Source organism: Phaethon aethereus (assembly GCF_964289735.1).
Source record: "Phaethon aethereus genome assembly, chromosome: 5".
Classification (NCBI taxonomy): domain Eukaryota; kingdom Metazoa; phylum Chordata; class Aves; order Phaethontiformes; family Phaethontidae; genus Phaethon; species Phaethon aethereus.
In genome coordinates, this window is record NC_138579.1 from 7,392,648 (window position 1) to 7,536,826 (window position 144,179).

The 144,179-nt window shown below is 40.1% G+C and overlaps 3 protein-coding genes across 4 annotated transcripts; 2 read left to right on the top strand and 1 right to left on the bottom strand.

Annotated features, from left to right (window-relative positions):
• Nucleotides 1–1,820: 1,820 nt before the first annotated feature.
• LRRC9 (leucine rich repeat containing 9) lies at nt 1,821–76,917 on the top strand (the record flags this gene model as incomplete). Its single annotated transcript, XM_082000967.1, is given in 37 exon segments — nt 1,821–2,078; nt 2,676–2,726; nt 2,730–2,783; nt 2,787–2,816; nt 4,155–4,219; nt 13,426–13,558; nt 13,562–13,613; nt 14,660–14,806; nt 15,827–15,939; nt 17,007–17,165; nt 19,042–19,092; nt 19,095–19,163; nt 19,618–19,809; nt 21,543–21,668; nt 22,419–22,505; nt 22,509–22,556; nt 27,349–27,376; nt 27,379–27,419; nt 27,423–27,525; nt 27,912–28,033; nt 28,037–28,123; nt 28,853–28,891; nt 28,895–28,916; nt 28,919–28,969; nt 28,972–28,973; nt 29,340–29,474; nt 30,187–30,221; nt 31,131–31,239; nt 31,597–31,683; nt 31,687–31,736; nt 35,490–35,626; nt 36,215–36,432; nt 36,615–36,683; nt 37,966–38,036; nt 47,731–47,834; nt 52,366–52,483; nt 76,734–76,917. Coding segments are annotated over 37 exon segments (3,447 nt in total).
• A 4,214-nt stretch (nt 76,918–81,131) lies between these two features.
• On the top strand, nt 81,132–93,163 carry PCNX4 (pecanex 4; the record flags this gene model as incomplete). The annotated part of the gene is made up of 10 exons (XM_082000989.1): nt 81,132–81,820; nt 83,464–83,643; nt 83,735–84,249; nt 85,097–85,197; nt 85,346–85,468; nt 85,721–86,084; nt 88,830–88,933; nt 89,390–90,426; nt 90,994–91,180; nt 91,497–93,163. 10 exons carry the CDS (start codon nt 81,132–81,134, stop codon nt 91,746–91,748), a joined length of 3,552 nt encoding a protein of 1,183 aa, XP_081857115.1. The 3' UTR covers nt 91,749–93,163.
• Nucleotides 93,164–96,782: 3,619 nt separating this feature from the next.
• Nucleotides 96,783–118,001, bottom strand: DHRS7 (dehydrogenase/reductase 7; the record flags this gene model as incomplete). 2 transcript variants are annotated; one of them, XM_081999909.1, is made up of 7 exons in its annotated part: nt 117,635–118,001; nt 112,493–112,645; nt 106,366–106,472; nt 105,123–105,362; nt 99,723–99,845; nt 97,556–97,771; nt 96,783–96,818 (listed from the first exon to the last, which is right to left on the bottom strand). In XM_081999909.1, the coding sequence occupies exons 1-7, from the start codon at nt 117,768–117,770 to the stop codon at nt 96,783–96,785; spliced, it is 1,011 nt and encodes a 336-aa protein (XP_081856035.1). In that variant the 5' UTR covers nt 117,771–118,001. The 2 variants fall into 2 exon arrangements, with proteins under 2 accessions (XP_081856035.1, XP_081856034.1); XM_081999908.1 differs by lacking the exon at nt 96,783–96,818 and having other exon boundaries at nt 97,282–97,771; nt 117,635–117,916.
• Nucleotides 118,002–144,179: the final 26,178 nt, after the last annotated feature.

Consider the following 144,179-nt stretch of genomic DNA (forward strand, 5'->3'; position numbering starts at 1 on the left):
CAAATACAAGGATAAGTGGGTGCAATTCGTCACCTTTATGGAGGTGGTCAGCATAGCTTATGGTAAAACTACTTCTGGACCTTTAGAATCTAAAAAAGTTAATGAAAAGAAGTTTAATTTAAAAAATCTCCATTGTGATTCCATTAGAAATGCAGATTCTGGAACACAATCTGTTAGGAATTCAGAACTTCTTTCTAAACTTCTTGGAAATCCTGTGACTTACAAATTACATGAGCGGCTACATAGCTGATAATATTACTGTACTTTTTCTAAGAAGATACTAAGAAATAATAGTCACTGCAGAGAGCTGAGGAGATGACGCAAGTGATAACCAAAACCAGAATCTTGTGGAAATAATTATGGAGCTGGTAAGTTATTAATTTGGGTTTGGTTTTAATCTTTTTTTTTTTTCCCTCTCAGTGCTTCTATAAATATAAATGTCTGTGCTAGAATATACAATTATGTTTGTTTCTCTAAGGATACAGGACTGTCTCCATTCTGGAATGCCCCAAAGGTGGTATAGGGCATGCATTAATAAGAGTTTGTGGTGATCTGGATATTTCAGAACTGTGGGAAACATGTTGGTAGTTAAGATGTAGAAATTATAATCTCTCAAGAGAGCATCTTCAGAGTAAATTACTTTTAAAGGTACAATTCCCTGCTTTGCCTCTGTTTCTTCCGAAGTGCCCTGCAGAAATATTTGTATGTAGAAAGAGCAGTAAGCTTGTTATATATATTTGATCAAAATAAATATTGTAGCTTTGACTCAGTCCTGCATTTTTGTAGACAATGGATAGTTGTGAGCAGAATCAGATGATTAAGTAGGATGGTGGAAATTTTGTCTACTGTGAACTGGTTAGAATTTGAAAATTGACTCCCACTCCAGTTTAAGACACCTTAATTTAGGTGTCTACAGCTAGTTGTCTGCATATGTGTTTCATTTCTTGGCTCTCAATACAGTCGGTGGAAATCAAGGGTAGGATTCAGCTGTCTAGTGCCATTTTACTTGCCTCAAGGTATCTAAGACACCACAAGGTATCTAAGACACCACATATATGTAGAAGGATATATAGAAGAATGCACCCTACTGGAACAGCTGCTGCAGGATACTTCTAAGGTTCCTGAAATTTCAATGGATATTCTGAATCCCATCCTTGGTCAATATAGTCAAGGGAACCTATGGAATAAGTCAATTTAGTGTAACGTAAACGTCTCCTGTCTGGTCATCTGAATGGCTTTCCAGGATCCTTTGGCTATATTGGCTAAATCTCTTGACTAACATGAGAGCTTAGGCGCACGTGTGGGTACCTATTGCTTTGTGTCTTAATCTCAAACTGCATCTCACCCTTAATGAAATTCCATGTAAACTTTTTTTTTCCTGTCCATAAGCTTTTATTATTATATTTACTTGATACAAGGACTCCAGAGTGGAAAACTACAAGACTGATAAAGCACACCATCTGTCCTCATCCATGTATGTGTGTGTGTGTGTATGTATACACATACATATACTAGCTTATAGATAAAGTTATGGATTTCCATGTCTTAATTTTCATTAAAATTAGCATAATTGAAAATTATTTTGTTTTAAATTGAAAGTGCATTCTGAGGTGTGATAGGAAGCACTCATGTAATACTTTGCAAATGCGCTTTGGGAGCAGAAGAAAGCTATTTAACCACTACATACTGAACATGGCCAAAATTGCAAACACATTTTACTGTAGAGGAAATTTTAAAAGACACAACTGATGTTAAGCAGCTATCTCTAATTGACTGTAATGGCAGTAAAACATTCTACTGTATAATGTATTTTTTAAAGCATGGACATAAAGAGAATAATAGTTGGATTTCATTTCCAGTACACATGTAATGGATTGTCTTATGAGAACATTGATCAAGTGGGACTAAAAACAACAGCATTGAAGATGTTTTTCTCAGGTTGTCCCAGAATTGTAGGCATGAAATACTTCTCAACTAGAACTACTCTCATTCTCATTGGACAAAGTATTCAAAAGATTTTAGACTTAGAGTACTGCCTGTTGCTCAAAGAGCTGTGGATTGCTGAATGCTGTACAGTGGTAAGTTAACTATGAGTTTTCTTTCTAGCCAAGTTTGTACAATTTCCAGTCCCTTACAATGACAATCATTCTTTCACAAACACTCCTTTCATCTGTTCAAGGAAGAAGGCACTATTCAAAGGAGTCAGGATCTGGCACTTCTTTGCTTTACTTTACTTTACTTACTACTTTACTACCCAAAAAGCCCATTTTAGATATGGCTCAAATTACATCTGTTACTTATTACGGGTTTTTGTCATTTAGAACCTGCTGTTGGATTTTTTTTCTCTCTCATTGGAAACAAGAGTTTTTAAAACTAGAATAATTACATTGAAACCTTTTCCAGGAAACTGGTTAGAAAGAAAACATTTTAATGAAAATAATACTTTATTTTAAAACACATAATTATTTATCACGAACTGTTGTCGCTGCTACTACTTTTTCTTTGTTGGCTTAATTGAAAAGCTTCCTAAATCAGCAGAATTTTGCACAGAAGGTGTGGTCTCAAATTATTTGGAGCTACCTAACAATTTTCTGCGCCAGTTAATGGCATCTGAAAAAAGAGTCTCACATTTTGTTGTTCAGTACTGCAAAGTAATACCTCTTCTTCTATCGCAGAAAATAGATGGTCTACAGAAATGTGTAAATTTGCAAATGCTTTATCTTCATTGAAATGGCATTTCCAGTATTGAAAATCTGGAAGCCCTAACAAAGCTGAATCTACTTTGATTGAATAATAACCTGATCAAGAATATAGAGGTGAGTCTGGTGTCCTTCTTATGATTTCTTTTCTTCTAATTTGTCTAATGTATGGTATTTTAACAGTATGGTATATAAATGTGTTTAGTAAGTAGGGCTAACTTTTAGAATTATTGAACAACAGAAAGAAAAATTTTAAACTTCAATTTATAAGAATTAAGGCTGAAACATAATTTGGAACTGATTAGCTGTCAAGGTTTTCTGCATATGCAGTTAACTAAATCACTCATTTTCAAAGACCTTTGCGATTCTTGATGAGGAAAAGATTTTTTGTTTTGTTTTCTTATAACTGCAGATTTTTGTCTCCACTTCAGTATTATGTAAATGCTTGCCATGTCATTTTTATTTTAGTGTTTGGATTTTTTTTTTTAGTAACTTAGATTAACTCCTGTTAAGCAAGAGTTTTATCCTGGCATTTTCTCATGCTGTCGAATATCAAATTATCTCCTATGAAAAATTAGTTTCTCTCCATGGTAACCTTTGAGTTGGGGGCTAGTCCCAAACCAGCGAGAGCTCTGTGATTAGCAGTGTGGCATGTAAAGGAAGAAGAAATGTGTAAATGTCCGTTTCTAGCAAAAGACCATGTAGCTTTCTGAATTACCTGAGTCTTCATGCCTCAACAGGGAGATGAATTGCTGCAGCTCAGCCCATTTTCCCTTGGGAGAGCAATGAAAAAAAGGCAGAGGGAGATACTAATACCAAGATAAAAGTAGTTAGAGCAGGGGGAGATGCTGACAGGGATAAATGAGATCAAATCACTGTGAACCTTCAAAGTCATAAAAAAGAGGAGCAAGAAATTGAAGCTGGTCATGATGATAGGGAAGACAGAAATTACAGCTGACAAAGTACAAGTGTGAAGGCAGTAGGGTGTTTCCAGAAATGATTATTTACTAGCAAGTACACTGCAAACACTAGTGGCATCTCACTGCAAAGAACTGCAGTGTCATCATGGAGAGAAATGATTGACATCAGTGATTTAGTTCTCGTGATATCCTGAGGCCAAGACATGGGCTGCAGCCAAAAGCTAATGAGTAGTCATGACATGGGGCATGGTATGTTAGGTTTCTCATGCACAGCTGTGAAACTAAGGCTGGGGAACTACATTTATTTTCATTGCAGTATCATTTACAGAGGCTTTCCAAGCTAAATCCCTTTTGGCAAAATGCATTCACTCTTTCCATGTCAAAAGAAAGCTATAGTTTACAGCAGAGGCCAACATTGTTTAGACTCCAGTCAAATTTGGTTTTACATTTGAATGATCTATCTCTTAGCCTACAGGCTCTTCAGCATTTGCAGTGCTATATTAGATTAAAACTGTATTGATTAAAACATTCACAGGGCTTACATACTCTGCAGAATTTGCAAGAGGTCAACCTCACTGGTAACTTAGTAAAAGGAGGAACGTGATACCAGTCTTACATTTCTAGCATGAGCACTCTGATTACTACCAAGGATTTATGTATGTGGTTTAATCTTTCTCTCATTCTAATAAAAATTTCTTACTAACTTGCATGGTTCAGAGCCATATCCAATACACACAGCCCTGATCATCCCAAAGTCTGTGTCAGAACTCCCTAGGGCTCATCTTTGATTTACTCCAAACTCCTTTCCATTGACATAGCCATGTCAAAGAAGATAGAAAATAGGTATCAGTGGGATTTGTGCATATATTTATTTTTCTTTTTCACTGCCTTTAGTTTAAATTGCTTTTAGCTTAAATCTAAATCAAAACTGTTCAGTTACAAATGAAAATGTAAATAATGATTGCATTTCTAAGAAGATGCTAGAGAATCTATTAATTTTTCATAGTTTATCTTTATCTGTAATAAAAAGATCTTCCAAATGTGACATCTGCACTTTGAGTGGAAATATAAAATAATATATTACAAGTATGATGTCATTGTTTGTGTTAATTACTCTTCAGAATAACCAACAGCCAAGTTTCTAGGACACTTAATGTGTCCTAGAAAAGTCCTAGCAGGGGGTCCATTTCCAGTTTCAGTTTTGCCACGTTCATACTTATTTGAATCTTGTGTCTTAAGCTTTAGGTGAGTGCTTTGACCAATGGGCTCTTAAATGGAACTGCACCAAGAAGGAAGCCTTAGAGATCCAGATAAGGAGATCCAGGAGATCTGGTGGACTAGATAAGATACTCATCTAATGTGGGAAACTGAGTTTCAGGTTGCTGCTTTTAGTTATCATCTGGTACAGGTGTTTGCGGAGGACCTTCCTGCTGAGTTCCCAGATTATTATGGTTATTGCCTATTCTAGTTGATACTGTAAACATTTCTGAAAGGTCTGTGTTTGTTCTAATATAGAAAGCTTTTGCAGTTTAGAAAGCTCTTTTCAGCTAGCTCTCAAGATACTGGTTTTTTTCTGATTTCCAACTGATGAGTCGCTTCTCCTTCCTTTAAGAACAGTTGCATCAGTGCAACCACAGTTATTTGAAAATGAAAAGACCTGTGTCACAGATTTTCTGTACAGCAGTTTGTAAACATTCCTAGTAGGTCCTTAATGCACTTTGAGTGAACTCTTTGAACATATGTCTATACACAAGTAATTGAAAAAAATACTGCTGATTACATAAATAGGACCCCTTAAAAGTACTTTGATCAAGAATCAACAGATTCTTTTGATCAAGGGTGCACAGACCAAGGACTCCCAGTGTAGGCTCATGCTTTTATGGTCATGTCTTCCTCCTTTGCTTGCCATATCTAGATCATGTAGGATCTAAGAAGCAGACATGCACTTCATTCACCTGATTCTTTGTCAGAAATGCCTATAGTAAGTGTGTATATGAATATTTTAAATAATATTCACATTGGGGTGTGTAGGCAGAGTGAGCTAGGTTGCTTTCTTTAGGAAGAGTTTTATGGAAGTTTTACACTTATGAGCCAAATCCTTGCTTGTTACTCAAAGGGAATGAGAAGTTCATTCTCCTGGTTTACCTAATCTCAGCTGTAGAGCTGCTCGATTGAGCCTAAAGATTTGCCTCTTAAAAAAGAATGCAAAAAGAGTTTTGCTTCCACAAAGCAGAGAGTAATTACTATGCCACACAGTGATCAAACATAGGGAGAGAAATTATCCCTGCCCTTAGGTGTCTGAAGAAAAGCTGTTGCATTTTAACTGTACGCTCTAACTCTTTTCATTGCTAAGACTTGCATCATAATGAGGTCACATTAAGGGATCAGTCCTGCCTAGGTGAAACAATGGTCTAATTGATATTAATAGGACTGGGATATGAGCCAGTATACAACAGAAGAGTGTGTGCAGTTGCTCAGAGCAGAGCTGTCCCTTTGGCCAAGTAATTCAGCTTTCTCTATTGACAATCATGACTTTGAATTTATTAAAATAATTTTCTGTTTAAGTTTTCAGATATGCTTTTTAGTACATATCTAGAGGGCTTATCTTTTGAGGAAATATAAATAAGGTAATTTTCCTGCCACACTTTAACATAACCTCTTGCTTCTGAATCCTAATGGGGTCTTTTTATCAGCTGGAGCTGATAAATTGAATTGGCCAAGCTGCAAGTGTTGAGTAAAACATCAAGTAATAAATCTCTTAAGGAGTAAGAATCTGGAAACTGAAAATTCGGTTCATGATAATGAAGATACAGAAAAGACATGTCTTGAAACATTATTCTTACAGAAAATAAATGCACTGGAGGAAAGAATAACATTCCATAACAGAAAAATTAGTATGTTTAGTGAATTGTACAAGAACAGTATTCTGATATTTTCAGATATTAATGAGTATGATGGTGGCTGATGGTTAGGAGATTAATGACAGGACTTGAAGCCTGTCTCACATTTGGTTTTTATAAGGTCCAGGCTAGGAGTATTGCAAATATCATTAAAGTGGCAGCTCTTATGTGGTCTGAATTATTGGATCCGGTCCAGCTTCTAGTAGAAAAATGCTGCCATTCCCATTACTGGTGATGTCAGTAAATAGGAAAAGGATTGAACAAAAATAGCTGGGAGGAGTAGTTATATTGGACCAGTGCTTGGAAAACTTTTCTGGGCCTTTAAACAGTAGAGATCCAGCAAAGTGCTGTGGGTTTTTTGTTTCTGGTGGTTTTTTTTCTCCTGCCTGTAATTCCAATGTGATTTTAATGGCTGCTTGTCATTCTTGATTCTGGCTTAGGACTTCATGAGTCAAATTCACTCTAAAGTCAATGGCCAGCAGAAAGTCTACACACAGAGAATCCTTCAAAATAGGGCATGTAGAGGGTATCAGTGATGCCATAGACCTAGTGTTGGATGCCAGCATAGGTCTGAAGCTCATTCTACAGAATTTTTATAAAGGAAGAATTGCGTGGCTCTCTTTTGCTGATTAGAAAGCTGTCCTCTCTCTGATGTTCTGCAGGACACCTATTCAACTGGCCAGTTCTTGCTTTGTTTTTGCATCTGAGACCAATGAACACTGTTCCTACCTACAAGTGTAGTACAAAGAGTCTGTAGTGTATCAGGCCCCAAAAGAATCAAATTATTTAGATTTTGCATTTGAGTGGAAATAGGATACTGAAGTAGTACTGTTTTAAAGCCTGTTAATTAGGAGAGGAAAAGACTGTTGATCATCTCAAGGATGGAACACCTGATGGAGATGTTGGAGATACTGTGAAATTCGTTGCTGTTACTTGCCTCTGATTTCATGCCAGTGCCTCACACTGCACCCAAGTCCAGCATGGTTTCATTAGTGCCGCAATTTGGACTGACATCATTATGAATACAAAATAGCAAACTAAGACCTTCTTTTACTTGAAGAGGTGATTCCCTTAAGGTTGCAGAACAACACTAAGGGTGAAGGGGAGGACGTATATGTTATCAGTATAGGAGCAGTATATCCATGTATTAGGATCAGTATATCCACAGTTTAGTCTGCAATCGTCTATCACTTTCAGATTTAAAAGAAAAAAAATCTTTCTGTAATCATTCATCTAAACTTTTTGTTTAAAAAAAAAATCAAAATTATGTTAATTTGTCCTGTTATGTTGTTCCAGGCATAATTTAAAAAGATTTCCAAGTGGAAATGAAGAAGAGTTTTAATTTGGTAGTACAATGCTCGTTGATGGGATTGGAAACAGTGAGAAACATTCACTTTGAATAAGGTTTATCAAATAATCCATGGTAAACATTTGAAGATACTTCAAACTAGAACCTGTTTCTTATGATTCCAAGTTAATAATTTTTAACAAAAAAAAATTTGTTACAAGAATCTGGAGTATTTTGAAACATCAGTGCTCCACAGACTCCATTTATAGATAGGGGATGAGAAAGGACACACTCTCTCCCCACTCCTTCTTGTGGTGGTATACTAGGCTGAAGCTTTGAGCCCGCAAAGACTGATTTTTCTGTTGCCTTTATCATTTTTATTACCTATTTATTAAGCTCTTGATTTTAAAAAAGAAGATAAAAGAATAAGCAAGCTATCCAATTGCTTTTTAACAACAGTGATGATGATTATTCTAAGTTCCTACACAGCTTTATTTGTAAAGAAGCATTAGAAGTTGCTTACATAATCTTTGTGTGAATAACCTTGACGCTCTGTTGAGGGAAGATTCAAATTTAGACTGGCAGTATTTCAAGGACTGTTTTCTGCTTGAGTACTCCAAGCTTATCCACCTCAGGTATGCCTTCTTTTTGTGTTCAAGGATGTTTGTTAGAGCTGCAGGTAGTTCTGTACTTACAGGTTCCATTTGAGGTTGTTTATAAATAGCATTCTGCTTACTTTTAATGCCACTTTCTCAAGCCAAGGATCATTTTGTTTTGGCAAGGAGAAATTAATAAATGCATCTTGCAGGGATGAAAACCAAACCAAAGTTTCTTGGATGAGTAATCTTAGCACAGAATCTTTTTGAGAAAGACCAATATTTTTATTAGTTGCAGTAATGATTTTGACTTCTATATCTTCTTTTTTAAGACAACTTTCCATTGATTGAAAAACTGGGCAACCTTCTGCATTTCTAGGATGATTCTCTTTCTATGGTCTCTGGTTATCCCATAATCTTTAAGGAATCTTAAAGTACCAGATGGAAGTAAAGGAGTTTGTCTTCCTAGTCAGAGAAGATGGCCACATATTTTTAAAGCGATTTGACTAGTGTACACAGGGAATAGGTGAGCTTCTGCCCCCAGGTTCCTGGCTGGCCCGTGGACTGTCTCCTCTTCCTCAAATTTGACTGCAGAAGCTGTTGTAGGTTCTTACAAACCATGCTCACTTTATGCATGACTGTGCTTAGTATAGTGGAACTGCTCGTTTGCATGGTGAAGAAGGATCTAGACAGATTTTAAATATGACAGTGCAGACAGAGAAAAGGAACACAATGAATCAAAAAGGAACGCAATGAATCACATATGATCAGGTATTGATATTTGATGCTTAACTTTGAATGCAGCGTTTGCATAAAACAAGGTAAATTTGTCTCCACATGAGAGAAAAAAGTTATAATGAAATGAAACAGGCTAGAAGGTATTGCTTATGATTCTTTCTTCTGAATAGGAAACAGAAGAAAATCATGTAGATAGCACTGAAAAAAATCAGTGCAAAAACAGAAGAAAATATTATTAACTGAGTGCTCGCCTCTGTACATTTCTGCACACTGGTTTACTTCTTGTTGTGATATGATTCAATCACAATTCTGTACCTGGGACTTCAGAGCATGCAGTATCTTGGGAATGAAAATAAATAACATCTTTAGAGTGTACAATCAAATTCTAAGGCTGATATTTAAGGAGACGTTTCAAATATTTCTGTAAAGAGAAGTTTTCAGTGTAGCAGAGTAAGTGGCTAAATTTTAAGGGTTAATAAAGTTAACTTTGTGATTATAAGAACAGAAACATTTAATTTAGGATTATTAAGAATTTTTACCCAGACAGAGGTGTCTTGAAATTCCCCAAAGTCTGTGTGCTTGGTGTTTCTATGACTGACTCTTGGACTTCAGAGGTACATAGCTTGGTAGAAAATGCCAGGAATGAGAATTGGTTCAGATTTTTGCTGTTAGAATCTTGGTCTTACCTCATCTATTCCTAATATGGTTGTGAAAACAGAGTAAATATTGTTAAAAGTGGCCATATTTCTGAAAGTGGAAAGCAGCAGTAAATGAACAATGCAGAAACAAAACAAGTCCCATGCAGAAGTATATGCGTCTGTATTTCATCTGTATCACAGGAGAGCATATGGATATGTCAGGACAGCCACTAGGTGGATTTGTATCCATGCAGATTAAACCCCAGGTTTTTCTGGGTAAGTCTCAACTTTGAAATTTGTGTGATTGTACTCATTTATTTCACTGCCTTCCAAGAATCAGGTTGAGATTCGTGATGCAGCCATGATCTTTGTCATAGTTACTGGGAAACATCTGCCCCAAAGCAGCTTGTAGAACTCTGTCACCAGTGGAGCAATGGTCTTAGAACACCCAGTTGCCCGCTTGTAGCTATGAGACAGAACTCCTGTTGAATCCATCTCTTTCTTTGCATGCTGAGCAGTTTGCTGACTTGGTAAGTGTGACTGTGTTATGATTTTAGTACTGTTAATACAGTGCTTTTCATCTTTTTATGTGTGTTTGCTATGTTTATATACATGTGAAAGTATTTTATACATATAAATGTACGTCCAATTTCTGTGTGTAGAAGTCAGACCTGAGAGCTTGAAGGGAGCTGAAATCTTTTCAATATGGAAAGCAAAATCTTATCTCCTTGAGGGACAGCAGATGCCGTCTGAGCTCAGGACATTTTAGCTGCTAAGATCAAAACTAATTCCCTGGTATTCAACATGTGCCCATTCTGAGATGCAGTGTTTCAGTTAATGACATAACATGGCTCAGCACATTTTGGGGAGGGGATGGTGGGTGTAAGGTTTTTTTGTTTGCATGGGGGTTTGGAGGGGTGGGGTATGGTTTGACCCAGAAACAGCATAGCTATGAGAAACGTTCAGAGGTGGGCAGAGATGATCTTGTGGATCATACCACATTTTTTCCTATAAGCCTTTAGCTAGAAGTTATTTTCCCCCATAGCTGAAACACCACTATTGAGCTTCTAGTCCATTCCAGTACAACATGAAACACATTTGTTCACCCTTTGCTATTCTTCACATAAAGTTGGAAACACACTCTTATAGCTTTAACTGAGATTATTTGAGGTAGTAGTCTGTATCAGACAAGTCATCCACTTACTTCCAGCACTTTTTTTGGGCCATGGGGAAGTCAGATTGGCACATGATTTTAGAATTTCTTTTCATATTACCTGGAGAGAACAAAACTTTTCAGAAAGCTCCCCAATGCACTCTGTATCATGCTGGTAAGGTATCCTCTGGGTTGTATTAAGAACTGTCTCGCCGTATTAGCCAGATCAGCTCCATTCATATGCGTTAGGGCCCATTCCAGTTGGTGACAGGCAATTTATGCATCTTCCCTGAGGAGCAACTATCAGCCCAACACTGTTCTTAAATTGAAACCTCATGGTCTGATGCTCATTTTGGCAGAGAAGTCAAGTGATAATTAATCAAATCCTCACACTAACCTGCTGATGCTCACATTAGTGTTGTAAATCACCAGAAATTACATCCTTATGAAAAAATATTTCAAGAAGAAAATAAGTTATCAACAGTTTTGTAGTATTTGTATGGGATTCTGGATCTACTGTCAACATATATTATACTATTCTCTTTCCTCTTGTGCTTTTGCTACCTTCTTGCTAAGGACCTTCATCAAAGATGAGACTTGTGATTCTGGAGGCAAATAAACAGGGGGGGTTGGGTTTTTTTTTAATGTAATACAGGACATGAAGACTACTCTTACTGATTATAAAGAGACCGGAAAAAAAATGTTGTCTTGCAAATGATCTCATGATTGCTGTGAACATCAGTATGATTGCTGTGAACATCAGTATTATGGAATTTGTATACATTATCATCTGTTATACTTAGTAAATATTGTGCAATGTATAAACTTTATATGGTCAGAATGTCTATTCCTGTCTTTTGCCCACTTTTGCAACAGCATAAGGAAAATCTGGAGTCTTTCCCTATTTCTTCTCTTTGTGGTTTCTTAATAAAAAAAGATGGAATCTCTCTCTTACGTATGCAACCATGAATAGCCAGTTAAGGAAAAGCAGCTGCTACAAATGCTGGAGGATGATTTCCAAGGTCTGGAAGTGCATACAGTATGCTGGTGGACAGAAGAATGCTGTGGTTTAATAAAGGACAGTATAAAAGAGAGCAGGCAGAAGAGTCCTGCTCTCTTTTTCTCCCTCTTTTCATCATTTTTCTATTTGTCTTCTGCTTTCTTCCTCTATCCTCATTATATTTCTTGACATTACCTTTGCTTCATTCTTCACTTCTTTATGCCATCTGTGGCAAAGGCATGATTAGTGCTTTCCAGTTTTTCCCATCATCATCTTATCCTTTTCTTGTCCTTTCTCTTCTTGTTGCAAATTGTCTCTTCTCACTCACTCATCAGTGCCCTGCAGTAGAGTTTGCAGGGACTGATGCAGCACTAGTTCGGAAGTCTTCACAGTAGCAGCTACAGCACCTGTATTTGCTGCCTGTGGAACAGATTGGCTCAGTGGTTTCTTCAGACATTTTATAATTTTAATATGTATGTGTTTGAACACAATATTATTTTGCTATTATTTTGTTATTCCTACCAGTGCTAGCACAAAGCATAGCATGGGTTTTCAGTTCTTTCAGTCTCAGTTCTAGTAATATAGCATCTCAGGTCATGGCTTGCAAGATTCGTCCCGACTTTAAATCGCTGCCTCCTTTGTTCTTAATCCTAAATTTAATCCTAGTCCATTTATCTCTGATATCTCCAGATATCTAGCCTTAAATGTAGGTTCCCTCTAGCATGGATCCTAGTTGTCAAACCAGTCATAACCCTAGAAACTGTCAGTGCTGTCCCAATGGCCCCTTCCATCTCCAGATTATAAAATAGCCAGGCAGATGGAATATATTATTTCATGTTGAGTAAGAAATTATGAATAGAAGAAGTATTTTCACAGAATGGTTTAGGTTAGAGGGGGCCTCTGGAGGTCATCTAGTCCAACCCACCTGATCAAGCAGAGTCACTTACACCAGGTTGCACAGAACCATGTCCAAACAGCCTTTGAATATCTCCAAGGATGGAGATATATCAAGTAAGGAAATTTTCATTCTGATTTATGAAGGAAAAGAATAGGGAGTAGGAAAATTAATTCAGGGCAACTCTCAACTAGACCCCATTGCTCTCTGTTTCTTCTTTCCCACCTTTTGCACACCTGCCTTTCTCTTTTTGCTCTTCGAAGAGATCACATTTTTGCATGGCAAGATTGTATCTTCAAATACAGTATCTATTGTCCTGTTTTGCTTTATTATTGTTTATATCATGCTAGCTTGCAGAGTAGCAACTGAGATTCTTTTTTTGTGGTGTTAAATACTATACAAGCATACAAGAAGATGGGCCCTGTTGCACAGAGCTAACAATGTGATTTTCTTCTCTGTATCTCTCATTCTGTTGGAATAATGACACCATAAACTCTTTTCTTACTCATTATTCTTCGCTCTCCTTGCCTGCCATCCATCCCTTATCGTAATTCATGGCTATATTTTCATGCTGCTTAAATTTGTTTACATTTTTAAGGAATGGTCTCAGCCAAGTAAAGATACTCAGCCCTTGCTTTAATCTTTGCAGTAGTCTGACAGAAAAAAAAGCTTTTCTTCTCTGTAACAGTCTAAGCATATGTGAATGTCCCAGAATAGAGTTTCTAAAACAGTAAGCTAAGGCAGAAGGCAAAACCAGCAGTGATCCTGAGAAGTCATTCAAGCATGGTAATTCCAAGTTTGGAACATGGTTGTAAAATATTTGCTGTATGGCTTGCATAATTGCTGTTACAGAAAGGACATTTTGTAAATGCTGTAGCTGGCCATGAGATGGCACATGCAGCCTTGAAAGGAGCTCTGAAACTCTGCTGAAATCTGTCCCAGTGGCCTTTCTGCATATTGGAAGGCTCCACAAGGCTTGGGCTTACTGGCAGTAGTTCCCACACAGGAGTTTGAAGCATCTATGAGAGATGTCCTCATGTGACAAATAATTAGATATGCCCAATCTTTTCTAGATGAGTGGGGAAAGGTACAAATACATTGGGTCAATCTCTGTCCAGGACAGGGCATGGAAGGGTAAAACACTCTGTCATTGCAGTGGCTTAGGAATGATCAAATTTCAACCAAATTTGAAAAAGTATAGAAGTCTTAAAGGTAATCAAGTATTTATGATTTTTGTAGAAATTTGGCTTAACCTAAATTAGGACACCTCTCTTCCCTCTCCTCATTCCCACAAAGAAGAGACATTGCTCAGCTTTTCTAGGGTTCATTTAGCATCAGCCAACAGGGCAGTCAGCAGGGACTTCTGGCAAGTTTGTCAGCATATATATAACTTGAGACTGCTCATACTACCTTTTGCTTGGCTTTGGCATTATAGGGAGCTTGGGGAAGCTGGGTTTACTGCAGCGTGGAAGGAAGAGGCTGTAAGACACAAGTCCAAAGAATACCTGGCCTCACAAGTTCCACTGTTTATGAAATTACTTGTATTTCTGATTTCACTGGCTTTCAATATTAGCTGGCTACAAATGTTAGATTTTACAGTGTAATCTTTTTTGCCAAAGTATATTTGTTTCATAAAAAACATAAAACCAGAATAATAATATATATAAAAATACATCTTTTTATTAATAGGTATTACATACATATTAGAGCATTCATTTGCCAGCTGAAGAGGTAGTTGGCCTGTTATTACATTAAGCATCACTGTTGTATTATCCTGTCTGCACCCTCAAGCTAGAAATAGAAGCATTAAGTGTCTTTTCTCCCTCACTTAGAGGAAGTGATAATTGCAGAAGTTTTCCTTGGCTGCAATGCGCCAGCTTGTGCAATGAATCCCATCTATCAAGTTAACTACTCAGAAGCTAATTCAGTATTCAGGCCATGGAAATGCCTAGAAAGTAATGCATCTACTGCTGGCAATGGTATGTATTTGTAGGCACTTGTTAGCATAAAGTTAAGGTTAAATTAACATTTGTGTTCTGGACTCATCTTTGACTTTGGGTTGTGTAAAGAGGTTTCATTCCTCAGAACACAATCTCTGCTCAATTGAAGCGCATTTTTTCAAAGACAATAACAAGCAAGAAGATTCAATAACAAGCAAAAAGGTTCCTCTTTCTTTGAATAAATATTTGTGCTTGTTTCATTCACAGAGTGAAAGTGAGCTGTGCCACAGGGCTATTTAGCCATTAGTACACACTAAAAGTAGCTTACCTCATGCAGTTTCATACCCACTCTTTGTACAAGGATTAAGTGAGTGTTGCAAAGGGCAATATGCATATACCACAGAGGAAATCTTCACCCTTAAAATCCTCAGCCTTTATCTTTAAGCAAAATAAAAATTATTACTGCTGAGAAATACACTGTTATAAGTAACCAGATTAAATCTCTGTATCGTATGTATCATCTGAGTGATAGGTTCTGCTTTAACGTAATTTTTGCAGGAGAAGAGAGTAGGAATTGAGTAATAATTTAACTTGTTCACTCTGATATACCCTCCAAACGTTCAGATACTAACAGGCAGCAACAACTGTCTCTTTATAAAAAGAACTGGGATTGTTTCTGGTTTCTGAGAAAGGAGGAAATGAAAGCTAATTTGGAAGGTGATCACACTATAATATGATAGAGTAGTTTTGGACAGTGCAGCAACGAAAGCACTGCAGGACAACTGTCCATGCTCTCAGGATCTAAGATAGTCTTTGACAGGCTGCAATCTTCATGCTGGAATCTGACAGTTGTTATTCTACATAGGGTGTTAGATCGCCAAGTTAAACTCCTTTATTAACCCATGTGAGTCTGTGTGGCAAAGAAAGTCTAATGGCAGAAAGGAGTAAAACTGATACATCTTCATGGAAGGAGGTACCTTTGACTCATTGACATTCTGAAATTAATACCAAACTTAGCTAGAAAACAGTAATATATTTACCCTGTTTCCTCCACTTTAGAAATGTGGGCTTCCTTGGAACGGAGAAATTGTGACTGCAGCCTTTGGCATTATGAGTGGTTGGTGTTTGACCATGAGCTGGTCCTGCCAGAATACACTGCTGAGTTTGAGTACGTTGCACGGCTATGAACTTTCTTTTTTGTATTGGATATTAGAAGGCAAGCTTTGGATTTCACAGATCAAGAGAAAAAAAACCAAAGAGGTAAAATGAAATTCTGTTCTACTAATACAACCTGACAGGCCCAAGTTTAAGGTTGATTCTCTTCTGTTCGTTCTGTCAGAGCCAGATAAAACTTCTGTGGATGTCAGTGAGAAACTTTCCATTCATAGTAGTGAGATTTGGATGAGGCTTTTATTTTGTACTAGTAAAAAACGTAGCAAAGAAAGCAAAGATCCTCTAAGTTTCAACAGATTAAATTAAATGCTGCTGGAAACTAAGTCCCCTCTCACTAAGAACTGCTTTCTCTGGGGTACCATGCAAAGTAAAACTTACGGTATTGGCATGCAAAGGATCCTTTTTTTTCATGGGGCCTTGCAGGAGCAAATGATTTTTAGTTGTTTGATTTAAATTGTGAGATGTGCAGTTTTGAAAAAAAGAATAAGTATTTTATTCTTAGCTGGTATTCTGAACAAGTTTTTCCTTGATTCCTTCTATTCATTTTTACAAGCATATAATGTTGCTGTTTCACTCATCTAACTGCCTAACTCGCTGACAAGGTAGAAGGACTCATTGCAGACTCTCAGTTACTCTGTCTGTTAGAAACAAGAGAGTATGGGAAAGTGGGTTGTTCAGTTCTGGGGAAAGGAAGGAGAGAGTCGAATTTGCTGATGAGTCAGGTCTACCAGGTCTCATGTTCCAGCATTAGGCTGCTCTACTGTGATTTTTGGACTTCGGGAGTTTCAGTTCATAGGTGTACTTCTTTTGACTCTAGTCAGAGTTCTGTATGGTACACAACAACCTGTACAAGCAAAAACATTATGCAGTGCTTTGATTATGAGGCAATTAAACCCAGTTTCTAGCAGAACTGTGTTACAGAAAGATGCTTTCCTGACTTGATTACTATTAACTTCCTAATCGAACTTACCTTATTTTATACTTAGTATTAAATTTATTATTTGATGAAAAATTACAAAGTTTGCAAATTTCAAATGCCTTTTATTTTATATAGCTCAAACACTAGTGTTTGTTTTCTACGTGCAATATAATTGTGGAAGAGGGAAAGAAAAGTACCGAAATATTTATTCTGTCTCATGATTTGCAACATGATAATGAAGTTTTGAACATGGAACCAACAGTAAAGGTCAGGCCTCAGGTAGCTTGCTTGAATGAAAAAACCCCAGTATTTTTAGTGACTAAGGCCAATACTTAGTCAGCTACAGGTGAGGTATCGTTGTCAAATTTTCAATAGAAGAAATTTATTATGTAATTGTGACTTTGTTATTCAGGCTGGCCCATGACCTAAACCAAACACAAAAGTTACAAATTAACGTTTGCATTTGGGCTTGATTCCAATGTTGCTCACACTTATTTATCGTCACTAAAACCTGTGTTCCTCTGCCTATCAGTTATTATGCAATGCGAGTTACAATTATCGGGCTGAATCCTAATTGCATTTCCTATTGTGTAAAGTACAAGTAAGTTCAATGAAAAACAGTTTAAGAAGAATGCAACTGAGAATAGGACACAACCTAAACTATCAGCCTTTCCTTTGAATTTTATGAAATACATGGCTTCATGCCATTATGCCAGATTTTTTTTTTGTCAGATTTGACATCACAAGAATGTAGCCTGGGGAAAAAGATACATCAAAGCTGTAGCAGGCTACAGAAATACATATTGTTATAACAGCTGCACAGAAAAACACAGGTGGACCTTTATATGCATAATTGTGACATTGCATTCATATGGATAACTGTTGTGTGGCACCTTAGTAGCCACCTTTTCTGATGAAGTAGCCCTGCTAAATATCTAATACATTAAACTGTGAAATAGTTTCTGAACTGTTCTATTTTTCATTCTAGTTTGTGAATGGTGTTATTTATTATACTTGATGGTTATGTTTTCAAATCCCTTTTTAACAGTTTCAAATGAATTTTTTCTTTTCTAGAGCTTATTTAGAGGGAATGCTAAGAAAGAGAAAAATAACAATTCTCTTTTTGTTTTATACCTGTCCTGGTTTCAGCCAGGATAGAGCTGGTTTTCCTCACAGAAGCTAGTGTGAGACTGTGTTTTGGATTTGGGATGAGGAACTGTTGATAATGTGCTGATGTTTTGGGTTGTTGCTGAGCCGTCAAGGACAGTCCAGCTTCTTGTGCTGGCCTGCCAGCGAGCAGGCTGGGGGTGCACGGGGAGCTGGGAGGGGACACAGCCGGGACAGCTGACCCAGACTGGCCAAAGAGATATTCCCTACCATACGACGTCATGCCCAGTACATAAACTGGAGTTGGCCGGGGGGCGGAAATCGCTGCTCGGGGACGGGCTGTCGATCACGGGGTGGTGAGCAATTTCTGTATTGGGCATCACTTGTTCTTATACATTCCTTTGTTGGTATTATCATTATTGTTCCCTTCTTTCTTTCTGTCCTATTAAACCGTGTTTATCTCAACCCACGAGGTTTTTCCTAATTCTCTCCCCCGTCCCACTGTGGGAGGGAGAGTGAGCGAGCGGCTGCGTGGTGCTTAGTTGCCGGCTGGGGCTAAACCACGACAATACCAAAGTGCCATCTTTGGTATAAAAGATTTATACCAAAGTGATCTGTGTTTCCTGTGAGAATACTAGCAATTCTTCTCTCACTTTGCCTTTTCCTAAGGATCTGTTGCCTGTCTCTGCTCAGCTCCACTCTTCCCATACTGCACTATCATAATGGAAGAGTTGCCATTTCCTTAGTGTTGGCAGCATCTCTTCCCTTCTCCTATAAACTAATTGACTATCTGACTCCCCATCTTACCCAGGTCACTTTTATTTCAGGGAGAAGTTAGAGAATAAATAGTCTTCAAATAAGTGCAAAGGAGTATCATAGCCTTTATTGTTTTTTCACTATTTCCTGTTAGTTTGGATTCATGTTTTATAGTATTTTTATGGTTTACCAGTAGGATAGTATTTGTATTTGCGCTCCATCAGTTGAAGTATTTTCATTTTAAAGGCAGCCATGGAGTATTACAGAATTTGGCTGTGTGTCTGGTAAAATTGTCTTTTCGGATCTACTTTTGGCCTAGGTTTTGAATTTGAATGAGAACAGCCTGGGCACGCTTCAGGACATCTCTAGACTTTAAAAACATTTCAAAAGTTTATCATAAACTTTAATGAATTTACTTCCTTAAATAATATTTATGACCTGGTGAGGAATTAAGCTCTAATTCTTTTTTTTCAAGGAACATTTACTAGCATAAATATTCTTGCTTTGGGGGGTGTGCTCACAAGACAGGATTGGGTCAGGATGCACACAGGGGAACAGAATGGGGGACTAAACTACAATCATGAATACTATGATATTATTAGCAGCCCACAGTTTTGTTGCCTGTTGATATTGTCTCCAATTTGAATCATGATATTACAGTGGTATCACTTTATCACCCATCTGACCTTTATAATGGTAATTTCATTTTAACAAATAGAGTAACATGGCTGGAGCACAGTAGTTCTCCCTCAACAGACCCAATACTGAGCAAGGGAAGTCCCAGGCACTGGATCTAATTAAGTCTGTTTAAAGATTAAATGTGCCTAATTATCCAAAGTTTCTTTTGCGACACTTTTGGCCATACAACTATTTTCAAACCTGCGTTTTCTTGCAGCCCAACCAGGAATATTTTGATGCAAGCTATAACCGTGTGGTCACTCTTGAGGGCATTAGAGGCTTAAGCAACCTGCAGTTCCTCAACCTGAGCTGGAACCAGCTGAAAAAGTCCAGGGAAGATATAAACATCTTGCATAAACACTCTCCCGACTTATTCAGTCTTGACAACATGCACAACCCATGGCATAAGGTACATATCAGCACTTCAGATTCCTGGGAAAGCATTCTAACCATGACCACAGTTAGAACGGCTTAAAATCTGGTCCTGCACCTTATTAATTCTAAGGCCCTTGCAATGTAAGAAGCCTTATGATCATGTTATGCCATCTGTGTTCTCACAGGGCCTTCACTTCTTTTTGTTGTCACAGCCTAGCCAAATGAATAAGCTGTGTGTCATTTTTGCTCAGAGACACCTGAGGCATAATTCCTTTCTTTTTTGCTTCCCTTAAGAATTAAATTTATTGGTGGCCTGTGCCACATATCAAAAACCAAGCCCTGGCTTTAATTTTGCTGTCTCAGCTGCACTGAATAAGGGGAGGGAGCAGAGACAGTTCCGAGCCTCGGGGCTGTGCATCTACACTGTTAGTCTCCCTGTTACTGCATGTATCTGTCTTGCAGCAGCACAGCTGTGTTGGCTGGAGCTTTGGTGAGAAAGACAGTACTTACCCTTTTACTAACTCTCATTCATTCCTATTGCCCAACTAGCTTCTGAAACAAATGTTTCTCTCTGTTCTTTATTCCCTTTGAATTATTATTTTTTAACAATATTTAAAGGGCTTAGTCAGAATCAGCAGTGTTAAACCTTACAAATTTGAGGCATTGAAACGCTCTTAAAAAACTTTTTTAATGATCATTTAACACTAAGTTTAATATTTTTGTACAAGTCACAGTCAGGCAAACAGTACTATCTGAATAGAATACCTCTCTTAAATCATTTGAACAACAAAACAGCACAGGAAACAGAACTCCATCCAAAAAGATGCTGCCTTGTCTATTTGACCTGTCAATTAAGCTTCAGTGAATCTTTTCAATACATGCTAAGATATAAAAAGAACTAATAGGAGCTACCAGTTCCAGTCTCTGGTTCTTTGTTGTTATTACTTAGGTTTTTATCAGATTAAACTTTTACTTTTGCTGTGTTTCTTGCCATCAGCTCTGTGTGTCAACATGGTAACTCTTGAGTGTTACACATCACTAAACCTGTGCCTCTCCAGAGTTTCTTAGGCATCCAACCGCAATGTCTAGTTAGTTCAGCTCAGAGCAAAGCAGAAAATCCTTATTGCCTCTCGGAAGACATTCTACCATCTAGCTCATAAATGATTGCATTTGGCTTATTTGGCTGTCAAAATATATCTATATTCCATTCACAAATAAAGACATTGTTAGTCATTATGTGAGAAGTGTGTATTTCATGTATTGTATTTTAAATTAGTGGACAGTCTGATATATTCTATGTATAGGATAGGTTTGTGATGTCTTGAGGTTTCAGTGATACCTCTAAATCCTTAAAACATTTCTCAGATGTCCTGTGAAGCTGTCTTTGGTTTTTGTAATATTTCTAGATCATAAATGAAACTCCTAGATTATAAAAACAAATACTAATACATCCTATATATTACTGAGCTTTGTAACATTAGCAAACTTCTAAGTTAACCCATGTGATTCCAGAGCAGTTTATTACCATCAATGTCACATAAAGTCAGGACAACCAAAACAGGCCCAAAGGTACCTGTCTCGTGTTTCTAGCAAACTATGTAAGCAGGGATAACACAGTGGCTCTGTTGAAGATCATAGCAAAGCTCTAGCTCTTGACATCCATGAGATGACAGTACACTAAACAAAAAGGAAATGCAAGTCTCTTTCTTGTACGTAAACCATATTGGCAATTTTAAAAAATTTTAACACTTTATTTCTTTCTTCAAGCCAGCTTCATTGCAGCTGAGCTTCACTGGCCAGTTAAAGGCTCTCACTAACCTAGATGGGTTCCTGATTTCTAGCGAAGAAGTTGCAAAAGCATTACAATGTATTGCAGGGTCAAAGATGGCCCAGGTTTGATGTTCTGTTTTATTGTAACTTATAGCAACTGCTATGGAAAAGGAAAGCTTTAGGAATAGTTCTGCACATGTTTTTTTAAAGAACATTTCATTTTCTGGTTTTTCCGAAGGTAGAAGTTTTGTCCTTGCCTCTGGCAGTAGGTCAGAAATTATTTAATAAACACCGATCTTACAAGTGTCTTTCCAGTAGGTAGTTTTTCAGAGTATTTTATATACATATATGAAGCAATCCTTCCCAAACCCTGAGCACAATCTTGTTCTACTTAAGCTCTGGACTATATCCCAAAACACTCCTGAATCCTAGGCTGATTCTAAGCTAACACACTCAATGGGCTGAATAGGTTGGAACTCAGTATCATTCTAACACAACTTTACGTGGTCGCAGCACAGTCATAGTGAAACTATGTCTGCTCAAATGCTGAGTAAGATCATATCTTTCTGCAAAAGAATGGATAAATATCTTCACAGAAAACAGACTATAGTTAATACAGAGCATTTTAATGAGGTCTACCTTCTCTGTTTTATGTACTGAGAATTCTAAAAACCTGAATGTGCAAGATCTAGAAGAGTCTTGCAAAACTGTTAAACTTATTAGATCTATGGACTATTATAACTACTAACATATCACCCTCCCCTTCCGAAAATAGCAGGATTTTTATGCCATTTACTGTATGCTAAGCTGTGAAGTATGTATAGTATATCTAGTTATATTATATACTTAATACAGTGTTTTCTTTTTCCTCAGGTGTCTCTGTTAGAATATTCTAGGACTGATGAAGAAAAAACTTCCATTGTCAGTGTATTTTCTTGTGCTAAATTTCTGTCTCAAATTTGAAAGAACAAGGTGGGTTCACAGATGCATCATAATAACTGGTATTCAATGGTAGGGCTGATGCTGTTTAAGGTATTTAGGTTAACATTTAGATTAATCTCTGTGAAAGTTTTATTTTGTTGTCTTAGGTTAAAAGTTTTATGCTTTATGGTTAGAAAGTATTTCTGAACACATTCAAGTCTAATTAATTAACCTTAACTTAACCTTGTCTCTCACAGGAGGTCCAGGATACTCTGAAGAGGTCATTTAAGTTACTTATTTTCCAGTGCAACTGTCTTTTTAAGTTTTTTAACTGTTTTTTTAAGACTAAGGGGTACTAATAAGATTCTCTAGACTGACCTTATGCATAAAGCAGGCAAGAAAGCATTATGTGGCAATTTCTACATCGATTTCGTACCATCTCTTTGAGCTACAGCAGATTTTACAGTAAATCATTCAGATTAGGATTAATTCCACCTAATTTTGCTTATCTACAGTGTAGATAACCACATTTGAACTCGTCACCTTGCTTTTATAGGCTGTACAGAAACAAAAATAGTTTGGGGACATAAGTCACCTAAAAGTTTAGAGGGTTACTGTAGGTTGAAGTTAATTGCATCCTACCAGAGAGCCCAACCAGCCACCACAGATGGTGATATCTCTGTTACTCATGTTGTTTTGCTGGTATAAAACCCACTCTTAGTGTTTGAGTACAGATTTCAAGTAACAGTGAATCTACCTCTCCTATCTCTCTATCGTGTCTATCTTGTTTCTAATACAAATCTGGCTACTATCAAATTTAATCCACTGGGTCTGATTTTGTCTCTTTCTGATGTTCTAAAAGAGCGGAACCAGATGTTTCAAAGGACCAGGAGTCTTTTCCTATTTAGCCAAAATCACACCACTTTATTTTATCTGAAAGAAGCTAAGTTAGGTTGTGCTTCTTAAGTGTCTCATTGTAGAGTGTTTTTTTATTTCTCATTACATTATTATAGTTCCTTTCTGAACACATTTCATTATGTCCACATAGTTTTTACATATGGCCTCCTACAAAACTATACACAGACTTCCAGCACTGGACTGATACTGACGTACCCAGAAAAAATTCCATTTGTCTAATCCTTCTCACTAGTCCAATGATTAAATATTAACTGACATGTGTGTCCTTGTGGCAACAGTGCAAGCTCATATTCATCCATTTTTGGATCATTAGCTCTAGTCCTTCTCAGTGTTCCTGAGATACTGTCTTTCATTGGGAATTTCTCTGTTCCTAGCTACATAATTTACTATTTGTTCTATGCAGAAATGTGCTTTTAAATAGGGCCACAATGTTATCATTATGAAACAGTTGTTTATAGCTGGCTTTACTAACATCTTTATGTCATCTTCTAATTTACCAGGAAGGGACTCCTGCTCTTTTTTGCTAGGTCATTGAGAAAAAGAATTTGAGCAGAACATCAGTAAAAATACTCTTTAAAGTGATGGTTTTCTTTCTCTAATTAGATTTTGAGATCCGTCCTCTAACCAGTTTTTGTCTATTTAACACGAGTTACCTTCATTTTGGATATAATTTTTTTTATTACATTCTCAGACAGAAGCTATTAATCTTATCAATACATTTAAATTTTCACCAAAATCAATTTAATAGTAATTTTTGTTTCCTATGCACCATACTGGCATCTATTAATAAGGCCATTAACTTCTAATTATTTACTGCATTGCATATCAGCCTTTCTGTGATGCCTAAGGATGATATCCAGCTAACTGACCTATTGTGGCCATCCTATTTATCCTCAGTGCTATTACAACTTCAGTTTGTTCATCACCTTCTAGAATTTCCCCAACACATTATCATTTCTGTAATATGAATTGGTGAGTGGCTTAGAAAGTTCTTCAACTGGTTCATTAATATTCTTGACTGAAAAATGCTTGTTTTAAAAATGTTAACATGAGCAGTTCCAGTTTCAGATTCTTTTTAGTTATTATTGAAATACAAACAATTTCTTTGTCCATGCAAATTATAAGCATCTCATCATGGTTCTTCCCAAAGGCAGAGAAAAGCATGAATTTAAACTATCTATCTTTCTCTCCTGTATTCTGATTCCCTATTTTACAATTCTTAGATAGGATCAAGCCTATAGCATTGCTTGAATTTCATTAGGTCCCTATTATGATCTCTGATTATATTAGCCATCAAATTTTCATTGTCATTTTTAGCTTTCATTTTCGGTCATTCATGTTGTTAACAACTGTTTTTTTCTCAGTGCTATAATTTTTCCTATTTTTCATTCACTTCTGCTGTACTGCAATAAAAGGGCCATAGCGTGATCCAGTAGGGCTCATGAACATTTACTTTCGTCCTTAAACTGAAAAGGGTGAAGATTTTTTTTAGCTTAAGTTCTTGTGTCACTCATTTTGCTCGTGACTGCTTTTGGTATATGAAAATTGCCCTTTTTAAAACACCAAGAGTATATAAAGGACATGCTTATGAGATACACTTGCTTGGTTTTTTAAATAATTGCCTCCTAAGGCAAGACAAAGTCCTTCATCTACTTGCTTTATTTAAGGATTCCAGGAATTCCAAATGCTCTGGAAGTATTTCAAAGGAGAGTATCAATGAAGCGTCAAGAATATTGAACATTTTTTTGAAGAGCAAGGACACTGGTGGCAAGGATAATGGCAGAACCGGACTGAATCAGGAAATTGTAGCCACCTCCTTTGCATTCTCTATCGGATCAGTAGAGACTGGCCCAGAGAATTTCTCATTAGAAAATTCAGTAGCTATGCTTAGCTGCTTTATTCTGCCAATTTTGAGCCCTTCTGTCACAAAAGTGTAATGTTGAAACATGTTGAAACATTAGTTCTCCTAGAAAATTCTATAAACATAAATTCTCTAATGCATATAGCAACACAGTTTTCTAATACTGACCCTTCAAATAAACCCCAAAGCCCTAATATTTAGATGCTTAGGCATATTTCATGTCTAAAGCCAAATGAGCTTTGCCACATGCGTATTGAACTCTCTATACTAATCGATTTCTTGTGATCAGGCAGGATTAAATCTTTCACAGAGTACTACTAAATATCAATATGAAAAACATTGCAAGAAGAGAGCTAGTAGGTCTAATTTCAAACCAGCAAACATTGAGAATAACACTTTGAACATTATCTCTCACCTTGAAAGACTATGTAAAATTATAAACTAATTAATTAGTCATTTGATGAGCAGCAGGACTGAAGGAAATTGGTTTGTCTTAAGACCCTTGTCTTTGGGTTATCCAGTGCTTAATTAGGTGTGAGTTCTCGGAGTTTCTATGATCATTCAGAATAGGTCTTTCCTGGATCCTCTAGTGTCTGGCATTGTGGCTAAACTAATATTGCAGCCTTTCCTTCACTGGGATTATCAGATTATAACTCTCATTCATCTGCTCATTTTCGTGGAATTTGTAGGAAGTCGAGTAGTGCTTGTCTGACAAATTGGGCCAAAACTCACCAATAGGTTTAAAAATTAGTGGTAAGGCTAGCAAATGGATATACAGATAGCACAATCACATTAGCCTTGTTTCCTTAGGAAACTGAGCGAGCAAAAAGCCACAAGAGTCAGTGGAGGAAGATACAAGGTCATTCTAACCTGTTCAGATCTATCATCTGAAATCATGTTAATCTACCCAGTATGAAAGGTTAAAAGCTCCTCTGTCAGTTCAATTTGTTGTTAGAATATAGAATAGCTAGAGGAAAACACATTTCCGCTGATAAGTGTAGCTTTTCATTCTGTGTGCATTAGAGAATTCATGTTTAGAAAAATTGCCAGGAAAATTAATGCTTTAGTGTATGTCATCTATGTTTTGTGACATCAGAGAGAAGGGATTCATAAAGGGTCAGATAAATACTTTGGAAAACAAAATAATATAGCCAAAAATGTTCTTTAGTCATCACCAAAGCCAGTCTAACGATGCTGAATATTGAAGTGATTATTTGTCTTAGATACAACCTAGGTACAATGCTGTATATTTTTGGCCCCTACAACACAATTTGAATTTTTTGATTGGGACTCTGATCTTTTCTTTTCTCCGTTGTGCAATGATTGCCTAACATACTGTAGTATTATTGGAAAGGGGGAGTTGTAGTCATACAAACAGCTTATAGATAGGATCATTGATAGCCTTGTCTTTACAGAAAGCTTGCTGCCAGGTGGCTACAATCAAATCCTGTCTAAGAAAATCATTTCACAACCTGGGCAGCAAAATACATGTTTGGTATCAACATTTACTTGTTACTGTTCAAGAGTGTTTCAAACAAGAAAATTACGTAATTTGTTAATCTATGATACCGAGTACTTTGTTTATAAAAAGGATGAAGAACTATAAATTTAGGATAAATTCTGCTCTGACTTTGCACTCAGCCTCTTCTAGACTAAATATCCAGCCTTGGTCTTAGGCTGAAATCCTGTTTCCATTAAAGTCCTGTTGTAGAATGAGGATGTGTAAAGAAGACTAGCCAATAAAATAATCATGTGTTGCAGAAGGATTTAAATTGAACAAAACTATCTAAGATCTAATGCAGACAGGAAAAAAATGTCTATGTTCAGATAGCTTCAACTGCAAAGGTACATTTGGGAGTTGGCATACTTACATTGTAGAGCTCCTGCTTTTGGAGAAGCTGCTGAATTTTTTTGAAGTGTATTAAAGATGAGTAACTCTATTGCATAATGGAGAAATACCACATCCTGCATCCAAGAAGTTGCCATTGATATTAGTAGGAAATGTACACATAGAAACTGAGCACAGAATAAATAGGTAGACTTAATTTACAGATTAATTGACTGGTTGGTTTCTTTCCATTCTAATACTGAGTTTTATTACAGATCGCTGTCTTAAATCTGGATGACCAACACTCTTCAAAATTTCCAACTTGGAAAAATTGGAGCATTTAAGATAGGCATCATTTAGCAACAACAATTGCACACGAATAGAAGGAATAGAGTCTTGTCTTAACCTCAAAGAACTCACTTTAGATGAAAACTACATTTCAACACTAGATGGTACTATATTTACCGTGGAAGTAATAATGCAGGCTGTTAAGCTGGGGCACAGTAGAAATGTTTCTTTATAGTGAAATATTATGGAAGGTGGGTTTTTACTCGCTGCCAACAGTGTGAGTTTTTCAAATATTAAAAAATCTGAATGCAGAACAGAAGAAAGGGAATGAGACAGAACACTTCTGTTCCAGCAAAATAAGTATTTCTTACTAAAAAGTGCATATTTGTCTATGTTTAATGATATAATTGATCTGATGATCATTGATCTAGTTAGAGTTGGACCCAGTATCACAAACTGTGTCACTTGTAACTTGTTTTACCTTCTGTATCAGCTATCTTTTTCTGTTACATCTCACTTTATACTAAGTGCATCTTGTTTATTTTTCAAGGTATTTCAAAGTTCAGCAAACTTACAAGACATAGTGTAAATCTTATCAGCCTCAAAAGACATGTGTTTGAAAATCTGTCTTACCCTCATTACACTTCCATTGACAACAACAGAATCACATCTTGAGTTGGTTTAAAGAAAACTTACTCCCTAATAGAGCTTTACATAAGTAAAAACTTTGTTTATAGTAACCAACAGATATATCATTTAAAGGTAAATATTTGCTATTTCAAAACTAATCTGTGTTTTATTACAGTAGAAATGCAGTATTTCCCCACTTCTTCAAGTATAGCAGAAGTTATACTTAAACGTAATTGGACGTTCTGCCTGTGGGTGCTGCATTCATCCACCTCTACAGTGGCACCTGAACTGATGAGAACCCCAGTCTAACATTTTTGGATTGATACCCACTCCTGAGAAGGAGGTACTGAACCCTCTAGGTGGATTGGGCTCAAAATGTTCTGCAGAGATGAACATCATTTATACCAGGTAGGCTAAATCAAGGTTTACAATGCATGGAATTATTCTGCAACTCATTTGAAATAATAAACAATTACATCTGCAGCAGTTCCAGTTCTTTTCAGCTTACCTGGAATGCTAATGTATGTATTATAAACTTTGTTGGCTGGATTCAGATGCTAATTGGAAACTGAGGCCCTGGTTCTTATTATGTTCAGACTCTGTAAAACTGTGTGAGAGCACAAAGGCTTTTAAGCCAATTTTGCTATAGTTTTCACTCACTTTAAGGGCTTTCTTTGTGGCTTAAGTGTTGAAAAGTGCTATTAATCTAAATGAAGATATCTGTATTTTGTTCAGTGACTTCTCAGTTTTGAGTCATGCAGATGACTGATGAAGAAGGAGCTGAAAACAAAGCAGTCTGAATACACCTACATAGGGATGTTTTAAAGTTATAGCAATAAACCCATGCTTTTTTCTACTTAGAGTTTAACTAATCTGATAATTTTGGACATGAGGAGAAATTGAATAGTCTGGAAACAAGACCACCACTGATATTTGTATTATTCCATCTTCCCTTTCTCAAAGCCTTGCATTGCAGTAGTAAGTTATTCTGTATGCAGATTATTACTATAGCTTTTTAAAAAACAGCTCTTTAACAAGTCAAGACCCAGCTGATCAGACTTGTTAATATGTGTGTAATATTTTAATATACTCCATAATACTGCATTGTCTGTTTCTGTCTCTCTTTAGTCACTCTGGGGTGGAAATTGCCTTTTTCGCCTCCATTAATCTGTTCCATAAGACAAGTCATCCAGGTCTGCTCATATAAAGACAAAATAACACTTTTTAAGTTACTTTTATTTTAAACATTTTTAATTCATTGAATTGTAAAATGTTTCTTGCCTAAATTACTATGATAGTTCTAGATCTGCATTAATATAGCAGACATCACTTCAAATGCATTTAACAGGAGCCAACAGAAGGACAAAGTGCAAAAGGTATGTTTGGAGCCAAACTCACCTCTGACATGATTGCAGATAGACTGGGACATTCAGACTTCACAGAAATGCAGGAATTAAATTGGACAACCTCTGATATAGGTGCAGTGATTTTCAAAAATGCATTATCTATTAAAAGTAGCATCTAATATTGTGGTTAGAACATGAAAATCTAAAGCTACAATCTGTATTTAGCAAATATGCCCGATAATCCCCTAGCATTTTTAGGCCAAATTCCCTTGACTGATCCATAAAATAAGTGTAATTTTTCATCACAAAGGGTTATTTTCTCCAGTTACATTGAAGAAATATTCTTTCCCTAGATGCTTCTATTTTTCATTTAGGGAGTTGTGCTGTCTGCACACAGTTTGACAGAAAATGTCTAGGAGAGATAGGGTACTGGCTCCAGACCAAGTATATCTAGAAGAGAGATTTTATTTGATCAAAACCCATCTGATCTGATTCCTTTAAGAACAAATTCAGCTAAAGTGAGAACAGACATGTATGTATGTGCAGTGCTGCTTCTGCAGTCTTCTGATTTCTGAAAAAGCTGCCTTGTCCATTGTAGATCTACAGGAATTTAGAGCAAGAATGACCGTGATTGGTTGCACATTGTGATTAAATGCATTCTTTAACTGAACACTAGTATTTGCACCCAGTGGGACAGTCGCTGTTCTGCAACAAAAGTATTTTACACAGCACTAGTCACACTTCTTTTCAGACATCATCCCTGATATTAATCTTTAGAAAAGTATTTCTATGGGTTGTAGGTATGTATTCGTCTTCTTAGAGACATATTTATATTTTATTCTTTCCCAGTATCCTGCATCTGTCAGTGAAAGTCGCTACCTGATGTAACATGTAAAGACAATTTTCATGGCACAATCCACGACCTTCGTCTTTTGATCTTAAATAGCCTAGAATGCCTTGAGCAACGGTATCACCATGCCAGGAATATCAGTGTCGATACTCTGGTGGAATTGATTAGGTGTTGCTCATAAAGAAATTGTAACTCGTTTTAGTTTGACTCGTGGTTTCAAGAGACTGTTTTAAGATGCGAGGAGATACATAAGTAGTTAAACATTCTTGTCAGGATTATTTTCTGCAAGAACATTCATTCCCTGGGGGCTTTGTTGTAAAAGGTTGTAGAGCAATACTCTGACTATGTGCCTTTTAAGGTATTATAATTGCATGCCTTGGATTTCTTGAAGAGATATATCAACAGCATAGTTATGAATTCCTAAAAATTACTTCAGGAATGTCCCTTCTGACCTGTGTTAGAAGAGTGGAATGGTAGAATGCTTCTACCATTAAGTAGTAATGAGTACCTTCCAAGTAGGCTTTGACATAGCTGAGGTACACAATTACAATGTGTGTGGTGCTTTGGCAGGCCTCAGGGTAAGTGGAGAATGGAATACTCCATCTGAGCAATTGCAGCTCCAGTGCTGCTGGAAAGCAATGAAAACAGCCTAAGAGAATGGAACTGGAACTTCAGTAATGGGATACAGAAGCAAACAGAGCAGACTGTTGAAAGCCCTTACCTTTCGTGTCAGAATCAAATCAATTGTTTACTACTGGAAAAAGAACTGTGAATTTGTTGTGAGATTTTCATTAGGGTACTTCTTTCATAGGAGCATGTTGCATTTCTTACCACAAAGCCGGCATGTTATGGATCTGCTCGTGCTATATATCTCATTTCTATCTTATTTTTCTGTGTTACTTGTATTCTAAATCCATATTTGTCTTTTTTGTACTTAATTCAGAGCTGTAGAGGTGGTGCTAGCAGACCAATTTAGAAATGTCTGCGGCATGAATTTACAGAACAATAATCTCATGTCTTTCATTGGTTTAATCTTCCTTCTTAATGCCAAGGTGGGTTCATGACACAGTCTTCTCTATTTTTTGTAATAATATTAATGATAAACTAATTTCCTTTGATTGAAAAGACAGTCTTTAATCTTCTTTAATACCATGTTGTTCGTGGGTTTTTGTAACAACAGCAATCAATCAGCACAAAGCTGATTGCAACCACTGTTTCAATTTTACAGTATTGTTGCAGTAATCTGATCCAAAATCAATGAATTGCACCAAACTTTCTTTAGGCACTTGAAACTGACCAATCATCTTTCTAAAGATCAAATCTCTGAATCAGAAAAATGTAATTGGCAGTTTTGTTAATGTGTTAGCAGAGAAACATTCTGTTTGATTAATTATGTTCCCTTTTTACAGGTATTGTGTCTGAACTACAATCACATTGAATCAATACTGCCTGGACAAAAGCTCCCAAATCAGGCAACAAATAGGCAGCAGCTGTACTGAAAGGTGGCCTCTCATGGCTATGGACAGGAAGGATTTGCCAAAGAAAGCAAGTACTATCAGCTTTTAAAATATACTTATCTCTCCTTTACTCCACCAAGGAGGAGAGAGGTGTATTCAGTGCCAGTAGCTTTGGATCTCTCTATTTTTTTCCCCTCCTAGCTTGATGAAACCTAGTATGTTTGTCTGTTTGTTTTGCCAAACATATGGTATGTTTGGCATCATCTAGTTGGCTTTTCTTTCCTAAGTTCTTTGTGAACAGCTTGTTAGGCCACTTCATCAACTAACTCTATCAGGCTGCACTCCTCTGTTCTTTGGATCCTATCACATAGGTGGTTAGGCATACATTGCAGTTTTTTGACCTTCCTACAAAGGATTTCATTTTGAGTAAGGGAACCACCCACCTACCTCTCTCTGGCTGATGGTTTGATCTGGGACAGTATGAACATGTATGTCTGATTAGATTGATCATTGATATTCTGTTTTCATTCTTTACTTAAATTTGTACAACATTACAGAATTTTAGGAATATATTCAGGTAGTGAGGATTATATTGAGAATATATTAGGTCAAGCAGAGACAGAATTAGAAAGACAAAAGCCCAGCTAGAGCTCAGTCTGGCCACAGTCGTAAAGGATAACAAAAAATGCTTCTACAAATATATTAACAACAAAAAGAGACGCAAGGAGAATCTCCATCCCTTACTGGATATGGCTGGGAACATTGACACCAACGATGAGGACAAGGCTGAGGTACTTAATGCCTTCTTTGCTTCAGTCTTTAATATCCAGACCAGGTATCTGCACGGTATTCAGCCCCCTGAGCTGGAAGACTGGGATGGAGAGCAGAAAAAACTCCTCATAATCCAGGAGGAAGCAGTTACGGACGTGTTAAGCCACCTGGACACCCACAAGTCTATGGGGCCTGATGGGATCCACCCAAGAGTACTGAGAAAGCTGGCGGAGGAGCTTGCCAAGCCACTCTCCATCATTTATCAGCAGCCCTGGTTAACAGGGGAGGTCCCAGATGACTGGAGGCTTGCCAATGTGACGCCCGTCTACAAGAAAGTCCGGAAGGAGGATCCTGGGAACTACAGGCCTGTCAGCCTGACCTCTGTACCGGGGAAGATCATGGAGCAGTTTGTCTTGAGGGTGCCCACAGGGCATGTGCAGGACAACCGAGGGATCAGGCCCAGCCAGCATGGGTTCATGAAAGGCAGGTCCTGCTTGACCAACCTGATCTCATTCTATGACCAGGTGACCCGCCTAGTGGATGAGGGAAAGACTGTGGACGTTGTCTACCTGGACTTTAGTAAAGCCTTTGACAGCGTCTCCCACAGCATTCTCCTGGAGAAACTGGCGGCTCGTGGCTTAAACAGGTTTACTCTTCGCTGGGTGAGGAACTGGCTGGATGGCCAAGCCCAGACAGTTGTGGCGAATGCCGTTAAATCCGGCTGGCGGCCGGTCACAAGCGGTGTTCCCCAGGGCTCGGTTCTGGGGCCGGTCTTGTTCAATATCTTTATTGATGATCTGGATGAGGGGATTGAGTACTCCCTCAGTAAGTTTGCAGATGACACCAAGTTGGGTGGGAGTGTTGATCTGCTGGAGGGTAGGAGGGCTCTGCAGAGGGATCTGGACAGGCTGGATCGATGGGCCGAAGTCAAATGTGTGAGGTTTAATAAGGCCAAGTGCTGGGTCCTGCACTTCAGCCACAACAACCCCATGCAATGCTACAGGCTTGGGGAGGAGTGGCTGGAGAGCTGCCCGGCGGAAAGGGACCTGGGGGTGCTGGCTGAATATGAGCCAGCAGTGTGCCCAGGTGGCCAAGAAGGCCAACAGCATCCTGGCCTGTATCAGAAATAGCGTGGCCAGCAGGAGTAGGGAAGTGATCGTGCCCCTGTACTCGGCACTAGTGAGGCCGCAGCTTGAATACTGTGTTCAGTTTTGGGCCCCTCACTAAAGAAGGACACTGAGGTGCTTGAGCATGTCCAGAGAAGGGCAACGAAGCCCTTGTGTGAAGGGTCTGGAGTACGAGTCTTATGAGGAGCGGCTGAGGGAACTGGGGTTGTTCAGTGTGGAGAAGAGGAGGCTGAGGGGAGACCTTATCACTCTCTACAACTACCTGAAAGGGCGGTTGTGGCGACGTGGGTGTTGGTTTCTTCTCCCAAGTAACCAGCAATAGGACGAGAGAAAATGGTCTCAAGTTGCGCCAGGGGAGGTTTAGATTGGATATTAGGAAAAATTTCTTCACCAAGAGGGTGGTCAAGCATTGGAACAGGCTGCCCGGGGAGGTGGTGGAGTCACCATATCTGGAAGTGTTCAAAAAATGAGTGGATGTGGTGCTTCAGGACATGGTTTAGTGGGCATTGTGTTGTTGGGTTGGTGGCTGGACTTGATGATCTTGAAGGTCCTTTCCAACCTTAGTGATTTTGTGATTCTGTAATGCTATAAGCCATTGATGTCCCCTATCCTGGTTTCGGCTGGGATGAAGTGATTTTTTCTTCCCAATAGCTGGTATAGTGCTGTGTTTTGGAGTTGGTGTGAGAATATCTCTTTGGCCAGTCTGGGTTAGCTGTCCCAGCCATGCCCCCTCCCAGCTTCTTGTGCACCTCCTCACTGGCAGAGCATGAGAATCTGAGAAGTCTTTGACTTAGTATAAGCACTACAACTACTTAGCCACAACTAAAACTTCAGTGGTTTATAATCAACATTATTCTCATACCAACTCCAAAGCACAGAAGTATACCAGCTATTGGGAAGAAAAAATGATTCCATCCCAGCCAAAACCAGGACGTCCCCTTACATGCATTTGCTCAATTTTCTGCTTGTTTTCACTTCTTACTGTCAATTTCTTTATATTCCCATTTATTGTAGCTGCTTTTAATTTCCCACTAAGTGGATACTGTCATTTTAATGACTGATGCCTTCTTTCTCAATTGTGAGATATTTTAAGAACAAAAATGTTCTTAAATCTTCCTCAAATCCTCTTGACACTTTCTTGAGAAGTTGAATTAGCTCTTAATTTTCGTAGCCTTGTGAGATAAGCCTGTGTAAAGCATAAAATGTACATATTACATATTTACATACTTTAACACAAATTAATATTACATATTCACATACAAATTGGATATTACTTTGTTTTTCATGTGTGAGTGTAATCAAGTCACTTACTGCTCAGCAATCACCATGTCCCATAGTGTTTTTATGGAAACTGAGGTTGCTAGGATCATTGTTTCATTAGCTGGGTTGTAAGGAAGAAGCAAAGCTAAAATTAAAGCCCTTTTTTCCCTTCCCTCTCTTAATGTATTAGTTCATGCTACCTAATTGCAGGTCAGACATAAAAGAAATGAAGCCTTTACAGAAAAATTAGTAGAACAGTGCATGTTATTTTATTTTGCCCTATTGTCATTCAGTGTTGTGAGAGTACACCCAAAGGTTGCTGCAAGTATTTCACTAAATTTAGCAGCAGTTTACAGCTGTTTTCCTTTCATGTCCTCAGACTTCTGTGAGCAGAGGAAGTTTGTGGGGTTTTTGTTTCATTTCCATGGTCTGGATCCAGAAAACTTGACCTAGCTTCCACAAAGTAGAAGTTTATATATGGAGTATATCCATCTCAAAGTAGTGGATTTGTTTCATTTTTCATCGGGTTATTTTAATATATACAGGTGTAATTCTTATGAAACCTGTTCCCAGTGATTAGTGAAATTGCAGTCATCCATATATACCCTTTATAAATTATTTTTGGGGTGGAAATGCTGAAGTTCTTTTGTCTTTTTGTCCGTACTCTTGTTTACTTTATTGGTTTAGGGATGCAGAATTTGGAGAAAACCTGCCCTTGATAATGCAGAGTTTGGAAGATTTTCATCTGGGCTATTATGGAATTACTAACATGGCCCAGCTACAGTTTAGCAGGCTAGAAAACATGAAACTTCGATTTTTGCAGAGTAGGTGGTAGCAGCTTTTCTGTAGATTCATTCAAGCATTTTACAGTACTTTCCTTACATCCAGTCTTCACTGTGCCTTAAATCTGTGGGCAACGGTCTTCTCTGGTCTTGACCCCAATAAGAATGATATCCTAGCTTTAATTCTTGCCCTGGCTCCAAGATCCTTCAAATATTGAACAGCGACACTCTTCTGTACTGTGCCACCAGGCCTCACTTGTCTTTTACAAGACGAGGGCAGAGCAAGGTAACCAGCATGTGGAAGATATATGTCAGGTGATGGCCAGCAGCAAGTTCCACACTGAGGAAATTTCCTCCTCACTAGAAGCAATACCGATGATAATGATTGACCTAAGTCTTGTTCCTCAAGATGCCCAGGTTTTATTTAGGAGGATATTTTGTTTTAGTTACAGATGGCAGATAGGTAGATGAAATCAAACACACTGGCTTCCATTGTCACTGAAGCGGTCTGAAACAACATACATGTAATTCAGAAAGTTTGTGAGCTGCTTTTGCTTAAGAAAATGTTTTGCTGAAAAGGAATTCAAATCCATTAAAGATGTTTTCATGTGTTTACTCTTGCTATATTAGGAAACTACATCAGCCAAATTGAAGGACTTGAAGGTCTCCAGTTTCTGCAGGAGTTGGTTTTGGACCGTAACCGCATTAAAATGATTTCACAAGGTTTCCTTGCTAGACAGAATGGTCTTTTGACTCTTCATCTGGAGCAAAACCAAATACAAGAATTGAATAGTTTACAGCCTTTGGTAAAATTGCAGAAACTCTTTCTGGACTTCAACAGAATTCAAGTACAGTGTTAATGCTGTAGATTCAGTGGGCTAAATATGGTGGACTGTTTTCAGACAAAATTCCCATTTCTTTTATGGATTTGCCTGAGTAGAATTACCAGTATTTTCCCCAATATATATATACCATTTGCAAGATTTTTGAGAACTCCTGACATATGGTGAATTTTTTAACTTTTGAACAGGAATCATCTGAACTAGAAAAACGTCAAGTTATTCCCAGTCTTAAAGTGGTCTCAAAACACGGAAATCCAGTGAGTATATTCATTTGCACTGTTAAATAAACTAGATGTGTATTTCATTTTATACACTGCATATTTATTCTTTATAATCATTAAAACTATTAAGAATCTCTCTATAACCAGTTCATTCTGAAGTATCTGCTATTATTGTTTTAAGGCTGAAAGCTTCATAGTATGTGTGGTGATCACATTGCCTCACTGTGCCTGTCTCAGTGCTATACTGGGATCAGAAGGCACTCATCCTTCAGCATACTGTTCTTCATAGTGATGCAAGATAAATGTAAAATGTATGTGTTTGCATGAGTATGTTGCAGTGATGGGCTGTCCTTTCAACATTCCAAAGCAGGTCAGACCTGTGAAGAAAGATCAAAGAACGCTAAAGGGTTTCTGAAATACTTGATTTTCTTTTTAAAATGGTTCTATAGCAATCTTTTTGTTGTTTTGCACATCACTCCTTGAAAAAGTCCCGAAGGGAAATTTCAGGTTTCTTTTTTTCCCAGACATGCTTCTGTTTTTCCTTTTCTGAATAGTACTGCTGGTTTGCCTTTTTTATCCCTGGAAAAAAACTATTAGAACCCAGTAAAGAAAGACTCTAGCCCTTCTGATTTTATGAATACATATCTGTGGGACAGAAGACAGCTAACACTTTCACACAGTAGAAAAGGCTTTCCCGATAACCGTAAAAGGACAAGTGGAACTCAGTGGTGCCAAGTGTTTGAATGAAGTTTGTAGGATCTCAGCTTCATGTATTTAAGTATCTTAGCATTGCTGAGCTTTAAAGTAGCATCAAATATAAATGGAAACATATTTGTCATTGTTAGTTTTGAGAAAAAATGTGGCTTTCTAAATTTCACTTGAAAATATACTTCATATGGCATGTTTTCATAAATAAACCCTTGAAGATTAGGTGGAAAGTCCAAGTTCTAAATGCCCCTTAATTTCCTTTTACCATAAACCAGCAGTTTCTGGTATAAAGCAACAGCTAGAAACACAGGGAAGAGAGAAGGCAGGGACATGTTGGAGCAGTAGGACATATGGTGCAGTCATGTACTCTGTTTTCAGTGGTTGACTCAAAAGAATATTTTTGCACTTATGACATTTTTTAAACCAACTTTCAAAGGGTTGCACAAAGTGGGAAATGAACTGGCTTCTGAAAGGGATGATGAAATGGAAGGAGAATGTCAAGGAAACTGAATGTTACCCAGTAATGGCCAGAACAGTCATGCCTTTCACAACGAAAAAAGAAAAACAGATTCCTCTTAGGAAATTGCTGTTCCAGGGTTTCCTTCTTTAGAACTGCAGGCCTAGACTTTGTCCTGAAGGGGATCAAGGTGAGGGCTCTCCTATGCAACGTGGCATTAAGAGGTATGTCTCACAGTGTATTAGTAAGCATCAGTTAGTACCCACCACTGTGGTCCACATTTCAGATACCTTATCGCCTGTCATTTTCAAAAACATTGTATATTAAAATAGAAAAATATGCTGCCTGCATCTCAAGACTTGGCCTTCTGTGAGGCTGTTTCCTAGTCACGTCTCTGCAGGGCGCACAGCGTACTCAAATCCTCATATGTGCTGAGGGCCATGAGAAGCTGCTGTGGTCTGGGCTAACTTGATGAGGAAGGTATAAATTTGCCCACAGCATGCCACTTTATCAGCACAAAGTGTCAGTTATTCATGGGCACTTAAGGTTGAAAAATGTTGCTCAAAGGTATATAGTCATTTATGCACAGTTTGGATTCTGTTTCTAGGAGAGTAGCATTGGTGTAAGGTTTGGTTCAGACATTTACTGGTGTAGCTGAGATACTATCAGATTGACTTCATGGACAAGGACCCTGTTTCTGGGTTAATTTGTATTTTCTTTACACAGGGTTCTCTCAAGAAGAACTACTGTTCATTGCTTGTGTTTTGACTGCCAGTAAATGCAGAAGAGAGGATGAGAGCTGACTACCAGCCCCTGGAACAAGTAAAGCAAATGTTACTCAAATTCAAAAGATAATATTCATGTTACCTATAATGGCTGCCTAATGTCGTTATCATACCATTAAAATAGTTTTTTTTTTTTTTTTTCCTTCTAGATAAACTCTCTGAAGCAATCTCAGGTTTTGTAAAGTCAGGAAAAATAAAGCACATACTATCTGCTCCCTTTCTTCACCACAGCATTTAATGAGTATGATATCATATAACAGGTTCTTTCTATCATCCTGCCAGGAAGATGCCTACTATTTGTGATACCTTCATTGAGGTGCCTGTGATAGGCAATTGCAATACAAACCAAGCATTTAAAAACGATAAAAGACCCACTAGAGTCTCAGGCTCATCTATCTATAGATACAGATGACACCATAGATTTTATTGTTCAGAAGTGTGAAATTTACCCCCAGTAGTAACTTATACTTACCCTTAAGTTCCATGCTGCAGCAAATCCACTCATTTTTTCCAGCAGGGTTCACCCTCAATTCATATTCCTGTGCACTTACACAGCTTTCGGATAGTCTAGTCTACAGGTATAATGAGGTCATGGGGGGAAATTAAATTTGCAAGTGCACGTTTGAGGAACCAAATCCTCATACATAGGTTAAGCAGATGCACTACCAGTGTCATGCAAGTATGTCCATGTGGAACAAGAACAGAAGGAGCATAAGTACCCATACTTTCACAGAGTGTCTGTGTCTGATAATTTTTTCTAAAACTTTCAGAGGAACACAATTTTCTTACCTCATAATGTTACTACATAATGCAGTATCACAGCAATGCTGTGTCAATGTTTTAAACTGTAATTTCAAAGTGCAGTATTCACCGTTATAACTTCTCTGTGCATCTTTTCTTAGTAGGTGGGATTTTTGATATACCTGATTCCAATTTCTTTTCTTGCTGATAGTTATCTTCATAATTATTTTCAACTATAATTTGATAATGCAATATCATATTGTCTTGTCTTGAAAGATACTGTCTTGTCCCATTTGTATCCATTGGAAATACTTTAACACAGGTAATATTCTTCATTTTTTTCTTTGCCCATAGGCCTGGTGTTTTGTATTAGCGCTCTCTGTCCCTCCATCAAAGTACTTGTCTCCATTGCTGTGGTTCAGTCTTGCCTATCCCCATGCTTCTTGTTGGGAGTGAAGTCATGTCCTAATGCCTTGAGATGCAATTGCATACCATGAGCTGACCACTGTTACTCGTCATCAACACCCCTTTTTCACTGCCGTATTTCTAACTTTGCTACTCCTTTTATTGATAATGGGCTCCCTGGACAAGCTACCTTGTTGTTTTCCTCCAGACCTTGCCCTGAAATTCTCACTGACTATGGAACCAAAAGAAAGCTTCACAACAGTTGGGCATCTGCTGTGACCATTGTCTGTCACACTGACCAATTTTATTGCTCATTGTTTTCTTGTGCTCACCCATCTGTCAGTCTGTCTGCATTCATTGGTTGTGCCTCATCTCATTTTACAGTATAAATTCACTGGAACTGAGATTTTTAGTAGGATTCACTCTTAGGTTTCCAAAATGCAAGAATAACAATAACAACAGGAAGGAGTCAGAGAGGAGACTATCCCAGCACGTGTCTCCTACGAACAGAAAGTTCATTGTCTCTGTGGTTCTGTTTATCACTAAGACCTCCCTCACTAAAAGAGTTTGTTGTCCCACAGCAAACCTGTATTTTCTGTATCACAGCATGAAACTTCATCTGGAGATTTGTTTCATGAACAGAATTCTTTCCTTCCAGCTCAAAAGACTGCAGTATGCATTTTAACCATCAGTTTCCCCAGAAGGATCAATAGAGTAATGTAGACTAAGTTCCCACTCTGTGTTGTGCAAGCCAGTTCTCTCTTCATGACTCAGTTTCATATTTACAGAGCACAGAAATAGGTTTTTTTACACATCTGAAACATAAATACTAAGGATGATGAGAAGCATCAGGACGATCAGTTTTATTCTCCCGTCCTCATCAACCTGTTCAGCTTTTCCTCAAGCGTGTTTGCTTTATAGATATGAAACCCTACCAGTAGACACTTAACACCACAAGGTTATTCTACTGCAATTGTCTCCTTGAATTTTATACTGCCATGATGCTATCACCATGCCCAACCACGTCTAAACTGAGCTGTAAATACTACCCGATGCACTGAATCTAACCCCTTTGCTGTTATCTTATGCTTCCCACACCTATGGGTTCTGTCCTTATTGTATCCTTGTATAAATTTCTTGGCATAAGCTTTTTATTGTATAAATAAAGCCCTTTAGCAATATATTAGCTTCTAGGTGCTACCAGAATAAATGCTATTATTTGATACTGATATTAGTGGTATCATCGCTGTTTTGCCTGTTCTCAGTTTTGCCTGTTACCTCAGTCTTCACTTTGATAGTAGGTCACTGCTGAAACTAGATAGGTTAAACCGTGTACACTTGGGTTCTGTCTCAGAACTTCATCTGTCAAAAATGTGTTATCACAGATCTCTGTCTGGCTACATTAATATCTCTGTTTGCAGACTCAGGACCTTAGTAAGTTAGTGAAACACATTTTCCCACTTCAAGCCACAATGCTTGTATACAGAGTTCAAAGCACTTTTGGATTGAGTAATTTTATGTGTAAATGTTTTATTTCAAAACTGACCTGTGCTTTTATTCATTGGACATCACTTAAATAAAAACATGGCAGAATGAGTAAAGCAATAGAAGCATGTTCAGACTATATCTTTGGAGAAATCTCTGTTTTATATTCAGGTTCAGTGAAGATGTTATACCTCATTAGCTACAACAGAACTGAGCCATTTTCTCATTAGATCATTCAAGTGGAACAACACAAAAGATTTTTTAAGTTTGTCAGTTGGATTTTAGTTGTGCTTTTTAAAGTGCTTGTTAGAAAGCAAGAATTGAAACCGTATGGTATTGTTTAAGCTTAAAAAGTGCTTTTGATCTTAAGCTTCAAAAGAGATTTTCCCAGCAGAAAGTAAGCTAGCGCTTTATTTAGTACTGGTTTAGGTAGACACCAGAACACTCTGTACATAAGAATATTTTCTTTTTTCATGCTATTGATTAAATCTCTTTTAATGTTGTCACTGCTGAATTAGAGAAGATTTACAGGAGGCGATCGATTCCCATTGTCATTGTACTGTATGCAGTTTTAACAGAATTAATAAAATCAGCACAGACTGGCAAACAGCCTTAAATCAGTTGCTACAAGAAGTGGTGGTCACAAAGCAAGACTTATGAACTACTAAGTATTTTAAAATATTATAAAGATCCTTCCAAAGCTGAATTTTTATCAGTTCCCTACCAGCCATCCCCTGTAATGGGATTATATTTCAAAATCTATTGTTTTCCTTCTTTTTCAGTAAAAACAGCTTCAGTGCATTACAGTACCTTTGTTCTTGAAGTGGTTACAATTTTGTTTCAAGCATTTGAGTTTTGTAGCTACTGGTGCTTTTTAATGTACACAACTTGCGTAGCTTCTGTGTTTGACAGCTTATCTAGAAAACAGTAGTCAAACCTTAAGCTCACAACAGTAATTTGAAGAACTGATCCTGCAGTTCTTTACTAACAAAAAGTTGGTCGCTACTGTTTATATTACTGCGAAACAAAAAATATATTTCTATTATAAAGACCAAGATATATAATCTTTATTTTTGTTTTTCCTTTTCTTTTCAAGGGTTTTCCAGTTGCAAATCTCCAGAGGACTCTGGATTTCCAGCACTGCTGTCACCGAAATCGGGAATAAACCTGAATCCCTATTGATGACCTTCCATGCCGGGGCTTTCTTCACTCGGGTGTAGTGTATCCCCAGTTCCATTCCTCCAACCTTGATTGCAGTATAAGTTGTTAACAGTACCTAGAATGGTCCCCTCCACTTTTCCTGCAGTGGTTCAGAGTTCCAAGTTTAAAGATCACTTGGCTGATACTGATGTACAGGCGTATCCAAGGCAAGTGATCTAGTCAGCACAATGTATCTCCAAAGTGCTCCAAGGACTTTTCCTAAAGAAATTAGATACACTTTCAAATCAGTTTCACCAGCTACCTTCATATCCCCTGGGATTAAAGGAGTCTGGTACAGTTTACCATACAGGACTTCATATGGACTTATACCGTCTCTTGATCTTGGTTGGATCCTGATTCTCAAGAGAGCTAGTGGTAAAGCCTGTGGCCACTTCAAAGATGTTTCCTGACAAATTTTACTTATTTGTCTTTTCAACATTTGATTCAATCTCTCAATTTTTCCACTCAGTTGTGGCCTCCAAGGGGTATATAAGTCCCATTTTATACCCAAAATTTTACTGATCTGTTGAACTACATCTGCCACAAAGTGTGGTCCCCTATCAGAAGACATTCCCAATGGCACTCCAAATCGTGGTATTATTTCCTTCAACAACACTTTAACTACCTCTCTAGCTTTGTAGGTGCGGTAAGGGAAGGCCTCCGGCCATCCAGAAAATGTATCAATTAGTACTAATAAATACCTGTATCCATTCTGACTGGGTAACTCAGAGAAATCAATTTGCCAGTAATCTCCTGAAGAATTTCCTTGTTTTATCATTCCTAGAGGTGGCCTCTTTTGGTTCATGGGGTTATTTTTAAGGCAGATCGGACATCTAGCTATTATTGATTTAACTATTCCTGTCATTCCTACACATACTACAGATGTTTTTAAACTTGAAACCATAGCATCTACTCCCCAGTGTGTTTGTTCATGTTTTTCCTTTGCGAGTTCTGTCATAATTTGTGGGGTTACTATCACCTGATTTTTTGTTTTACTGGTACTAGTACAAGGATACCTCGTTCTGCGGCCTCTTTTGCAGCTTTGTCTGCCAATCGATTACCTATATTTACAGCCGTCTGACCAAATTGATGAGCTTTACAATGCATTACCGCCACTTCTTTCGGTCTCTGCACATCTTCCAGGAGTTGGAGAATTTCTTCTTTATACTTTATTGATGTTCCTTGGGCTGACAGCAATCCTCTTTCTTGCCAGAGGGCTCCATGAGCATGGATCACACCAAATGCATATTTAGAATCAGTCCAAATATTTACCCTTTTTCCTTCTGCTATTTGTAGAGCCCGTCTTAATGCCACCAATTCTGCTTTCTGTGCTGAGGTACTTACAGGTAGTGTCCTTGATTCCAATACCTCAAAGGTGGTGATGACAGCATATCCAGCCATTCGTTTTCCTTCTCGTACGAAACTGCTTCCATCTGTATATAGCTCCAGATCAGGGTTTTCTAGGGGTTCATCTCTCAGGTCTGGTCTGCTGGAATAAACTTGTTCAATGGTTCACAAACAGTCATGTTCTAAATTTCCTGTTGGATTCTTTGTTGACAAGAATATCGCTGGATTAACAATCGGTGTGGTTTTCAATTCCACATCATCTTGTTCCAATAGGACAACCTGATACTTCAGCATTCTGCTGGGGGATAGCCAGTGACCCCCCTTTTGCTCTAGAACAGTTATTACCATATGTGGTACATACACCACCATCTTTTGACCCATGGTCAATTTTCGAGCTTCTTGGATCAGCAATACTGTTGCTGCCACAGCGCGTAAACATCCTGGCCATCCTTTACTCACGTTGTCAAGTTGTTTAGAGAAGTACCTCACTGGTCGTCTCCAGGGTCCCAGCCATTGCGTCAGCACTCCAAGAGCCAGATGTTGCCTTTCATGTGCAAACGACTCAAAAGGTTTGGTCACATCAGGTAGTCCCAGAGCAGGTGCCATCATTAATGCCTTTTTCAGTTCTTTGAATGATTTCTGACATTGAGGTGTCCAAGTCAGATACTGATCCTTGGATTCCTTTAAAGTCTCATACAGTGGCTTTACATACAATCTATAATCCAAAATTCAAAGTCGGCACCGCCCAATCATTCCCAGAAAAGTTCTCAATGCTTTCGGGCTACTTGGTTCAGGAATTTGACAGATAGCTTCTTTTCTTTCATTTCCCAGTTGTCTCTGTCCTTGGGATATTTCAAATCCCAAATTAATTACTGTTTCTTTTCCTATTTGTGCCTTATTTCTGGAGACTCTATATCCTCCTTGGCCTAGGAAATTTAGTAAACTGATAGTAACTTCGAGACATTCTTCTTTGCTTTCTGCTGCAATCAAGATATCATCCACATATTGTAGCAGAACACTTCCCCTTTGGTCCTGTCTCTTCCATATCTCTAATTCTGTGGCCAATTGATTCCCAAATATCGTAGGGCTATTTTTGAATCCTTGTGGAAGTACAGTCCATGTCAATTGGGTCTTTCGCCCTGTGGCCAGACTTTCTCACTCAAAAGCAAATACATTTTGGCTGCCTATATCTAGAGGTATGCAGAAGAAGGCATCCTTTAAATCTAGTACAGTAAACCATTTATGTTCCTCTTTCAAAGAAGTCAGTAAAATATATGAATTAGCCACTACTGGGTGTATATCTTGGACTATCTGATTTATAACTCTTAAATCCTGAACTAATCAGTATTCCTTGCCTCCGGATTTCCTTACTGGTAATATGGGAGTGTTATATTCTGATTCACACTACCAATAGTCCATATTCTAAAAATTTTGTAATCAACCCCTTTAATCCTTTTCGAGCCTCCCACTTAATAGGATATTGGTTTTGTCTTACCGGTTTGGCTCCAGGTTTTAAAATCATCTTTACCAGCTCTGCCAGTTTAGATCATCCCAGAATTCCACTAGCCCAGACCAAAGGAGTAACTGCATTTTCCACTTCTTCTGGAATCTGTTCTTCCCTGTAGGAATCCTGTAACATAAACACTCTTGCCTCTATGGCTTTTGATTCTGGTATTAACAATTTGATTTCTCCATCTTTGAAAGTTATTTGTGCATCTAATTTACTCAATAGATCTCGTCCCAACAAAGACAGTGGACATTCAGGCGTATACAGAAACTCGTGAGTTACCCATTGTTTTCCCAATTTAAACTTTAATGCCTCTAAAAATGGCCAATTTTCCTTCCACCCTGTTGCACCAACAACATCTTGTGACTAAATTTCCCTTTACATGTATACAATACTGAGTAAGTAGCTCCAGAAACTCTATTTCTTCATTCCCTAGCTTCAATGTAACCAGACATTCAGCTAGGGTTGATTCCCCCAGTCCTCTTCATAGTTCTTCATCCAGAGTCATTAATTTAATTGCCTGGAGAGCCGGATCTAATTCTCCTGCCTTAGGATATTCTCTTTTCCAGTGCCCATGCTTCTTGCAAACAGCACATTGATCTTCTGCTAATCGGGGCTTATTTTCCTTCTCTCTCCCATATTCATTCCTCGTCCTCTCCCTCTGCCTATCCTGTTATTCCCTGCCAAAACTGCTAGTAGCTTTCCACCCCTTCGGGCTTGCCTCACCTATTTTTCTTTTTCTTTATTGTTATATACAGCCCAAGCAATTTCAAGCATTTTACCTTAGCCACCCTTTCGGGATCCTCCCGATAGGTACCTGCAGTCTCTTTCCATGATCTTAAATCAGTAATTGAAAAAGGAACTTTCACCACTACTGTTTCGAGTTCTCATCACATTTTCCCTTTTTCACAATCTTTACCATGGGATCATACAGATGTATTCCACACTGTCTCTGCCATTCTGGATGATTTTGTAGTGTAAAGAATAAATCAACATAAGCCATTTCTTCCCATTTACCCTCCTTTTTACAAAACAACATTAATTGCAAAATGGTGTTATATTGCAATGTCCCATTTTCTGGCCATTTCTCCGCACTGTCCAACCTATACATTGGCCACCAATGATTGCAATACTCAATTAATTGCTTCCGAGTCAGAGGATCACCTCCCATATCTTTCCAATGCCTCAAAATACATCCCAAAGGTGTTTTTTTTTGTGGGATAGATCTTTTATTCGGAAATGTTCCCATCTTCCTAAGACTAGCGGGTGTGATTGTGTACTATCACAGGCACTAGTCGGAGGGACCCCTACTCTCCTCGAGGGTCCCTCTGGATCTTCTAGCCCCCTGCTAGAAATCCCTCAACCTCCTTACCTGGGCCCCTAGCCCAACCTTGCGAGGCTTTCGCCGCGTCTTATAGGCAGACATTCCTTGTGAGGGTGTCGTACCCTCACCTTTTCCAGAGGTACCTTTCAGCCCTACTCTGCGTAGCTTTCGCCGCGCCTTATGAGCGAGCTAGCGGGACTCGAACCCACGTTACTTCAATCCTTTAAAGAATGCCTTATTACCTTTCCAGGGGACTTGCTCAGAATTCTTCGGTCCGGGGATCAGAGGTTCTCCCCGAGAATCCCTCGGTGCCGGCTGGAGGTCCTGTGATCCCACGGATCCATTGAGATTCACAAGCAGTGTCCCACCTGGGTCACCAAAACTGTCACCAAAATCGGGAATAAACCTCGTAACACCAATGTAGTGCTAAAAGGCAGGCATTCTTTATTCACGGCGCTGGGAACACGGGGGATAGCTCCTCCTAAATCGTGTTCATCGATCGGTTCAAAAATCAAACATTTATAGGCAAGATTAATACATATTCATCAAGTGTCCATACAATGATTGGTTAAGGATTCCTCGCCTACCATGTAAATGACCACGCATGCTCACTATAATTTCTTGGGATTTTACTTCCTTAATCTTTTGAGTCGGAGGGTTTCTTGAGTGGGTGGCCTCTGAGTCGGTGGTCGCGATCTCCCCCTGCCGGAATTACCTTTCCTTCTAAGTTCATTTAAACTTGGCAACACTAAATAGATCTTCACGGGCTGTCGGTCCAATATGCAATAATTCACCCCACAGTCCTTTGTTTTAAGACAAGACTATAGAATGAATAATTACCCACCCACCGGACCGTAGAACTGACCAAGGTGTTCCTTCTTTCTGACTACTTGTTATTAGAACAAAACATAATACCATGATCACAATGTTACACTTAACTCCTTGATAATTAAATCAAGATGGGAAGGGTTAGGTGGGTTCTCGAGCAGCATTGCTGGTGCATAATGTTCTTAGAGTTACAACTTGCTACAAATTCACAAACCTATTTTCTAACCTATTTTATTTTAATTCCCTTCCACCTTGGTTACACTGCCAACAAACTTTACAAGACATAATCCTCTCAGAATAACAAATGGGACTCTGAATGAAAACATTAACCATTTATTTGGCTTTGATCTTATATTTGGTCATGAACTTGAAGAGCCTCTACTGAATAAGTCACATGAAAGTAAGCATAAACAAACAAGATTACGAATTCCTGCATACCTAACATAGTTATACTCCCTCATGCTACCTATTATATGGCCATATGAAGCATTTTTAACAAGGACATTTTTATCTTTCCTGGGTATCTTGCAAGTCTATAAGTTTCTCACAGCCTTCCCAGAGCTGGAAAGTGTGTTTTCTGGGGGAATATATATCTTTGCGAGTTCTTCACCCTAGGATGGATCTTCAGTCTGAATGAATTCAGTCTGAATCATTGATAGAAGAATTAGCCTTTCAGTGCTTTCAAAAGCTTTGGGTTTGTTTGTTGTCTTTTTAAAATTTATTAACTAATTTCAGTTTGTAAATTAAAGTTTTAACTATGGTAGGAACTGAAAGAAGATGATGTAACATTGTTCTGGTGAGGAAAATTAAGAAGAAGAATTGAGTGCAGTACTTGGCCATATTTGCCAATGAAAAAGAGAGTGCTAATTAGAGGCTTGTTCCCAAAGATACTTCTCCACAACCACCTTCAATAGTTATTTACATATGCATAGAGGTGATAGGAATAGTTTCCAAAGGAACATATCTTTTTGGTGATTAATATCACCAAACCTCTAGAGAGGAAACACTTTAAATAAACCTGATTTAAACCATGCTGACTCAGATGTTACAGATGAGAAAGCAGTGGTCAGAGGAAGTGATGTTACTCAGTATGACTGATTCATACAGAACTAAATTCCCCATAGCCTCAATCTAAGCTGGCCTCTTTACAGGACTGGATTCTACCTTAACTGCATACTGTCCAAGATCTTTTTACAGGCATTTTATTTAAAACGTGGGTTTTTTCTGGCTTAAAGCAGCATGTATGTTTTTTTCCCCATGTTACAGATTAATCCTCACACATTAAAAAAAAACCCGACAAATGGAGACCACGTATTTTTAAATAATGTAGAGGAGATGCTGTAGCAAGCATCTTCTATCAGTAGCTATGTTGGCGTTTCCTCACATGCTACATGTGCTTTGATCTTTTCCTACTTCTCTCAGCTTGTTGTAACATTACAAAACTATGCATAGTGTCTGGGTGGTTCCAATTTAATCTTACTTTTTATGAAATCCAACAGGCTAAAATTAGAACAACACAGCAAAGGCGCCCGGATAGTAAAAAAAAAAAAAAAAATTGCCTCTGATTAAGCAACACTGGTCATGTCATCCCAGATCGGATGAAGTAGTATTTTAGGACAAATCAGGCCTTTTTTAACCTTTCCCCTCATGGCATCACTTCAGGTAGAATTAAAACTATTTCAGTGTCTTAACAGCATAATTCTTACCTTAGTGTTGTTAGATTTCTTTGAAGTAGTATCTTCCCTACATTTCTCAACTTAGAACGTATTTGTAGCATCTCTTCGCATTTTTCAATTAAGATACTGATATTTACCTATTAATTTCTATGTTAGTTTGATTTTTTTAATAATGAGAAATTCTGCACACAACCCTAAAGTAAAAATGAAACAAGAATGCTGCTATGTGATACTTTTCAGTATTTATGTTTACAGGATCCGTGTTTAATTAGTACCTTTTTGAACTTCAGGGAAGAGTCAGTAATACATCAAAGCAGGAAGACTACAGTAATCATTTAAGCTAAATTTATAGTTGCATTCCATCACCAGAAAGCATATGAATGCATGCATTTCTTTCTTAATCTTTGGTAGTCAAGAGTTAGTTTGTATGGTAATGTAACTTCAACTCGGACTGTTATCTATATAGGAAGATCCTAGTTTCCTGAGTCCAAAAGATTTTAAGGTTGCTTCAGGTCTTTTGACAACGCTCTTTCAATGCCCAAAGTCAGTCCACTGTCCTTTGCTCCACTGATATTCAAGGTACCGTGCAGCATGACATTTCTTAGGACAGCTAATATTCAATTAACAATTTTGTGCTAGTGAGCCCCTACAACATATGGAAATTTTGTATGAAAATTAACAGTGGAGGACACAGTGTGAGTGGTTGGTGGATGCATATTAAGACAGTTACCTAGGTTTGTGTGTGACCTCATTAATCATAACATGTGTGTATGATTTTTGTTAGTAACTTAAATTTCCTGCCAACTAATCTATTCACGTGAAGTCTATGTATAATATATATTTCCCTTGAAAGTTTAAAGCACATGTATTTTTCCTTTATTATGATTAGGAGGAGAAACAACCCACACAGGAAGGCAAAGCTCTGAAAAGACGGAGTTTCACCTCATTTTATTTCAAAAAGTAACAAATGGATTTACTTGAATTTTCCCATTCTATGAGAGCTGCTAATGCAGTGTTTAGTGTACAAAGGCATATGCTGTTTAATGTACAAAAGGAAGAGTCTGAATCCTTGCTTAATGTGCAGAACAACTTCGCTTTACCACTGGAGTCTCCACTACAGTCCCCTGCTTAAAATGGATCAAATTTGTTTGCCTTTCTGAATAGTAAGATCTTCCAGGCTTCATTTTGTTCAGTTTCAGGTAGTATAGTTGTAAATTATATTTCAACAGAAGGCAAATTCTACCAAGAAGAGAGTATTAAAAAAATGTAACTGGCACTCGAATGGAAACACCTGTGTTTTAAGGGTCTTGGCTTTTTACCCTTTGATAGCACAAAGCAGTAGGCAGTCACTCCATCCATCAGCTGCTTGTAGATGAGAGTGATGATAAGATAATACATTATTATCTTACAAGTTCTTTCAGATCACATTCTAGGACACACGCTCCCTAGTATTAGGTCAGTACTATTTTCATGTTATCAGAACTGGGACAGAGTTAAAAGCTTTCTCTTTATACAGAGAAATCAACAAGTTGGACTGCAGTTAAAAGATGCAACAGGAAGTTTATGAACGATTAATGGCATTTTTCTCTGCTTGTCATTTATGAATCACCTGTTAGTATGGGGAATATGATAGCTGATTTTCAGTAGGATTAAAACTAGTAAGATATTTAGGCCTCGCAGGGCTAACAGAGCAATACCTAGGTGTGTTTACAAATCTGATCCTAAGAGAATTCAGTATTTCATCTTCTTTGTAAGTAATCTCAATAAAACAAAAAAGTTCTAAAAATGCTTGTAGAGGGATGTTCTGAAGTACATGGTGAAATCTTGGCTTGTCTGTATTAGCAGTAGATTTCCAAGTTACTTAAGCAAAGTCCTGATTTCATCCCTGAAGGGTACATAAAGTTACTGTCATGGGAGTGCATGATAGGGCTGAATATCATGTTATTAATGTATTAAATCTGTATTATTATGATTATTACTTCTCTAAATTACTAGATTTTTTTAAAACAAAGTCTCTGTGGTTTGACTTGGTATTTTTTCTAGCCTGTCCACATTAAATCAACCATAAGAGTCAAAAGAACTGTGAAAATTAGAGAAATTCTGAGAAAAAAATCTTCCCGAGGATTGCTCTGCAGACTTAAGTGGTGTTATTGAAGGGAGAATTTGGCCATTTGTACTTTTATTGTAATATGGTGATTGTGAATGTGTAATGAATATGAAATATCAATTATGTAATGAAATTCTTTAATTCAGTGAAGCAATCATTTACGCACATGCAGAGTATCTGGATCCCATGGGACTCAGAGATCCCTTTGGCTTGTTCAGTTTTCTTGGTATAAATCAGCAATAAAATCTCAGAATTTAATTTACAAGAAGTCTGAATTCAATATGATTTCTTCAGATTTGCACTGGAAAAACGAAGGGCAGAGCCTGATCTCTCCACCTTTACTATACAGTGGGTTGGTCCTTCTTCCAAGAGCTTTATGATCTGAATTAGTTAGTCTTCCTTTTTACTAAACTGGGAAAATATAATGGATTATATTATAATGAATTTTAATGTAAAGGTGAGGAAGAAAAAGCAGAAGTACCTCTCACATCAAGGTTCTATGCTAGTAAATTTACTGTGCAAGATTTTGTTTTGCTGTTCAGAATCACAGTTTTAAATAATGGCAAAAATTGCCACTTCACTCTATAATAGATGCAGTTACTGTATCTATAGAACCTTTCTCATATATCTCTGTGTGTGAACTGATGCAAGGAAGAGCAATGGAACTACCTCTGAATGTAATTATGGACTTCATTATTCCATCTATTTTTTGAAAAATACATTTCACTTTTCATATATTTTTTAAAATACAGGATATGGGGTATAGTGTAGAGGGTTTTAAAAATATACTGGTATACAAAATTATAAGCAGGTTATATATATGCTGATTTCTAATAAAATTATAAGTATGTTGAAAGTAAATGTTGATAACTTACCATGTTACTATGAAATTAAAGTTCTTAGAAGACTTCAGAGTATTCTCTCTAATACAAAAGCTTACTTCCAGACTTGATAAATTTTTCATAGCATTCACTTCACGTATCAGCTCAAATTAAATTACTACTGGAGTTATTGTGGTTTTTTAATTTAATAGTTTGAGTTTCTATGCTTAGTTTGGAACCATCATCAAATTGCTATGAATGATATGATTTAATTTTTATAATTAAGACATTATCATACTCATACCTTTTTTTGTTTGTTTCTCCCAGGTCATTCGAAAGAGGGCTTAGTATTAATTACATTTACAAGGACATGGCAGGCAGTAAGTGTGAAATTTGTTCCCAGACCACAGACACCCACGTTGTGGTCAGATCCCCTTCCTGGCTGGTAAGTTTTTGTCTCGCGTGCGGTTTGCAGGACAGCCACGAGGTGTCTTTGTTGTACCGCTGATTTTCTACATCAGGGCTACTAAGACATGCCGTGAGTACATCGGGTAAGGGAGACTGCCCCCTCACCTAGCCGGGTTATGGCAGATTTGCACCAGAGTAAATCAAAGACTTAAATCCCATTCTTGAAATTTCAAGGCAAGTGAAGACCATTTGCAGTGTTGCAGAGCTCAGTGCGGGTCTGTAAGAGCAGCACAGCCTTTGAGTCAGCTTTGGTTTGTTTTCTGATTAATTTGGAGCCCTGACTTCTTGGGAAATGGGTCTGAGTGTGACTGGTGTGGATTGTGTACAGATGACCTGGATCACCTTGCATCTAAAGGTCACTGCCTGGCTGTCACCTGCTAGCAGTCAGGTTTGTTCATTGCAGGAGAGCTAGAGGGACCTGAGCAAGGACACAGGAGTGTCAGGGAAAACAGTTTGTACCTCTAAGGTGACCCCCAAGGAGAGAGAAGCATATGTGTAGCTGATGGAGCCAGAAGGAACAACACAAAAGAGAAGATAGCCCCTTATGAGTGAACTGGTTGTAGAAGTATTATGTGGAGGAAAAAGAAGAGTAGGACTGCTCACGCAGCATGTGGTACTCATGGCCTTGTGTTACTGACCTCTGTACTAGACCAGTCCCAGCCCTCCACATATAACAACTGAATTTTAAGGCAAGACTGAACAGTCGGCCTTAACTAGGGATAAGGGGAGAGGAAAGGGATGGGAGCGCGCTCAGATAGCTCTCTGCAGAGACTGCTCAGTGCAGCTTTTTGCTCTTGTGCTCTCTGTGTAATTTTGAACCCTACAGAAAGCCCCTTGTATAATCCTGAGTAGAAATATCCTGTGTCTTAAAGCAGACAAAGTTTCCTAAAGGACTTGGAGCTTCTGTGGCATGCTACCTCCATCTGAGATGGAGAGCACTGCTCTGCCAGCCTGTTACAGGTAAATAGCTTTCATTTCTGTAGCCTGTAAAAGCACAATGTGGTGAACATGAAATTAGAAATATATGTGTACCCCCTACAGCTTTACTTTTTTTTAATTCTCTGTACTTATCTATGCTTGTGCATGATATTCTTTCAAATTTCCATTTCTCTCAGGGTTTTTTAATTCCACCTTTGCCTATTGCCAGGGCTTTTTAAAGTGTAGAATTTTATAATGGAAGCATATTTCCATTTGGGGGGCTAACTGCACTCCTTTTAAACATGCTTTCAGCTCTCCTGGTTTAGCAAAAATTTTCCTTTGCAAGTAATAGTATAATTAAAGACAGTTAAATGCAGAAGCACCATAAATATACAGGGCACTCACATTACAAAGCTTTTAGAAGAGATGTCTTCGTGTCTAGAAGACATAGTTACAACACTGGAGCATGTATGTGAGTTCCAGGAAATACAGATTCAGGCTATGAGAATTTTCATAGCATTTAGGTGTTGTCTCCCAAAATTAAGTTGCAAGATTTAATACCATTTTGTTTGCTTTTGATTCACACACCTTGCACAGAAAGAGCAGCGCTAACAAAGTGTGGCAAAGGGGCAGCAGTAGGTCCTATTTCTGTGCTTCTGCCATATTAGACACTGGTTTTCTGGTATAAAATTCAAGGTTATTATGAGATTCTGTAATTGCCGTTGGAGCTCACAGGATGATGGACATCTTCTCATCCCCACTGACCTGTTTATGTTCATGCCAAGCAGCTCGACCGCAGTGGAGAGGCAGTAGTGGGGTATCACCACTCTCAAACTTGCCAGTGCAGACCCAGACATAAGCGGTCAAACAGCCCACAGACAGTTCAGCAGGAAGACTATAATTAGTTTACTGACAAGAAAAGGGATAAACCTTCAAGTAAAATCCCAGACAAGGATTTAAAGGCTTGCAACAGAGACATGATCAGTTCTTTGGCTGGATGCACCCAGGATTGTCTGCATTTACGTATCCATCTCTTCTGTGGGAAGAATCTCAGAAGAAAGCAAGCCTTCTTGAAGCATCTTTGTTGAATCTCACTCAGCAGGTTTACTTCCACTGCCGAGAATGGAATTGCTGCTGCATACACCATTACTGATTTTGGCCCAGTGAACTCTAGTGGTGCTACAGCAGAGAAGTTTCAATCCCATATATGCACTGAAATCGATGGGATCTTTTGCCTGATAAAAGGATGCAGGAGTGGTCCTTAAGTTTTTTTTTTCCTGACTCTAAAGAACAGTGAAATCTCTCTTCAGTATAAACACCATTTGCATCCAGGTTTGTTGCATACATTCCCTGTAAAGTACAAAATGAAAGCTAAGAGCCTGAAGAACACAGACAGATCTGCTACAGAGGCCTCGCTTCTGCAGCTGTCCCCTGGGCAGAACTGTGAATGCAGGAGTCTTTTTGTATTGCCTTCTTATTTAATTTTGTATAAAGTTGATCGTCAAAAAACAGCAAACAAGACTTTGAATCTCCCCATCTGTGCATGCATGCAGACATTTAAAAAGTACTGGTACTGCACCATTTCAATAGCTTTTGCCTGCAAAGTGTCACACTTTTCATCTACCATTTAATTCTCCTAAATGGATGTTACTCTTCTTCCCATTATGGATCTCCGTTGCCTCTGTGAAACATCATTTGCATAAAAGGAACTGAATAATTGATAGAGGATGTGAGCAAGAGCTAGCACACAGCTTGGTAGGGGTTTGCTGGTAATCCCAGCGAGTCCAACACATAGCTCATAGCTTGTTTAATGGGATGGAAACTGGCAGGGTTTCCTTGTACCTCTGCTACAGAACTCATAGCTGCTGCATGACCTCCTTGTACTTAGCTACTTTTCTTGTTGATCTCGCTGCTCTTTTCCTCCATTAACGGGAGAATTCTTAAAGGAAGTGATACAGTATGCTACAATTTGTGTTCACGTACACCATCAAATACTACCGCATTTGAGATCTGGCGCGCTTATTCTATTGCTTTTATAAAATAAAAAGGAACAAAAATCTTAAATGGATCGTAATATTAAAGGCAAAGTCTGGGAACAGCTTTCATTTACAAGTTTGTTTGATCTTGAATTCAAACCTGAGTTTGATCTTGGAGCTAGGTGGTTGGGTTTTTTCCATATTAAGATTTTTTTTAAAAAAAAAAGTCTATTAAGACTGTACAGCTCAAACTATTGCAGATTTTTTGCTATTGTTCTGTAACAGAACAATATTCTGTTTCATTTTATACTGAAAGTCTTCTGCATTTTAGATGTCTTCACTGAGTGGGATGACTGTCAGAATGAATATCTATATTTCTGAAAAGAGGTAAAGCCATAGAAGTAATATCTTGTAAATAAAATATGTTTGGCAGTTGTCTGAAAAAATATCTAAAAATAAACTAAAATAAAATAATTTTTCTTTTAGAGTTTTCCACCATTTTAAAGTATATATTTTTTAATGATAAGCAACAGTATTGGAAGCAGCCTGGAAACAGCTGGAACGATTAGTATTTTGTTTGGTGAGGGAGCTGTCTCAGCTGCTCTGACAAGCAAGCTGCCATTTTCAGTGTAATCACTTTTGATTCTAAAGCACTTGCTTTGCTTTTAACTTTGTGCAAATCCCTCTTGATATTTCTCTTTTTAAAGTAGATGCATTTCCATATGTCCATAAAAGTTTCCCTGACAATTCAGCATGCTGATCAGAATGACTTTCCTTACTCCTGTTGAGTGATTTGTGAAATGAGCCTGCTTTATTAAGTGTACATGTACATAATGTAAAACATACTTATTATCCTCAACCACTGCACAGATGTTTTTGTGCTGAAAGGAGACTCAAAGTATCACTGATTTAATTAACCTTTCTTTTTCTGCTATTTGTAAAGCAATTTCTTAAGAACTCCTCCTATTCCCGATAAGGATGTTCTTCCATGGTTCAAATGTTAACTCTTAGAAAGAAATAGTTTTCAGTATTCTCTGAAGAGAAATATTTGACAATAAAAAGGTTTTTTTTAGAAGAAAATAATGAAAATAACTGATTCAGATACCTCTGTTCCTTCTGCCATTTTCTGTCTTCAGAACTGTGTCTGATGTTTTTGGGGAAAAAGGCTTTTCTGCAACAAAAAGCTACTGCGTGGCATATTTTCGTAATGTCTCAATATTTTATTCCTCAAAATGTTTTACACATGCTCTTTCTATTCTCATAAAAATAAGCAGTAAACAAATATATATCAGTAGCATTTTTAAATTTCAGTTCTTATTCCTTCCCATCAATTTGGCTGAAAACAGGTATTTGCAAACACTGGTAGCCTAATTTCTTATGGCCTTTCATTTTTTATGAAGTGTTTTCAAAAGACTTCAATCAACCTTAATGGTGCGTTTTTAGTTAAGGAAAGTCAATTTAAGCTCCCCAATGAACAAGTGTGTACAGAAAAAAGCCATAAATGGGTTTAGAAAACAGAGCCAGTACAAGCAAAATGCAGCGAGCAGAGCGCTCAGGGAAGCCAAGATATAATGGAAAGAGTAAAATACTGCAGAGCTTTTTAAACTATATACAATTGGAACAATGGACTGGACCCAGACATCTATGTTAAACTGTTAGAAGATAGGTGAAAAGCAAGCTGCAATTCTGTAACCAGGGCTAGAGAATACTAGAATGGAAGGGCTTAAAGCTGAAGCAAATGAATGTGGGGTAGTTTAGCAGCATAGAAATTGAGTCAAAATTGGCATATTTCACTGTTTAATGTACCATGTGAAGAACCATCTCCTAGCTTTCTGTATTAAAGGACTATTAGTACCAGCCTCCTTAATGAAGCTGCTTTTATGCCACCTGTGAAATAATAATACCTTTTTTTGCACACCTATTTTTACCAAAATACTTTAAAAGCATTGGGTAATTAAATAATGTAGCCTCTGTGAGAATACATTATATATCTACAAAATATATAAAATAGAATTACACCTGGGAAACTATTAACCAGTGATTGTTTAATTGTGTCCCATTATTTAAACACGGCATTAATAATACATATAACATATTTCTCCAAAGCATCACAACCTCACTGGTAAAGGGTAACTACATAAATATTAAAAATCCGAAGACTAAAATAATTCAGTCCTGCTAAACCAGATTGATGCAGGCTCTGGGTTGTCTGGGCCCCACCACCTCTTTGAAACAAACTACTGTACAGGGTACCAGCAATTATTATCACTTGTATCATAGCGTATCAGTTTATACTTCACTTTTATGCATGCTTACAGTTGAGTGCAATTGTTTTTAATGTCTGCCCTACAATACGATTCAATCCATTTGGGTAGCTTAATGCAAAGATTTCGTAATGTACACAGGGATGAGTAGCACTAAGGCAACGAACATAGTACTCATTATTCTTTTAACGGGAATGTCAACAAGAAGAGGAATTAGAGAGGAAATCATTGTAACTCCAAAAGAACATCTGACTAACCACTACAGATGACATGTTTTTTCCTTTTTTATCCTCTTCATGATCCATAAAGCAGGATTTTTCCAAAACAATTAATTTGGTTGCCAAACCCTTCTTAATTCTAAGGAGATTTAAAACTCATCTACTTGGAGTCTGTCTCATGGAGCTAGACCCACAGCCGGATTTACAAGCTATTCCATCATATGGCTGTTGTTAGCCCAGCCGCTGCTATGTGGTACATAATTGGACTGTTTAAAAAAAAAAAAAAGGAAGACATATAAACCTCCAAGTCTTCTTTACACTAAGCCCACTGGCACCTCTGCATTTTATTACTTGTGTTACTTTCTCCTCAAAATAAAAGCTCAGCAGCCTGAGAGAAAAAGAGTTTCCAAAACCAACTTCTAAGTAACCGTGGTATACAGTCCCCAAAATAAACATTAATACTCTAAACAAGCCAACTGACAGCAATGTACACCCCAATCCTACAGCAACACTGAGGTTTAAGTTAGTCGAATGGCTCTTCTTTGTGTCTAGTGTTTGGAGAGCATATGGCAAATTTCCACTTAACAAGAATCTTGGTTTGCAACACAAACTAAGTCCTATGTTAATTATTTTAATTATCGTATGTATGTGTGTGCTTCTGCACGCAGAAGTACGTGTTGCTTTGTTTCTGTAGAGAGAATCAGTGACCTTAAAAAAGCCGAGGCAGACTTAAATCCAGATTCACCCCTTTGTAACACCACTGACTTAGAGCTGGGGTCATGGTAATGTTTTCTTTCTCTCTGCTGGTGGTGCACAATGTTCTGTGCTTGATCTTTGCAAGCCAAGATAGGGACAACAGTTAGATACGGTCTACGGTGACAGCTGTGGTCTTGGGCCTCTGGTGATCCAAATCAGAGCCCTCCAGAACACAACCCAACCACCATCTAGCCTTTGTGCATGCTACCTTTATGTGGGAACTATAGAGGCCACGGAAGATGGAGGAATGTCCCGAAGTCTTGTCCTGAGATGGCGATAGAAGCATTTGTGGGTCAGCTGGTTTAGAGATGCTGTTGAAGTCCTCAGTTTAGGATTTCACCCTAAAGTATAAACTCGATTGTTTTGCTGACAGCCTCATATCCTTTATGTTCCTTCATTGTATTTCTTTTATTTAATGCACTGTAGGCATATAACTGTTTTTAAGCTTGTAAGCATAATCTGTAGAAGCCCAAAAAGTGCAGCTGCATGCCCATCTCACTGCAAAATAACAGGAACTGCTTGTCTCTGATAGAAGAACAAAGGTCTTGGACAAGTGCATTAATGGAAAAGTGTTTCTTCTTTCATGAACTTAAAAAAAACCCCATATAATATGCTAATATTTATTAAAGGTGCTGCTTTAAATTTTTTCTTCAAAACCAAAAGTTTCAGGTTAGTAAATATACTCCTTTCTTCTGCAAAGAACAACAAGGGTGTCTGCTTTCTGTTATCCCTGTAGTGCACCCAAAGAGATGAACCCAGCAGTAAATCAGTGCTCCTAGTTGGTAATAGTTTTCTAATTTAGCACATCTAAATCCCGTCCAAAAATTAGGTGCTTATGCCCTTTATCAGTCCCTTCACTCATCCTGTCTCTTTCTAACCCAGTTTGTGACTGGATACTGAGTGCGCTGGGTACATTCTCTTTTTTTTTTTTCTTTCCTTTTTTTCCTTATGTTGACCTTTTATGGCTGTTATTGCCAGGCTAAATATGAGTTCACAACAAGAGTAACACAAATAAGTGTAACCTGGGATGACTCTAGACCTGACTGCCCAATATGCATCAACACTGACAAAGTACCTGGGGCAACTCAGATTTTGAAAGAAATAACGAATGAATTACAGAAAATGGAGTAGAAGTCTTGTTTGAAATGCAGCTTGGACTGATTATTAGCAGACAGAATACAGTAAAGTCTGGACAGAGTATCTGCCTGGGAAGACCCTGTCCATTTTGCAAACAGAAGGGATGAAAAATTTTAAGTCAAAGGGATGTGAGGACCAATCATTCAAATTCCTATATAGCAGCCCCATTTTTACTTAGGGTTGACTAATTTAATTTAACTGTCTGAAGTTTGGTGTGCCAGGAAAGAAACTGCTTAAAGCTGAATATTTAAATTCAGATAATCTTTTTAAAACTATTTCCTTCAGAAACAAAGTGCATTGGCATGATATCTTCACCTTTGGGTTTCAGTTTTCCAGCTTACAATATGTCAAAAGTCCAAGTTTATCCTGTCTAGTAAATGCCACCCTCGTCCCAGGAGAGGAGTTGTCTCACAGTGCCCCTACCCTGACTCTGTTCCTCTTTGGAGATAAAGGCTGAAGTGCGAGTTTATGATGAATTCCAGCTTCTGAATCCAAGATGAGATTTCTCCTCTCCATCTTTTAAGAGCAGCTTTGGCACTCCCTCTGCTGCTCCGCTCAGCTGTGTGTGGCATCTGTTTTGCCCTGCCACAGAAAAGCACAGGGAAATTCCATGACCATTCCTCATCCTTGCTCTCTCCAGGGCTCAGAGGGAATACCCCTTCACTTCCTTCTTTTTGCGCAGCTCAAGCCAACTTTATCAACATTAAATAACAATACCCCTTCCTGTCCCTGGTCTGTTGGCATGTTATGTCATCTAGAACCAAACAAACTGCAGCATTTCCTAAAACAGAAATTGTTTTTAAAAAATTTAGGCTGGCCAGCTGTTTGCAGTCTCCCAGCTGGGAATGCTGCCTTCAGAATCCACACTTGATGCTCCTGCACGGTCTCTGTACTGCTCACCAATCTGTCCATCTGTCTGCATGGCGTGTCACCAGCTCTTAAGTTGGCCTGATCTTTATCCAGGGTACCAAAGCAACATGGATTTGGACTGATAGTCTCAGTAACTGCAAGTGCCACTTCTTCTGCTAGAAGTCCCTCTGCAGTGACAGCACTGCTTTTCTTCCTAGATTGCTGTCTCAGGTTGGTATTTTGCTCCTGTTGGCCTTTCAGCCTCACTTCAGAAAATGACAGAGAGGTGTTACTGCGGAGCTGTAGACCTACTAGTGAATATCAAATAATAAACATTGCATTTTTATATACATAATTTTAATGTACATAAATGTGTTCCTTCCAGTTAGGAGTTACATATTTGAGGTACGTGAAAATGTAAGAAAAGCTATGTTGTTGTATAATACAGAAACTAAGGCACAAAACTCCCATTGGTGACTCCCTTATTGTGACAAGAATTAGCCCCTAAATATATTTTTGTTAAAGTCATTTTAAAATAAGTAAATTAGGACCCAACTTTGCAATCATTAGTTGAGTAGGACCATGCTCCAAGGAAGTCCCACTGACATTAATGAGTTTTCTACTAGACACATTATCCACCACAACGCTGGGTACTGGAGTAAGGTTCCGAGAGCAGCAAGTATGTTTTTTCAGTATTTTTCTATCTTTTGTGTAGTTCCATATGTGAATGATCTAGCTGGATCTGCTTTCTGACACCATACCGGGAAAGGCTTCTTGTTGGGGTCACCACGATTTATAAATGACTTCTGCAATCCCTGGCTCAGAAGCAGCCTGTTTCCTTTACAAATTCCTCTTAATTGCAGTGCATATTTGCTCTGCAGCCCTCACAAATCAACAAGGCATTGATTTTTTTTTCTTTTCCCCAGAGATCTGGGTAGCTTATGTACTGGATTGAGGAGAGCAAGTACCAGGTTGTCACTGTAACCGCAATTTATCTCTCAGTCAATTGTTATATAGTGAAAAGTAAAAGTTTAAATCTTTAATCTGGAAATAATTGATTTAGGTTCTTGTTTTCTAATATGACCTGGTTTATGCACAGTTGATTGTATCCGAGTGGAGAGGTCTTATAGTAACTTTCTATTAATTAGCATTATAATTGATCATTTACATTTAGAGCCTTTTTCATTAAAAAAAAAATCTTTAAAAGAAAAAAAAGTGCCTTATGCAAAGAAAACAGTAAGATGAGGTTGACATTGATACTTCCTTAGGAAAACTGCTGTAAGGCAAAGTTTGCATCACTTCTACGTACGCAACACAGCCACTCCATCGTACAGTTTTCACAACGGTGAGCAGAGAAGTCAGGTTCTCTGGTTGGGTTAGAGAAAGGTTGGACTGGTTAAGGGAAGGTTTATTGGGCACGGCACAGGCAGTCAGCCGAAGCGCAGAGTCCCCCCGCGTCCCTCTGCACACCAACATGTGCACATTAAGAAGCACTGACGTTCTAGTAAGTAACTTAATTCAGTATGTTCATCTTACTTCCCAATTACTACTTACTCATAACTAAGAGGATAAACACCAGCAAAAGTTACTGTATTGCCCAAATGACGTGCAGTCAAGCATTTGCACTGGTGGAAACTTCATTTAAATCGGTATTTAAGCACGTTTAAAAATGAAGGTGCTCATTTCTAGGCACCGTAGCATATTATGACAAACCAAAACGGCTACAAGAGCTCTGAAAGCTCAGCGTAATCCTGTCTTTGCAAAGAAGGCTACAAAAGTGAGGCTGCTTCATCGGGTCAGAAAATTTCTGAATTACGTACTGAAACCTTTCCATGCCTACCAGAAAGTTCTTGAAAAAGTATCACTCATAAGCTGTGCCTTCTGCATAGGGATAGAGCTATAATTAGACACAGATCATTATTTCCAACTTTCCCTATTTTCATTCTTTCCATTTTTCTGCGTTTTATTTTAGCTTGCTTGTATTTTCTGTTCTTTTCTTACTATACGGTCTCGCTAAGATTATTCATCAGATTAAGCTTTAAAGGCAAACACATGCACAGCGTAGCGCACATTTCTCCACCGTGCAGAGAAACAACGTGAAATCTGCAGCAGCAGAGAGCCATCCTAAACCACCCCCGGACTGATGCGGGTATTCAGGCTCTGTGAGTCTTCTTCAGGGGCAGTAATAGCATTATAATGGGACTGGGAGACAAAACTGTCAAATTCTTCCCAAGACAATCTTCCAGGCTCATCAGCATAGACAATCATTCCTTTCACTTCTGGAGTAATAGGAAGATTTTAAGCAGTATCTTTTGATTTGAGTTGGACTTGAAAAATGACATAGCTGGGGGCCTTATTTGAAATGCAATGAGACTGAAATGCAAAGCGCAATTTCCCCATACAGTCTGCGGAGAGAATGAGGCACTTGTCCCAGTTCTCTTAATTGTCTCTGATTGCTGTTTGTGTAGCACAGTCACTTCCTCATCTTCGAAATCACCTTCAAGGGCTCCGACATTTTTCACTTCACTGTTTTAAATCAAGAAGGGCTAAACACCCACCCATTCAACCATTATGGCTCTTTTATGTTATTTATGTGGTTTATGCTATTAGGCTTTAAAATTTTGTTTATTTAATTGGCCTTAACAAGTACTTAAGTAACAGGTTTGAGGACACATCAGTGGGACTCGGCACATGTTGATTAAGGTGTACTTAACCTGACAGTTAATATTTTGTACCATTTTCCCAGCAGCCGTTACTGTTATGGCAGAAGTGCTAATTTTCCAAAAATGGTTAGAGCTTGATTATTATGTTCGTTCTTTATTCACATGGCTTCATTATTTCGTTGGCGCTGCTCTATGAGAGATGAAATAGTGCTATTATTTCTACTCCCGACTCCTTTCAGTCTCTTGCAATCATTTAGGCACGTGTGACATTACTCAGATAAGCAATTCTGTTTGCCTTCAATGAGACTGGGCAGATAAATACACCCTGTAAAACAAGCTGCTCACCTTCAGGAGTGACCACGGCATTTTCTGGCATGTATTTGGGGAGGCAAACAAGAAACAGTAAAAATCACAGTCATATGTCCCACCAAATCTTCTTTGTTTAAGTAAATAGTTTTCATTCAGAAGAAAAGTTCTGTCAACTGGAAGCACTAGAGCCTTTCCCATTTTAAAGCAGCCAGGTAGCTAAAGGAGGGAAGGGTAAGTTTTTGGCAATTTCCAAGGTGAGTGGAAGCCAGAGAGGCCACTTCAGCTTCAAAAACTAGAAAGGCTGTTTTGGTCTGTGGCTGGAATATTAGAAGCTGGTACTCCCAAGTTATCTGAGACAGCAGAAGTTCCAACTTAGCTTTTTACATCAAATTATTCATGAAAGTCAGCAGGAGCTGGAGATAAACTATTCATTCTGTGCATATCTATGTGAAAGGAACTCTTGGGAGAGATCCTCAAGGTCCTGCCAGAAAACAAATGGAAACATTTTAAGAATGGCAGGAAATACTTATAATTGAAATCGCCAACAGTGTATTTTGATTAGTTAATTCTACTAGAATAAAGATGCCACCTTTCCTTAGATAAGTGGGTGGCACAGAGGAGAGCAGAGGAGGGTGTGAGGCCTGGAAGAAATGTGACTATCACCCCAGCATGTTCTGCCAGCCTGCTTTTAAACATGACACGACTGGACCTCCGTGGCCCCGATGCTCAAGACATCCTGACCTGAACAGAGAGTACCCAGGTATATCTGCCACCCTCTCTCCTTCATTTCTTCCCTAGTTGTCAAGGTAATTCCACTTGTCATCATACCACTATCAACTTCTCGTGGAGATGCACCTAAAACAACGCTGCCCACAAACAAATGCTCATCCAAAGGGTTTCCAAGACCAAATATTCAGTAGCCTCTGATTCCCGAACAGCACAGTTGCAAATGAAAGGCAGGACTGTAGACAGAAGCTGTTCCTCTTCTGCCTTTCTTCACTGAAGAACTAAAATGTTGAAAAACTGATTGAATGTCATCTTATTTTTCCATGGCTTTTTATTATTCACATGATCACAGCAATTCTGTCCGGTCATCGATCTGAATGTGTTGCACATGGTTCCTGACCTAAGACACTAACAAAAGCAGGGTGAGAAACCATGGATGGGCAGAGCCCAACAGAACACAGGGAAGGAAACAATCAAATAAGCCAGGTTAGCATGTGTTCTGAGGGACACATGACACCTGCACTTTCATCTTAAAGAAAATAAGACTCCGGTAATATTAAAGACAGTGCCAGTTTCAGACCATTTAAGCTAACTTTGTTTTTCCCACAAAAGGGAAGTTAATGCCACATAAAATGTGAATTTTCTTTAAAGACCCTAGTCTAGCAACAGGGAAAGGGAATAAAGGATATTTTTAAAATGAAAGCTTTTGCTTTAAATACAGCATTTAAAATGAAAAGTATTAACTGTTTTTCATTCTTTATCTGTAATAACGTGTCAAGGGGTTTCTTAGCAGTACTTGTGACAATGGAAATAAGTCAGGGTTAACTTGGCAGAAACCCCAAACCACACTTAGCTGTTCCCTATTGTACCAGTGAACAAAGGTTTTATTAACATCTTACCCCTTGTTGGGCCCAAGAGTCCCTCTTTTCAACACAACAGGAGCTTTGAGTCTTCAATTTGCAGCTCTGTGGAGGGGATTTATGCCTTCAGATTCAGCATGTTGTTCAGCATTTGTTTACGTTTATTTCCAACTGTCCCCATCAAAAATCTATGAGAAGCAGAGACATTTAAAACAAAAAAAAAAAGGATCTTAAAAATGTATCCATATAGGCACAAAACCAACACATGAAAAGCCTTCCGAACTCCAAAAAACTGAGCTGCACATAAAAGACGGGGTGGAGGAGGGGCTGTAGTTCATGAAGTCCACAGTCTATAATAGCAGCAGAGGAAAACCAGAGCAAAAATCCCTTTATTGAGAAAATCTTGCTCCCCAGGTGCTACTGGTTCAGGTGCCTCAGAAAAGCACAGCGGCCATGCTATCAGGAGGAGAAAAGGTGTCACACCACATGCTAAGACAGCCAAGTAGAGTTGCATTCCATGTTGGTGGGGCTCGTGGGTGCACAGGTCCTGCATGAGATACCTCCTCAGGGTGCCACAACCTCTGCTTGCTCCCAGGTCTAAACACAAGTCCCGATCAAGCTCATCTAGTCTGAAGGGTACATCAGAAACAAAGAAACAGAGGTTTTGGTCAAATGGACATAGCAGACTTCATAGCGACTCTTGCTGTTAGGGCACCTGGAAGGGGCAGGAGGCCTGGAAGGACTCAGGCTTTAACAAAATACAGCCAGCAATTGCCTCCTGCGCCTAATCTGCTGAAACCTCCATTGAATGGGATCAGATAGAAACAACCTGGAGCAACACGGTAGGATCCTGTGAAAAGGTAACAGCAGAGACTGCACAGTGAGGTCAAATATATCTTACTCAAAGGGAGACTACTAAATAAGTCAGCATGCGCCCATAGCGTGCTCATCTCTCAAACAGGCTGTCCTTGACCCCAACACTCAGCATCAACCCTGCCCTAGTCCAAAACAAAAGTGATTAATTCACTGACTTTTGAGGACCCCCCGTATTGCCGATCCTTGCTCCTTGTTGGATGAGGTATTTTTGGAAGGACAATCTGCCGTCACCTGGCAAGAGATATTTCAAGACCAAGCATCTAACCGTCACTTTTAAAGAGAAACCGACAGCTTGCAGTCCTTCACTGTAAGGTGATGATCCCATCCAAGGCATTTGGCTTCCTCCAACCAGGAGGGACAGGCACCTCGCTCACAGACCTTCCCCACAAGCACAACACCCTCTCTTTGACTTCAGCCCAGAGGCCGTCCTTCCGAATATATCAAGGTTTCCTAATCCACTTTACCATCCAAACACGTCAGCATTTCCTGATGCATTTTGTGTTAAACTTCAAGGGCACAAGAGCATGTTGTGTGAAATGCATTCCCTTCCTTTAACCTTGCAACGATCAGCTGGCTGGCACTCTGGGGAAATGCACCTCTGTGGCCTCAGGGCACTGCAAAGAAGCACGTCCTGTGCTTCTCGTGTCCTTTCTGGTGGAAAAGCTGGAGGCAGAGGGATTGTCGTGCTTTTTTAAATGGGAATCCAAAAAACATTGACTTTGCATGGAGTTACAGGAAACTTAATTTGTTTTTCAAAGCAAACAGCAATTTCTCAGCTTCTTCAGCAGGGCCTGTGTTTCCAGTTTGTGTTCCAGCTGCCATAAAATAGCAAATAAAATGGGCTGCTCTCCTACCTCGAGAGGGCACCATGAGACAGTTGGAAAAAAAAGGAATGGAAGCAAACAAGCTTTACCTCAGGCACCAAATATTCCTGTCATGAGGATGTTCAATTACAGTAATTAGCAATAATCACATAAGCAACAGGAGCTTCCCTTACCTCCCTTCACCCCTCTGAAGAATGGAGCCTGCTTCATTAAAACCTCCGCTTCCTCCTTAATCCCGTTCATGGGTGCTTCCTTCAGAGACCCGAGGACCTGGATTCACCACCACGGCTTCCCAGCGTCGCTGCTGAGCCGCTGGCTCAACGTGTTAACCGCAAAAGGGAAAAAGTATTCTCATGAATCATCAGACTTCAAAATGGAAATTTTAAAATGGAGAAAAAAAGTCTTAAATGTTAACAGGACCTATTAAACAAACTGGAGTCTATTGTTAGTATGACTGCCACTGTTTTCTGTAATAACTCTGACCTACTTACAAGAGATGAGCTCTGTCTATGAAGCAGGATTTGGGTTTTTTTTAAATAATTATGTTTTCTGTCCTACCACCTGGTATCCAACCAACTTAGCCTGACAGTACCTAATTTGCAGGGGGAAAGCTGAATTTAGCAGATTTACCGAAGGGCAGATGAAACCACATTTGTTTAGAGAAAACAATTTTTCACGTTTTTAGCCTGGAGGCATCTCAATCCAGTAACTTAAAGACAAGGCCATTCTTCCACCCTCCGCATTGAAGCGTCCTAGCGGGGAGGTGCAGCACACTGTGTTTGCAGAGCACGCAGACAGCAAGGCACCGGGCTACGTCCAGCCAGGCAGGGAGCAGAGCTGAGGGGTTAATATCTGCAGCCCAGACTTCCATGACCATGAAGAGATTCACACTACCGTGCAATGAAGACCCTACGTCCTGCTTGAACAGTGAAGTTAGGAGTGAGCGGATTAATTATAAAAATCCTAAATAAATTTTAGCAACATTCCTACTTCTTTTCTTTGCTACATCCACTTTATAATGTTGGTATTTTGGCTGCACACCTCATTGACAAATCTGATTTTTGGTGTTATTGGTAAATTTGCAGCACAAAACCTGAAGGAAACCAAAGAAATTTCAAACCAAAGAAATTAATTTAAAAAGTAAGTAAACAATGTTTATCTGTTAAAAATTACTCGGTGAATTTGGGTAAAGAAGGTAGCTAGAGGGTTTTGAATGTGCTTAAATTTCTCAGTGTGGATGAAAGAACAGGCCTGGGTACTTCTGACCTCCAAATGGATTGAAAATACAGGCTGCCTCCAACACAAAGGCATACTCATTATTGACTCCCCAGAAACCAGGATTATGCTCCTGATGCCCTTAATGCACTGTCTGAGCCATCCATTATAGACCGGAAAGTCCGGATTCAAGGTAGGGCCCAAAGTAACAAATCTTCACAGTTGGGTGTAAATCCGCGTCGTGAATCGATGACTGCCCAATGTGAATGGCAAAGGCAAAGGAAGAAACCAAGAGCTCTATCAGACTGCTCCATAAGGCTCTAGGTCCCTTCTACCCCCAAAATAACAGGCAACATGATAAAAGCAAAGAACAGAATCGGACATATTCGGGACATTTGGCAATCTCATGGCAATTCCACTCGGTGACATTTCACAGCCAGCATTTCGCTATATTTTGTATACTCGGGAAACAACATGGACACTCCGCTTCCTCACCATAGGTGAGCTGAGGGCAGAGGCAGTGAGGCCTTGTTGTTGGAAAGAACAACCTTGCAGAAAAAACATAGTATACAGAGGAAACGATGAATTTCAGCTATATAAATATACAGAAAATAAGTGGTTCATTCATAACCAAGAAGCTTCCATTTACACACATTTATTTTTTGGCAGAATTCCTGTAGTTAAAACAAAAATGCTATAAATACAAAATTTTAGGATTCAGATTACAAGATGGGGAATTAAATACCTGCAGTTCCTCTTTCTATGTAGACTTACAAAGCTAATCATTGTATGGATTGCTTTTGCCCTCATTTCAGATTTCTGGCAGCCTCCAAAGCTCAGAATGATAACTTGTGACTTGTAGATGTGAGAGTCATGAGGAAAAAAAAAATAGATAACTAATGATGTGGATTTTGTGGGAACCGCAGATACTTAAATCTCCATCCCTCCGGCTCTATCCCAAGTGGTTCTTTGTAAAGACTTACAACAGGCAAACAGCAATCTCATCAAGTTCAACCAAGAGAATTGCAAAGTCCTGCACCCAGAGATGAATAACCCCAAGTACCAGTACAGTCTGAGGCCACCCAGTTGGAAAGCAGCTTTGCAGGAAAGGCCTTGGGGCTTCTGGTGGACAACAAGCTGGCCATGAGCCAGCAATGTGACCTTGCAGCAAAGGTAGCCAACAGCCTCCAGGGCTGCGTAAGGAAGAGCATCTCCAGCACATCAGGGGAGGTGATCCTTCTCCTCTTTTCAGCACTTGTGAGGCCATATCTGCAGGGCTGGGTCCAGTCCTGGGCTCTCCAGTACAAAAGAGACACAGACATACTGGAGTGACTCCAGCAAAGGGCCACGATGATAGTTAATGGATTGGAGAATCTGTCATATGAGGAGAAACTGAAGGAGCTGGGACTGATTAGCCTGGAGAAGCTCAGGAAGATCTTATCAGTGTGTATAAACACCTGATGTGAAGGAGTAAGAAGATGGAGCCAGACTCTTCTTGGAGGTGCCCAGTGAGAGGACAAGAGGCAATGGACATGCATTGACATACAGGAAACTCCATTGACACAGAAAAGGTTTTTACTGGGAGGGAGGTCAAACACTGGAAGAGGCTGCCCAGAGAGGCTGTGCAGTCTCCATCCTTGGAGATTTTCAAAACCTCACTGGACGCAGCCCTGAGCAACCTGCTGTAGCTGACCCTGATTTGAGCAAGGCTTGGACTAGATGACTTCCAAAGGTCCCTTCCAACTGCAGCACTCTGTGATTCTGTGACTGCCTAGCCAGGTTTGTTCCAAGTTATTGATGCGTTTTCCAACAGGAAGAGCAAGAAGCTGTATCAACAAACTCTTGCCACTGGTAAAACTGAATTAATTGCTAGAATCACACCAGCCAGCTGAAGTGAACGCGAGTTTCTGTTCAAAGGCCTGCCAACGAAAACATTATTGTTGCAGAATCTGAGCTCCAGCCGTGGGCTATATGCCAGGTTTCTTAATGTGCCTCAGGAACACAGGCACGGTTAGCCACAGTTCTAGCACCCTAAGAGCTGCATGTGATAGCAATAGGAGGGGCTGGCCGAAATGGTGACTGAGTCTGTGCCACAGGCTCTTGCTGCACCAAAAGGGCTGCAGCTGCCTTAGCCCGGCCAGAAAATCATCATGTGACAAACATGTGCCACATATAGGAAAGAACTATGAAGATGGTTACAGTGCACCCAAGAGAGAGGCCGAGGAGAGCTGACCTCCTTGCACTCTGGGGAAAACCATGAGCAACCCCCAGATCCTGCTGTCCATTTCTAGTCTTCCACCCAGCCCCTGGATGAGAAGCATTTAATGAACTTTCATTTAAACAGAAATATTGCGCTGCCCCATGACTGTAGGTGGAGTGGGAGTAATGGTCAGGCACCAGAGCAGAAAGGGATGAGGGAGGAGCAAGACTGAACGCTGCTGGGGAGAGGTGGGCTGGCAGCCACGCGAGTGTTTACTGTGGCAGGAGCGGGGAAGGACGAAGGGGGCGGTGGACTCTTGTTAACGCTGCGTGGTGCAATGGGCACGGAGGACTGTGCCATGGGGGACAGCCACATCGCTGTGTAGCCATTCCCCATTCCCCACCACTGTTCCACCTGCCCTGGCCAGCCCCGCAGGCTGGCAACCGGACATCGCCCAACTGGACGCTGCACTCAGATGAGCATCGGGGTGGAACCATCCAAAACCCGATGGGTTTGGAAAACAGGAATGCAGAGAGGATGGTCCTTCCCTTCCATTTCCTGGTTAAATGAAGAGCTGCTTGGTGGAGATAAGGGAGATTTCACTGCAAACCTTGCCTATTTGGCAGAGGCCTTTTCTAAGCTCCAGTTCCTGGAATACATTTAAGCTTTCATTTTTTCAGACTGAATGATCTCAGAAAAAGCAATGTAAATATAATCCCTAAAGACACAAGGCTGAGAAGCAATACTCCTCCCATCTCAAAATCGTTCCACCTAAGTTTTTAAGTCCATCACGTAAGTAAGGGGAGGAGGTCTGCCTAATTATATACTGAGCATTTGCAGATGAAAATACTATTCTAAAGTACATAAAGCCTGTTCCAAAGCCCAATTTTAGGCCCAATAGTGTGGTCTGTTACGTCAAACACAGGCAGTTATTTTAACATGAATATGGTTTTAGGTTTTATAAATTTAACTGCGATGCTTGCCTGCCCCCTTCTATATAGATGACATGAAATGAAACAAACTGGAGCTAGACTCTTAGGAATGTTTTATTTTGAAAAATGATTGCACATTTTTAATCAAGTTTGACATAGTTATTTAAATAGACCTGTTCAGGAACAAAATCTTTAGGCTGGTTTTATTTTTTATTTTGTAATATATTATGTCTCTAAATATTGAACTATAACATATTTCTAACCATACCGGTGTTTTTGTTGTATGTCCAATAAATTAACATCCAAGAAAAGACGTCCTCTGCATTTTGTTACTGCTCAAGCAATTTTCACTTCAAACCATGTTATTCTTTTCTCTTTGCTTTCTTGTCCAGTTCTGCACATCAGATTTTTATAATTGCCATCCTCCAAATTGCAAATACAGCCTGTTTATTTCTCACATCCAAAACAGGAGTGCAAGAATGAAGGTTGACTAAGAAAAGCATAATTGTTGTTCACTATAACAGTCCCTCGAGATCCAAACCTAGCAAAGTTTGTAAGCATATGTTTAATTTAAAACATGTTAGTATTTCCATTGCCTTTGAAAGAATATGTTTTAAGTTAAGGCTTCCATAGAAATTCTCATACCTCAATTATGCACAGGCCAAAAGACTTCACTGGACTGAGGTCTGAGCACCTTGCAAGCTGAGCAGACCTACTGCACTAAATGCAACCCTCTTTGTCTTTCAGGAACTAAATTCCTTTATTGTCTTTACACTGTGATAGACTCAAACTTCAATTCAAGATTTAAAATGGATAATAGAAATATGACATACATATTAAGTGACATTTCAGATATAACATTTTCTAATTTGCAAAAACAGCTCTGCTGGAAGTGGTTCATTCTTAGCAAATTACCCGTGACAAGTCAGAATTTTACTGGTAAGACTCTCAAATATTACATCTTCTGTTCAGAGGAGTATCTAAAAACTCCTCATGCCCAGTCCTTGACGAAGAACAAGAATTCAATTCAAACTGAAAAGAGGCAGTGCTGGGAGAGGTTCTGACATTCAGAAAGGGTAGGAGGATAAAAGAGAGAGAAAAATGACAGACTCAGTCTGCGCCATTACTAAAATTAGATCATTTCTTTTGTTCTCCTGAACCTTCTGCTCTATTTGCCAGGAATCATATTAGCAACAGAAACTGTGAGAATCTGTCCAACCTTATTAGAGAAGCTGGACACAAAGAAATTATGGAAATCCTTTTTAAATGTACTCGCACATACAAAGAAAAAAGGCAGAGTTTTAGAATTCTGCAAGATTAGATCAAAACCCATGTCTGAAAAACTGGACATCAAATTAACAAAGCCTAATTAAAAGTATTGCAGTGTGCTGAGCACCAGCAGAGAAGAGTACTTTACCATCAGTGTCTATATATATATTGTTTTACTACTTTGGACAGACCTGGACAGGCTTAATCCTGGCTTATACCAAGACACCATAGCTGAACTCCTCAATATTGTGGAAATTTCACGTGAGAACCTTCACATTGAGATCTTCTGTTGCTGGTCTGCTTTTCTGAAGACATAATTAGAAGCAACCAGTAAGGACCAATTAATACTTTAAGTCAGGTACACAAGGAAAATGCTGACCTTGGATGATGGGATCAGTCTCTCTGTCGTGTCTGATTTTACTAGAATAGCAGATAATGGCTCTTCCATAGTCTTGTCTGTATCCTCATGGTTAGGACATGTTTTATGGAGTGGCACAGTGAGTTGGACTCTTTAAGGCTAAGAAGGTCCTTGGCTTCCTTTCTCCTGGGGTAGGCAGCCACCAGCCTACTTAAAAAAAGGCAGTTCCTGGCACCATACCGCTGCCTTTTAGTCCTTCTTAAGGATAGAGGCACTTTGTGCACATATTTTTTAATGTTTTCTTCATTTAGAATGATGCATACAGTAGCAAATATTTTTCTTACTGACCTTTCTCCTCTTTGAAGATAAACCAAAAACGTGGTTTTTGTTTTGGAATGCATCTTTATATACAGCGATAAGAGTAGGAGAAACGGATGCTCTGAGTGGATCAAGGCACTTTATGCACAACCAGGAATGAGATGCACTAAGACAGCAGCTCCGACCTGCTCCTGGAGTGATGTATCCCAATGGCTAACATCGGCAGCTCTCCACTTAGTAAGCATCAAACTATCCTCCAGAGACACCTATTTCTCTCTGTTCCCAATCTTGCTTGAAGTCCAAATGTCTCACTTAGACATCTGAATTAATTTTTTGGGTCAAGAATATTTTTTTTAAGTCACTGCAAAGTTGGATGCCTGATGGCGGAGATCTGAGCCTAGTCTTTAACAACTAGCCTGTGTGAATATGACCATTCTTAATTGGGTGAAGTGTTCAAGGACATAGGATACACTGCGTTGTATATAGCTGATACCAACTTTAATACTGCTATGGCAGCTACAAACTGTCCTTAAGCTCTAGCACTGAAAGGTTGTGTGTCACTGGAGTGGAGTGTCTTGTACACAATCTGTCTCCATTTATAATCACAACATTTGCGTGGCCACAGACTGTGGTATAAATGACAACTGCGAGGTCTGCATGGCCACAGGACTGTTACACCCTGTCAAAGTAAAGATGCAGAATATCCCATAGTTAGTCCTGGGTTGTCACTTATGATTTTAGTAGTACACAAATTTGCAATTTATAATTCTTTCTCTGTCCCTTTCCTATCAGATCAGTGATAGATTCTCAAAACACAGCAGTTGAAAGAGACTTCCCAGGCAAGTGAGTCTTTCCCAAAACATAAAATATTTAACTAGACTGCTTCCATAATCAAGACATTTTCAGCATTAAATGCAAGGAGGAAAAAAAAAGGAAAACTTTGCTCTGTTAAACAACAAAAAGAACTCGGCTCACAGCTCGTGATTTTAAGAATATCCCATGCAAACTAAAAGGAAATCTGCAAACTCAGACTGTTTTATCCGTCACTGGCAGAGATATTGGAAGAATACAATCCTCATAAAATCCAAACCATATTACACACAAAACTAAACTGATAAGAAATACTTTTATATTGCTTTAATGTCATAATGAATAGCTAATTATCAACTCTGAAATTATTTGAAGTCTATGATTAGCTGCCATACAGGAAGAGTAGCTGAATGCGAGTTGTAGAACTCATGACATGGATGACTGTTATCCTTGAAAGCCTTTGCCTTCAGGAAAACATAGGTATCTCTCACATGTAGGAATGGGGTACTTTTTCATAAAGTTTATTTTAAAGGGATAAAGTTATTCAGAAAGAAGCAAGCTCCCTAGTATGTCATGTTTTTCTGCCAGCCTAAGGACATATTGTCGAAAGGCATTACTTCCAAGGGAGCCATAGAAACATAGCCATGGATAACATACATCCAGCATATGCAGCTTTCCAGAAAGCCACACAGATAAACGCAAGATGGGTCTGCTATGGGATGCAGAACAAAAAGATTGAGTAAAATGAGGAGTCAGATTTCACTCTGACATCTTCTGTTTGGGAATGCCAGCTTAGAGATCTCAATATACCAATAATTAACTTTGGACATCAGGAAAAAGAGAATAAGTAACTTCCGTGATCTGATTTGAAAGGAACCATTTTTTTTACCTAGCACTAATTCTCTTTAAAAGAAAAATGTCCTACAAGCTCTATCTTCCTTAAAGCTCTGTTTTCTTTAATAATCAGTAAGTGCGTTAAAGCATCTGTTTCTCCTACTCTTACCGCTGTATATAAAGGTGCATTCCAAAACAAGAATAACTTTCTTGTTTTTTCTTTAAAGAGGAGAAAGGTCAGTAAGAAAAATATTTGCTGCTGCATGCATCATTCTAAACAAAGTAAACATTAAAAATATGGAAATATGCAAAATGATTATTTGGGGAGTCAGGATTAATAGCCCTTGCACAAACTAAAAAAATCAAGCCAAAAACCAAGTCCCAAGTCAGCAAATAGTTTGTGTATCTTAATTTTAAGCGGATGAGGAGTCCTATTAATTTCAGTGGGAGAGTTCACATGCTTGCAGTTACACATCGTGCGATAATCTGCAAAAGAAAGCTGGAGGTTGGCAGAATTGACCTAGAACAGTTTACTCTGTTAGCGGTTTTTTTCTGACAAAGAAAGTTCTTAGAACTCTTAAGAGAAATAAATTAGTGCACTCCCTTCTCCAGTAAACAGTCTGGAGTTTGCACTGACTGAAATTCTGATTTATTCTTTCGAGCAAGGGAGAAATCATAGGAATTCACGACAGGCAAGAAGCCTTCTCTGAGTTTTGAGACACAAGCAGCAGAGCTTGCAAAGAAATAAATGTAGTGTCTGCTTCACCCTGCAACTGCTATTTAGGATTTACATATTCCAGAACAGAATCATCATCTTTACAAAATCGTAACTGAATTGGTGAACTGGTACAGGATGAAGCTTATGAACAAAAAGTAAATACCCACTACAGACCTTTAGTGAATTGTGCAGAGATGCTATTTACCTTGGAATATCGATGAGACATACAAATACTTAATTCTAATAGGATTGCAAGAGATATATTTGAAGGATAGGGTGAATAAATCTTAAGTCAAGGATCCTGAAAAAAACAGTTTGTTTGAGATACTTGTATTTGTCTTCCAGCAGACTGGACTTTAGTAGTATTTGTACCACTGAACCTCATTTAAAAGAAATTTAGTAAAGGTAAATGAGCTTTTTTCTTTGGTAGCATTTCCAAGGTTTTATACAGGATAACTCCATCTAACAGCCTTTTTACTATCTCTGAAGAATAAAGAATAACAGACCTACAAAAAGGTTCTGATGCTTTTGATAAGAATTAAATTGATAGCAGTAATTCTTTTAGCCTATCTAAAGTTCTAAGCCTGTGTGTTAAATTTTATTAGGGATTCAGATCAAAATGGATATAACTGTAAGAATTTATATGGTGATTATTATAACATAGATATTAAGGTTGACATATGCATGCCCTGGTGCTCTAATGAATACACTGAGTTATATGTTTTAGTATCATTAGCTATAAATTATATTAAGCATCTATTAAATACCGTCAATGTTTAATGGGTGTAATTTGAAGTGGTAAGTATTATGGCACTATTTGGATTTACGTTTCAAGTTGCCAGTGAATGTGCAAGTTTATTTAACCTAGAAGAAAACTGAGAACGCATTTTCCTCTACCTGAGGCTAGAACCGGTGTTATCACCTTGGATTAGTTATACATAGACAGAGAAAGACCATTAACATTCAGGATTAAGGAAATTTTGAAGAGTATTTTAGGATCATGTCAGAACGCTGTGGATTGAGTATTTGTGCTAGATGTTTTAATGTAATACTACAGTGTTGTGTATTGAATGTTGTGTTGTAATAATCAAAGAAACGGACGAATTTGTTTGGGTTTGCACTTTTGCTAACATGGGGAAGATTATGGAAACGACTGAAAAATGATGAAGTTAACAGCTTCTGACATTTCCATGTCAGCTCTCAGAGGGATGGAAATAAACTTGAGGAAACCAAAGCTGCCCGGGTGAGGGATTCATCAGCTCCGAGAGGGACCAGCCTCGAAAAGCAGCGCTGCCGGAGAGAGGACACGGCCTGCTGTGGGCAGAGGAGCCCCAGGAGGCACAAGGCCCGGCTCACGGCTAGCGATGGCGGCCGCAGGTAGCCCCTGCCTGCCCTACCACAGCTCCTCTGCCGACTGAGGGATTTTCTTCACCCTTCTCGTTTTCGTCACCTCGAGAAGCTGCTGGCAGGCTACAGCTAGAGAGATGCCTCACGCCTGGTTTTACAAGAGAAGGACGACGGTTATGTGTGGAAAGCACAGCTGTAAAAACCCGTACTGCTTTTTTTTTAAGGCTAGCGGGCGGGAGGTCGCCGGGGTTGGGGCACCCGCCTGCCCTGGGGCCAAGCCCTGCCGCAGGCAAGCGAGAAGGCAATCAGCTCCTCGCCTTTCTCGCCGCTCGCAGCTCTTGTGCCGACACCGCCAAAGGGACGCCCGGAGCCGCCGCCTGCCCACCACCGCCCCGACCGGGGCCATTTCCCGCAGGCAGCGCGTACCCCCGTGGCGCCCCGCCGCCGCCGCCTGCCTCAGGCGAGCAAAATGGCGGCGGTGGCCAGGGGAGAGAAGAGGGGGCGGGGAGGGGGCCGCCGCTACGAGGCCGGGCCACATCACCGCCGTTAGCCGCTGCCTCCGCCCTCCCCCTCCCCACCGCCCTCAGCCGCAACAGCAGCAGCGCCGGGACCCCGCCGGCGGGGAGGAGCGCCCGGCCGCGGCCTGCGCCGTTCACGCTCCCTCAGGACAGCCTTGGGGCGGGGGGGAGCGGCTCCGCCATCCTCCCTCCTCCTCCCGCCGCAGGTTCAGCCCCGTTCCCCATCTTCCCCCGCCCCGCAAAGCCCTGACCTGCTCCGAGCCCGGGCCAGAGGTAGGTGCTCGCCTCATAGAGGCTCTTTGCCGCGGCTGCCTCTCGCCGGCCCCGGCCGTTCGCCGCAGGGTGCCGGCACCCACCCGCCGCTGTGGGGCCGGTCGGGGGAGGCAGCGCGTCCTTGCCCTCTCCCGGGTTTGCCCACCGGCTGTACCTCGGCGGGCCCAGTGGTTGCCCTTCCCCTCCGGAGTTAAAAAACAGCAGAGGCTTTATTTTTGGTCGCCTGGTTGGTTATTTCTGTTCCTGCAGAAGATCGAGGGGAGAGGTAGCTGGGTAGAAAGTGTGGTGGCTCTGGTGGGAGTCTCTCTGGTCAGGTGCAGAGGTGCCTCGGGAAGCAGGTGGTCTGCAGCCCTTCCAGTGTTGCCCCGGGATGCTGTTCCCATAACTGGAGCGCATTGGCCTAAAATGCTTTGTCCCCAGTCTCACCGGGGGCTGGCATCGATGCTGTTGAGGAGAAGGCCCCCAGCCTGCCCCAGCTGGCTCCTGGGTTGGAAGCTGGCCTGCAGCACAGCTGAATCTTTAACCGCGGCATGAATAGAGGTACAGGTGCCTGGGCACATGGTGGGCACAGGGCGCGTATGGATTTGCCTTGGCAGGGGCTGTCCGCAGCTCCCCCCATGCCTCCCACGCTGGCGTTCGTCCCTCCTGTGCTATCAGGTGGTTTATAACTGTTACTTAGTCTTGCATGGAAAGACCTCGAAGACCACTGAGGTAAGTATTTTTAAGCCTTATGTGCTTCAGCGGCTTAGATGGCTGAGAGCTGTACACGTGTTCTCCTGTAATCTGCTTGAAATGAAACCAAACCGCACTGAGCTGATCCACCATCAGTGGACATGAAGGATGATGTTCTTTTAGACAAAAATTCATGCCCTCCTGTGAATTTCTGCCTCAATTTGCGCAAGATTTGGTTTGTTTCCTTTTGTAATAAGGACATAGAGAGAGTATTGCGGGGCGGGGGGGAACTTGTTGAATGACTTTATGGTGTTAAAGTCCTTTAACCATCCTTGTTATGATAGTATCTTAAGTCGCATGGATCCCCGCTGATGGTGACAAACTGTTGTGGTGTGGATTGTTTGGGTAACCAGGCAAGTTGTCAAAGTCAGGCCAGGCCTCTATGTTAGGAATGTGTATTGAAGCCAGGTCCTGCAAACACTCACTAATGTGTGGAGTCTTGTTGCTAGGGCTTTGCACAGAAATAAGGAGACACACACGGGTGCCTCTTTGAAGTCCCAGTGTGCTACCTGACTATTTGGAAGCTAGGAGGATAGGCGAGGGTATCGTTTCCATAGTTTGTGAGCTTCAGTCTTGGGATTTTTGTTTATAAATAAAGTCCCATCTTTTTATGGCTCATTTTGGAGTATAGCCAAGCAGAACTGTATTGTTTATGTGCGTAGATTTTTGTGTCTCTCACAAAGATGTCTATTGTTTACACAGAAACTGTAAGAGGAATGTTTTGTTAACATTTTGTTAGCAATATAAACTGACAAACACAAATGCAGACTAGAACTTGAAACAAAAATAGTCCTTCTTAGAGCACAAAAACATAACTGCCAGAAAACTGTTTTTCATGGAAAATTATGCACCTTTTGGTTCTATTTTTCTTAAAAAACTCAGCTTGTATCATTTACATGCATATAAATCTACTGCATGTAACTTTCAGAGCAACTTAGTTTCATGCCTATGTAGCCTTCTAAACAGTGTTTCTTTTTCTAAACAAGATTGTCTGAATTGTGACTTTTTTAATGACATGTGGAATTTGTTTTTAGTTGGGTGTGTCCTTGTTACATTTTCAAATTCCTGAGCTGACTGCGATGAATTCCCCTCTCCATTGTCAACATCTGTCTTTTCCATTAAGACTGACTGCTGCCTTTGCCTTTCTTTAAGAAACTTTCAGTGGCTTAAAATAGTATGACCAAAAAAACCTCTATGTTTTCAATATTCTATGTGTAAAAATTCCAAATTGGAATTTAAATAAAAAATAAAAAATTCCACAGCTTGCATGGAGAGTGGTTACAGAGCCTGTGGGGTCCTGCTTTTCATTGTGGAGTGTATTGACTTAGTGGACCTGGAATGCAGATTTCCAGTCGTGGTCATGCATATGAATGACCTTTAATCTCTCTCATTTGCACTGTTTCTAACTTAGTCCAGTGATAACCAGTATCTGCCGACAGTCAGGTGATTAATATCTGTTTAAATGTAAGGAGTAATTGTTCTGAGAAGTGCCTAAAAGCATTTGATATTGTAGAAAGAAGGGATCACAGTAGTTTGGAAACTCCACGGCAGCCAAGTGTTTAATTTTTAATATATCAGCAACGATGGCTAATAGGTGTTAATCAGATTATACATGTCCGGTAGAACTAAGTCAGAATTTCAGTACTTGCACACCTCCTAATGCACACCAACTTCTCTTGCTTAGAATTATTATTAATGTTTAGCACTGCATTTTTGTGCTGTTTTTTCACACTATTTCTTAGCTTGAGTTTTTCTGTCATTCATGAATTCTTGCTTTCATGACTAGTAGCATAAAATTATATTTAACTATCATAGTTACCATCTTACATTCATTATTTCTACATTGCCTGATCCTCTCTAAATGAGTATTTATATCTGATTTCTATTTCATGATTCATTGTAAATGTTTACAGGTATCTTTTTTCCTTTTTTCTGCTTTCTCCATTGACATATAGAAGAATATATGCCGATTCTGCTACAATTCACAAGTATTGTGTTTCTATTTTCTATTTTATATTTTTAGGAAGCAGAAAGTGAACTGTTCATTTCATGTCTTCTGTAGTGCTTAGTACAGTGAGATCCTATTCTGCAAGGAGGATGTGTAGGGAGGATGGTAAAAATGCTGATGTGGAAAACAATTTTTAATGCTTCTACTAATATTATTTTACAGTTTGTTTATTTTGAAAGGCTTTGATTTTTACAGGGACCTCAGTGTGACTGTATTCTTGCACTTATGTGGCTATTCACTGAAATCACTGACTCTTCTGTTTGTATATGGACATCCGTACAGGATTAATTGGAATTAGAGGTCTGTGGCAAGGTGTGATTGGAATCACACTGGATGGAAAAAAAAACCCAGTTTTAGGAAGGTGTTCTGGTGTGGAGATGAGTTGATTTTATCATCTCCCAAGGACAGATTATATGTTTCATTTGTTGCCTAAAGCCTCAGCTTAAAGAATATGTTCACCTTTTAAAATATATAGTCTTTTTTCCATTTTAGGTGTTTGCTTAGTAGTTGTATTCTTGCAGATTCTGTGGGTGCTTTAGGATGATGTCTATTAACACTAACATGTCAGAATTCCACTGTAACTTGGTAAATGAAAATAGGACAAAAGAATTCCCTGGTTAAGTTCTGAGTTCCGGATTCAATAATGTTTCCTCCTTTTTTTTTTTCTATTCTCTTACAGGAAAAATGATATTCATCCAGCATTCCTGAGTAATAAGAATGGGTCCAGATGTACCTCTGCTGAATGATTACAAACAGGAGTTCTTCTTGAAGCGCTTTCCACAGACTGTGCTGGGAGGTCCCCGGTTTAAATTAGGCTATTGTGCCCCTCCTTACATATATGTGAATCAGATTATTCTTTTCTTGATGCCATGGGTTTTGGGAGGAGTAGGAACACTTTTGTACCAACTAGGCATTATGAAAGACTACTATACCGCAGCACTGTCAGGAGGACTCATGTTTGTTACTGCACTTCTTCTTCAGATGACAAATCTATATGCAAAGCAGAGAACAGTGACAGTAGAAAGAATTCAAATTCAGAATACCCTAACAGATGAAGACGAGTTTGAATTTTCCAGCTGTGTAGGTTCAGAGACAGTAAAATTTATTATTCCTGGCAAGAAGTATATAATCAACACTGTATTTCATTCCCTTCTGGCAGGGTTATTGTGTGGGTTGGGAACTTGGTATTTGCTGCCAAACAGAATAACCTTGCTATATAGCAACATTGGAGGAACTGTTACAATCTTTGTGTTTGGATGGGTGACTATATGTATAGGAGAGTATTCATTAATCATAAATACAGCTACCGAAACAGCTACTTTCCAAGCACTGGATACCTACGAAATCACTGCTCTGATGAGACCTTTCTATATTTTTGTCTTTATTGCAGTGGATCTTGCACACAGGTAAACCTAATACAGCATTTAGCTAGTTAAAGTAATGGTTACTCTATATATTTTTCATGAGAAAGATGAAATTATTCCTCTCAGGGAAATTTATTTTGCGATTTTAATCAGCTGTGGGAACTCCAAAGAAAGAAGCTAGAAGAGTATATGGTAAAAATTGAGGGTTTACACTGTGCATAAAAGGTTGTTCTTAAATTTATATAGCATTCCACATAAATTAGGAAGAGCGGTTAGAGCAATTGCGAAGTAAGGGAGAGCTGAAACTATCTTCTACCGTGTCAATTCCAGTATTTTTATACAAGAACATTTGCATCAACATCTTTTTAAATGATGTATTTTGAAAACACATGTTCCTGACCTATCATCATGGATCTAAACACTGCAAACTTCAGGAGTACTGGATTTATATTCAGATTTCATCCTGGAATATTTTCTAATTTAATCCCTGCAAAGTGATTGCAGAGGGTTTTAAACTACAGGCAAAAAAGGACTATGAATTTGGTTTTAATGAATGGATAAACGAATGTGAACACTGCTGTACCTTTGTTATACGGATTTTGAACTTAGATTTTTAAATGCAATTGTAATACACAAGAACTATGTCAGTCTACACATAGGAGACTTTTATATTTCCACTTTTCAGATGAGTGTCTTAAGTATTTGTAGAATCTCTTAAAGCAAAATGCTTTTAGATTATTTCTCCCTGTTGGGTGATATTTATATCACTTTGTCACATGTACGTATTTTATGGCTGGGGTACTTCGAATGCATTAAAAAAAAAAAAAGCATGTTTGATTTTACTAGTTTTGCACTTGGTGATGCCTTTGTTAATGATTTACCCTACTTGCCTCTTCAGTTATGATATGAGAATTATACACATGGTCTTGGACTCCAAATTCTTCTATGGAGTCTCCTGAGGAAAAAATTCAGGCATTCTTTAAATTCCTGGCAAAACTCCTTTGAGGTTTACTCTATGTATTTATTAACAAGTAGAGAGAAACCAAATATCTTAGCGGTCTGCTTGTAACTTAATTAGCTAGCTGGTGAACTATTTATGACGTAGAATTTATGCAGCTTTCTAATACCGACCTTTGTATTTTTACAGGAAGATTTTTAATACTTTTATGCAGAAAGTAACATTTTATATTCCTATATATTCTTGGTGTACAGGCAGTATGCCAATTCTTTCAGTGTTAAGGCTTACATCTTGGGTCTTGGCCTTGCATAAAGTTTTGCTTTTGTAATTCTGAAAAAAATACTTTTGCATTTTTTTTTGTTAAACAGTTGAGGTCTTAACGCCTGTTGACCTTTTCTTTTTGCACAAGTATTTCTTGAGTGTATTATCACAACAGTTTCAAAACAAATAGCATACTGGCATCACTTAACTCATCTGCGTAATCTGAAGGCTTCTAATCTATTGAATGAAAAATTAGCCTGTGTTCTGATGTTCTAGTGTATTGCTGCCCCAGGCATAAATGCATGTCCTTATTTTTCCTTTTAAAATATACTAGTTGAGGTTTTGTAGATTGAATATGTAATGTTTATACTTCTGGTTTTGCTGTAGTAGTTAAACAAAAAAGTCTTCCCACACATCAGTTACCTTTTCCTTCACAGAAGTCAAATACATTTTTTCTTTTATCCAGGTTTGCTGTCAACACACCCATTCTAGAACAGACAAACCAGATTTTGCACATCATATTTCTTTTTCTGCCGTTCTTATGGGCAATGGGAATTCTGCCCCCACTTGACGCACTTTTTCTATGGGGAATGGAACAGCTGTTGGAGTTTGGACTAGGAGGTTCACCTGTGTCAAGTAACACAAAGTAAATGTTGTTTATATAAGTATAAAATATATCAGTATTGTTTATAACCTTTTTCTTTTCAAGCAAATCTTTTTTATTTTCTCCTTCACAGGTTATTAGTAATGTTTCTCATTTCTGCTGGAACAGCAATAGCATCGTATTTCATTCCCAGCACTCTCGGTGTGATCCTCTTCATGACTGGATTTGGGTTCATACTGAGTCTTAACCTAAGCGAGATTGGTTTTGCCTTCAAACACACCATGATCAGCCATTTAGCCTCCAGCAAATCTAAAAATATGCACAGAGGTCTTAGAATACAATCCGGGTGGAGGGAATTTATTTTTTATTTGACTGTATTGACATTTGCTCTCATAGAAGCTAGCCTGCTGCATCAATTTGCAGGCTTTTCATCATTTTCCAAAGGCAGTCCTCAGGCTATAGCGAGTTACATTCTGATCATATTACTTGTAATTATGTGGATTCTTAGAGAGATTCAGAGAGTGTACTTGTTTGGAGTCTTCCGAAATCCCTTTTATCCAAAGGATGTCAGGACTGTGACTGTGTTCATGGAGAAGCAAAGAAGGCTAATGAAAGTTGGTGTTGTCAGGAGGATTTTACTAACACTAGGTAGGAATACGCGCTGTCTGTTGTTTGTTAGATGATGCTTGTACGAAGATTGAAACAACGCTAGAATTACTGTCTGTGCAAGATTCTATGAATGAACTAAGAAAAAAAAAGTAGCTGGAAATATTTGTTGATGTTTTGCTGAATTGTGCATTAAGGTCAAAATGGTTCAGAATATTTTGAAAGTGATCAGCATTTTATTCTTTTTTAGGGGTAAACTTAAAAAGTTGAGCTTTTTAAAAGTTCGGCTCAGAAAGCAAGGCCTTTTAAAGGATTTTAGTTATAACATCAGTACTCACTGGAAAAAATGGCTCTCGTAGATTTTTTTTTTTTTTTTTTTAAAGGTACTCAGAAACAAAAGTAAGTCGAGAGTCTTCAAGCTGACTAAATATTTGGTTCTTACAACTTGCTAGTAAAGGGAACAGTCTCCTTTCTTGGAGGTTAAAGACAAATGTATGTACTTTGGGGGAACCAAAATTTGATCTAAATTATTTAATTTCATAAAGAAGCATCAGTTTGGGGAAGTGGATTGATGAGTGCTATTCCCATCTTTATTTTTACTTATTTGAGTATTCTTATTCTCTTGGGAAAACAACAAAAAAAAACCACAACAAAAAATGTAATAGCAAGTAACAACTAAGCATTGACACAAATGTTTGTCATGTTGGGCCATTAGTGCAAATACACTCTTTGATGTCCTGAAGTGTAACACAAAGAGGAGTTTGTAATAATGAAGGGAAGAGTTCTCTCTGAATGCTAAGATTTCCATTCTGCAATAAGACTGCTTACCTATGTAGACTTTAACTATGTTTTTGAAAGGAAATCAATTATTCTTTTATTTCAATTACAGTGTCTCCGTTTGCTATGATAGCATTCCTGTCACTAGACCATTCGCTACAAAATCTTCATTCTGTGTCTGTTTGCATTGGATTCACAAGAATATTCAGGATGGTAATTTGAATTTTAAATACGTTAGCCTAAGAAATTCTCTGCTACATGATTTAAGTATTAAGTTGACTTGGAAGAAATATTCCAGGTCATGAAAGCAGAGATAGATAAATAAATTTTTAAATATATGTCTAACATATTTCTATTTTAGGTCTGGCAGAATACAGAAAATGCCCTACTGGACATAGTGGTTGTGTCAATAGCACAAATGTTGGTGTTTAATCCAGACCTCTGGTGGAACAGGAGCCTTGATACAGGAATCAGACTCTTGCTGGTAATTGTCATAATGTAAATTTAAGCAGATAGTTGTCACTTAAAGCCTTTGTTTCCTTGTCCTCCCCTATTAGAGAATTACAGAGTCCAGGACAGAAGTTAAAAAACTGTACTAAGATAAGTGCTCTAATACCAATCAATGATAATCACACCTCATTTTCTTAAAATTATTGTAGATAAGGCAGTTTTGGCAGTGCTGAATACGACATGATACAGGATACAAATAAACATGCTTGTTGTGTTTATCTTGCAGGTTGGTATCCTACGGGATCGACTGCTTCAGTTTGTCTCAAAGTTGCAGTTTGCCATAGCTATTCTTTTGACGTCGTGGACAGAGAAAAAACAGCGTCGTAAATCTACCGCCACCTTAATCACACTCAATGTAGTTTTCTTCCCGATCCTGCTGACCTTCGTTGCCATGTCTGCGCTCCTTTCCTCTCCCTTACTGCCGCTCTTCACACTACCAGTATTTTTGATAGGGTTTCCTAGGCCTATCCGAAGCTGGCCAGGACCTGTGGGTGCTACAGCGTGTGTTTGCTCCGATACCGTGTACTACCAGCAGATGGTTCCAAGTCTGGCTGTTGCTCTGCAGTCTGCACTAGCAGCCGGTAGCTTGGGTAGGTATGCTAGCAACACTGTGAAGGAATGTAGCTAAATATTTTAGGCAAAAATTATTTTGGTGGAGATTGTAGCATCTGACTTAAACCACATTTCACGGCGTAGGTTAAACCTGATATTCAGAGATTGTTCAACTGAGGAAAAAGTGATTACTTTTATCCTTCCATACAACTCTATTTGTTACATTCTTGTAAGAAAATAATTCTGGTTTGTTATCTTTAAAATAAGAAGAAACTAAATGGTGATGAAAAAATAACAATCCTAACCTTTTTATACTGAACAAAAAAGGATGGTATGCATTCATCCCACCTAATTGGAGGCAATAAATTGATGAGTTCTCTTGACAGTCAGTGGGGAGAAGGAGGTATGTCAAACTGCTCTTTGTAGTTGTGTCTGTCTCTGCATCAATCTCATTACTCAGGATCCAGAAGGTAATTTGACTTTGCTAATTTGTCTATGTTAAGCAGGTATGGTGAATATGGACTGGATGTTTGTAAAATACATGATGTAGCCTAATTAGCAGTAAACAGTTGAGAACAGAACCAGCTAATAAGACTTAATGTCATATCTTGTACGAGCAGTTAGGGTAGGGTCGCAACAGGACTTGCGGTCTTAAAACCTGTGGAAGACATCATGATGTGTATTGCAGAGGTTGAAGAAAGGACAAGTCTTTTTCCCAACTGGAGACAGAGTAACCGTTAAAATTGCAAGCTTATTTTCTTGAGAAACAGTCTTTGTTAATAATCAAAAGATCATTGCCCTTAGACAAGAGGCAAATATTTACACAAGCCTCTTAGAAAATGGCTTATGACTGGAAAAAATGGACTAATATTTTAAGACAGTGGAAGTTAACCTTAATCACACTTTTCTGAAGACTATATGCAAGTGCTTTAGTAGGAAACATTTGCTGCACTTCTAGTACTGGTATAGAGAGAGGTATTAAAAAATAAAACTAGGAAGCTTTTTTCCTCTAAAGAAGAGACACACTTCAGTTTGATTACTGCATCACCCTATGTACATTTTATATGTATATTAAATAGATTTATTTATATTATATATATTTATATCTATCTGTTATGTGTCTGTTATCTATTTTATATCTATACATATTTCTTTTTTATATATATATTGCCATCGTGACTGAGGTGGCATGTATGCCTCATTAAATAATTTAAAATACTAGTCTTGAGGGGGGGAAGGTCTCCTTTTTAATGGGAAAATATGTGAATGAATGTCTTCAAGCAAGAAAAAGTGTGGTATTCACAGAGGAGTTCAAAATGAAGAGGTACCACTTTCTGTGTCTCTATTTTAATTTAAAACCATACTTTTTTCTATGTAAAGGAGTTTTAGTAGCTTTAACAGCTAGCAAGAAAAGAATTAAAACCTTTGCAAAATGTTAGCAAGAAAATGCACTTCATTAGCTCAGTGGGATAGAAAAGGTTACTTAAAATTTAACTACAGCTTAATGGTTGGTTTCACTGATTTCATCTTACAACGTTCTAAAACTAAAATTCTCTGTGCAAGTGAGTGATCACTTGGACATGAGCGAGAGCAGAAGCAGGTCATAAACTGGCAGCAAATGTCACGCTTAAGAACAGCACCGTTGTATTAGAGAAGTTGGCAGTAGGCTATAACTTAGAAGAAATACAAAATAACCACCAGCTGCTAGCAAGTTTGGCATTGCACTTTTTATTGAAATAGGTAGAAGACAGACTAAGTACCATTTTTGGGGGCATAAGTGTCATCTAGTTTTACAGTGAGAGCCAGTGGGATTTTTGAGTCCTGGTTACTTTGATGTGTGATCTGAAGTTGCTCAGGACTTGGATTTTCAAATTCCAGTTTATTTTGTGTGCCTGTATTTTTGGTGATGTCAAACTTAAGGCAGTGGGGTCACATTTATTCCACACACACAGACACACAGAGGTATTTCAGAAAGATGATTTCCACTGTATCTACTATTAGTGTTCAATGTGTATGATACTGATTCACAGATCTCTAAAGATGATCAGGTACTCTTGAAAATGTAGACCTTTATCTCTCTGCCTCTATTTATGTATCTGTAAAATGGGTGTGATGTTATGTCATTGGTAAGCTGACACTTGAGCAGAATCCTTTACACTCCGGATTTTGCATCCTAAGGGATATTTTCTAATGATTCTGGAATACAGTCAAGTCCATTTAGGAACTTGTAGTGTAGGTAACAAATCCTATTGAGTTAGATTTTTATTTCTCCCATTAAAAAAAAAAAACAAACAAACAAAACTTTGTATTCCACAGCAAATAGGGCCATTAAGACACTCATGTGCTAGATGCTGATTCTTTCATGTATTTGGCAATCAAAAGAATTTTAGATCTCCAGGTGACATCACTGGGAACTGTGCTTTTGGAAATGCAGCCAAAGATGATCTTTAATCATGAAAGTTGTGTCTATGGAGGGAATTGAGGGTGGGGTTGCTTAACCCTGGACCGGTATGAATGTTTTAGTCCTGCAAGTTCTGTGAGGGTTTCCCAGTTTTCTACAGCTTTTTCAAAGATAGCACTACAATTTCAAGACGTAGCTTTACAGCTAGTTCCTTTCAGGTTCGTAGGGTGCTAGTAAGCCAGTTTAAACTGATTTTGATGTTGATGCAGAAATACTTTGTGTTTGTAGTTGAATTCCTCAGTTGGCATGTAGAAAAGGTTTTCATCAGCATAATACCACAGTAATACCATAGGTTTTGATTTTTTTTTTTTTTCTTGTCTAGGTCTGTCTTTACCTGGATCACATTACTTGTGCCGTTTTCAGGATAGACTGATGTGGATATTGGTGCTAGAAAAAGGCTTCACTTACTGCGGTGTTAACATTAAGGTACTAGCACACTGAGGACTGACATATTAATGTTTTGAAAACATTTTGCTGTATAACATTTCAACAATGTAACTCATTTACCTGATGTTATGGTCAGTTTTTTAAGATGGATGTTATTGCTATATTAACTAGTCTTGCAACTGACATGCTTAGCAGATATGAAATTTTTTATCATCTAGCTTGTGACACCACCTCTTTAATAAGCTGGCTAGTAAGATCTGTATGAGGCGAAGATTTATTTTTTTAAGACATAGATCTGCGTCTAATATTGTAGTGAGTGCTTTGCTATTACTGGTATCTCTAGTTAGATTTGTAGGTTCAGTAGTGGACATATTGACAATGGAGTGTATCTTTATTTGTTCAGAAAAATTTTGATGCGAGAAAACAGCTTGCTAGCATTTAAGGATATGTACTGTGGTGAAGACTAAAACCAAATTGTTTTCATTCATGCTTTAGGGGCTAGAATTGCAGGAAACATCCTGTCATGCTGCTGAAGCTCACAGAGTTGATGAAATTTTTGAAATGGCCTTCGAACATCAGGAGCGCACAAAGATTCTCTCCCCTAATCACCATTTTGGACACATTTTGACTCCTTGTACTGTTCTACCTGTGCGGCTGTATTCCGATGCCAGAAATGTGTTATCTGGAATAATTGACTCTCATGAGAATTTAAAGCATCTGAAAGATGATTTCATTAAAGTGCTTGTATGGATGCTAGTCCAGTATTGTTATAAAAAATCAAAAACATGGGAAAGCCCAAGCAATGCTGACAAGAACAAAAAAGGATCGTTTCCAGAAAATCAGCATAGCAATGCCGTAGAAAGATCCAGGCCCCTGAGGGAAGAAGATAGCTTTAGTGTCTATACAATTGAGGACTGGACTGATGATAGTGACGTTTTTGATCTTGAACCCAGTGGCAGAATGAAAGACAGAAAAGAACCTGGTCAGGTGGGAACTACACCAAAAGTACATCTGTCTGTTCCAGGATCTGTAGAAACACAGAGCCAAGATGTCCCACGAGAAATGTCACCAGAAGATAAATTATACAGAGCTGTTGTGCTTGGGCTTCCTGCTGTAGACAAAGGGAAACAGCAAGAAGTTTTGCCTCAAGTTGAATTTAGTTGTTCTTACTCAGAGCTATTGAGCATCCCTGAAGAATGGAGAACAGCCCCTGTGCCTACTTCCAAAGTCAATGAAATGAAGCAGAGGTTTCCAGAAGAATGGTACCATTTCATTTTGAGTCAACTGGACTTTTTTCATCTGAAAGAAAAGCCTTCCAATTTACTTGAAGACCTTATGAAAGATAAAGCTTTGAAAGACTTATACATCCATGGAGTATTGTCATGTTGTTTTGGTCTGTTTGGACTGGACAACACTGTGCCTGCCCCGAGCCATGTGTTCAGAGCATACACTGGTGGTATTCCATGGTCTGTTGGTTTGGACTGGCTAACCAGCAAACCGGAGCTATTCCGACTTGCATTGAAAGCATTCAGGTAAAAGAAAAATATTCCCTCAGATTATAAAAGTTATATAAAGAGTCCTGTGCTTTGAAAGGAAGTATCACTTCACTAAGAGTAGTCCATGTTAAAACCATATAATTTAAATATATTTGTAACTTTGTCCTATGTAAATATTGCCTGTAACCTCAGGCAGTGAAGACTGTGATACAGAGATTGCTTCCTTCTTCCCTTCCCCGCAGCAGCTGCCTCCAACACTGGAAATCTGTGTTAAGTGGAGGAAAAAACAACCCATTTTCATTGTCTCCATAATCTAAGAGAATTGTGATGGAGTTAAGATGTTTGGCACTTTCCATTATCAGGCAGCGGTAATGGTGTTTGAGATGAATGAAAAATGTTTAAGCTAATGTGTTTTACATCTGAGTGAGTTAAAAGCATACCCGTACTAACTTCTAGTGACTCAGCTAGCCAGCAATAACTGGCAAAGTTGCTAGTGCTTGATAACATTTGATGGTGCCTTCCTGCCTTTTCTAGCCTGAAGAGGCTTTCTTCCTCCTGTCTTCTGCTTGCACTACTTACTGTATGGCTTTCTGTACCTTTCAGATACACTTTTAAACTTATGGTTGACAAAGCAAGCCTGACTCCACTTGAGAGCTTCAAAGAGCTGGTTAACTGTCTGGAAGAGTATGAAAATGATTGGTACATTGGACTGGTATCAGATCTTGAGTGGCAGCAAGCAGTTCTTCAGGAAAAGCCATACCTTTTTTCACTGGGGCATGACCCAAACATGGTAAGAAGAAAAATTACTAGTAAGCAACATCAAACTTTGGTTTTCTTTTCCACTACTTTTTTTTTGTCTTTTTAATTGTGTTCCAAAACACGAAGGCTGTGCAACCAAAGTTTCTTTGTACTAGACAGGAGCTGACATCACTGTTGATGAAAACCACAGCACATTGTTCTTCAGATGCAGCAGTATTTCCTGACTATCTTCCTAGATGGAAGAATTGAACTGAGGAGTAGTATGTAGTCCTGAAGCTTGATTTCATGCTTTGTAACCAAAATGCTTGGAGAATGTACTGAATGTTTTGATCTGTTTGTTCTTAAAGGGAATTTACACTGGGAGAGTCCTCACTCTTCAGGAATTGTTAGTACAGGTGGGAAAACTTAACGATGAAGCTGTCCGAGGTCAGTGGGCAAATCTGTCCTGGGAGCTGCTCTATGCTACAAATGATGATGAAGAACGGTACAGCATCCAGGCACACCCAGTTCTTCTGCGAAACCTTACTGTGCAAGCTGCGGACCCACCTCTTGGCTACCCTGTTTATTCATCTGAACTTCTGCATCTGCCTTTGTTCTAGAATGTCAGTACCACTTTTTTTTTTATTATTTTGCATTTTCCATCTGCATGTGGGGAATCAAACGTTCATGCTACATTTATACACTACAAATAAGATTTTACTCTCCGAATGGTGTTGGATGGCAGTGCCAAGCCAGCGTACATAATTTGCACAGAAGTGGTGCTAGCCAGAACCTTCAGCAGGCAGGAAGTTTTGCTGCTGGAGCACGTGAGACACCGTTCCCTGTGTGGCTGACAAGCCAGGAGATGCTGAAATTCTCTTCTCTGGTTTAGAAAAGAGCAGCATAATTCTGATCATTAACTATTTTTGGTGCATTCTGATTTTTTTTTTTTTTTCTTTTTAATAGTTGGACAGGTGACTTGCACTGACAGTCAGGTTACAGCTCACTGTAGTACCGTCAACCACAGGGTTGGTAACCAAAGTGTACAGATGACTATTTATATGATTTTTTTTATTATTTTTTTATTCTGGCCTTTTTATATTTGACTGAGTTCAGTTGTAGCATTTGTTATAATATATGACTTTAGCTGATCTTCCTTAGTGGTAGTAAGTTATCGGCTATGCTTTAACAAAGTAAGTTGTAAGCGACAATTTTTACCCAAGTACTTGTTTTGGGGGCAAAGAGAATTTATATAAAACAGTGTGCATTCTGACACAGTAATAAATTGTGTGACCTACTGACGAAAGTAAACATGTAATTAGGGGAGAGAAGGAATTTAAGTCCAAATGGATTAATGTGATTTCCTTCTTCCAATATCCATGTATTTTATATATAACAATATATATGTCGCTTTTTGCAACCCATGTCCACATCACTAACCAGTCTTCCACAAATACAATGAGAGCTTGATGATGCGGGCGGGGGGGGAAATCCAGCTTTCTGTGCCAGAATTAATTTTTTTTTTTTAACCTTACCAGAGGTTAGAACAGAATTTGGCAATTGGTTTGTAGTATTACAGGTCTCCTTGAAAACAGGTCTCGGTCATCTCTCCAGTGGCTTGTTTATCCTGTTCGTTACCACCGGTCATTAGCACATAAATGTGTTTTCTCTGTAGATCAGTAGTTAAGAGTGTAGTTACTGCTGGCATATGCTGAGCAGGGTGCAGGTGATTGTCTTTAACCTGTAGAATCAATTCAAATCAGATCTGGTCCGTAACTGAATTAGTACTGGTTTAGAACACCCAGTGTTGTATAATTTGGAGTATGTTTATTACTTTTACTCCTCACCTTTAAGACCTTTTTGTATCAGATAAAATTTGTCACAGGACTGTGTACTGTGTCCTTGGCTATTAGCTGTTTCTTTTGATCAGTGACCATAAATGATTTTAAAAAAATATGTAAACTATGTAGTGGAATTCAGAAGCCGTAGGGAAACACCTGCCAAACTCCATGGTATAAGACTTTAACATACAGGATGAAATTCACACAGGACATTAATGGAAGCAGCTCTTAGAAGATAGTTGGTTGATGTGTGGGAGTGTAAATAACAAAGTGCCGATAACCTGAAATCACTTTGCTTGGCCATGAACTGTATCTGGAAATGTTGTAGAAACTGATCTGGAAGGCTTTTAGAGAACATGTATTTCAGTTTCCTCTCAAAAGGAACTACTCCTGGCAAATGTTTAATCTGATTTAAAACTTTCAGTATCGGGAGCATCATGAACTCACCAAGTAGTTCACTCCAGTTCTTTGCTTTTCTTGCAGCAGTTGGAAAATTAGGGTTTTTTCCAAAATCTAATTAAACCTCCCTCATTGTAAGCATCTTACTACTTGTCTTCTGTATGGTCACAGAAAATTTAATTACCTTTTTTTGCAGCAGCAGCAGTCTTCTATTTGAAGATGGCTGTAATTTCTGCCCTCATTCTTTGTCTTCTGTATACTGAATAAACTAGTTGAGAAAAAACCGGAGAGCGCTGTGATCCTTTTCTCTTCCTTTCCTCTGGTTCTCTCCATCTGGTACCCAGTCTTCTTGAAAAGTGTTGCTGGTAACTGGCCCTGGTGTTCCAGCAGAGATCCCGGTTGCTACCAGATGGAGGAACAGAATTAGCGATGTGCAGAATTCCTGTTTGTGCACAGGAATGTGGAGTTGGGCTCTAATGCGCGGTAACATCCTGTCCCCGGCTGTTGCAGGCGTCGTGTCCTACAGCCCCTTATGCATTGACGTACTGAGCCAGTTCGCACATTCCAGTATGTTTTGCAACAGTATGACCCCGATTCGCGTTACAATTTTCTGTAACCGTCTTTAGATTCTTTTTTTTGGCAGAACCACATGTTACAGCCTCTTGTTCTGTATCGCAAATTTGTGCAGCTGAGCGCCCTTCTGAAGCACTTTGTTTTGTTTGCTGTCTCTTGAACTGTGTCCTGTTTGTTTTGGAGCATTGCTTTGATTTATCAGGAATTTAGAGCACCTTCAAGCCTGGTGTCATCTGCAGCTCGTAAGCATACAATATATGCTGCTATTCGGATTACCAATGAAATACTACTACTGGACTGAATATCTAGGACTGAGCTTACAGCAGGCCACCACACCATCTTCCCCTGTGACCACTGAGAGCTGCTCTATGTTTTCTACACAGGTGTGTGCATCAGCTTTACTTCATTCTTAGCAACACCTACTTGCTTTACAGATTGCGATGTTCATCACACAAAGGTAAGTGTAAGACACCTTCACCATGGCTTTGGAGAACCTTTATTTAACAAGATCAATTTTAAAGTAAAAGTATTTTTCTAACATATGTTCAGTGCTTACTAGAGGATTTTCACCCCCTTTTTTTGTGTCTTTACAAAAAACAGTAAGTCAGTCCTGCAGACTGCCTCTGTCCCATTCACGTACCATAAAGCAACAGGAATCAGTTTAATGGAACAAAGTGTTAGGGAAGTTGCATTTTCAAGTGGCAAATGCTTGGTCCTTTGTAGAAAGTTTCTGCATCCTGCATTTTCCTTGAACACCAGCTTCCTCTCCAAAAGGGGTAACTTCCTCGCCACCTGGTCCCAGTCATCTCTACTGTCACTCCTCCCATGTTGCTCTTTCTCATGCTGGTGGTGGCAATAGCATAGGCCATGAAGGTGGGTCTGCATTGACATGTCTCCAGCAACTGTCCCTAGCTCAAGTGAGAGACGTGACCTCATTGTGCACAAAAGCTTACACTTTTTTCACAGTGGGAGAGCAGACAAACCTGTAGGTAAATGGAGAGCAAGCCTTCTGCTGTGTACAATATTGCCAAATCTTCTGTGGATTAGAGGATGGAAGCTAAAGCATCCTGTAAACATCATCTGTATGTGTCTTGTATTAAAGAGTGGCTGCATTTATGTCATGCAGACTTACTGCTGCCTCTTTAGCACGTTTCACAAACCACAGTATGGGAACTGGTGTGTTAGCGAGTTAAATGAACCTTCCGTGCTCACAGAACAGCATGAGACCAGACACTTGTCATTTGATCAGTCTTTTTTTTTTTCTAGACAGTAGTTTCCATCTTTGTTAAATGTCATGCTAAAAACATTGCTCTTGGCTTATTCTTTGCTATGATTGGAAAGTTTCAATAATTTTAAATGGGTTGTTATTCTTTTGTTATCACTCAGTGATATAAGAAGTAAGAATTTTTCTTACCTGGACAGTGTGTGGCCTGAGGTCTATCCAAACATTACTGAGGACTTTGGCGACCTTCTTGCTGTGGACAAGCTTGGACGTACAGATCAGTTACCACTACAGAGGTCCTTTTAGCGGACCTTTTAATGGTTGAATTGGGTGTCAGTAGGATGGCAAATGTTTTAAAAAATACAATTCTTGGTTCCTCAGGGCTGTTGCTGTCTGGCAGCAAGAATACCAGTACTGTTGAGACTGGCTCTGTATGGAAGGGCCCGTTTCTGACCAAGCTGGGCACTCGGCCTCCATTTCATGCTTAAATTGCCTATAATGCACTGTCTTCCCCAGTTCTGCTCTGACATGGGAGTCTTGGCTGCAAGCAATCTGCTGTGAAATGGATTTCTCGTTCACACCATGCCCTCTGTTGTAGCTACAGGCTGTTCCGCTACAGGAACTTTCCCCTGCTCCTCTCTCAATGATGCTGTATCAATTTAACATGTGCCAGGTTCAGAGCAAGGCTGAATACAACCTATGACAGGGGTTACAGTTACACCATCACTCTCCCTTCCCCACTGCTTTTCTATACACTGCCCAGTGTAGAAATATTTCCCAAAACCAGAAGACAGTGGACTCTGCCATGGTGCTGACAGACCTAAAGATTAAAGTACTTCTAAATGTTGTGCCAGAAGGTCAGGGATTTGCACAGACTATACATCCCAGAATCAGAGAGTAGTTTGGGTGGGAAGGGACCTTTAAAAGTCATCCAGTCCAATTTCCTGTAGTGTCAAGGGACAGCTCCAACTGGATCAGGTTGCTCAGAGCCCCATCCAACCTGACCTGGAATGTTTCCAGGGATGGGGTATCTACCACCTCTCTGGGCAACCTGGGCCAGGGTTTCACCACGCTCATTAGGAACAATGTCTTCCTTAGATCTAGTCTAAATCTGCCCTCTTTTAGTTTAAAACCATTACCCCTTGCCCTATCGCTACAGGCCATGCTAAAAAGTCTGTCCCCATCTTTCCTACAGGCCCCTTTAAGTACTGGAGGGCTGCAGTAAGGTCTCCCCAGAGATCCTTACCCTTTATATCACAAGCTTCTACTTGTGGGGTTTTTTTTTGCTCAAGGTCCATTAGGAATGAAAGTGAGGGAAAGAGAATCCTGTGGGTATATAAGTATTTGTCAATGTTATAGCAGTAGCAAAACAAAATAATGCCCAGCCTCTTCTGTCTCAATTCTCGTAAGCTTAAAAATGGCAGGTTAGCATGAAACAGGTATGTTTAGAAAGAGATTTTTATTTAGTAAGTGTGTATGCAGCTTGATAGGTTTGTCATGTTACATGATGACAAAGGTACAACAGATAAAAAAGAAAAGTTTTTGATTGCAGTCACGCAGTATGAAAAAGGTTTCTCAGCCTTAGCATGAGAACAGCTGGATTTTGTACACGCTTGTCCTTACTTCTTCTTTCTTGAGTAAGAGGCATCAGCATCCTGGAGCAAGAGTACAATATATCAGTATCTCCCCCCCATATTTAAGTCCTTCACCCACAGCGTTATTTTGCTTTGAAAGAGCTTGTGACAGTGGGCAGTTACAGTGGGGAAGTAGGAAGCTTTACAGTGCATGTGCCACCCTTATTTTTGCATTTCCTGCTTTTGGAGTACTTTGACATGGTGGGGGTTGTACCAAGTTCAACAAAAGCACAGTAAGAAAAACACCATCTACCAAGCAGCACACACATCACTGCACAGCACATCCGTCTTCAGCGAAGTGACTGCGAGTGAGGAGCCTCAACAGGCAGTATTGCTTAATGTACGTCTGGGAGGGGCTCAGATTACACACCTGATATAAAAACTAGCCACAACCAAGGGAGAGATTTTCAGCAGTCTTAATTCCAAGTTGCATTAAATAATTTACGCTACTGCCTTATAGCTCAGCTCTGTGTTAACGCCCAGTTCTGAACTTGCAGTCTGCGTGATGAAGATCAGAGCAAGGCCTTTGGCGCTAGAAGACGTACTGACTTCACTGTTCTGTGGTGTGACCGCACTGCAGTAATTCTAGACTACCAAGCATGCAGCAATGGAGTCTGGCCTGGCATCAGCTGCTAGAGAAGTGAGGAGGGAAAAAGGAAACAGATCCAAAATGCAATCCCAACATTCCCATGGCTGAAGAGTCTGTCAGCAGAGTTAAAAACAAAAAAAAGCAAGCAAGCAAAGAGGAATAAACTTACCACTCCGCTCTTAAAGTTCTGTATCCTCCTCTTGCCCATTCTGTTCATCAGCCACCAAGCCCAGGTGGGTGCATACTGCCAGAGGTAGCAAACAGCCAGATAGGGGTGGTCACTGATCCAAGCCTCCTTCAGGTCATTGGCCGTGCTCACCAGGGTCAGCCGGACGCAGCGGTCAGTTGGCATCTTGTGGGACTGATCGCCGCTGTTCTCTATGGACTGGAGGGTAGAAAGAGAGCATGAGGAGGGATTAGAACTGGACTTCTGTTTGGGGGAGAGAAAGTATAAAGAGCCAGGCTCTGTGCCACAGACATTCTCCTCCCAGCTTCTCCACTGTGCATAAGTAGAAGAACCCGGCCAGTACAGCAGAGACTGTGGCTAGAGAACCCATGGAAAGACATGGACCTGTTGGAGCAAGTCCAGAGGAAGCCACAAAAATGACCAGAGGGGTGGAACAGCTCTGCTGTGAGAACAGGCTGAGTTGGGGTTGTTCAGCCTGGAGAAGAGAAGGCTCTGGGGAGATCTTAGTGCAGCCTGCCAGTTCTTAAAGGGGGCCAGACTTTTTAGCAGGGCCTGTAGTGATAGGACAAGGGGTAATGGTTTTAAACAAAAAGAGGGCAGATTTAGACTAGATCTAAGCAAGACATTTTTGACAACAAGGGTGGTGAAACCCTGGCCCAGGTTGCCCAGAGAGGTGGTAGATGCCCCATCCCTGGAAACATTCCAGGTCAGGTTGGACGGGGCTCTGAGCAACCTGATCTAGTTGAAGCTGTCCCTGCTCACTGCAGGGGGTTGGACTAGATGACCCTTAAAGGTCCCTTCCAACCCAAAGGATTCTGTGATCCCTTGCTATGCTAAGCCTCTAGTTCTTGGTGTGGGGACATGTAGCACCTTCTGTTAGCACACATGCTTAAATAAGGCACCTTTTTAATTAATGTCTTGATTGATGGGTCAAAGAAGGTTGAAAAAAATGGCTCTCCAAACTCTGTCCTGCTTCAGCATGGCTTCTGCTTTATCATGAAATAGATCTATCAATCAAAACAAGTAACCCATTCTGCAGCTGAGGGCTCCAAGAAATGGGAACATTCCTGTTCCCAGCTGCCTACCCCATTATATGCTACAGGTCACTCAGTAATCAAGTTAGTAGATGAGGCCACATTTCCCATTAACTTAAATATTCCTGCCAGCTCTGCTCTGTGGGCAGCCATCTCAAACAAGAGAAAAGCAACAGGCTTCTTCACTGGCAGGGATGTCTTACTTGAAATCTTGTCTGCATGTATCGCTTGGAGAATGTAAGCCACAGGCCTGTGAATTTATACGCATTTCACTCCAGCAATAACAGACTGCTCTATCAATCTGTTCTTCTATTTCCCAGAGCAAAAGCAATTCTGGTCTAGATTCAGTCTTCCTCCTAGGTCTTCTGCCATGCTGAAATCTGAGGAATTTGTTTTGCAAGTTTTCCAGATTGCTCAAAAAGTACATCTTTTCTTTCTCAGAAGTATGAAGTTTTGCAAGCCAAAAATCCTTTCAGAACTCAATTCAACAATGGGAGATTCCCCCCCCAACTAGTGCCTTATCCTGCACTTCAAATTGATTGAATTTAGGACAGATTACATTTTGATGTATCATAGTAGCGTGTTTTGCCAGCTGCTTTGTTAGGCAGCCTTTATTAAAAGCAATGGTGCAGTTGGAAAGTTTTGCTTTTTCTCCTTGAACAATCACTAACAGGAAAAGAGCACATGCCTCACATCAGCTGACTCCAGTGGCTTTGCCAACAACAGCGTCAACCAAACAGGGGACATCGTGACTAGGGCAAACAAAAAGCTACCTGTGCAGAAAGGATAGTATTTTGCATGCAGAATTGTCTCCAGAAAATCCTGGCTTTTCCCCCAAAAGTGCAGCAGGGCAGCCGTACAGTAAATCTGACTAGACTTGGATTGTATGTGATGGAAGAGAGTAAGCATAACAATTCTCAAACTTTATTTTCATTTGATATGGGCTTGATACCACAACGGATTACAAGACCTGTTAGTTCCGCACCAATCAAAGCTTTTCTTGGCAAGAAGATGAGGTTAGTGTTTGCTAGGAGGAGAAAAAGAAAAGAAAACCATGAAAGGATCACTGGGCCTGCAGCAAAGTTGGATTTATCGCAACAGAATTGAGTCCTTACCTTTGCAAGATTCTCCGTGAAGACATTTTGTATAATCTTGGACTGTACAGGCCCTGGGCATATGTTGATAATACTTATCTCAGGGTAGTCAGTCAGCTCAGTCCGAAGAGAATTAAAAAAACCCTAAAAGAAAAGGCAATAATGTCATCTTCCTTTGCCATGTGTCCGCATGTAGCAACATCTAACTGACTACATATTTTCATACTAATTTATGCTGTGAAGATAACAGTATTCCACTAAAAGCAATTCCTACTACTTCCTTTGTCTTTTCACATTCAATGGCTAATTTAAAATTTTATCTGCAAGTATAGACATTGGTACATAAATCACTAAGGAATCTATCCTTGACTTCTCAAATACACAATAATTTCTCAAAGCTACAGCCAGATTCTGCTGTCCCTGTACTGAGGATGAGCCTCACTGTTTTGGTAGTGGAAATGCCACCAATCATAAGAACTGCAACGTTGCAGAAATTATCTTTTGCAGGTGAATTGCTCTTTGTGGTGAGATTAAAGATTTTAAATTGTTTCTATTTAGTAAGTGGCACTGGTTTTAGATGAGAGAAGGAGGAAAACTTTTCAGCACATTAAGAAGTCAAAGGTGCACACAGATATTTTAGGGGGTAATTCTGCATCACTGCATTCACTACAGAGTTTGAAAATTGCATCCACATAGATACTAATCTACGAGGAATATGCTACCAGTGTATCTAAGTTACACTATAATTACAAAAGCAGTTAGTATTTCTTTTCTTTAAGCTAACAGCATAGAAGTTTCCTTAATCTCTGTGGCAATTCACATTTGGACAGCAACTATTATGGGCAACATGACCAATGCAGGAAGGTGCTTTCTACTGAAGTTGCTGGTCAAGCACTGTAGAGCTAGGATTTAGCAAATACCGCGTTGTGTCTTATCTTTGACCTGGTTAACAACAGTTAACAACAGTTCCTGTAACACATGATTTTGTGTCACGACAGAGACGGAGTGACCACAGGGTGATAAACTTCTCCCACGGTAGTAAAAATTTATAATTTGTACTCCCACCCAGCTTGGGAAGAGGGCTGGCTGACCCAGAGCTCTGAACTGAAGTGCCACACAGGGCTAAAAATCAGTCAGCTGTGCTCCTGTCATGGCACAGAAGTAGTCAACTGGGGCGATCCACTAAAGCTAAGCCATGAGGTGCACACCGGTGCGCACCAGTGCACCCCTATGGCCAAGGACATGGACTCTAATTTCCCAATTGCTGGTGACTAATTCCAGCTTATAGATTGCACACAAGCTTTGCAGTTACGTTCTGTAAAAACACTGACCAGGTATATCAAGTTGTAAATACCTGCAGGCCCCATAACCGGTATCAGGTCTGTCACAGCATGTTATCAAAGCCTGGAGATGTGTAACTTCTAGAGGAGTAAATTCTAACATAAAGACACTTATATGGCCAGAAGTCTGCTTCTGGACACATTGGGAAGCAGATCTGCCAACCACCCAGTTGTTTTGGACTAAAAACCCAGGCCCTCCCCTAGATTACCTTCTGCCCTTGAGGAGCCTCCTCTGCCCCTGGTGCACACTTTCAGGTGTGGCACCAATACGGCTGTGCTTTATCCACCACTCTAGGCTGTGGATAGATACTCCAGACCTGCACCTTCCCCATTTCCTCCTTTCTCCAAGGGGTCCCCTAGGTTGTGCAGTCCTGTCACAGACGGTGTGCTGTCAGTCCAGCTGAGGAAAAAGTAACAAGTAAGATGACACTAGACCCCAAAAGGGAGAAGGTGGCAGCGTGGGTCATGAGCATGGCCACTATGGGCCAGGGGACAATGTGGTACTGCCCCTTGTTCACACGTGCGCTTTGGATGCTGTTCACCCAGCAATGACTGGAAGTCCAGGCTCTCCTAGAAATTCAGCCTGAAGAGCAGCCTACATGGCTATCTTCCCTCCTTTGGGCCATCGTTAGTTATTCCATTGACGCTGAACTGCATGAGCAGGACAAAGCAGGAGCTCTCCCAGCCCACACTCCCTTATCTCTCCTGGGCGATTTGGTGAGAAACAGAACCGACTCCCATTTTGCCTGAAGGAGGCAAACTCAAGATGTACTTCCAGGAGTCGAGGAGGTGGAAGGGTGTGTGTCTGGGAATGCTGTGATAGAAAGGAAGCCAGAAACATTGCTCAGTCACTTGAGACAAAGCACCTACACCAGTTTAATTGCTGGGAGGCTTCTGGGATGCAAATTCTACCTAAAAATGGGCACCTGCCCGCAGTCCTGAGTAGCCACATGAAAGCACACAACAGTAGTCAGCCCTGTAGGCAACTTCTGACACTTCCTGCAGAGCGCGCTGCCTCTGGCACACTCCGCTCTCAGACTGCTGCTTCTCTCCAGGTATTACAAAGGGAGCCTTGCTGACCTGAGCAGGTTGCAAGACACCAAAAGCCGAGCATTGTCATTTTTGAAGACCCTGTCTGCACGGTAGCTGGCCACAGGGCTGCTGAGGCTTTTTTCCCCAGAGTGCTGTTTGAGTAGCACTGTCAAAGTTGGTGCCATTTCATTAATGGGTCGCACAGCCTGTAAACATGAAAAGCCTGTAGCCAGAGATGACAGCGAGCTCCTGTTTCTGCTCTGTGGCCATTCTGCTATCCCCCTCCATCTTGAGAGGTTCGTGTGGCCTCTCCTTCCCTAATGGGGAAGAGGTGCAGTCTTCACCAGCAACACAGGATGGCCAGGGCACTTGCTCAGCTGAAGTCCTGGCTGACGTGCTGAAAAGAGCCTCTTCAAGACCAGAATCTTACATACTCTCAGTCCCCTGTGGAGGCTCTATCTACAGTATATACAGGTCCTCTAATTCCAGCACTTATCTTATCTTAGATATCCAAAGATAGCTGGTATGAAATTCCTCCACTTCCTCCCAGAGGACAAGCTTAAAATTCCTAACAAAGAAAAGAAAGTGCTCTCTTCTTTAAATTCAGGCAGGAGCAGCCCCCGATCCCAGGAGCAGCAAAGGAACAGAAGTGCAAGGGGAAAAATCTGAGTGTTTCCACCAAGCCCAGACGGAAGCCAGCTCTGACATGCAGACACAGGATCTGTGGAACATGAACTGCTTTAAGACAACTCTGGGCTTTTCCAGTTTAGTGACCAAATCCTAGAAGGTGCAGAAGGTGGCAAGGCTGACCTGACTTCTACTATGACAGAAACATTTAGAAACTCCCCTCATGACCAGAGGCTGAGCAAAGAGAGTAACGGTTGCTGCTCAGTGCAGTCCATGTGCTTATTAGACAAGCTGCTGATTAAAGAACATTTTGAAGGCCACCATTTCCAACTCACTCCACATGCCACCAATTATATGAATTACAACTAGAGGAATGGCACATGATGTCCATCAGCATCATCACACTAGGCGAGAAACTACATCAGTCAGATGGAGGCTCCTGTGGACTTGGCTCATGCTCTTATAGCACTCCCAGAACTGAAATAAAGGGTAATTTCATGAGTAGAATGTCGTTATGAAGAATTCCAACTGACATGAATCAAAGCATGACTGTTTCAAGAACAAATTTTAATTCCTTCCTTCTTCCTCCAACTGCCATTTAAAAGAAATAAAAAAACCCCACCACACCAGAACAAAAGGACGGACTTTTAAAAAAAAGGCATAATTAAGATTGCAGCATTAATTGTGTCACCTGTGGTAGACCCCAAGGCATGAATTTAAAAAAACACAAAAACTGATAGGCTCAAATTTGGCGACCAAAACACAATCTTCATTTCAAGATGATCTTAAAATACCTATCTGAAGCGGACTGTCATTCCTACAGACTTCCTTTACCTGAACTGTACTGGTGAAGTTTGGTATTTCACAAAAGCATTTCTATTTCTTGGGGGTTTCATGCCCACATCTAGCCCTAACTCCAGACTGACAAGAGACTCTCAGACAGTCTTTTTGGAATCTACGTTGCAAATCACATGTTTTAACACCTGCAATTAGTACTTGCAGAATTACTGTGAAAGAAACAAGAAAGGATGTTTGGAGTCTGGCCTGGTTATTGAGCAAAGGCAGAAGCTAACAGAGATATAAGCAGTTCAGTTAGGTTATTTTTAATTAATCCACAAACTTTAGTAAACTATCTCCTTAAAGCTTCTTCCATGTTCTCGATCTTAACATGAGATTCAGAGTTCTGAGAATTTTTAAAGCAACACATGAATTCCTTATGCTCTCCAACTAATTAGCCATGCTTAGACCAACTACACCACACCCAAAAGGTAATTCAACTGGAAGAACACTTAATAAATAAAGGAGTGTAACTTAAACCAAAAGCTGGCCTCTAACAGGCAATTTCATTGCTGTCACTCAAATGAAGAGCAACATCATCGCCATCACCAACTGTGAACTTTTTATTAGTAGAGACCTGCCACTGTCTCCTACAACTTCTTTCTTTCAAGTGCCTAGTGGCTTTGCAGTGTCAGCCATTTGCTATATTTTTGTTGCTGTTAGTCAAATTGTCAAAAAGATACTGATCCCATAGTTTAAGCAAAGTTATTTACTCTGTTTATGTGCTTAAATCCAAGTAGGGAGTAAGAAAGTGCCAGTTTTTTAAACCATCACTGAGCACAGCTGAAGTTTATTTTACTGACAACAAAATGTACATTAGCAGGAAGTCAAGCAGTGGTGAAAGACAAATATGTCTAAATAAATTTACTAGTTAAACAGATGATTCCTCAATGATACAGGCTTTTTTTTCCCTCAGATACTTTTCTGAGCTGTTCTTTCATGTTTTTCTACGCAAGTGAGACTGCTTTCAAGAACTCTTTCCAAGCAATATTGAAAGTTAAGTGTTAGGCAGAAGATAACTTCCTAAGACACTATGAGCTGCCAGTTCTTCCCACCACAGCAAGATTCAGAACTGTTGGGAAGATTTGTTCACATGTTCCCAGCTAGATCAGGAATTCTCATTTCTCTGCTTTACCACTCACTGTTCTCGCTTTACTGTCCTAAAGATTTCCGGTAGTCTTAAAACTCTCACCAGTGACTTTTCCACCGTAACTGAATTAAGAGGAGAACATCAGTGCTCCTATATGCAACGGAATAATCCTCTGATTTAGGTATCCCTTCATCTGAAGGCCAGAGGCTAAGGTCTTGTGTTTCACATCGGAATTTAACTACGTAGTGTTTAGGCCCAACTAAGATGGCATTTGGATTTTAGTCAGGAAAATAAATCTACACCAGGAGCTGAGATATTTCACATTTCAGAGCAAATTAATTCTAAAGGACTTTCAAAACCTGAGGAAGTTACATATGCTGTGTGCAATTTCAGGTGTGACTTGTGTTTTCGGCACAGAATGTAGTCTGCTACAGCACTAACTGATGCTGGTCTATTACACAACAAGACTTAATTAATCTCAGAAATTTAACTTACCTGCAGAGCATGCTTGCTGGCACAGTACCCAGAGGCAAGAGGAGCTCCCATGATACCCATCACACTGCTCACAGTAACAATCTTTCCTTTTTTCCTTTGGATCATGTGATTCAGGACATGTTTTGTTAAAGAGATTGTACCCAGGTAGTTGAGTTCTATTATGGCACTGTAGACATCCAGGTTTGTATCCACAAACAGAGAGCGCTGGGAACGTCCACCGTTGTTGACCAAAACATCAATCTCAGGAAAGATACAATGATAAATTAACATAACACATTTCCTTTAATACTGGCACTTCCTCAGGCAATTGTTAACTGACTGTTCTCTTCCCCTCTGGTGGTGTCTCTGCCATACACAAGTAAGATGTATCAGCTGCTGAAGAAGTTTCAGCAGTTGCTCTCCCCCACTAAACTCCTCCTTTGAAGTGAGGGCTGGCTAAATTTGAGCTGAGTCAACAAAACAGGAACAGTGTTTGATGCCAAACAAGGTTAACTCCTAGTACAGGAACACTGGCAGCTGGAAAGTTGTTTTCCACACAACATTTTTTAACCCTACTGCACTCTAGCAAATAACACTTAACGTTCAGGTCCTGCAGGGTAACCTCTGAAAATACATATTACGCAAAACCAGAAACCAACTAGCGTAAAGAATAGAAGAAACAAATCTAGTACCATAATTTCACTGTGAAACTAAAATATCAAATGTGGACTAAAGGCCTAGCTTGAAGCTTTGCACATTGCACTTAACGTTAGTTAGATCCAACTGCTATTGTTTTATCTCCGTACTCTGGACTAGCAATCTAGAAAACTATGCACAAAACAAGGAAAACAATTGTGCCCATTGTCCAGTTTTGTCCCATATGGCTCTGAACCCAAATTACATGCATTACTGAAACTACAAAATAAAGGTTCTGACTTTCACACACAATTTTAAGCCCTAAATATATAGCTGAGGATTCCCCCAGCTGATCCAGATATTCAGTGACATCACAAAGTGAATTTTTAGTTCTTGGCAATGACCAGTGATTATTGGCTCATTTCTGCATCTCTGCGAAGCCTGCTGAAACCCAGAAGCAAGCAACACAAGGGATGAGAACTAAGGTACTTTTTGGCATGTTTAATACTGAAACTTAAGCAAAATGTAGACACTGGTGAATTTACCATATGATAGAAGTGAAATATGAACATAAATGCAGGGATAGGAGATAGAGAAAAATAAGTTCAACCCCGGAAGCACACCTTACCTTGCCAAAATGCTTAAGAACACTGTTGGTTGCAGCTTCATGAGAGCTTCTATCAGTCAAGTCAAGACGCAGAACATGAATATCTTTTTCACTCAAGTTGCTAATCTCTAAAAACAACCATAAAGTGAATGGGAACCAGTAAGATTGCTCACATAACAATTGTGGGAAATGTAGTACGTTTTTAAAGACCCCATTTTCACTAAAAAGATACCAAGAAACAGTAACATTAAGTTGGAAATAAAATGCTTGCTTTGTTTTCATTTTGATCTCCATTTTTGATCTGTTCCTACCAAGTCTCTCTTTTCTCAGCATTATAGTTTTGCTTGTGAAAAGCTTGACTGTAGCACAATGTAGACAATTCAGTTCTCCAAAGAAATTGCAGTAGTTGGGAGTAACATGAAACAGGATTATTCGGTAATAAAATTTTTCACTGAGCCATTCAGAAGCACAGCATATTGGCAGCCTTGACACTTTGCTTGTATGTTAACTGGTCAAGCATGTTTATTCCTGACCATAGGACTAGTACAATTTAGACCCAAAACACAATGTATATGCCTGAGTAGCTATGAGGCAAAGTCTAGAGAAGCTAGATTATTGGAGGAGGTAGAAGGAGAAGGTTTTTGTTTAACTGACAGCTTTTAATATACCCATCTCCTGATATAAGTGTCAGCTGTCATCACGTTCAAGCCTTCATGTCAAGAGTCTCTACCACTGTCTCCTCAAAACAACTGACCTTTTCCATAGAAGTATTTTTGATTTGTTACCCTGGGGTTTTGGGGAAGATGAATCACAAAAATATGTTCATCTTTTCAGTTTTTTTTAACTACATATAACATGATTTTTTTACTTTATTAGTTTGATAGTGCTATTTTTGTTTCTAAATTGATTCCTAGCCACAACTAACTGTACCTGCTCCCCTTTAACCAGCTGCTCTCTTTAGAGAGTCTAACGCTCTGATTTTTTAATTACTACTTCTTGCATATACAGCTAAGGTTGAACTTTGTCTTTACAGTGATGTACAAATAAGGAGGTTACTTAAATCCCTAAGTTGCCTCTGTTCAAAGGTCACTAGTATTTAGGCTACTGGTTATAATAAACCCATCTGTCTGGTTTTAAGCTACCAGTATTTCCATTTATTGCTCACTCCAACCCTTCCATGTGCATTTTCCCCTCCATTTCTTCCAGAAAGACAGCAGTAAAATCCATGTAGTTTAAACTACCCTGTCAGAGACACACCTCTATCTCATGCTCCCTCAAGCAGATTTACACAGTTGAAGCCTACGGAGATGTGGAGTGTTTCTGCTGTGGATTAACAAGACCACATGGTCAACCCAACCAAGAAAGCTACATGGCAGGGAAGAAAAAAGCGGAGGAAGAGATACAGACTGCTGATAAGGAAGGAAGTGCTCTTTTATATGATGTAAGAAACCAAAGCATAGGCCTAGTTCTTGTTTTGGGGCAATCGGTAGTTCCAGTCTGATTTCCACCCACCAAAGCACTCAGACCATACATTTCTGTCAGCTTCCTTACTCCTTTTCTAGGGTGAGGAATCCTTGCTCTAGTCACCCCTCATCGACAGCTTTCACAAAACTTAAAACACTCTTGCTACCCTTTTTCTAAACCTCTTTCTAAACCATCCACCAATACCCTTGTTTTTCTGGCAGATGACCAGAACTGTATGCAGTGTTGAAGGCATGTACATGTCCCAGTACATGTCCCAAGTGTCAGAATTACGTTCTCCAGTCCCTAATATTCCATCTCCTTTTTTGGCCACTACCAAACCGATGTTTTTAAGGGAACAATCATGATAATCCAGAAAAAACACTTGGTCCAAGTGTAAGACCTTAGTTTAGACTTCATCATTTTGCACAACTTTTAAACACACGTTAGTTAACATCCTTCAGTGAAGTGTCTCCAGCTGCAAAGTGAACTGCACATGGCCACCAGCATTCAGATGCAACATATCTGAAACTGAGTGCTCAAAGCTCAGTCTATCCAGAACAAAGGCCACTTTCACACAGCAATGTGTATCTTGTGGAGGTCTAAAAAAGTCTCCTTACACAGCAGCTTTACAATACAGGGCTTCTCGTCGGGACCAAACTGCCCAGCCACCAAGCAGCAGGTCTTCTGATTGACATTTTTCTTACCAAGCAATCATGGGCTGCTGCTTCCCTATTGAGGGTTCATTAAGTTCTAGTTACTTTTTAACTAAAACATGGTTACAATCACCCAAAGCCAACTTGTTTTTTGAAGGACAGCTGCCTATGTAATCCTGACTGAGAATAGTACTTTGTTGCGACATCAAGCCTGCACCTCCTTCCCCTAGGAACCCCTCCAGTATTTCGGATCAACAACTCTTTTCAATACATGTTAATCCAAGACAACAGTTTCTCATAACATGATAAACACTACTACTCAGCACAGGCCCTTTATTTACCAGTTCTTCAGCATTTCAGCTTCTTTCATTTCTATCTTCTATAATGTCCTTTAACAGAACATGAGCTCTTAGCAGGGGCTGGACAACATGACCTCCTGAGGTCCACTCCAACCTCAATCACTGTATAATTCTATAATTTATAGATTGTCTTTTATTCATATTTAAATCATATTTGAGCATTGTCCACACAACACACAAGAAACACCACCCCATCTCCTTTTTTCTTTTTTTTTTTTTTTTTTTTTTTTTAGGGCTTTTGAGACACAACAGCCTCCAACGTTACTAGTGAATTCAATTCATGTTGCAGAGAGTATCTGGGGGAAATAAAGAAGCCACTTACAAGAATTACCTAAGTTACACAAGTTGTTTTCTCTCCCTCCTGCAGAAGTGCAATGAAGCATTGAGTTGGCATACACATGACTCAACAGGTATTAACATAGCTTTTACAGTACTTTCCTTCTCTCTCTCCTTCAGCTTTTAAGCAGTGCAGAATGCATGAACGTGCATCACAGGGTGGTGTCTCTAAACTGTCAACAGGATATATGCGCTTGTTTCTGACATTAATATCCAAATTATCAAGTTAGGTTGCTGCTCTATGTAGCATCTACAGCAGGCATGTTAAAGCCTATTAGCTCCAGTTATGCCATATAATTCAGCCAAATTCAAGCTGATATTACATGTTGCAACTCAATCTTAATCCATCCCACGCTACTCAAACCTTACAGAATACTCTTGAACTCGATTGCAAAAAGAAAACATGCAGGTGGAAGCAGGGACAAGCCACCCAGGAAGCACATGGACCCACTGCCCAAGCATGCAGGGATGGAATCAGGAAGATCAAAGCTCAGACGGAGTTGAAACTGGTAAGGAATGTGAAAGGCAACAAGGGCTTCACAGGTACAGCACCAACAAAAAGCAAGCCAAAGACAGAGTGAGCTCACTGCTGAAAAGCAATGGTGATGAAGTGATGAAGGGCACAGAAAAACATGAGGTATTCATTGCCTTCTTCGCCTTAGTGTTCACTGGCAAGATCTCCTCTCGGGTCTCCCACACTCCTGGGTCTAGACTCTGGTGAAAAGAAATACTACCAACATCAGTGGAAGACCAAGTGAGGGCCAAATTGCACGTATAAGCAGGGCAATATATACACATCCAAGATTTACAAAAGCTGACCAATCTCACTCATCTTTGGAAGGTACTTGGCAAGTGGAGTAGCTCCCCAGTGACTGAAACAAACCAAATGTCACACAGCTCAACCTCAGTCCTTGGGAAAATTATGTGGCAATTCCTCCTGAAAGCAATTTCCAAGTATGTGAAGGACAAGAAGGTAACTGGGAAAAGCCATCATAGATTTAGCATGGACATATACTGCCTGACCAACTTAATTGCTTTTTGTGATGAGATGACTGGCTCTGTGGACAAGGAGATAGCAGTGGATGTTGTTTACCTTGACAATGTAGCTTTCTATATTGTTTTCCATAGCATCCTTGAAGCTGTGTTAGGGAAATACGAGGGGTCTGGATGAGTGGATTACAATGCAAGGGAAAAACAGGGCTGGATCACCAGACCCAAAGAGTAGCAACCAACCATTCAAAGTGGTAACCCTCCATGATGATCAATATCTTAATACCTTCATTAATGACTCAGATAATGCAATGAAACACACGTTTTCAGCAAATTTTCAGTTAACATTCAAAGGAGCAGTTGCTATAGTGGAGGAGAGGACTGCCATTCAGAGGCATCTTAACAAGCTATAAGAACAGTCTGACAAACCTCATTAAGCTCAACAAAGCCAAAGGCAAAATTTCACACCTGGGACAGAATAATGCAATGCAGTACTGCAGGCCGACAGCCAAATGGCTGGGTATCAGGTCTCCAAACAAGACCTGAGGTTGTGATGGAGGACAACAGCAAGTTGAACGTAAGTCAGCAATTAGCTCTGGCAATTACAAATGCTAATGGGCTGCTCTAACAAGAGCAGACTGAGGGAAGTGATTTTTAAGTGCCTCTACACAGCACTCTAAGACTGCATCTAGAGTACTGCGTCCAATTTTGAACCCCCTAGTTCAAGGCAAATGCTGATAAACAGGAAATAGTGTAGCATAGAGTCACTAAGATGGTTGGGGGGGGTAGTGCACATAATAATCAAGGAAAGGGGTGGAAAGCAGGGTTTACATAGCCTTGAGAAGACAAGGATAAGAGGGGAAGCGGGCCCAATTACTCTCTTCTGCTAGTTAAAGGCTGGCTATAGTTACTCTGTATTTTCTATGTTATTGAAGAGTTTCCAGTATTCCTACTAATCTGACCTATAGTTAGAATAAATTTCAGTAGCATATACTTGCAAAACACATGGCTACATGAGACTTTAAAGCTAATATATGCCACAGCTAAGACATTCACAGGATCACTTAAAGTTGGCAGAGGCAGAAATCACCTTAGATAAATCTGTATTCTTGGTTCACACCAGTTGAAATAATTTTTCTGATTATTCCTTAGCACAGCGCACTCTCATATAAGTGTTGCCTGAAAATGGATATTGAGGATTATGGCTCCTGCCAGCCTATCCAGTGTTATCAGTTTTGCAATGACAACAAACGGCCGCAGACGCAGATGTACTTGCATACTTTTACTGACCACTAAACATTGCATCATATGGCATTGGAATTTTGCCATGATTACCACTTAACCACACTGTCATCTTATGTCCCTTACTTCTTTTTGAAGATAACTATTTAAGTGACTGCTTTTTTTAAGCATCAGAAAATAGAAACAAGGATTTGTGAATTTTTGAAAGCTCCTTAACAGATTTTAGAGTACCCTGCTGCAATGTTTAGATTTCTAGAAATGTTTAGGTGCTAACCCAAACCAAACATTTCATTATTCACTAGCACACATTCCAAGGTAGACTGTGGACATTCTATCAACATTAATAGGAATGAACTGTCAGTGTGATAATGTACTCAGTATAAAATACCTCATACTGAGCCATGGAGGATAAATAGTCTGAAAGAGGCACAGCATTAATCATGTTCAAAACCTCTATCTATCAGTGAGAATTCACTGTCTATCCCTCTCGCTGTCAAGCCAGAAAACGGAAGGGAAAAAGAGAAACAGGAGGAATGAAGCCAGACTACTGGCTCAGCAGGCATATGAAAGACAACTGGAATAGTTAAACATACTGCTTCACATTTGTTCCTCTTGATCTACAGGAAATTCTTTCTTGCATTTGCTCAGAACAACTTTTTCTGAACATTTCTATTCATTCCTTTTCCAACGAGGAAAGCCAGTTGTCAGTCTGACTGTAATATGCACAAACCTGAAGGAAGACAACTTCTCAGTAGCATGCAGCTACATGGTTTGGTTCTTAATTGGATAATACCCCTCAGATTGTTTCCTCCATTTCCCACTGTATTTATTCTCTTTCTTAACCTAGTATCTTACAAGACCATCTGCAATTGATAATGAGATTTTTAGGTAACACTGGCTTATGAAAGAATTCATAATGCAAGTCTACACAAAGGCTTCTCATTCACAAAAAGAAAATGCCAACTTCAAACTAACAGTGAAGCTAGGTATAAAGTTGACTTTCATCGTAAAACTTATTCCTGCGATATGTGGATTAGTACTTCTGTGGCACCCCCATCACAGCAAGAGTGGAACTGTTGACATGAAGTAGTAAGTTGTACTTACGAAGGCATTTCTTTTTCACTCTTTCCAGCTCATCCTCTCTTCTTGCTGAGATGGCAAGCAAGGCTCCTATCTTTGATAGCTGGTAAGCCAATTCTTCTCCGATTCCACTTGAAGCTCCTGTCACCCAGACAACCTTGCCACGCAGTTCATTTTCTATCAAGAGAATCAAGACAGCAGTTCACACATTGCCAATGCTAGGATAAACACTGCAGGGGTATAATCTGATATTGTTTTTAAGAAATATGCACATTTGGGGGGGCTATTACAAAATCTTGACTTCTTTATTTTTTGGTCACATGCAGTTGTGAAATTGTTCATAGCTGTTCTGCTGCCACTTGAACTTTGTTCCAAGGCTAATCTGAATAAACACTGATTATCTACCTGATGGAAGAAATTTGATTGCATTTCTGCAGGCTGTCCACACATAGCATTTCCACTAACCTAATCAAAAAGTGCTTCAGAGGAAAAGGGAGAAGAAAATTCTTGGAAATTACAGGAAATAGTTACTGCATTGCAAACCCAAGCAAAAGCCTAAGCAAACCTTCCCCAATAATGTTCTACCTCAAAAATGTTTCTAAGTAATTGCGGACAGCAGAAAATTCCCTGAACAAAGACAGCTAATCGTAACAAACCAAATGGGTGTTCATCCACTTTGTTTTGTGTCTGTTGCAGGTTAGTCCTGCACTGGCCAGAGTACAGCACACACAGTTCCCAGGGTGTAAGCTCACGTGTGAATTTCCCATGTACTCATAGTTCCTGCCCAGGCATGCTTTTTTAACCTATAGCAAAAATAATAGCATCTTACTCCTCTGCTTACATGCCTGTTGCCCCTTGTTTGCAATCATCCCCACTCCACATGCCATGATACACCTGTGTGCTGGGAAAAGGCTTAGTTTTCCAGACATATATCCAAAATCATCAAATACAACAGATGGATGAAAATCACCCATTTAATTCTAGAACATGATTTAAGGATGAATGATCACTAATTTCACAGCACTTTCTGGAATGTATCATTGCCTAACACTTCTATGTATTCTTCAAGATTAGTGTTAGTCAATATTAGTCTCAGTGAAAATCTGACTCAAGTACTCAGGGCACTGCTGACAGGAGCTCTTCCTTCTACTTCTCAAGTTTGTACAGAGGAGTATTCCAACAACATGTAGCCAACCAATAAAAACTTCTAATTGAAACAGCAGAGCCAAATGCAGTTCCTGAGACTTAAAGCCAGTTCTACTCTGAAAAAGGCCAGAACAGCATTTTTCAGCTAACTGAAACTTACCCACTCATTTAATTTAGCAAAAGTACTTCTTTTTCACTGCAGCCAGTGGCTGGGACTGCTTTTACTTCCTGCTTACTTCAGTAATCTGAAGTGAAACTTCCTGGTTCTGTACTACACTGTGTTTCAGATTTCTTTCAGAGTCTTAATGACATAAATCCCATTAAGAGATCAGCACCAAAACCCTCCAGCCTTCCGACAAGAGCAGAGAGCACTCAAGACTGACTATCGGGGCTCAACTTGAGTTTGTGGAACTGGCAGTGAGTATTATTTCCGCTTTTTTAAGCTGACAGTATTTTAGTCAAAGAAAAATCCCTCCTAAAAATCAAGCTTTGGGGTTTTTTGGGGGGTTATTGTTTGCTTTTAAAAACAGTAAGAAAAACAGCAACAGCCCCCTTCCAAAGGAGAAATGTACTTGGGAGGTGGAAAGAGGTGTTGCTGTAGGAATAGCCACTTTATTACTAACTATACCAAGTTACTGCTGTCTATAAGGTTTTTCACACTGTCTACAGTTTTATTTCAATACATTACTAATTCATTGAATTAATCACAAGAAATATGGGGGTTCATCTCTCCTATTGCTTTTTTTTTTGGCAGAAAACCCATGTAGACAAACACTACATGAACAAAAGAACACACGGACATACTTTCAACCCTGCTTACCACACTCATCTCCTCTTGCTACTGAAAACAAATCCGCTTCCTCCTACTACTCAGTTTCCCTGTTCCCAACCTGTCTTGGGCAGCTTCACTGCAGTAATTCAGGATCTTGTTCTGTGGACAGAATAACTAACTGAGATAAGGAAAGTTTTCCACTGATAGTGGTGATAGTCACCAAGCACTGAGCTACTGGGAGTTAACATAATGGGAAACATAGCTCAAGTGTTGTAGAACAAGTATCAAACCATCAGCTTGCTCTAGAATAAATGTCCTGTTGTTGCTGGAAATAAGTTTAAAAATTAACCATGACAAATTAAAAAATAAAAGCAGATTACACTATTACTAACTGTTAACTACTGTGTTACAAGGCATAACAAATGAGACGTTGAACAGAATAGTACTGCAAGTAATCAAAGAAGTGCTTTTGTAGCTCTGTTTAGGTTTTTTCCCAACATTTTATAGCTCCTATAGCACAAGGTTGCCACATCATTTCATTCAAGAAAAAAATTTGCGTTGGGGAGGTTTAAAGCAGAACATCTTCCCCACACCTCTAAAGAATCATACCAATCATACCATTATTCCCAGCTTAAAGAGTAGGCTTTCAGATATGTAGGCTTTCATGCGTAAAAGAATCCTCCTTAGTTTGATAGTATCACACTGCCTGTGAAAAGCACACCATTCAGAGTGACTGCTGTTCAGCTAATGAAACACAATGCCTAAGGAAAGTCATCCAGCACTCCATAGTCATCCAGCACCCCATAACCCTTGCCTCCCGACCACACAAATATTTAGAAGATGGGAAGCAATACAGCACCTGCCAATGACAAAATCCAGAAGTGACTTCATTGAATCATTGAAATGGAACCGGTCTTACCTATATTAAGGCCTTTCTTCATAATTATAGCTTACAGCACAAGAGAAAGAAACATATGAGATCAGTCTGCTTTCTGGTTAAGAATTTTTATCTCCAAAACCTTCAACATCAATATAATAATGTTGTAGAAGGGATAACACAATACAATGACTGCAAGAGTAGCTTTAAATAAAAACCAATTTTTTTTTTCCATGGGGTCCACACATTACTTACCTAGGCACACTACATTATGTGCACAATATGGGGAGAAGGAAGAGAAAAGTGGGAACATATTTAAAGAAGCATCTTTTCCAGTTTCTGTCCCTTCTGTTTTCCCACCTGAGCAGTTAGGGTCAGCACTGTGAGACCACCATCCCACATGTATATGGCTGAACTATCAGCAAAATGCCACTTAAATGCTATCATTTCAGCATTTCATTTTAGTTAATTAAAAGCACTGAGGCTGGGAGACAGCAGGGGCAAAACACAGCAAAGGAGTTTATGTTGACAGAATTCTGCCCAATTCTTCTTACATTACATGTTGAAACAACTACATCAGGAAATGACTACATTGCTCTTTATATGGGAACTTTTAGAGACCAGTTAAAAGGTTTCCAGGCTTCCAGTAAGACTGAAGGCTACATTCAAATAACACTATGTCTACCTGAGAACTCCTATATTTTGATGTACGTTGCACATAGATCCCCCAGGACAAAGTTTCAATTCTGTTTGTATTCGTCAAGATTTACCTGGTTTCTCTGCCCCAAGTCTTTCAGCGCTCTTTGCAAAGTCCACAGGCAAAGCTTTTTTGTAGTTTTCTTATAGTAGATAACTACCTGATGGAGTTACTATAAAACTTCGGGCTGCATATCCAAAGAGTTACAGAAGATTGCTTACACAGATTTAAATGTAGTATTTCTTAGAGCTTTATTACTTGTGCATGCTTTTCTGTTCTCTTCTCCATTATATGGACTAGCACTTTTGCAGTAAGCTTCTACTGAAAGCAGAAGACAGAGATGCCTCAACAAGTTTGTCCTACTCTTCTCTCAAGCCCTTTCTAATGCTGACCTTCACCCGTGCCACCATCCCCTACCGAATCATTATCTCAAACCCGAACCCTTACTCCACTATGCCCCGCAGGTACACATTCCTGATCTGCCTTCATTTGATGCAGTCCTATCACCCTACCTCAACCCAACACCCAGTTTCATTTCCCACATGGGACAGCTTATAGTGTCCTTCATCCCATCTTCTTTCAGATCAGCTTCTTCCCCTGACCAGCTAGATGCAAGAAGAGCTCCCCTCTTCCACCTCAACCACCCGCACCCAGCACAGCAGCCTCGAATCACCATTGCTGGCAAGCTGAGGGGGAATATTCAGAAATTTGTGGCTTTTCTGATCAAAAGTCTCTATTAAGCAAATTAAAACCCATGATTAAAACCCATCTTAAAAAAAATATTTTTAAAGACCTTTGCACAGAATTAGGCAGAATTACAGTCAAATTAGAAAGATCAACATGTGCAAGAGTTGAAAATCTCTGTCCGACAGCATTTTATGGAACCTTTGTTCCCACAGGTGTCAAAAGCAGCACCTTACCGAAAAGAGGTGTAAAGCCACAGACAGCAATCGCGTGGTGCTTTTCCCTTACGCCTTTCAGGGCACAATTCCCAGAAGAGGAAACCCATTCAATCCAAACATTTAATATTCACATTTACTACACTGTAAACACTTTCAGCACTACCGTGAAATTGAAATCTGCTTGAAGATGTCAGAGCAAACTGAAACAGAAGCTAAACAGACTACGAAGCAACTCATCCTGGCCACATGCGCCAAAGCATCCTCTTTTCTCCCCAACCCTCCCTTCGATGCTCCCTGAGCCTCGCGCTCACCAGGCAGCCTGGTGCGTTACTCCACACACCCATGCCAGAACCAGACAGCTGCCTGTAAATGGTGCAAAACAACTGGTTTTGGGCCATACAAGCCAGTTCTTGCCACAGATCGCTGGAGCTCACCGTTGCCACGAAGTTGCTTTTAGACAGCTACTTTATGGGCATCAGGGGCACCACAGCTTGTTGGAGAAGGGCAGGAAAATGGTGTTTTGGGGGGTACTTTTGTTGGTCTTCAGCCGAGCCCGCGGGGCAGCTGCCGAGGGCTGGGTCCGCCAAGCTGAGGCAACTTACTTCAGCCCTGTCGCTGGGGTCCCCTCTCCTCCCCACACGCCGCCATGCCCCTTCCCTCACGGACGCCCCAAACCCGCCCCCGGGGACACCGCTCGCGCGCCCGGCACCCCCGCCCGCCGCCGCCGCCGCCACCCTCCCGGCGGTGGGCGGCTGCTGGCAGGCGGCTTTACCTGGCTTCTTCCCCCGCCACTCGGCCCACAGCAGCGTGAGGTCGCCATCGGCCCGCAGCCAGCGGAGCGCCTGCACCAGCAGGGCCAGGAGGGCGCCGCCCGCCAGCGCCAGGCAGAGCGCGCAGCCCCACGCCATGGCCGCCCGCCGCCGCCCGCCGCTCCTGCCGCCCCTTTATCAGGGCCGCGGCGCGGCGGGAGCCGCCCCCGCTGCCTGAAGCCAGCGCCTGCCCCACGGCAGCGAGGCGCCGGCCTCCTCCCCGCCTCCCGCCTCCCCTTCCACCCTTTTTCCTCGCAGGGCAGCTGCGGTGCGCGCTGCGCCTCTCCCGCCGGCCGCGTCCTGCCCCGCGTTCCCCGGGCCCGAGGCGGCCCCGGCCGGAGCCTCCGCGGCGGCCGCGGCTGGCGGGTAACGCGGCCTCGGGGTTAGCGCGGTCAAGGCTGCGGCGATAAGCGCTGGGCTTGTAGGGGAGAGGCCATGCATGTGGCGGGGGTGAAGGTCGGTTTCTGGGAGCAGGGCCCTCTTAATTTTCCTCCTCGACGCGCCCCTGAGGGGCGAGGAGGGCTGCCTGCCCTTTCCCTGCTCGTGAACGACGCTGGGCACTGCATGTCCTCGGGCATTGGGCAGGTGTCCAGGGCAGTTCGGCTTCGGTCCTTAGAGATCAAAAGCCGGTGGCCGTCCTGAGGAGAGCCTCATGGCTGCCCCTTGGGCACACCAGTGATTCCTCTTCCCCACCGGAGCTCCCCGGCGGCCCCCAGCCCAGCTGCAGCCACCGCCAGCTCTTGCCACAGACCGCGCTGCATCCCTTCTGCAGGAGGCCACAGCTCGTTTCGCAGCGTGGAGACCTTTCCCACCCAGATTTCTGCAGTAATGCTATCCTTGGCCATGCCTCCCGCTGCCCCAGCTGCCAAGGCAAACCCAGTTCTCACAGATGCCTGCTCTGGCCAGTGTTCCAGAGCTTGGGTTTAAAGTCTGGTCTCTGAAATCGGTGGTGCTGGATACCCACAGGTACCAAAAACCTAGGGACTGCAGCATTTCTGGACATCGCATCACTCTCATCTACAGCTCTTACGTGGAAAGGCGCAAAACTCTGTTCTTACTACCTTGACGTTTCAAAGTCTTTCAAAGCAGGAGGTACAGATATAAAAGAGGAACCCATAATGATTTCTGCCTGCTTCCCAGATACGTGACAGAAATGCAAGCAGAGTTCATGTAGGCTGGGCCGCGCAGTTGTTCAGAGAGGCACAGGGACCCTGTTCCCAAATCTCGCAGGCTAAGGCCCCCCATCTATCAGAAGACTTAGCACGGGACAGCCATGTTTACCACATGCAGCTGCCCGGTCTGCCCCAGCTCCACCGCTGACTGAAGGATTCATGAATCAACACCTGAATGGCCGCAAACTTTGAATTACAGCTTTCTGAGGCAAAACACAGCCATGGTCTACCTTTAAACTTTTAGGTTCTGACTGATTTTTCACCAAATCAGTCAGAACCTAATCCATATGACAAGGGAAAGGTGATAGAAAAATAAAAATACGTCGCCAACATACTTTGTTTCTGTAAATAGCACCGATCTTCAACTGTGTCTAAACCGATCATTAATTAGATGGTTGTTGTGTTTCAGAAAAGAAACAGGTCTTTGGAGGTTATGAAGGAAGACTATCACAGGAACTATGACTGTTCTGAGTTACGTGTCACGGTTACAGATACTCTTTATATTTCCCTGTTTTCTCCTGTTTTACTGAGTTGAGAACTATTTTGTGTTAGTGCAACACATAGTGTAATGGAACCTTAATGCCATGCAAAACAAATAATATAAATAAATAGCAAGCAATTTAAACTATTTTCCTTACTTTCCAGTGGAAAATTACAGCATGATCAACAAATTTTTTCATTGTAAAATTCAGCTGTCCATCCCTGCCAGATCTTTATAAGCTCTGGTAAAATATTTTCTGGCTCTTATTTCCTCCTTGTGCTACGTGCAGATGGTGCACACACAATCATGAGGCTTTGCACAACAACACACCAGAATAGGCAGTATGAAGTTGGAAGAGGACGTACACTGCACCTGCACAGTATATTTCTAGTCGGGTTTTTCCCGGCTATCCCAAGAGACAGGTATACAGCAGCTTGGGCTGAGCGCGGAAAGAATGCCTAAGAAGCTCACGAGGTCCCAGCATCCTGTGATTGGCGAGAATTTTTCTTGTAACTCTGTGCTTCACCCTTCTTTTACAACAAAACTGAGTAAAATAGATTTCTTCTGTTTAAAAAAAAAAGTTCCATTACAGAGTTCTTGTGCATCTGTACACCTGCACAGTCACCATCAGTGGGGATTTTACTGCCTGTCCCCTAGATTACAAGCACAGGCATGAAGTGCCTGCTCAGTGCATGAAGACATGCTCAGTGTCAGACTGAGTACGGGAAGGCGAACATTGGAAAAAGTTACAAGGTCCTTTACAAGGTAATGTCCATTCTTGCTGTTTTCCAACTTATAAAAAGTAAATATGCTCATCTCATTGGTATTATCTTAATGATAGATAAATATACTTACGGGATTATCTTAATTATACACACTCAAGTCTATTAAAAAGATTTCTTTTGATATGCCCAGCAGGTAAAAAGCAGTAAGGCTATCCCAGGCTGCAGCTTTTACATATGACTGCTGTAAACCATCCAAATCATGCCAGACTGCAAGATTTCTTCTCAGCCCCAAGGCAACTGGCAAAAGATTGATGGGAGCCCAGGGTTGCCAGCTTCCTGTCTCACCTTGATGGCCAGCAGTGCCCTGACTTTCCTTTCTGGAAGTACAACGCTCTTTTTGTTGCTTCAGAGCCAGCAGCTACATAGAGTTCTTTGACAAGATACCAAAGCAAAGTAAAACATCATAACAAATCCCTCGGATTTGACCAACATCTAAATTCCTAAGCAAAACAAAAAATATTTCTCCTTTTAGTGCCTTAAATTAGTTTCCACATGAGAAGCTAATTTTCACTTTTTGAAGAGGCCATTACTGCTAACAGTTTTTAAAAGTCAACCAAAGTCAACCTGAACATCAACAGAATGAAAGACAGTTCTGTTGCACTTTGTGCTGTGATTGATGCAGACAGCACTTTGGAGTTCAGTAAACATATTCCCATACCTATACAAAGTACTTAGCTGTGGTTGTGAAGTGCAAGAGCCAATGTAAAGATGAAGTACAAGGCTCTGAAAACAAAATGAGAAATAGTTACCAATGTGGGAGGTCACAGTCTTGCTCCACACCCTGCTGTGAACCTTGCTGAGGTTCCCCATGTTGACTCTGTGGCACCAGATAACAGATCAATTAAACTCAGCACATAACATGATAACATGCCTTATTCTTAAGCATTACACAAATTATATAGACACACTTAATGTAAATAAAAGCAAGATAAGCTGCCTTCTGTCTCCAAAGCAATAAGGCAGAAATAAATGTTTGATTAGATTGCTGTTCCTATAGATTTATTTTTATTCTGCAGTTGTGCAGTATTGAGAAGACCTTGTGCAAAAGTGCAATGGCACAGTGGAACTAGGGGCTGAATGGATTGAGAGCTGTCCTGCGGAGATACTGGGGATACCGGGGGATGAAAAATTGGACATGAGCAGGCAATGTGCACTTCCAGCTCACATTCTTCCCCTCTACTCCACTCCTGTGAGACCCCACCTGGAGCATTGCATCCAGCTCTGGGGTCCCCAGCACAAGAAGGACGTGGACCTGTTGGGGAAAGTCCAGAGGAGGCCACAAAAATGATGAGAGGGATGGAACAGCTCTCCTATGAGGAAACGCTGAGAGCGTTAGGGTTGTTCAGCCTGAAGAAGAGAAAGAGCTGGGGAGACCTTATTGTGGCATTTTAATATGAAAAGAGGACTTAGAAGAAACACAGAGCCTGCCTTTTTAGCAGGGCCTGTAGTGACGGGACAAGGGGCAATGGTTTTAAACTGAAAATGGGCAATTTAGTTTGGGTATAAGGAAGACATTTTTTACAATGAGGGTGGTGAAGCACTGGCCCCGATTGCCCAGAGAGGTGGTAGATGCCCCATCCCTGGGAGCATTCCAGGTCAGGTTGGACGGGGCTCTGAGCAACCTGCTCTAGTTGAAGATGTCCCTGCTCACTGCAGGGGGGTTGGACTAGATGACCTTTAAAGGTCCCTTCCAACCCAAAATATTCTGTGATTCTATAAAATTAGTAAATTTTCATAGATTTATGGGTGAAGTCCTTCTTTGAATGTTCACAAGGGGGCCTCAGATGACTTGATGACAGCCCTGGTAATAACACTGCGAGAGCATGGCTGTGAATATTTTCTATGGTACTGTGATGCAATTTCTTTGACCCATGTTAAAGTAAATAAAGCTCCAGTGCAATTATCTGAGATGATTTCAGTGTCTGTGTAAAACGTGGATTTGAAAAATGCTCTTACTTCACTAAATTATTTATGCAGGTACAATAACATTAAAATGAATAGCAATAAGTACAACAGCACTACATTCCCTTTTCCTGTATTTCCTCTTCCACTGTGAGCAAAACAGAACAGCTTCTAAGGAGAAAAGCTCTTTGCTTTGTTTAGGAAAGCAAAATTTTAGGGAAAATCCATCATAAAATGAGTGCAAGTAAAATAAGGCCAGTTTTGACTCCAAGCTATCTGCTTCAGAATGTTACCTATGCCATATGGTTTAGTGTTGCTAGAAGAGGAAACAAACACACACACAACCAGGCAAAGACAGTTCCACATAAATATAACTGAATGCCAAAGTTATTCTTACATAAATCTGTCTGATCAGGTAGTAGATATATATATTCTTTCTATAGTTTTTATCTTATATCTGGTTTAACCACAAATTATTCTTTAAGAAAATGTTGTCTCTCTTGTAATAACATTTACTGAAAACTTAAAAAAATCATCCTAGTTAAGGGACATCCATTTGAGCCTTTTAAATGCGGGAGTCATTTTGATCTGACACTGATTTGAGGTACAACTCTGTGGTCGCTATATCAGTGAAATTTTTCCTATTGCTTACAAAGAGCACAAGCTGTCTGCTTTCTGCATCAGAATTACTTTCCCGAGTTCGAGTCTGAGTTTTTGTGCACTTCAGCGTCTGCATTCCTAGCCATCCTAATCTCCTCTGGGTTCAGCTTTTAGCATGTTGTTCATTCTTCATGTTTTTTCACACATAGCCCCTTCTGCCTGCCTTCTTACTCAGGCCACTTAAAGACAGACTTGAAGGAAATAACTTCCACCTTTTTTTCCTTCAAATCTCTCCTTAATTTTACTTACTCCTTGCACCCATTTCATGTCAGTCTGTTTAGTTAAGGTTTTGTGTGTGAGCTCCCATCAGTTTAAAACTTGGGAGTCTAGTTCTAATTAGGCCAAGTTGAACTACTCTGTCTTCTAACAATTTCTAAAACAGTAAATAAAACTGTTGGTACTGCCTTCCTGACCACTGCATTACAGTTTAGTACAACCTGTTCCCAAGCAATAAGAAAGTAAACCAGAGAAATTGCTTTTTTGCCAGTGAGCTACAGCTGTACCAGTAAGTCAAACAGAGCCAAGGCGTGGAGTCACACACTGGCACATGGTCATCTGTACTTTTAAACTGTTATTGTGGTTTACGGTATGGCTTTGCCCACAAACACTGTCCCAAGGAATGTGGGGTATGTCTGAGGGGCATCAGCTACAGACACAAGCCACGTCAAGCCAGTTGGTCTCAGGACTAGAAAGTCCACAGATTGTTTTACTTACTGGCAAAGACATAGCAAAGAGAGTTAGACCGGTCTTTGCAACTGTTTAACTAAGCAAACTCTAAGTTAAAGTTGTGTAACTGTGAGTAAATTACTCACAGTAATTTACTCCTCTCCCCTCCTTACACTTCACTGTTTCCTCCCTCAGAAAAAAATATATAGAAAAACATCTGACAACAACAGAGCATCACAGAAAAATACAAAATGGTAATATAAAAAGACACAGTGGCGAGCCAATTCTTATTCAGCCAGCCAGGACAAATACAGGAAGCACCTTCAGGCACAGAAGTAGATGACTCCTGGCTGTTGGTCAGTGACTTTTTGTGGCATCCCCTGGGAAGGATTTCCTCAATATAAGAAGTGAGAGCCATTTTCTGCACTCTACTCAGCGTCACGCTTGCGTTTGAAGCTATGAAACTCTGCAGTGATCCCAGCCACCAGCAGCTACCCTGGGCCCTGCCCTTCTTCCAAATTTCACATTCATAACTTTTCAATTAGATTATAAACTGCTTGGCTTTGCTTTTTGTTTGCAAAGTGCTTGCCGTGCTTTTACTGACACCTGCATTAACTCTATCTGTTTAGAAGGGGCATGTTACTTTTTCAAGGACAAGGTTTGCCTCCAGACAAAGAGTTCCTGCACATCAAGTCTCCCTCACTGACCTTACTGGATATTTGAACGTGACTTAAGTGTTCCATCTGTCTCCTTCATATAAGGGTGAATTTTATTCAGGACTGCCTGCCTGAGCTTTACTCCTTCCTCTAGGCCACAGCACTTTGACTTCCTTTCCTGTTTATTGACATTTGAAGTACTTTTACTCAGAGAAATAATAAAAAGAGAAATGCAGAAAAACTCCAACCTTTTCTGCAGGAGATGGGCCATTTATATGAAGATAAGATTTGTTTAGTGTGATGGGACAGTGATGGAACCCAGAGTCCTTAAGTCATATTATCCATTTCCTTTTCATAACATACTTTCTTTAGTTTACATTAAGGGGTATGACTAAATCACCTGTGTTTATATACAGGGCAGAAACACAGGACACGCTCAGGTGAACTGAACAAAACTCCATAATGCATTTTGCTTGTGTGGCATCAGTACTATATAATTCTTCATGATTACTCAAATGAAATATTAGAATAAGTCAAGATACAAATATATGAAGGACTTTTCCTCAGAGGAATAGCTATAGGTAAGGCTAGAACACATGTGAACATGCCATGTTATATGAACATATCATATCTGGATTAGTGTGGGAAAGTAAGCATTTTATATTTTTCCTTAAAAAAAAGCTTTTTGCTTTCTTGATATGGCACAAATCTCTTCTGGTGGTGAAGAAGAGGCAGACATTTTCATTGATATTTACATTCTGATTCTTAGATCCCTGTTCTGCGTCTATCATCCTGGGCTGTGTTTCAAGGTCACCAAAGTCAGTGGAAAGATTTGCACCCCCCTTCCACATCTGGAATTTTCTAAATATACACACATACATAAAACAGTATTTATTCAATGTAAATCTGTTGTGATGAATCTAGAAAGGCATCTTGCTGCGTGGGCTCTCTCATGGCACTAGTACTGAAAAGACTACTCATGCAGGGAACTAGTGAAAGTTCTTGCAACATTTAATATTAAGTGAGGGACAGGAGGACGAAAGAAGGTGCTGTCCAGAAGACTGATTCTGCAGAGCTTTGTCTCCCTGAGCACCCACTACAGTCAGCAGAAACAAACTCCATCATGGGGGTGGCCAGGGAACATAAATTAGGAACCTGCTCTGAATCCTGCACTGAAAGATCTCTTCCTCTGTCTGCTTCTGCAGAGGTAGCTTATCATAGAATCTTTGGGTTGAAAGGGACTTTTAAATGTCATCTAGCCCAAGCCCCCTGCAGTGAGCAGAGGGGGAATGTCTCCCAAAACCCATGAAAAGATTTCAGGGACCCAGACCTTTAGTAGCTCTTAGCCAATGACAGAATCAGATAACTAAAATCCCTTTCCTAATCCCCAAATTATTTTTTTCCTTAATTATCGGTACTACTTTTTTGACAGCCTCTTAATAGTGCAGTTTTCCTAAGGCAGTTAGTTTCCCTTCATTTCCATTAATGTATTCCTCTTTGATTTTAAGAGATTAAAAGTTTAGATTAAAGTTTACTTCTTTTTTTACTTCTTTTCTTTACACTCATATTGTTAACAATTCCAGCACAAATCAGGGAAGGGGTTTGCTCGGTCTCTCTCAGGCCCCCTCTGCTGGTCTTCCCAAAGGAAAATACAAAGTATCACAGAATTTTCATTACCAACCAACATTTTAAAGAGAAAAATCCAGATTTCTGTTTCTAAACCTTTTACTATCAGAATAAAAATTATGAGGAAGATTAGCTTTGGGGCTGGAAACTGAGCATGGGGGGAATCTTTTAATGAATTCAGGAAAGTAATTGCATAATCAAGCATGTGAACCTGTGGAATTTCTCAGGCAAAAAGTCCAAAAGTGAACATGGCCTAAAAAGCTGATCACAGTCTGACCTGGCTGTTAGCAGAACCCTGTGATTGGCATTTTAATGAAGATATTATGTAAGGAGCTCTAGAAGCATATGCTACTGGGGATGGTTTTCTTTCTGTGTATCTCGGTTAACAGAAGTCATAGGCAGTAAGTCAGTCCTCCTTAGACAGTACATTTTTAAGGAGGTAAAGGGGTAAGGAGATACAGTGGCTAAATATTAGCTTCCATTCCAGCAACGCAATAAAAGCAGTGAGCTGATCTAATTATTTAGCTGGGAAAATGCCTGGATGTCAGAGAAGTAAATTTGAGTGTGGTGCTTTCTTAATCAGCTGATGGATAGGACGTGCTGGTGTTGTAAGAGGGTAAGTTTGGTGCACCTGGTACTCCCACAGTCCTTTTCTGGTAACCAAAACCAAGAAAAAGTAGCTCCAAGACTGCTCTAACTACTACCAACATCTAAAAAAGTTTCCTGCGCTGCCCAGGATCAGGCAGACATGGGTCTGTCAGGAAGGTGGCTCTATTCCTCTTCTGAAGGTAGGTATAGGATGGTATGCTGCAAGAAGTTTTGATTAAAATCTACAGGAACACAAATCCAAGATGTGTGTGATCTGATGAGCATTTCACCTATTCCATTACCTGAAGTCAACTTTTCCTTGACATTAAGCCTCAGTGCAAGCAACCGGCTGCTTTGTTGAGGATCCATCAGTTTTCTGTTTATGGTAGCACAGGTGTCAATCCAGAGAGGTTCAGGAGGGTTACAAAAGATAGTAAGGTTTTATTTTGTATAGCTGAGTTTTTTAGTGATGTTGAAACACATTTTATATGACACAGCAACAGGCAAGATACTAGCCACAAGTATTTAAATCAAAGCTATGTAAGCAGACTCCTGTGACCTTTCCTGGGTAAGTAAATTCTTCAACATACTGGAGAAAGTACAGTGGAGAGCTACCAAGATGAAGAGAGACTTAGAGAGCCATCTTTGTTGAGCTATAAGAAGAGAAGTACAAGGGAAGATTTTATTGCTGTCTTCAACTGCAGACTCTTTTCAGAGGCACGTAGTGATAAGACAAGAGACAACGGACACACATCGCAACAAGGAAATTCTGACTGGAAACAGAGGAACAGGTGCCCAGAGGGGTGGAATTTCCATCCTCAAAAGATATTAAAAACTCAGCTGGACAAAGACCTGAGCAACCCCATCTTGTTGGACCTGCTTAGAGCCAGGGGTTGAACTAGGTGACCTCCAGAAGTCCCTTCAAACCAAAATTATTCTATGATTTTATGATAAATGACTACTGTATCAGTAATCCAGTTTAGACTGATGAAAGTAATTTTGACAGTACCAATGCTTCCGCAAGCAAATAAAAAATTCAAACCCAATCCAGACTCGCTGAGGTCAGTGGGAATCTTGAGTTTAGCTTGAAAGGCATTGGATCAACTTCAATGCTTTTAGAATTCATGTTCAGAAAAGATCCTGAACTTCATTTTTGTAGACAGCATGAGAAATTGCATCAGGATGGTGGTGGTTTTTACTGCAGGTTTCTCAGTAGGTTGCTTTCGCAGCGAGATGAGAATGAAGCATTCCACAACCTCTGTCTTCAAGTATTCACAAACTCTACCTAGAGAGTTAGCAGCAGAATGAAGTGTTTGCTCAGTGCTCTGAAGGTATGTAACTTGCTTTTCAGTTTGCAGGAAAATTCCTATTTGCTAACTGTTATTGGTAATGAGCCTCTCATCCAACTTGGGTTCAGCTCAGGTCAACTGCTACTTTCATGTTGAGGCACTGTCTATATTAATTGAAATTTATGGCATAGAATGGCAATCTTGTGACCTCTGTGGAGTGAGCTAATTATTCCAATCCCGTTTTCAGCAGGCTGCTGTGAATTAACATCACCAGTGCTTTCCCTTTCCTCATCTGCGTAAGACAAGTTTTTTTCCTCTTCCTTATCTTGTCTCTTACAAGGGATTACATTATTTATTTTGAACATAAAACAGAGTAAAATAACACACAGGAGTAATTGGAATATGACATGATAATTGTCAAGTACTACCCAATTATTTTGATTATTCCTATAAGGGTTAAAAAATGCAAAAAAGAATTGTGTTTGTAAAAATATGATGTATGCATTTACACACAAACATAATGGAAACATAGATTTATCTTAATAAATACATGAGTAAGATACTACAATGAATGAAAACAAGAAAGAAAGCAAACATATTTAAAATCCTTAAAAGAAATTGCATTCCCGAATCTCTCAAGAAGTAGTTGGACTCCTAATCCGTTGAATTAACTGATATTTCCTGAGAAGGAAGGATACCTCTCTGTTTAGGGTGGAGACTCGGATTATCTCCAAGTAGCATCCATGTTTTGAGTAATACTCTGATCTGAAGCTGCATCACATTACTTGCACTTAAATGTTCTACAACAGATCTAATGTGACCTGGAATATGAGATTTTCCTTCCATGATAGGTTCTTCCTCCTGAAACTCTGAGCTTGAACTGCACAACAACAAGTTTCTTTTCATAATGGCCCTTTGTTTTTGGGGGGTTGCTTTGCTTTGCTAATATTTTGTTCTGCTCCATCCCCAAAGAAACACAATACCATCATGGGAGGGCAAGCGTTGTCATAAAATTGCTAAAAATTCAAATTACTGCTTGGTTTGCTTTCCTAAGAAAACTGTCACATATAGTTTGTGATATCATACCCATTTTTATCATGCTGCTTATGCCAGCAAACATGAAACAATGTCTGTACTTCTTACAGTGATATCACATCAGCACCTATGTAATGAAACTAAATTTAAACTTCAGTTATGTTGTCCACTAAAAAAGGCGTAAGTGGCAAAATCCAGATCCAGGACAGGATTACCCTTTAAATCCTGGACCTTCCAGAATCCTTGGTACTGTGTAAAACCTGCTTTGCAAAATACTAAGCAATGTTCAGATTTCAAATATCTCCACACCTTGGCTATTTGATTCTGACTTGTTGCTTTTTGATTAATTTAGCTGTTTCATTGACTCAAAAAATTTTTCTCCTCAGCTGTGGCCCAGCTAACAGGCTTGTTAGGAAGAGACAACTGATTGAACAGATTTATATGAATGAATGTAGCGAAAAGTAAGCTGTGTTTGGTTGTACAAAGAAGGCAACTAGATCCGGCTATTTGAAAAAGAAAAGAACTAGTAACAGAAAAAAAATTGAGTTTACAGAATATAAATCTTATCCTCTCATCAGAACTAATCTCCTTCACATCTGGAAATTCCAGTCTTTATCAAATTTTAGAATATCTTGCTTGAGTGTTAATAATTATAAAACTCTAAGAGCATCATAAGACTCTTGATGACTCAGTATGAAGTATTCTTATGGATCAACATTCTGACATGTAATTTTAGCTGTGATTGCTAAGCTAATTTTTAGGTTAAACAACTGACAATTGTAGGCAAGCCCATTAAAATTGGCTGGGATAACAGCAGGATTTTACAACATGCTAATGACTACGGGTTTGATCCTGCAACACTGAGGTCAATGGAAGCTTTGTCACTGACTTCAGTGAGGATACAGGCCTTCATGCACGGACTACTAATAGCAAATGAAAACAGCAACTTACATATACCCTCACATTTTTAAAACAGAAGAACCATCTAATGAACAGAACAGGCTAAAGCCTAGCTGATAAAGTATTCTGGTGTTCTCTACTTCGCAGCTTGTCTTATAGGAAAAGAAGAACTTGTCAAGAAAATTAAACTTTCAGCAATTGAACAAAGACGCTGTAAGCATTCACCACTGACAGACGAAGATTCAATAAAGTGTATCCCCTTCAGGTTGGAAAGAACTGTAGAAAGGTATCTGTGCTGGAGTCTTGCCATGTATGAAATTCAACCCACCCGTTAGAACACTTCAACTTATGTCTTCTACTAATGTTGCTTTAAGCTGTTTCATGGTTTCTTTGCTGAAGAGTAATGCAGATGGTCCCAATGAGACCATTTATAGCCTACCACCATGAATCTTGTAGACAGCACAGAGGCCAAAACAAATTGGCATACCTTGGAATGCCATGCCTGCACTTCTTCAGACATCAAACATGTTTGTCTTGTCCCTTTTTATATAGCAGGTTCAGGACACACAGGGTTTCTAGCAAGACTTTTTCATTTCAGCTACTGAGGCAGCTGAGATTCTAAAGGGAGGGGGAAAAAAATCAATATTTAAATGGTTCTCTTTTTCCCCCCTCATTTTTCATTTTCTTTGAAATGCTTGTAGACTATATGGACGTTCTTTTTTTATTTCCCCATTTCACATGAAAAGCAAATTTTCCTGGCCACCAGGTCTTCAGCGACATTTTGCTACTGATAGAAGGAACCATGTGAAATGACAGTGATTTGCAGATGAGCTCTGAACACCTTGACAAACAGCATTTATATTCTTGAGTTGCCCGAATTTTTGTCATCTTACTTTGGACTTTTGAAGAAATTAGGAGGTGCCATGCTTTTCACATATTTCACATACAAAAAATAGGAGAAATATGGAGGGCCAAAAAACCAACAATAATCTAGAATAAAGCTTTATATTCATTTTCAACATAAAAGGATTTTCCCTCTATTGATACTTTGGTCTTTACTATACTTTGCTTTTCCTGATTTTCCTGAATTGCAGGTTATTTCCATGAGCAAATTCTCACCGGAAAAATAAAACTCGTCACTGAGCATTGCTTGCTTTCTCTTACACCTAGAATAAGAAAACCACATTGTGGTGCCCTAATGATTTTGTACCTAGTTTTGTAGACTGAAAATTACTAGCATTTGTTTTTTAACAGATGTCCTAACTGTTTGAATGTTGTTTTAAAAAGCTATCAGGAGAGCATAAATCTCGTCTCAGAGGGGCCAAAGTGTGGCAGTTTGCATAGCACTTTTCAAGACTCTAGCAGAAGGTGAGTTATATCAGAACGGCTGCATTTCAAGAACGTGGAATGTTTGCATACCATGTTCTTCAAACGACAAAAACTTTGTGGCATCTTTCAGATAAATTCAGTCTGGATACAGGACACACCCTAGGTGCGCTTTTGATGGTTTAAACATCATGTGATTATTAATCATAGCTACAGTACTGGCATTTTATGGAGTTCCCAATTGGCACAGCTGCTTGAGCAGACACTTACAGATGTCATCACACCAGGGTGTTGCAGGAATAGCACCAAGACGACGTAAAGCCTGCAGCATAGTCATCCAGCTTTTAGATTCTAAAAATAGGTACAGTCCACTGGAGACGAGACAGGGCAGGGCATCAGGACTTCACAAGCCAAGTAAAAAGTTCTGGCAAGTTCAAGATCACAATATTGCAGGCCACGTGTATCACTAATGTGAAGATTTCTATTAGAGAACCTCTAAGCACCAGAGGTAATGAGTTAACTTTAGCTATCTGAAAATTAAGAGTCTAGGCTAGGTGCTCATCTCAGCTGCTTCTGTAGTCACAGAAAATACGGGAGAGACAAAGTCACCTTCAGACAGCACCTCACCCAGCCTGCTTTAGACATCATTGTAAGCCTGGGAGTAATGATCATCTGAAGGTGCCTGTCTCTCTCCACTGAACCAAGACAGCCTGGACAACAGCTTGATTATATGTCTAATATTTAGATGAGTGCTATTAGGTGATACAAATCTTATTTCAAACAAAACAAAACCCCACAGTCTACCAGATTTTTAGGCTGCTGTGTAACTTCAGATACATTATTTCCCATCTGCGTCAAGTATTTGTGGTAGATAAGAGAAAGAGGGACAATCAGCAAGGGAAGCTGAAACCAAAAGGGTCTGCTTTTTCTGACTTTTTGAATAAACTGCATGTGAGACATTGAAAGGAGAACAGCTTTTTCACTTAGGGATCAAGAAATCTAAATCACGCAACACAACAGTTAATAATTGTACTAAATGTCTCCTGCTTAAGGAACATACAGACAGAATTCCGATACCTCATGATGTACCTTATAATAAAAGAAGTTTAATCAGAACGCCAACTGGTATTCAAGCTGAAGGAGTTAAAAGGAGCATTGGGCAATACCAACACGCAGAGATTACAGCAGACTCATACAGAATATGGCCATTACGATGGAAACGGATTCCAAAATGCAGTTAAATCGATGTGTGATCCCAGTAGCAACTGCAGTTCTATATTCTCTTTTTATGGGAAATGATGTCATTGGGAACATTGGACAAAGTGTGGAATTTTCTAAATTGACAGTTTCAATGAATACATTGGACAGAATCATCCTGTCCTGCAATAACCAAGTGTGGATAGGTGGTAAATACCTATTTATTTAGATAAACAGATTTTTTTTTTTTTTTTTTAGAAATACTCTTGGCAAATGCCATCCATCTAAAGACTTTTAAAGAGTTGTAACAGGAACCAGAAAAAAGTCCTGAATCCTGTAAAAATAATATTCTCAAAAAATATCTGGCAGAACAGCACATCATCTTAAATGTGCTTTATTATGCCAATAGAAATTTCTTATTCCAAACAGTGAAATATGATTCTTCTCAATAATTCAGTCATGGTTTATGATGCAGTGTTGAAAGAGTTTAGCAATGGTTCTTGTTAGTGCCTCCTTGGCTGTAGTGCTGATGACTCCAGTGACTACAGGTCCCAATCAACTGTATCACATCTTCATCTACAGCTAAAGAGAAAATACAGTTGTATGCTGGGAGGTGTAGTCTCATCAGCTACAAATATGCATAGTCGAGGCATATGTTGCACACAGCTGTTTTATCCTAATGAAATGTGATGTTTGAATTTCCTGTAAATATTTATTACCATTGTCAGTACAACAGGCCAGGCAAAACTAGCAAACTAAATAAAAGTTACACTTTAAGAAAATCCTGTGGTAATTTGACTCCGTCCAATTTCCCAAGAAAAACATATAAATAGAAAATGACAGCAGCAAACTCTCTGCTGTCATTACATTCCTGCAGCTTAAAACTAGGGCATCACAAAAAAAGCTGGGCCATATTTTTGTTCACTGTTATTTAAAAAAAAAAACAAAAAACACCCAACTGTAGGTAACATGGAATCTAAATGAAATCCACAATTGTATATAATTCAAAGTGTTAGAAGAGATTTATTAAAGTGGAAAAGGAGGGTGAAAAATTAAATTTATGTTTAAGTGCAGGTTAAAGACAGAACATGCCTGCAGGAACAATTCTGCATAACCTCTACCTTGTCTGTATATTGTAGAAGTTTTTTGGTTAAAAAAAAAAAAAAAAGAAATGCCGTTTTAAAAATCTGAACAGCATCAAAATTGTAATTAATTGGTCACACTTACTTGGTATCTTTGGATACCGAGAGGACATTTAAAATTGCATTGGCGAAGATTATGGGAATTACTCCATGACCTTCCAAAATCTCCCTTTCATTGTGGAATATATTCTGCTTCCCCCAACATATTTTTCAGAATATTTTGCATTTAAATCTCCCTAAAGATTTGTTTCCGCTCACAAATTTTGCTGCATTTAACTACAATTCAACGGCCTGAAATAGTTAACGCAACACTGAGCACTGCTGAGCGGTGTTCAGTATCGTGCTAACAAACACGATTAGGATGAACACAGTGAGATCGGCTCCAAACATACCATTCAGTCACAGTCAGCAATGGAAACTGGAGATTCTGTAATCACGCTGAAACACTGAGAGTTTATCTGTTACAAGGAAAGCCCTACCACGATGAGATTTTGTTGTATGTGTTACAGCTTTTCAAGCTATCGCCGGGTAGGGCTTTGCTGGTTTTATAGGTCTTATCTGCGCAAGAGCCCTCAATTAGCCGCCCTCCGCCGCTGGCACAGTCGGGACGAGGCTGCGCCGATTGTATCTGCCACGGTACGGGGGACGTAAGCGGCGGCCTGAGGGCCTTCCGAACAGCCAGGTTAGGGAAACCTTGACACACGGCTGTCTGCTTTGATTGCCGCTAACGATGGAAGCCACCTAAAGCCGACAACCTTCCCAATTCTTTAGCCAAGTACCCGCGTCACCCTTCCCCATCCCCTTGCGGCATCTCTCCCTCCCTAGTCCATTCCTTCCTCGCAGCCTCAGATCTACTACGCACCCCTAATCCTCCCCTTAAAAGCACTCCTGTTGGCACCCACTCCACCTCCAAAAATCCCCAGACCTGGGATTTAACGCTGGTTTGCCGGAATTAGCCGCACGGAGCGTTCCCCCCGCCCGAAGTCACCCCTCCCCGAGCCAGGCCCCCCTCCCACCCTAGTCTCCTTCAGCATCCACCTCCCCCGTCAGACAAAACAGAGGTTTGTCTAATCGCGTGTCTTCTATGAAATTTGTTCCCTACAGACTGGGGGAGTGGGGGCGGGGGGGGAGTCGCTCCCTGAACCCACTCCCGGTCCCTTTTGTCAGCAGGCCAGCCTTCATCAAAGGGTAGCTGAAAATCATGGGATTATTACGCCCATTACGCGTTCATTACTGGTAATCCGCTGCTGATTGTGCCAGCAGCCGTGCTTTGAGCAGGGAAGCCTGCGGCGCTCTGGTTTAGGCGGGTCAGAGGATACCCTAGCGGCCCTGCGCCTGCCCGCGGCTCCGGGGACGGGCCGCCAGCAGGGCGGCTTCTCCCCAGCCTGTCCCCGCCGAGGAGCAAGAGGCGCAGCTCCCCGCGCCGGTCGCCGCCTCAGGAAGACGAGACAACGCCGTTGCCGCCGATCCCGCCAGAGCCTCGGCCCCACTGCCTCGAGAGACCGGGACCGAGCGCCACAGACGCGCGCCCTCACCCCAGCCTCTCCCCTCAGGCAAGGAGGCGGTGCCGATGACGTCTTCGCTCTCCACCCCGCCCGAGCTCGTGCCTCGCCCACGCGCTCCGCGCATGCTCAGCGCGGCCCAGCTCCGGGACGGAGGGTGATGTAATAACTCTACCGGCCTCGCTCCGCCCCCTCCCTCCGCTACCGCTCCCACTGCCTTTGCAGCTCTCGCAACCCCAACATCCGGGTATCCCGCCCGCTACGCCTGGGGCGGGTTTTTGCCCTGAAAAGCGGCGTTTGTCGCGTTTTGGTGCTGTGGGGCTTTTTTGGGGCTTTTTGTGTGTTTTGGTTTTTTTTCTAACGGGACTGATGGACGGCGCGTGAGAACGGGCCGCCGGCGAGGAGGGAAAGGGCGAAGGGGGCGCGCGCACACTCGCTCCCGCCGCCCCGCCCCTCGCCCTGCGGCGCGCGCGCGCGCGGTGGCCGCGGTGGGGGAGGGGAGCGACAGCAGGCAGGCGCGCGCGGCGGTGGCGCCCGGGGCGCCTGCGCAGAGGGGAGGAGGAGGCGGCAGCGGCGCAGTGCGTGCGTGCGTGCGTGTGTCTGCGCGAGAGCGGCAGGGGGGCGGACGACGCTCCGCGGCGCTGCGCGTAGTGGGCGCGGAGCTCGAGCGGGCGGGAGGGGACCGGGGAGGGGGGGGGGCCGGCGGCGGCCGAGCGGCGGCGAGCGAGGAGGGGGAAAAGGAGCGGAGGCGAGATGAGTGCTGGGCTCCCCCTGGGCAGAGAGCCGCCCTCCACAGCCGCCGCCTGTGAATGAACTGAGGCGAGGCCGCCAGCCGGGTGCCCCCCTCCCCTTCTCCTTCTCCCCCTCCTTCCCCTTCTCCCCTGGCCGGCCTGCCCGCCGCTGGCCCCACCGCGGACGTCCCCGCCTGCCCCCGGCCTCCCAGCCCCCACGCACCTTCGGGAGCGCGGCCCAGCCCGCCACAGCCGGCGTCGTCCGCCGCGGCCGGGGGGGTAAGTGACGCGGTGCGGGGCCTCCGGCGGGCCGGGCGGAGGGGGTGGTGGCGGAGCCAGGCTGCACCGGGGCGCTGGAGGGCCGCGTCCGCCGCCGCCTGGTCCGCGGGGCCTGTAAACAAGCGGGGGTGGCCTGTGCGGGGGCTGCTCGCCCTCTCGGCTCTGCGGGAGAGGGGGGGGCGGGGCGCGGGGCCGTCCCTCCTGTGGCCCGGGCGAGGGGCGAGTCGCCATCCCTGGCTGCAGTAGCGGGTACCGGGTCGGGGCGGCGAGAGGGAGGGGGGCGGCGCGGGTGAGAGCCTGCTTGGGATGCTGCTGCCAGTAGCCCCCCCCCCCGAAGGGGCCTGGCTGTGGGGCTTCGCTGCGCAGCCCCTGCATTGCAGGCGGCTTTGCAAGGGGGGGGGGGGGTGGCACGCTAGCCGCTTGGGGCTGGGCATGGGGAGAGAAAAGGAGATGGAGGGTGAGCAGGGGGTTTTGGGGCCTGGCTCGGATATCATCAGCTTCCCTCACCCCCCTTCCCCCCCCCCCAGCTCCCCCCTGCCTTGGCCGATTCAGAGTTCATTTAATAATGGCTATAAACAGCCTCCTCTCCTATCACCACCGAAACGCTTGGGGCACGGCACTGGGTAAAAAAACAAACAAACAAGCAAAAAAACACCAAACCCCATGCATCTATTTATAAAGCACCCCACCAGAGCGAGGGTCGGAGCATCAAGCACTCCCCAAATAGTGACATTATTCTGCAGCAGGCGGTTTTCCCGTGCCAACGCCTTTCAGGTGTTTAAAGTTTGAGAGAGGTTTCACTGCCTTTGAAAACAATGTCGTGAGCAAAGGTTAGGCTGATGATCTGTGATCTGTCATACCGTGCATGTTAAAAGCAGATAGAAGAAAAAATGCTTTCCTCGATTAAAAAGTTGTCCAGTGATGAACTGGATAATTAGGATTGCATGTTAAATGCTGGGGGTTCTCAGCATACATCTAACCTTTTTAATACATTAACTTGTATTAGAACAGAATACATATGATACAACTTTTAAGACTGGCTGCATGTTAATAGTTGCAGAAGAACTGATTTTGTAGATATCTGTTCAATATGTATTTTTATTTATTTAATACAATTAAAATATTTCAGACTTGCCATGTGTGTGGCAAAATTTTGTTGTTGCAAAACTAACGTTTAAATTTACAGTAGTGCTTGTGAGGAACTAATTTTTTTTTGAGTTCTATCTCTTGTCAAATGAAAGTGCGGCTCATTCAGATGGCCTTTGTGGTAACCTTAAGGTTTAAGGTCCTGTATGTCATAAAAAGGAATTTTTTATTCTTTTAAGCAGAAGGCAGTTTTAGATCCTGAGAGCAGTAGGTATGAAGGTAGGTGATATGTTTTCCTTGGATCGTGATGTTTAGCATCAGAGTAAGTAGAATAATTTTATAAAGTAGAAGTTCTAACTCCTGTGATTCTAGGAAATGACTTCCAAATAGGAGCCCGTGTAGCACTTTCCTGAGCCTGTACATGCACCATTTCAGTGGTTAGGTTGCTGAAGCAGGATTTGTGAAGCACTAGTGAAATTAAAGCAAGACAGCTGCAGTTACTCAGGTCCGGGTGTGACTTGCCAAATGACCAAGACTTGTGCAAGTTCTACCCACATTTCTTCTCTGATAGCTTCCCTTCTGTTACTATCCATAGTTTTTCTATGAATAACATCAGAGACGGTGGGGGGGAACATGGGACAGGGAAGTTTTACAATTTACCTGTCCAGTCAAAGTAGCAATCAAAGGAAAGGTTTTGAAGGAAAGAAGTTTTGATAGGTGTACCAGCATTTTTCCTTGGGGTAGGGACAGCTGCTCCTAAAGTTTTCTCTTCCAGGCCTTTCTGGCTCTATCTTTTGTATATAGACTGGGCTAAGAGTAAAAGACTTGCCAGATGCATCAAGCCAGTTATTAGTGTTTTCCTCACAGACGCAGATAACTGGTAAAATCCTCTGATAAATGTAGTTTGTACTGGAGAGAGCTAGTCTGTACTCTGACACTCTTCTGGCATAGCCATGTTTTCCTCATATACAGACAAGACCTAGCTCTGGTTTAGAGGTTTAGTCCTTTGGTTGGTGGTTGTCTGGTAAATCGCTCCCTGTGAGGTGCAGTAGAAACTCTGTTTTCCAATTATTTACTTAACTGTCTGTAGGTAAGCTCAAGATACTTTTGTTGAAACCGAGGAGGAGAGGTGGAAATGCCAAATGACTGTTGAAGCTTGCAGGTCTAAACAAGCAGAACTCACTTAGTGCAATTTGAATTAAAGCAGAATACAAAAAAGTTTTTTCTATAAAATCAAGCTAGTTGCTTCTTATCTGGAGTGCAGCTTATTTAGTGAAGTTGAGTCATTCTTGCTGAGATAGCATTTTAAGAACTGTCGTTAAAATGCTTAGATATTTGGCACAGTATAATTTGCAAACTTATGTAACTGGTATGTTTTTGAATGCAGCTGTCAATAAGAGATCTTATTGCACTTTTCCTTTTTAGTGGAACAAGGGAATACAAAGCAGCTGCTTTCACAAGATGACCTAAATATAAGTCATTTAACAATAATGTATTTCTTACTAAAATATTGACATTACTCTTGACTTAATTCTAATGCAGTTCTGCTTAGCCAATTACATAAAAAAATATTTTTACATCAGAATAAACTTGAATATGTAGAAATTAAGTGATTGAATGCAGGTTGTGCTATTAAATAATCAAGTTTTGGAATGGGAAGTACTATAAAATAGCTGTATTCATTTTGTCTCTGCAGACCTGCAACTCATTTTAAAGACTTGAATAGTACCAATGTTTGAAGTCAAGACAATACTGGCTTAGCATAGCTACACCTGAGCCAAACAACATTTATTCTTACTATTGCATGTGGCCCTTAGTAATTTTTACTCCTCTTTTCTCATAAACCGTACTTCACTTTTACATTTATTTGAAACATTGGCCTGTCATCTGTAACCTCTTTTTAAATGATGCAACCTGTAGTCTCATTTGTTCTTTGAAAATTAAGCTCTGTTTGGATACTACTTTGTTGCTGAATTATTACTGATATCTGTAGTTCTAGTCACATGATCCAAATTTCAGTTAAAGATACTAGGATAAGAAATAGACTTCTTTAAAATTTAAACATGCTTAACTACAATGCTGTTCATTGAAAGAATGGTAAATTGCAAAGTATAAAGTCCGTGTAAACAATATGTAATCCCTGAAAAAATGCCAGTGTTCTTAGGATATTTAGATGATCCAGGGAATGTACATAAAATGTGATTTTTATGGCATTTTATGTAGATTCTGTTAGCCAGTGCATAAAAATATTGCTTAAGGATTCGTGTATTTGAGCCGTGATGTGGTGTGGATCACAGTGGAGATGGCATTATCTCCTTGTAGCTTCTTTACGTTGCTCCTGTTGCTATCTGTCTTTGAAGGAACAATTTAAGACTTATTAAGATTTAATACTGATGGAGTAAAGCATTTAAATCTTAAGACTAGGAATAATGTTTAGACCAAGGAAATCGTAATTGGGGCAGGAGAAGAAAGCAGGTCTTACACCATGGGATTGAGTGGACTGGTTTCTGTTCCTAGATAGAGGTAGTATCCAACAGAGTGTTACTGGTGGTAAACCAATGCTGTAAGGTCTGCTTTTCTATATTTCTATCTGCTATAAGGTCTGTTTTTTTCTATATTTCTATCTGCTAAACTCTCTGGTACTGCTCTGTTAAACCACATGCTAATTTATAGATATCTGTCAAGTCTTTTTTTCTGTTTGTTTAAACTGAGCAAGCCTTTGTTTTACTGGGTGTTCATTTTATTTCTTTTGTTTTCACCTACTGGTAAAATTAACTAATGGATATTTCAGCTTGCTACTGAAGTCCACAGAACAGTGTGTTTATAAATACATGAAACAGTTGCTCAGATTTTTTTAATGGCCCTTCTAAAAAGATGTTTATATGTGACTAAAACAACAGAATAAAAACTTCATCTGCAGATAGTTCCAGTGAAGTACACTTGTACAGTTTAGAGTGTAAACTTCATAGCAGTATACAAGCAAAAGACCATCTAGGAGTGATGCAAAGGAGGAAACAAAACTGGCTAGTCAGGTTCCAATATTGAAATGTAGAGAAATGTTAGCAGTTTACATATAGAGGAAAAAGTACATTAGCCTCTTTATTACCAACGTCTTGGTTCCCAGTTCAGGTAAGAATATTTTAATAGCTAAAAAGCTTTCTGAAGTCTTCTGAGATAATAGTTTACAAACCCAAGAAACTCAAGTGTAATGTGACTTGTATTCTGATAGCTGCAGTTTAAATAAAGCAAAGGACTTAAATGTGCTTAGGCTGATATTCCATGTGCAACTGAATTATGTGTGACTACTCAGATGTATGATGCTGCTCTCATGCTTAAATGGATGAAATGTGCTTTCATGTTTGTGTCTCCGCTGTAACTTGAAGAATTTTCTGTACCTGTGCATACAATTCATTTTAACTGCCAACTGTACTTTTGGTCTGGAATTTGAATGGTAGTCTGTATTCTTTTTGACCACATATCATAGCTATTTGTGCATAAAATTCCATTGTGTTTTTTACTTACGAAATACCCTAAAACGCAATAGTGTACTGTGCTTATGCTGTTTTGTGTTTGGAGATGAGTTTAAGAAATTCTCCAGCTGTCCACTAAGTTAAGTAAACCCCAATCCTTGAAAGGGATGCAGAATGCAGAAAAACGTGGGCAGGTAAGTGGTTAGTATGAAATTTTAGGAACATTTAATGAAGAGAGAATCAGTTTCTATCAGCAAATAATTTTTTTGTTCCCCCCAATCAATTTTAGTATTTGGACAGACCCTTCTTAAAAATCTAGTACTGCTTCTCTCTGTAAAGAACCATTCTGAAGCTGCAGAAGGAGTCCCTGTAAGCTTAGGAAATGCTGGCATTAGCACTGCTTATATTTTGAAGAACAGGCGAATTCGATAATGTCCTCACTTGGTGACGAGAATGTTTGGAGCTGCACTGATAAGTGATGGAAGTGAACTTGGTAATCAGTGTGACCCGCAGAGGAAAGCCTTCTGTCCTGAAAAAGTTGTTGTCTGCATAAAAGACTAAAACAATAGGGTTTTCCCCTTAGTTTCTTTTTTTGTACTTTTATGTAGTCTTGGAAAAAATCTACAGCAGTCATCCTCTATCCTTGTTCTTTTAATGAGATAGGAATGCTGGGGATATGAGGGCAAAATAGCTTTTGTAAATAAAAGCTCTGTGTGTGTACAAATGAACAAACCCCGGCTTTTCCTAAGCTTTCAGGATTTGACTTGCAGGTCTTAATGTGCTTCTGGCATAGTTTTGATGTCATTTCCGTGCAAGCAAAGCCAGGTTACAGCTGTACACTTCAGAACATTTCCTATTTTATTCCCGTTTTATTCCCCTTTGTAGTCGTCAAGTTCTAAGTCTCCTGTACGCTGTTTTTCCTATATTCTCACCAGAATAGTGGTAATGTTGCTGAGATTAGAACCCTTCAAATATTTTCAAGTAAAATTAAGGGTCTGGGAGATTGCCTAGGTATCTTACCTTGAATTATTTCATACTATTGAGTACTTGGCTAAGTGGGAATTTTTGGGGCCTTCATGCAAATGTCATCTTCTAATAATTGGGCACATGCATACTGGTTGTGTTTTCTCTAAATAGCTTCTTTTTATTTTACTCCCAAGCACTAGCTAGATAAACTTTATTTTCACTTGGGTTTTATTCTTCCATATTGATAAATACATTGCTCTTAAGACAAATCAGAAATAGGTGGCTGATGCTTATTGTTCAAGTTAGGAAAATCTGAAGTTTGAAAGCTTTGACTAATTATTTTTTAAAAAGAGCAATGACCTTGGGGAGCAACTGGAGATACAAAGACTAAAAATTAAAGAGGAGATAGCGTGATGATTCCATGTGTTCAGTTTCCTTCAAGGTATATAGGACTCTATTAACTTAGGTTTTAAGATGTTTGTGGTGAGGTTTTCAGAGAAACAGTATGATGGATGGGGGGATTCTATAAGAATTTGTAGGTGACAATACCAAATCATGTTAACTGTAAAAACACTAGCAGTTTCCTGAACTTCATCACCACTGATTATAGAGAGTGTATGTGAGTGTAATTTTTTTTTGCCATATTTCAGCCATAGTTCAATTAATGCACTTGGTGTCCTGTTGGGTTTTTTAATTATTGTTATTCAAGCCTCCCTTTGCTTTTGGAGAGCGAATAATCCCATTGGGATCTTTTTCCGTGTAGCATCTTTTTCCTAGTTTATTTTAACACTTCAGCTAAAGCACTGACAGACAAATTGATAGTAGCTTGACTTCACTCCAGTGGCTTTTGAGCAATCTGAACAGTCCTGGTCATTATAAGAAGTCATTCTGGTCTACAGGCTTTTTCCCAGTAACTTCACTTTCCTCTTTTGGGTAGTGGCAGTGTCTTGATTTTTCTGAATAGGTTTAGCTGAACTTGATAAAAAAGCAAATGCTGTTTGTTTGTTTGTTTTTTTTCTTTCTGACACAGAAATAGTGGTGGAATAGTGTTGTTCTTCCACTAAAGAAAACATTCCTCTATGAGTCTTCAGCTTTTTTTTTTTTTATGGCAGGTATTGTTTGCTTGATAATACTGGCAGTGAATGAAGATGCTGAGGCTTCAAGCTGTAAATGAGAGATTGAAAAAATGAAATTTAAAGAACAGTAGGTGTTTAGCTATTACTTGAAGCATTTGATATGTTCAGATCTGCTCAATTCTTGGACTTCTAGTCAAGTGAGACTTGTCGATGAGGCCCACCATGTCATGGGGTAATATTCTGTTATGATGGTAGATGACAGTGGCAGAGCACTCTTGGTGTTACAAATACTGGAAAAAGAATTGTAATACAACTTTTATGATTTACTATAACTTCATTCTTCTGTGTTGTCTTTTTCTGTTTCCTTTTCACCCATATTTTCTTTCTACTGAGACTTTTTCTGTGAGTAGTTCAATTGGAATAGCTGCATAGCACCGTATACTCTTTCTGACGCGAGCAGTTTGGTTGGAATTCTTATTTTCACTTGTTTGCCTTGCTCCTTCAAAAGATTTGAATCTTAACTGCATCTCATTGATACATAAAATGAAGCAAGACCTTTCTCCCAACTTCTGTCAACGTAGACTGCAGCTTTCTTGGATCTTCCAGATCCTTTTTACAGTGCTTGCTTCAATGGGGCTTTGAATTTTGTCTGGAGTCTGCAGGAGTTTGTGTGCTATTAACAGAGCAGTTGTCTAATCTCTGTCTAAAATGGGTGTCTTTTGTTTATAAGTGTTGGAAGTAAGAAATCTTTGGAAAATGAAGTATAACCAGAAAGGTGCTGAACTAAACACCAGCATGGGCGTGTTTTCTGCTTATTAATACTTTCAAGCAAGGACATTGGCTTTTTCATTCTCATGCTGTTCAGACAGCAGCATTTGAATTTATGCAGAGGTACCTCATTGATTTTCATAGTACTTGTTAATGGCATTTTGGTTGTCTACAGTTTTTCATAGTGATTGGGCTGCTTGTGCTTTGATACTGCTGCATACTGGAGTTTTTTTCTTACACTTTCACACCTCTAATTTGTAGTACAAATATTTAGAAAGAAGCAATAATGCTGTCAGAGCCAAGAAATATTATCTTAATTGTGTTCTCAGGGTGCCAGTCATGTTAGGATGCTGATGAGTGACTGATACTTGTGGATGCAAGTTGTATCTCCTCTCAGAATCAATGTAGTGACTTTTCTATTCCCAGCAGTGGTACCAGTGATTCTGGAAATAGGTTATTTTCTTCAGTAACTGACCATAGCACAAAATGAAAACAACTCCATAAAAAAATCTTGAAACTACATCACCGTCTTTCGAATTTCTGCAGGAATAACTTGTTAGAGATATGAATTTTCTTTTTCAAAAATCAGATTACATACATCATCTTTGGAGAGAGTTTGAACCTCAGCCAGTGTACATTCATAGGAAGAACAGCAGCTCCTAGTTTAATTTTGCAACAGGTTTAGTTGTCTGCAGGAAAGGTAGGTAGGAGCAGAAAAAGTTGTTTTAAGAAAAAGCAGAAACATGTTGTTGGAGGGAGGGTGTTAACTTAGAAATGGTTACCTTCTGTGTTCCAGAAGACTTTTGGAGGCTTTAGCAGTCCTCTCCTAAATCCTCCTTACCCTACTGTACACACATGGAAAATAAATTGACATGGGAAAACACATGGGATAAAATATTTTTCTGCTTGGCATGGGGCACCTGGCAGCACCTAGCAAGGAGAAAGCATTTTAAGCAGAAGAGAAATCATGTTTAAAAAAATAAACAAAACAAAAAAAAAACCACCTCACAAAACGACCTAGCTCAGTGAAATGGCAGTACCTGTGGACCAGCTATCAAGAGGTCGGGGCTCATAGGTGTCTGTATCGTAGGTTCAGTGATTTAGTGTTTTCTGCTGTGGTATGGAGTTGTAATCGCTGTTATATAGTAATTACAGGGAGAGAGTGAGGGTAAGTGGGGGAAGGTTGAAACAATTCATGCCTTCCC